The 136,978-nt window shown below is 44.5% G+C and overlaps 3 protein-coding genes across 6 annotated transcripts; 2 read left to right on the plus strand and 1 right to left on the minus strand.

Moving 5' to 3' along the window:
* The first annotated feature begins 15,139 nt into the window (after positions 1-15,139).
* SLC9A8 (solute carrier family 9 member A8) lies at positions 15,140-81,087 on the plus strand. Of its 3 annotated transcripts, XM_036418221.2 has the most exons (16): positions 15,140-15,261; positions 17,125-17,303; positions 25,566-25,646; positions 32,961-33,019; positions 38,889-38,972; positions 43,611-43,712; positions 44,765-44,799; positions 50,121-50,264; positions 59,727-59,865; positions 61,511-61,616; positions 68,204-68,320; positions 71,778-71,860; positions 74,631-74,742; positions 75,374-75,594; positions 78,138-78,284; positions 79,254-81,087. In XM_036418221.2, the coding sequence occupies exons 1-16, from the start codon at positions 15,236-15,238 to the stop codon at positions 79,359-79,361; spliced, it is 1,743 nt and encodes a 580-aa protein (XP_036274114.1). In that variant the 5' UTR covers positions 15,140-15,235; the 3' UTR covers positions 79,362-81,087. The 3 variants fall into 3 exon arrangements, with proteins under 3 accessions (XP_036274114.1, XP_045430140.1, XP_036274115.1); XM_045574184.1 differs by lacking the exon at positions 68,204-68,320; XM_036418222.2 differs by lacking the exon at positions 50,121-50,264.
* An 11,817-nt stretch (positions 81,088-92,904) lies between these two features.
* On the minus strand, positions 92,905-103,159 carry SPATA2 (spermatogenesis associated 2). Its single transcript, XM_036418359.2, has 3 exons — positions 102,885-103,159; positions 97,156-97,599; positions 92,905-96,163 (listed from the first exon to the last, which is right to left on the minus strand). Exons 2-3 carry the CDS (start codon positions 97,489-97,491, stop codon positions 94,946-94,948), a joined length of 1,554 nt encoding a protein of 517 aa, XP_036274252.1. The 5' UTR covers positions 97,492-97,599; positions 102,885-103,159; the 3' UTR covers positions 92,905-94,945.
* A 10,811-nt stretch (positions 103,160-113,970) lies between these two features.
* On the plus strand, positions 113,971-132,117 carry RNF114 (ring finger protein 114). 2 transcript variants are annotated; one of them, XM_036418547.2, is made up of 6 exons: positions 113,974-114,155; positions 118,385-118,535; positions 122,347-122,453; positions 122,820-122,934; positions 127,146-127,253; positions 130,342-132,117. In XM_036418547.2, the coding sequence occupies exons 1-6, from the start codon at positions 114,016-114,018 to the stop codon at positions 130,405-130,407; spliced, it is 687 nt and encodes a 228-aa protein (XP_036274440.1). In that variant the 5' UTR covers positions 113,974-114,015; the 3' UTR covers positions 130,408-132,117. The 2 variants fall into 2 exon arrangements, with proteins under 2 accessions (XP_045430271.1, XP_036274440.1); XM_045574315.1 differs by lacking the exon at positions 127,146-127,253 and having other exon boundaries at positions 113,971-114,155.
* The last annotated feature ends 4,861 nt before the right edge of the window (positions 132,118-136,978 follow it).

Consider the following 136,978-nt stretch of genomic DNA (forward strand, 5'->3'; position numbering starts at 1 on the left):
TCGCCTGACTCACAGGGAGAGGACATGAGCAAACACAGACGACTTCATGCTCTGGCAAGAATTCCCCAGGCAAAAACAGTCCTCAGACCACACAGGCGAGGACAGGAAACAATTCATTGAGGATGGAGTTGCTTATTAAGCTCCTACCCACAAATGGAATTAACTTAATTTTTCTTTCTAATTACAAAAGTAGTATCAGCTTACTATTATAAAAAAATTTTCAGACAATACAGAAAATCACAAAGAGCAAAAAGCAGTCATAGTTTTAGAGCATTTTATAAACTTTCTCATAGGATTTTTTTTTTCATTGCATAGACATATTTAAGCCCTAAAGCATATTTGTGCTATTTTTTAATATATATTTTATTGATTTTTTACAGAGAGGAAGGGAGAGGGATAGAGAGTTAGAAACATCTATGGGAGAGAAACATTGACCAGCTGCCTCTTGCACACCCCCACTGGGGATGTGCCCGCAACCAATGTACATGCCCTTGACTGGAATCGAACCTGGGACCCTTCAGTCCACAGACCGACGCTCTATCCACTGAGCCAAACCGGTTTCGGCAATATTTGTGCTGCTTTTTAATTCAACAGTAATAGCTAAGGCTTATTAAGTACTTAAATGATATGCTAGGTGCTCTCCAGTTATTGATTTTATCCTAACAATAGTTCTGTGTGATAAGTTATATTATTAACCCCGTTTTACAGGTGGGGAAACTGAGACACAGCGAGGTTAAGTGATTTAGCCCAGGTCACACAACGGTAGGTAGCTAAGCTGGGAATCAGTCACAGGGAGTCTGGCTTCAAAGCCCATGACCTTAACCACGTCCCATTGCCAAGGCAGAGCATAGGCCCTTTCCCAAGACGATATCCAGAGATAAGCTATCATTGGTAGGGCCTGTGTTTATTCTTCTACTAATGAATAATTGGGGATGTTGTAATTTTCCCCTATTTGGAAACAGAAGTGAATTTCCCTTTTGGTCTTTAAATGAGGTAAGAAAACTGGTTAGAGGCCACCGCACCCAGTATTTTTAACCCAGGAGAATCTTTAAAGGGGCTCAGCACCACTCGGAACCAGTCGCCCCATTATGCGCACATATGATACATTGTCCGGGGGAGTTACTTTTAATTTGAGAAACATCCAGAAAGTATTTTTGTGCCTGCCATGCTTCTAAGACTTTGTCAAGATTTTGCTATGTTCACTCAATACAAAAATAATATTCTGAAATACTTACTGGGGAATGAGGCACGGGGAGGATAACTTGCTCAAGTGATGGAGGTAGTAAGTGGGAGTGCTGGAATTCAAACCTTGGCTAATTTGGCTGCAGTGCCTGATTTCTTAACTCTTATTCCATTTGCTCCTTGGCCCAATTAATCCAGACAGCACTTCAGGCCTCAGAGCAAGCCTGCTTTCAGCTGAGAACCGAAAGCAGCAAACTGAATATATTCTCCTCCTTCTCCTCCTTCTCCTCCTTCTCCTCCTTCTCCTCCTTCTTTTCCTTCTCCTCCTTCTCCTTCTTGTCCTCCTCCCCCTCCCCCTCCCACTCCCCTTCCTTCTCCTCCTCCTCCCCCTTCCCCTCTCCCTCCCCCTTCTTTTTCCCCCTCCCCCTCCCTTTCTTTCTCTCCCTCCCCTTCCCTTCCCCCTCCCCCTCCCCCTCCCCATTCCCCTCCTCCTCCTCCTCCTCTTCTTCTAAACTACTTCCAGCTCAGAGTTGTAGGTCCTAAGTCCATGGAGGCTCCACTGAGGCCTATGCTCAGGGTCTCCCAGGCTGAGGACGCAGCCTGTCCGCGTCCTCCTCTGGAGGCAGAGGGAAGGGTCCACTTCCAGGCTCATTCAGGCTGTAGGCAAAATTCATTTCCTTGCGGTTATAGAACTGAGACCCCAATCTCCTTGCTTGGTGGTGGTCAAGGCCATTCTGTCACTAGAGGCCTCCCGTATTCCTTGACCCGTGGCCCCTTCCCCTTTTTATTTAAGCAATTATTTGAATTGTCCCACAAATTTGTCTCGAATAAGAACCAAAGGAACTGGGAAGCTCCTTAAAAACAGGTGCTCATCAGGACTTTTCTTTTGTTTCCGTTTGTTTGGGGGCCCTGTGCTGGTGTGAGGTGTCCCTTTGTAGAAAGAGCTAAATCATGTCTGCTGGACCAGGAAAGGGGAGACTCCCCCAAAAAGACCACTAGCCAACTCTTAGCCCATCACCACCTTAGGAGTGTACAAGGGGAGCCTAGGAGATCACTGAGGAGAAATGGAGGTTAGAGTTTCTTTGGAGGGGAGGGTTTTTGTGTTACTGGGTACAAAGTACACAGCAAGTGCTTAATCCATATTTCATGACTTATGGTGGGTGCTATTCTAGGTATTAGAGCCGCTTAGAATATAAAAGGGATAACAGATAATAAGAAGGTAAATTTTAAAAAGAAGCAGAATATTTTGCTACATAAAAGAAGCCAGACACAAAATGCCACATATATGATTCCGTTTATATGAAACGTCCAGAAAAGGTAAATCCATTGAGACAGAAAGTAGATTAGTGATTGACAGGAGATGGGTGAGGAGAGATTGACCTACTGCTAACAGGTACAGAGGCTTGTTGGGGTGATGGAAATGTGTGGAACTCAGATAGTAGTGATGGTTAGACAACATAATAAAAGACATTGAATTGGACACTTTTAAATGGTAAAGTTTGTGTTACATGAATTACATCTCCATAATAATTTTTATGTATTTATTTATTTTGTTAGAACAACTCAGCAAAATGAAATTTCCATAATATTGTGGACAACATTGTTTCACACATACATCAAACAGGCAAAAATAAAATAAAATAAACAGCAATTTCCTAGACAAAAAAAGGGAAAAAAGAAACCTATTTTATTGCCAAAACTGGATGGGTTCAGTGGTAGAGCATCGGTCTGTGGACTGAAAGGTCCCGGGTTCGATTCCAGTCAAGGGCATGTACCTTGGCTGCGGGCACATCCCCAGTAGGGGGTGTGCAAGAGGCAGCTGGTCGATGTTTCTCTCTCATCGACGTTTCTGACTCTCTATCTCTCTCCCTTCCTCTCTGTAAAAATCAATAAAATATATATATTTTTTAAAAAACTCATTTTATCTTTGGCCTTTTTAACCATCTCATATAAACCAACTACTTCTAGTACAGCTAAGTACATACACAAAAAGTTACTGAGATGCTCAGAATAAGATTGTTTTGTTGTTGTTGTTTTTGCTTTTTTAAATATATATATATATATTTAAAAAAAAAATATATATATATATATATAACTTTATTGATTTCAGAGAAGAAGGGGGAGGGATAGAAAGATAGGAACATCAATGGTGACAGAGAATCATTGATCGGCTGCCTCCTGCACATCCCCTATTGGGGATCGAGCCCACAAGCCAGGCATGTGCCCTTGGCCGGAATCGAACCTGTGACCCTTCAGTCTGCAGGCTGACGCTCTGTCCACTGAGCCAAACCGTCTAAGGCTGTTTTTGCTTATTTTACAAGGTTTTATTTTCTCCTTTGAGATTATAAGGAGCATGGTTACACTACAAGTAAAGTCAGAAGTAGGACAGAGAATGCTTCAAAGGCTGCTTTGGTCATCCCAAGATCATGAAAAATGGCTGACCCCTAACAATATGTACAAAAACATAAAATGTAAATAAAAAATACAAACAAATTTCCCTTTCTAAAGTCTTTCAAGAAAAAAAAGCAGGGCTTAAAGGTTTTGGTTCTTTTTTTTCTCCCCTGTGGCAAATTCAGGTTGTGGTTTTGGTTGGGTGGGGGGCGGGCAGGCGGGCGGGAGTCTCTACTGGAAGGTGACTACGTTTAGACTCTGAGACGGGAAGTGGAGGGTGAATAGGCCACAGAGGCCTTTGACTTTTCCTTATTTTGCTGTCTAGTCATCCTCATGCTCATCAGTCTTCTGCTCTGGGGGGGTCAACATTGTCATCCTTGGTGGTGATCTCAGAGCTGGTTTCCACGGCCATGTCTGACATGGTGGGGCATGCCGGTGATCCTATGCAGTGGATTTTTAAAAAATATATTTTATTGAATTTAGAGAGGAAAGAAGAGGGAGAAAGAGAGATAGAAACATCAAGAATGAGAATCATTGATTGCTGCCTCCTGCACACTCCCTACTGGGATCGAGCCCACAACTCGGGCATGTGCGCTTGGCCGGAATCGAACCTGGGACCCTCAGTCCGCAGGCTGACACTCTATCCATTGAGCTAGGGCGCAGTAGTTTTTTTTTGTTTTTGTTTTAATGAGAGTTGGAGGACTCTGGGGAAGAAGCTGCAGGAGTCTGCAGCGGCGGAGGTGGTTGCAGCGAGAGGAGAGGGAGCCACAGGAACAATGCAAAGATGGCTTTTCAGAGCAGCCAATCTCCATAACAATTTTTAAGACATTTTTAAAAAGAGAAAGAAATGGGATAATTTCACTTGATGGTGTGTGTAGCAAGGACAAGAAAGGAGAGTGTTGGAAGAGGTAGTAGCACTTGGGACAAGTGAACCGGGTGGTTCTCACTGAGGAAGTGACTTTTGTAATGAGGCAGCTGTGCAAATATCCAGAAGGCAGAGGAAAGAGCAGTATGTGCAAAGGTCCTGAGGTGGGGCCTTTTTTGGAGAGCTTCCCCATTGGGGAACCAGAACGCTTCTGTGTGCCCGCCATGCTGCACCCCAAGCTCCATGAGGACAGAGCTCCTTTGCTTGGGACCTCGCCCTTACCTATCTCTTCATTGGGCTATTGATTCGAAAGAGTGATAATGCTAGTAATTCAGATATACCAGAGATAAGCCAGAAAGTTCTTCCTTTAAATGAAAAGAGAATTTTAAATTACAGCTGTGGCTTACTTTGTATTTTTTCCCAGAACGTTACCACTTTATTCCCCATTTTACTCAGTTCCCAGATACATCACCTTCAGCACATGCAATAGTTACGCTGCCACACACCTCACCCTTAGTGCTTACTTTGTATTTTTTTTATATATATATGTTTTATTGATTGTGTACAGAGAGGAAGGGAGAGAGATAGAGAGCTAGAAACATTGATGAGAGTCATCAATCAGCTGCCTCTTGCACACCCCCTACTGGGAATATGCCCGCAACCAAGGTACATGCCTTTGACTGGAATCGAACCCGGGGCCCTTCAGTCCCCAAGCCGATGCTCTATCAATTGAGCCAAACTGGTTTCGGCTTTACTTTGTATTTTTATAGGACAGCCCTGCTAGGCCCTCTGAAGGCTTGTGTCCAGGAAGAACTTATTTATGGAAAACAAAAGACACACGCAAACACCGAGGTCAGTGTGCTTTAGCCGGTTCCTCGTGCAGCCTGGTGCCTGGCGCTTCCCTGGACACCTGACATGCGATGTGATGTCTCTTTACTGTCCAAGGGACAGTGCTGGGAGGTCGAGGGCGCCATGCACATACATGCCTATGACCTTTAAGCATACACAGATCCAGGTAAGGATCTGTTCAGTGAAATTATTGACTAAATTGTAAAAACAATAACAACCAAAACACAAAGGTACTGTGGTAAAGACAAGCTTGGCATGTCCAAAGAGCAGGTAAGGGACAGAGCCTGGAGCCCAGTGAGTTGGGGTGCAGTGAAAAAGGTGCAGGAGAAGGTCAGAGGCCCCTGCGGGGCAGAAAGCAGACCAAAGAGGGCCTTCAGGGTACTCAGAGGAGTTTGGGGTTTTTTTGTTCCCCAAAAGATGAGAGTGCCCTAGTCGGCTTGGCTCAGTGGATAGAGCGTCAACCTGCGGACTGAAGGGTAGCAGGTTCAATTCCAGTCAAGGGCATATGCTTGGAATGTGGGCTCGATTTCCAGTAGGGGGCATGCAGGAGGTAGCCGATCAATGATTCTCTGTTATCATTGATGTTTCTATCTCTCTCTCTCCCTCTCCCTTCCTCTCTGAAATCAATAAAAATATGTATTTTTTAAAAGATGGAGAGCCATGGGATGCTTCTGAGCAAGAGAATAACATGATGAATGCTTAAAAAACAAGGAAGGATAGAAGAAGCAGACAATGTAAATAAGGCCCTTTGATACTCTGTCATGAGGAACCGTCCTTATCGCCAGTCATCTGTCATAAATTAGAAATATGCCAGCTTATCATACAGGGCGTCAAGGCCATGGCTATTTGTTACTTTCATCTTTGACACGGCCTCACCTTCCTATTCCATGAGTCACCAAGCTCTGTCAGTTCTTCCTCCCCGACCCACACCCCTTCACCTTTGCACCGCTCCACTGTCCCTGTCTTGAGGCCTGGTGACAGATGGAAACACTAGTTTCCAGGTTGCCCCTAGGCTTATCTTTCTCCTTTCTCCCCTTAAAAATGTCATATTTTTTTTCTCATTTCTTGCTGTATATCACTTACAGGGGAAAAAGTGTAAATAACACTAAAAAGAACGCCCATGACCCACAATTCAGAGACAACCATTATCAAAATAACATTTTCACATGTTATTCATGTCCTTTTTTATTTTCTTAGATTGTATTTCCCAATTTCCTAAAACCAGAAATCTCTATTCTATTCCCTCCTCCCATAGAAAAGCACTTTGCCCTCTCGTCACAGATTTTTGTCATTGAATTCCATGTCTCTAAATAACACACTTCAATTTCTGTCTCTAAATTTTTCAGTTTTCAGTATAATCTTCTTTCCCACCATAGGATATGAGGGTTCTGCTCTCTTTCCTTCCCTATATTTGACCCCAGCACATATACATACCTTCCCCCATTTCTCTCAAGATAGTTATACTTTCATGAATCAATATTTAATATTTACATAATTGTGACTATGTAAATGCCATTCACAGCTAAGCTCCATGGTAAACTATGGTGTCCTTTGCTTTCCTGCACAGCTTTATAGTTGTCTGTAAGTTAATAATTGTCTTGCTCCCTCACCCCACCCCAGAGACCTAATTTTCTCAGTACATGTTTTTCAGTTCAACTTCAAACTTTTGCCAGTGATCCTAGTAACCTCTCAGCATCTTCGAATGCATCAGAAATGGTATTTGCCAAAACCGGTTTGGCTCAGTGGAAAGAGTGTCAGCCTGCAGACTGAAAGGTCCCAGGTTCGATTCCGGTCAAGGGCACGTACCTTGGTTGCGGGCACATCCCCAATGGGGGACATGCAGCAGGCAGCTGACTGATGTTTCTAACTCTCCCTTCCTCTCTATAAAAAATCAATAAAATGTATTAAAAAAAAGAAAAGAAAGAAAGAAATGGTATTCATTCACCTTTTTGAAGGGATCTCCCTGGAGCCTTCAGACCCGCTGAAATCTTAACTGGTTACCCCCTCTGGTCCACAGCTGTCGAAAATCCCCCTGGGACCTTCCTTCACCATCATCTGGGAATTCCATTTGCTTCTATCTTGTGTTGGGTTTCTGTTTCCTGTATGTGCTGTCAAGGGGGTCACCACTGGAACTCTGGGAAACTGTTTGGAACATGCGCCTCAGAGCTGTCCCACCCAAGTAGGAGGTAGTTATCCTTCTCCTCCTGTCAGTCATTGGTTGAGGGCTGTTCTGGGAGCATCAGCTCCCTAGCACAGCTGGCTTGTCCTGTGCTGAGAGGAAGCACTTAGGCAGCAGTAGGACCCTCCAAGGGGTTATGAGCAGTCACCGACAGAGTTTGCCATGGGAGTGGAGAGCCCAAAAGAAATTCAGATTCCCAGGTTCCATGCTGGAGATGCTGGAGATCTGTGATAGTGTGGTAGACAGTTACACAGACATGAGCAGAGCACGGAGGATCGGCCAGGTACCAGGTCACCAGGGCTGAAAACTGTAGGTGTCTAATAATGAACAATCAAATGTAGGGTGGGACCTCACCCTCAAGGTGATCTTTCCTCCCCTAGCATATTGGCTGGTCATGCAGTTTGGACCCCCAGACCTTTCCTCCCTAGAGATAACATCTAGGCCTGTTGTATTTCAGGACCAGGTCTAGAAAAAACAGCAAAACCACAGGAACGACTCCCACGGCTGCATATGACCCCTGTCCTCGTGCAGGCCATTCAATCGGTGGAGATCACAATCCTGAAAGACACACCTGGAAAACTGCTGAATAGTCTATTGAGATTTCCCCCTGGGACCTCACCTAAAATCTCCACCCTTAAAACCCTTAGGATGGAAGACCCAGTAGCTCTCCTTCTTGGAGTCCCCCCCTGGTCTTCCCCTTTTCCCTCTTCCTCCCCCTCCCTGCCCCAGGCATTTTACCATTAGCTTCCTCCTCCCAAGCTCCAAGGGCCCTTCCTTTACCTCTATAACTTGTTTCCTAAACCCATTTTCTTCTAGGAATTACTTCTTCTACCTCTGTGATTTACCAAATAAGTGTTCTCCTTCAGTTTGGGTCTTGGCTCTGAATTCTTTCCTAGCCAGAACCCAAGTACCGAGGTTGCTGAACCCAGGTTTGGAATGATCCCACCGGTCAGACACCTGGCACCATTCCAGCAGCCTACAACAATAGGATTGGAGTCTGTGTTTTTTTCACAAACTCTCAGATGTATCTTTGCACCTGACTCCACTGAATTTAAAAAATACATATTTTATTGATTTTTTTACAGAGAGTAAGAGAGAGGGATAGAGAATTAGAAACATCGATGAGAGAGAATCATCGATCAGCTGCCTCTTGCATGGCCCCTACCGGGGATGTGCCCGCAACCAAGGTACATGCCCTTGACTGGAATCGAACCCAGGACCTTTCAGTCCGTAGACTGACACTCTATCCACTGAGTCAAACTGGTTTCAGCTCTCCACTGAATTTTATGAGTCCAGATTTTTCATTTCTGCCTAGTAATTTTAATGCCTGTTACCTGCCAAATGGCCAGTACTACATTAAAACATTAAAGTTCACAGGCACTTAAAAAATATACCAAACTCTCCCCAATATGTAAACCCATATGAAACAGTACTAAGTGGTAAAAATAAATGAAGGGAAAGCAAACACAGAACTTATTTTTCCCATGGTATGGTAGGCAGAGAAATGGCCCCTCGAAGGTGTTTCTATCTCTCTCTCCCTCTTCCTTGCTCTCTGGCCAGTGTTGCTAAATAGAGCACCAGCCCATGCACCAAAGGGTCTCGGGTTCAATTCCTAATTCCCAGTCAAGGGCATGTTATAGTTCGCTTCCCATCCCTGGTCAGGGCTCATGCATCTCACATAAATGTTTCTCTCTTTTTCTCCCCTTTCCTTCCCCCCTCACTCCCTCCCTTCCACTCTCTCTGAATAGAAATAGAGAAAATATACTCTGGTGAGGATTATTAAAAATAGAGTGATCACATGCTAATCCCTAAACCCTGGTACATGACAAGGGGAAATTAAGGTTGCTAATCAGTTGACCTTGAGATGGGGAGAGCCTTCAAAAACATGAGATGGGCTCAGTGTAATCACAAGGGTTCTTATAAAGGAAAAGGAAGGCAGGAAAGTCAGAGTCAGAGGAGATGTGATGACCAAAGCAGAGGTTGAAGTAATGCCATTGCTGGCTTTGAAGAGAGGAGATAGGGCCAACAAGCCATGAAATGTGGGCGCCTCTAGAAGCTGGAAAAGACAAGAAAACATATTCTTCCCTGGAGCTTCCAGGATTAACACAGGCAGCCCAACTGACACCTTGATGTTAACTCCATGACACTTCTACCCTCTGAAACTGTACGGTAATAATTTGCATTGTTTTAGGCCAGTTCCTTGCAATAAGTCTCTTAATATGTTTCTCCTACTGGTTTTGCTTCTCTGATTGAACTCTGACTGGTACACATAATAACTACTCAAAACATATTAGAAATATCAAATTTATTTAAAAAGTTTTTGTTGGTGCCCCTATTATGCTGACAGCTTCAGCATTTTCTTTTATAAAAATTAAATAAATTACTGAGCATCATGTGCTTGGAGTAATGTCTGGTGCAGAGTAAGTGTTCAAGAAGTGTTAAAAAAAAAAAAAAAGTAAAGAACAGAATAAAGACAGGAGTGTGATAAGCTCTCTGCTTTCAGGGATTTATATCCTAGCAGGGAAGATGGATGATAAACGTAGGGAATAAGGAACGGAGAGAACAAGAGGAATGGGGGAGTCTGATAAAGATAAATACCTCAGAAACACTTACTTTTATATGTTCTTACTGATTTTTAGAGAGAAGGGAAGGGAGAAGCATAGAGATAGAAACGTCATTGAGAAACAGCACTATTGAGAAGCTGCCTCTGCACGCCCCCTTCTGGGGATCAGGTCTGCAACCTGGCCATGGGCCCTGAACAGGAATCGAACCAGTGAGCTCTTGGTTCAGTGTTCAACCACTGAACCACACTGACCAGGCAGAAACACTTCTTTTAGGACTAGACTAAGGATTGAGAGGACAGGGCAGGGCGAGGATAAAACTCCTGACTCCACTGTGGGGCAGGGCGGAGTTATCCTCCATTAACTGGACCCTAGCCCAATCAGGGTCAGCCAAAGCAGTGACATCACCACCGGAGTAAAACCCCAGGTCTTGGCGAAATTCGCTCTCTTCCGCCATGCTGCCAGTGTGAGTGGGAGGAGCTCATGCTAGCATGGAAAAGGCTCTTTTGTTTATTGCATCGGACTCAGCTCCCTGGTGATCCTTGGGGATCATGAAGTCTGGGCATAACAGGATCAGCTGCCCATGGTGGGCCAATCCAGCCGGCCATCTGCTTTCATATGGACCCTGGATAAGAATGGTTTCCATCTTTTTAAATAGTTGGGAAAAAATCAAAACAGTATTTCATTCTTGGCTGGTGTGGTTTTGTGGTTGAGTGTCAACCTATGAACCAGGAGGTCATTGTTGATTCCCAGTCTGGGCACATGCCCAAGTTACCAGCTTGATCCTCAGTGGGGGCATGCAGGAGGCAGCTGATCAATGATTCTCTCTCATCATTGATGTTTCTATCTCTCTCTCCCTCTTCCTTCCTCTCTGAAATAAATAAAAATATATTTTAAAAAAAGAATATTTCATAACATGTCAAAATGATAAGAAATTCAAATTTTAATACCCATAAAGTTTTATTGGAATACAGTCATGCTTATTTAAATCATCTATGAAGTCATTCCCGCTATAACAGCAGAGTGGACTTGTTGTAATGGAGATCACACTAAAATCTTCCTGCCTGGCTTTTTATAGAAAAAAATCTGCCGATCCCTGCTTTAGACTGAGTGGTCAGGGAGGGTCTCCTGAGGAGGTGACAGTTAAGCTGAGATCTGAATGACAAGATTGGAGGTGGAGGGCAGAGAGGACAGAAAACAAAGGCAGAGCTTCCTCTCTAATCCTGTAACGGCCTCCTAAAGGCTTCTGGCACAGTAACGGAGCCTTGAGGTTCTGCAGGTGCTGAGGGGGTCCCAGGATCACAGAGCCCACGGGTACCGAGTTGGGGTAGACAGGCAGAACTGTCTGGCACCAAAGCCTGCCATGTCCTGTGCCACCCCCTTTTTGGCCTGACAGGGCACAGGAGCCCAGGAACTGCATGTCAAATGGCTTTATTTGCCTTCCTGGGGACTTTAGATTCCTTCCCAGGAATAGGTCACAAGATCTGGGATTTGCCCATAGGCTTGCTCGCAGGTGTTCTTCCGCCTCCTGCTTGGCAGCAGGTGCATGATTGCCACAAAGCCCGGAACTAGACCTGATAACAGGATCCGTGGCAAGGGCAGTGAGTAACATAGCAGATAAAATGGGGCATCCATCAATGAAGTCAGGGCCCTGCTTTCATCCTGACTGACCCACAGCCTTCAGTCTGATGCAAGGGTTCTACCCCCGCCCGTGGGGGGGAGGGGACCTCAACTTCAGCTGGGTTTTTCTGGGGCTGGAAGGAAAGTAACTACTCCAAGCTCTCAATCAGTAAATGTGGCTCAGAGAGAATCTAGCTCTCAGTCCCTAAGGGCCAGTGCATTTTCGCCAGCTCTGTCTGTGATAAGGAGAAGAGCCCTATGTTAGGACCAGAGAAATTAAAGTACTGGAGAGCAACAAGGAGTACCAGTTATAAACACAGACTCTGCCAGAATCACAGCCTCAGCATTTGCCAGCTAGCTTCGTGACTTCAGGCAAATGGTTGCCTTCTTTAGTTTTCGGATTATGATAGTATCTGCCTCAAAGGAGTGTAAGGAATTAAGGAAACAATAGCTCGGCACCACACCCACAAGGAAGGACTGAATAAACCTTGGCTAATCCTAAACACATTCTCAGCTCTAATAACAGTCCTAAAAAGTCTTGGAGTGGCAGCAGGCTCTGGGTTTGGCCCTCTGCCCAAGGCCAAAAGTTCTGTCTTTCTTTTACATGCCACAGTTCATCAGCAAATCTTTTTTTTTTTTTTTTACAGAGAGGAAGGGAGAGGGATAGAGAGTTAGAAACATCAATGAGAGAGAAACAGCGATCAGCTGCCTCCTGCACACCCCCCACTGGGATGTGCCTGCAACCTTGACTGGAATCAAACTTGGGACCCTTCAGTCTGCAGGATGACGCTCTATCCACTGAGCCAAACTGGTCAGGGCTCATCAGCAAATCTTGCCTTCAGTATGCACCCAGAATCCAATCATTCCTACTATCTCTACGGTATCACCTCAATCCAAACTACGACCAGCTCTTGCCCAGATTATTGCAAAGGCCTCCCAGCAGATCTGAGGGCTTCCATCCTTACCAACCCCCCTCCCCCCATACACTCCCCACCCTACACAATTCTCTATAGTCACAGGGGTCCTAATAAAAGTCAGGTTGCAGCCCTCCTCTTTTTGAAACCCTTCTGTTTCCTAACACTTGCAGAGTTAAGTAATGTTTTTATTTATTCAGTGATCATTTATTATTGAGTACCTACTATGTGCCAGGTACTGTTCTAGGTACTGGAAATAAAGCAGAGAACAAAACAGATAAAAATCTGAATTCTGGAAGTCTACATGCTCATAGAAGGACAATCCTATATAATAAAGAGGTAATATGCAAATTGATCCTCATGCCCTTGCACAAGATGGCTACCCCTATGTAGTCAAAGATGGCCACTACAAGTTGGCCAGCAGGGGAGGGCAGTTGGGGTGAGCAGGCCTGCATGGGAAGGCTGTTAGGGGTGACCAGGCCAGCAGGGGAGGGCAGCTGGGGGCAATTGAGCTGGCAGAAGAGCAGTTAGATGTTGATCAAGCTGGCAGGGGAGTGGTTAGGGGATGATCAGGCTGACAGGCAGATGTGGTTAGGGGCAATCAGGCAAGCAGACAGGCAAATGGTTAGGAGCCAGCAGTCCCAGATAGTGAGAGGGATGTCCGACTGCCGGTTTAGGCCTGATCCCACTCATAGGGATCAGGCCAAAACCAGCAGTCAGACATCCCTTAAGGGGTCCCAGATTGGAGAGTGTGCAAGCTGGGCTCAGTTCCCTCCCCCCCCCCCCACCTCCTTCAGTGCACAAATTTCCTGCGCCAGACCTCTAGTAAACAAATAAAACAATATGTTTAGTGTTCTGGAGAAAAATAACTCAGGGAAAGGGAGGAGCATTGGATTTTAAACAGGATGGTCAGGTATGAGAGAAAGGACAAGGTACAGATTAAACAAAAAGCCCAAAAGTGGAAAAGGTGGAAACCAAGGGGCAAAGGAGTACAGCCATGTGCCCCTTAATGACCAAGATGCATTCTAAGAAATGCATCTTTAGGCGATTTCATCATTGTACAAACATCATAGAGTACACTAACTCAAACCCAGATGCTATATAGAGCCTACTGCACGCCTAGCCGACCACCCTCAAGGGTGAAGTCTGTCTGTTGTTGGCCAAAATGTCATTATGCAGCCCATGATTGCATTCTAGACAAAAAGATCAGCCAGTGCAGAGGAGGCAGTGTTCCCTGTATATTTCAGGCACACTGAGAGAGCCACTGGGACACAGTGGAAAGTGTGCTTAAGGGGAAGAGGGGACCCCCCTCAGAGGAGGGAAAGGGGCAAGGTTGAGTGAGTCCTGTAAGTACGCCAAGTTTTTTTTTTTTTTTTCTGATCAAAATCGGAAGCCGGTGGAGGTTTTGAGCAGAGGAGTGACCAGTTTTAAAAGGTCACTGGGAAACCGGTTTGGCTCAGTGGTAGAACGTCGGTCTGCGGACTGAAGGGTCCCGTGTTCGATTACGGACAAGGGCATGTACCTTGGTTGCAGGCACATCCCCGGTAGCGGGTGTGCAAGAGGCAGCTGGCCAATGTTTCTCTCTCATCGACGTTTCTCCAATAGCTCTCTATCTCTCTCCCTTCCTCTCTGTAAAAAATCAATAAAATATATTTTAAAAAAAATAAAATAAAAATGAAAGGTCACTGGGGCCACTGTGTGGAAGATCCTGGGAATAAGGGCAAAGTCAGAGAGAAGATTTAGGCAGCTTTGCAGATGTTGAGATAAGATGGCTTGGACCAGGAAGGAGGTAGCAGCAGAGGTGGTGTCAAATCCAAAAGCCTTACAAGCCCTAGGTGGTTTGTCTCCGTGGATAGAGCTTCAGTCTGTGGACTTACGGGTCTGGGTTTGATTTCAGTCAAGGGCACATGCCTAGGTTGCAGGCTCGATCTCTTGGGGCATATAGGAGGAAGCCAATCAATGATTCTCTCTCATCATTGTTTTTCTCTCTCCCTTCCTCTCTGAAATTAATAATAATAAAATATATTAAAGCCTTACAACATAGTCTAGCCCTCCTGATAGGGTGCCTCTTATTCCTCCAAGCTCACCTTGTTCCTTCCTATATCTCCAACCTCACAGACTACTGCTGGGCACATACAGGTGTCAGTGATCAAATTAATCAATGATTCATCCTTAGATCATCATCACCTATTTTAATGATAGGCATATAGTCAGAACTCAAATGTTTACAGATAGAATGCTGCACAGTTCCGCAAAGTCAGGTGGCTGGTCCTCTTGGCAGCTGAGGAAAGCTGAGGCACAGGCTGGGGAAGTGTGCCCCTGGGGTCCCTCCGTGCAGCCGAGGCTAGAAGCTTCCTTCCCAGCATTCAGCTAGAGTAACTGACATTGACCTCACAGGAGCTTCCCTCAAAACGTCCCCGCCCAGTGGTGGGGAAAAGCCAAAATCTTCGGGCCAGAAGGTCACGAAGTCCTGGAAGCCCCGGGGAATGTCCTGCCATAGGCCACCTTCCACCTCCAGGACTATAGAGACAGAGGGACAGAGGGGCCGCCCTGGCGCAGCCGAGGCCCCGCCCCCGGCTCTCGGCCGGCCCGCGCCCTCAGCGGAAGCCGGAAGCAAGGGCGGGCCCTGCTAGCCCCGCGGCTCCGAACTCGGTGGTCTTGGAGGCTCCGCAGGATGGGGCCGAAGATGGCGGAGGAGGAGTGAGTGGGCTTTTCCGGGGCGGCGGAGGCGACAGGGCTGGGCTCCGGCGGGTGACAGCTAGCGCCTCGGGCCGCCTCCCGTCCCCGGAAGGAGGAGCTCCTTGTGCTGGTTGGCCAGGACGGATCTTGCTGGCCCCTGCGAGGAGGGCGGGAGGGACGGGCCTGGGCCCAACTCGGCCTCCTGGAGATCCGAACCTTAGGCTGCGGATCGGGCCGCCCTGTGCTGGCCTCGAAAGCCGTCTAGCGGCACCCGCAACCCAAACTTCCCTTTCCCGGTGTTCCGGTCGACTGACGATTACGGAGCGCTCCGTCCTCTCCAGGAAGTCCCCCTTTTGCCCCCTAGTTAGCCAGTCGCCTCTTCCACCGTGGAGATCATTTTCTGCACCTGTCTCCATTGAGTTTCATTCATTCATTCACTGGCGGCCATCTCTATGTTTGAGGCCCCGCGCACATGGTAGTGAAGGAGGCAAACCAGGAGCCTCCCTCTGGGAACTTCCTTTCTTGTAGTGAAAGACCATACATAGACAAGCCTATGTCAGGGCTCTGAAGGAAGTGGAATAGTGTTAGGGTGGGGGAGTCTACTCAGGAAGGAGTGCCAGTGCCAGGAGGAGGGATAGGAGAGGGGACGGCGAGTCCAAGAGACCAGAGGCGAGACAGGCTTTAGTGCCTTTGGGAGACAGAAAGGCAGGCTGGGTGCCTGGAGTGCGGAGAGCAAGGGGGCTGGCCATACAAGATGAAACGGGGGCCGCCGGGGTTCCTGTCCTCCAGGTGTTTTCTGGGGAGGGTCCACTCTTCGTCCATCGCCATGCCTGCTGGGCACAGTGTATTGCATGTTAGAGATGCCCTGTCTATGTGTGTGGAATGAGTATATAAAAACCCACAGGGACCCCCGTGAATTTGAAATTTGACTTCCTCACTGTCTCTTGGTCGATGGTCATTTCATTTAGTCACCTTATTTGTTAAGATTCCGCCCTGTCCCAGACACTAAACTGTGCCTCAGCTGCACAAAGCAAAAGAGGTGGCATGAATCAATGATATCATGTTTGTCTCAAAGCTCAGTTCTGCCACTGACTGACTGAGGCATTGTCCAAATTATGCAGCCTCTCTGAGTCTCTGTTCAGGGGTATAAAAGGGAAAGTAAGAGTATCCACCTCAAAAAAAATGAGAAGAAAACAAAAAAAGAGTATCCACCTCAGACATGTTATGCCTATTAAATGAGAGGTTGTATGTCACCTAACCCCTGGAATGAAGCAAGCCTCAGTACACGTTAGCTGTTATCACAATTGCAATCACAATTGCAATGACTATTGTATCAATAGTGCACGAGTGTGCAGTCCCCGCATGTGAGGAGAGAGCTGTGGGGGACATACGGGGTGGCCTGGAGCGGGGAGTGACAGAGGGGATTACACTGAGCCTTTTGAAATCTGAGAAGGATCTTACGAAGCAGGGTAGGGCATTGCAACCAGATCACCTATTGCGCAAATTCAGGTGGCTTCTTCAACTCGTGGATATAATCCAAAGAAAAGAATGTAAACGAGAAATAAAGGCACCAAGTAAATAATGTTTAAAAGTGATGAGATTCCAGTTTGCCTCTGATTAAATCCCCTCTGATGGCCAAAGAGCAGGTGGCACATCGCCACGAATGTCCTCTAAATGGCAGCGTTCAGAAGCACCTGAGGGCATGGTGCCATCCTGTGGCAGCAGGCTGGGCATTTGTCATCAGTTTCTCTCTTAAGGCCTGCCTGGTGGTTGCAAGACTTATGACTCCTGTAGAGCTCTGTGCCAAGGTTCCTCTGCTCTGTGTGTGGATACTTCGGAGCCCTTTTTCCTTGATCTAATTCTGCTTTTTGTGTCCTCCAACAGGTTCCCCAACACAACTCACGAAGCTTTCAATGTCACCCTCCACACTAGCCTGGTTGTCACTACAAAACTGGTGCTCCCGACCCCTGCCAAGCCCATCCTCCCCGTGCAGACGGGGGAGCAGGCTCAGCAGGAGGAACAGTCGAGTGGCATGACTATTTTCTTCAGCCTCCTTGTCCTAGGTGAATGCAGGCGCCGTCATCTGCCATCTTGCGTGTCTGTGTGTGTGGTGTGGTTAACCCCCTTCAAACCACTGCTTGCTTAGGCAAATCCTCCATTTGGTTTTCACTTCAGACTGAGGACTGTGATAGTGCCTAACATTGTAGCAGATTACTTCTTTTTTATAAAAGCATAGAGCTTAACAATTCTGAAGAGCCCTTTTTGAAATATCTTAGATGTCCTTTGGAAGAGGGAACTAAAGGTTTTTGACATAGAAAGAACCTTGAACATCTAGGTTAGTGGATTTCAAACTCTGCTCATGGAAGTCTGTGTGTGTATGGTAGCAGAAAGTAAAGGCAGTCAAATGGGAAGGCATCTGACTTTGACCAGAGCAGCATTTTGTCTCATCTCCATTAAGCTTCTATGTAAAAAAAAAAAAAAAATTTAAAGATATATTTTATTGATTATTTTACAGAGAGGAAGAGAGAGGGATAGAGAGTTAGAAACATCGATGAGAGAGAATCATCGATCAGCTGCCTCTGGCACACCCCCTACCGGGGAAGTGCCCGCAACCAAGGTACATGCCCTTGACCGGAATTGAACCTGGGACCTTTCAGTCTGCAGGCTGATGCTCGATCCACTGAGCCAAACCGGTTTCGGCTATGTAAAATTTTGTGTAAAGGTTTTTCTGAGGAAAAGATCAGATGCCCTTGCCCTAGCACACTGTTATCCTTAATCTCTGTCATTTAATTAACCAAGGTCATGGTTTTCACCATATCTGTATAGCACCTCTGCTGTTATTCACTTATGTAATATTTTTCTTTCAACAGATTCACTGTGTCAAACTTAAAATCTCATTTTGTTCAACCTCCTCCTTTTTAATTTTTTTTTATTAAATTATTATCTGTGTACATATTTTAACATTGCCCCCCCCCCCCATACATACCCTCCTTCCCCAGAGTTTTATGTCCATTGGTTGTACTTATATGCATGTATACAAGTCCTTCGGTTGATCTATTATCTCCCCCAGATCTCCCTACCCTATCTGTTGTGATTTGACAGTCTGCTTGTTGGTTTACTGTCTCTATATCTATCTTTTGGTTCATCAGTTTATAATGTTCTTTATTATCCATAAATGAGTGAGGTCATGTGGTGTTTCTCTTTCATTGATTGGCTTATTTCACTCAGCATGATGTTCTCCAATTCCATCCAGGTTGCTGCAAATGATGAGAATCCCTTCTTTTTTATGACAGCATAGTATTCCATGTGTACCATAGTTTTTTGATCCAATCATCTGCTGACGGGCACCTAGGCTGTTTCCAAATTCTGGCTATTGTAGATTGTGCTGCTATGAACATAGGGGTGCATATATCCTTTCTGATTGGTGTTTCTAGTTTTTTGGGATATATTCCTAGGAGTGGGATTACTGGGTCAAATGGGAGTTCCATTTTCAGTTTTTTGAGGAAACTCCATAATGTTCTCCACAGTGGTTGCACCAGTCTGCATTCCCACCAGCAGTGCACGAGGGTTCCTTTTTCTCTGCAACCTCGCCAACACTTGTCGTTTGTAGATTTGTTGATGTTGGCCGTTTTGACAAGTGAGAGATGATACCGAATTATTGTTTTGATTTGCATCTCTCGGATAATTAGTGACTTTGAGAAACCTCCTCCTTTAATGGGTGAGGAAATTTAGGCCCAGAGAGGTTAAGCGATCGACATACCTAAGATCTGGGAACTAGAGGCTAGTAGCCAGATTACCAGACATCAGTCAAGAAGTTTAGATGAAAGGCATTAACTTCGGTGCCTTCCAGACACTATGGAGAGTAGACAGCTGTGTTAAACACACCTAAAAATATCCAATTGAAACTGCACAACCACTTTGGATTAGCTGACGACAGAAGAAATAGCTTAGAACTTGACCCAAGTCCAAACTCTCATTTGAAAAGTGAAGCTGGCATGTTTACAGTTTCCACTCTTCTTTAATGATAGTTAGTCATATTTTCAATTAGATCTTTTTAGAAAAGTGAAAGGTGCAACAGGATTTAAAGGTGCAGAGTATTTCTCTGATGTCCGTTAAGTGTTTTTCAAGGGAAAGTGTTACTTCTTTCACACTTTAGTCAGGTTCTTTAAAAGCCAATTTTAATAATACAGTAATTTTTTCTTGTTGTTAATCCTCACCCGAGGATATTTTTTCCATTGATTTTTTTTTTTTTTAGAGAGAGAATGGAAGGAATGGGGAGAGATTGAGAGAAACATCGATGTGAGAGAGACATCAATTGGCTGCCTCCGTGGGGCCAAGGATCAAGCCTACAACCAAGGTATGTACTCTTGACTGGACTTGAACCTGAGACCCTTCAGTCCGTTTAAAAAAAAAAATAAAAAATGTTTTTATGCCTTGGCTGGTGTTCTCAATGGTTAGAGCATCAGCTGCCCACAGGAGGGTCTTGGGTTGATTCCTTGTCAAGGACATGTACCTCAGTTGCAGGTTCGCCCCTCTCCCCAGTCAGGGCACATGTGAAAGGCAACCAGTTAGTGTGTCTCTCTTACATTGGTTTTTCTCTCTCTCTCTCTCCTCTCTTCCTCCCTCCTTCCATCCCTTCCTGCTACTCTCTCTGAAAAGCAATGGAAAAAACATCCTCAAGTGAGGATTTAAACTTATTAGACTAGAGGTCTGGTGCATGAAATTTGGGCATGGTAGGGTCCCTAGGCCTGGCCGGTGATCAGGGCTGACCTGTGGGGAGCTGGGGGTGGGGGTGGGGGAGTGCTGGCACCCACCTTGGCTGACCTGGGGCCTGTGGGCTAGGGGCAACTCTTGCATTGAGTATCTGCCCCCTGGTGGTCAGTGATCATCATAGCGACTGATCCTTCCACTGTTCAGTCAGTTTGCATATTAAGTTTTATGATGTAGGAGATATATACGTATATATATGTTTTATTGATTTTAAAGAGAGAGAGAGAGAAGCATGTATGATAGAAAAACATCAAGAATTGAACCAGCAACCTTTTGGTGCAATAATACAGTAATTTTATTTAAAGTCCTAGGGCTCTTCCTTATCTCTCATCAATAAAAACAAAACAAAGCACAGAAAGAACTATTTTTAAAAAATATATTTATTGATTTTTTACAGAGAGGAAGGGAGAGAGATAGAGAGTTAGAAACATCGATGAGAGAGTCATCGATCAGCTGCCTCTTGCACCCCCCCACTGGGGATGTGCCTGCAACCAGTTACATGCCCTTGACCGGAATCGAACCTGGGACCTTTCAGTCCGCAGGCTGATGCTCTATCCATTGAGCCAAACCAGTATGGCTGAATAATATTTCATTGTAAGGACATCACATTATGTTTACCCATTCATCAATTGATGGGCATTTGGGTTGTTTCCACCTGTTGATTATTGTAAATAGTTCTACTATGAACATTTGTGTACACATTTTTTTGTTTTTGTTTTATTAAATAGATTTTTATTGACTTCAGAGAGGAAGGGAGAGGGAAAGAGAGAGAGAAACATCAATGATGAGAGAGACTCATTGATTGGCTGCCTCCTGCATACTCCCCACTGGCGATTGAGCCGGCAACTCCTGGCGTGTGCCCTTGACCAAAATCAAACCCGGGACTCTTCAGTCTATAGGCCGATGCTCTTTCCACTGAGCCAAACCGGCTAGGGCTGTGTACACATTTTTGTGTGTACATATATTTTTCTTTCTCTTGGATAAACAGTATGAACCTAGGAGTGGGATTGCTGGGTGAATGGTTACTCTGTGTAACTTTCTCAGGAACTGCCAAACTTTTCCACAGAGGCTGCACCATTTTACATTCCCACCAACAATGCTCAAGTGTACAATGTCTTTTATAGATTTACTGTCCTAGGCAACCTTTTATCTTGTAAATGTAATTAAATTCTGTTTCCAGGGGATTACTTCAACAATCAAGGATTCTTGTTTTGTTTTTGCTTTTAATATAGTAGCTGAATACAAAAAAGAAAAGCAGTTCTTTTCTTGATCAAGAAATCTTTAGTTCTTTAAATCCTGAAGTATTATTAATCTACTTACATTGTTGTTAGCTTGATATATTAGAGAATATAAAAGGATTGGTTGGGGGGGGGGGAAAGCTTTTGTAATCACTTTTTTCACAGGAGGACGAAAAGCATAGTAAGATATTCTAAGTAATTTTCAGGATGTGTAGCATTTAAGATTGCTTTGTGCCAAAGACCACAAAACAGGTTTTTTAATGTGCTTTTTCATCCAGGCAAAATTCTGCCCAGTGTTAATGCATGTTTGGGGCCAGAAAGGACTGAACTGTATTTAAAGTGCTGTATATTTATCTTGGATTGTCTTCTCTTCAAACAGTTCATAAACACAGACTCTAGAGTCCCACTAATGTCACGCAGGTTCCATTTTCACCTAATCAGATTCTTGGCAGTTTATGAGTTGGAATCTCTGCTTTTAAAGTGCAGGTCAACATTTCTTCAGCAGAAAGGAATGCTTTTTAAGTAATTTTGAAGACATTTTTCCTCTGCTCTTGTATATTATCAAGATAACACAATTATTATATATTTCTGATTAGATATGTCTGATAGAGTACAAAAAAGATACTGTTAATAGGTAATTTGCTAACTCACTACGTGAACTCTGGTGAGTTGAGGGAAATCATCAGTCCATAGTTCATTCTTCAGGAACTACTAACCTGGAACACATTTGCCACTTTGTTTACTATGTTAGTCATTCAAATGAAACTGTAACATTTGTGTCCCAAAAGGGTGGGAAAGGATTAGTACATTGTTTTCCTCTTTCTTGAGAAGGGATGCCAAAACTCTTGATTTTTAGAAGCTTGGAATCTGTTGACTTATATACACTTAACTCTTGCTGAACTTTGACTCTGCAGGAACAATGGTGAGTCACTGTTCTTGACTTGCACTAGAGTTAGCAATTAGCATCATTTGACGCATCCATTTTATGAGCCATTAAATTTATTAGCGTTATTAAAATTGGCACAACTGTGTTTTAATATAGCTTCCATAATTACTGCTTCAAGCATGAAAAGTTGGAAGCACTTTAACTTGTGGTATGCACACTCTCCATGCCACATGGAAGTTTTTGTTCCTGTTGCTTTTTCAGGCCCCCAGGTGAACTTGGAAAGATGTACTTGTATTGTGTATATACTTTTGTGTATTTGTAAACACATATACACATACAGGCACATAGTTTGGGTTTTGTTTATTTTAATATAAATGGGGTCTATAGCTTGCTTTTTCATATCACAGGATGTCTTGGAGGTCTTTCCAAGTTAGTGCTTTTTATATACCTCATCCTCTTTTTTCTTTTTAAAGGAGATATATATATATATATGCTAAAAATAAACATAACATAAAATTTACCACTTTGTATATTTTATTGATTTTTTACAGAGAGGAAGAGAGAGGGATAGAGAGTTAAAAACATTGATGAGAGAGAAACATCGATCAGCTGCCTCCTACACACACCCCAGGGGGATGTGCCTGCAACCAAGGTACATGCCCTTGACCGGAATTGAACCTGACCTTTCAATCCGCAGGCCGACGCTCTATCCTTTGAGCCAAACCAATTTCCGCAAAATATTTGGCTCAGTGGTAGAGCGTCAGTCTGTGGACTGAAAGGTCCCGGGTTCAATTCCGGTCAAGGGCATGTACATTGGTTGTGGGCACATTCCCAGTGTGGGGGATGCAGGAGGCAGCTGGTTGATGTTTCTCTCTCATCGACGTTTCTGGCTCTCTCTATATAAAAAATTAATAAAAGATATATTTTTTAAAAAATTTACCACTTTAAATTGTACAATTCAGTGGCATTTACTATATCACCACCATTTAGTTCATTTTTACCACCCCAAAAGGAAACCTGATAACCATTAAAAGCATTCACTCCCCATTTACCCCTCCCCCCAATCTCTGGTAAACATAAAATTCTGCTTTCAATCTCTAAGAATTTACATACTTAAAATATTTTATACAAATAGAATCATATATGATCTTTTATGTTTGTCTTCTTTCATTTAGCGTCATGTCTTCAAGGTCCACCCATGTTATAGCAAGTGTTAGAATTATATTCCTTTGTATGGCTGAATTAAGGATACATTATGTTTATCCATTCCTCAGTTGATGGGCATTTGTGTTGTTTCCTTCTGTTGACTATTGTAAATAGTTCTGCTATGAACATTTGTGTACATGTTTTTGTATGGACATAGGTTTTTGTTTCTCTTGGATATATACAATACTTAGGAGTGGAAGTGCTAGGTTAAATGGTTATTCTCTATAACTTTCTCAGGAATTGCCAGACTTTTCCACAAAGGCTAGCTGGCTGCACTGTTTTACATTCCTACTAGCAAGACCCAAGGGTTCCAATTTCCTTACATCCTAACCCTTATTTTCCAGTTTTTTGTTTGTTTGTTTATTATAGCCATTATAGTGAAGTTGTATCTCATTGTGGCTTTGATTCGTATTTTGCTAATGACTAATGATGTTAAGCATCTTTTCATGTGTTTATTGGTCATTTATATATTTTTGCAGAAATGTCTATTTTGGTCCTTTGTTCATTTTTCAATTGTATTTTCATTTTGTTGTAAGAGCTCTATATATTCTGGATACTAGACCCTTATCAGATATATGATTTATAAATATTTTCTCCCATCCTGTGGCTTGTTTTCAGACCTCATTCTCTTTAATGGCTGATGACCTTCCTTGAGCTCTATATTTAGCTCTTTCGTTAATAGTTTCCCCTTCTGCTCGAAAGATGCAGATGGTTTGATTTATGAGAATACATGTTTTAAATTAATTTTTTTCATCCAGCTTGGTGCAAAAAAGGATCAGAAACTGATTCAGCTCCCTAATTTATTATCTATCTACTTACGTGCTCACGCGCTTGTCTTTTTAGACCATAGGCATGCTTTGGTCACATGATTATACACTGGAACTTTTTTCTTGCTCTTAGAATTTAATGTGGGATTTTTCTAAATAGGTTAAATATTTATAATATCACCACAGATTGTTAGTATAGAGCGGCGATGCCAACCTTTCAGAGCTCATAGACCACCAGTGGTCTGCGGACCACCAGTTGGTGACTATTGGTTTAGAGCACAGAATGAAAGGACAAAATTTCTATATTTACAACTATTTCCTTTCTCTGGCCACCTGGTGCATTTTGGTAGAGCTAAAGATATCTTATTTGTCAATGTGGCTCTGAGGGTGGCCATTTAACAGCCATGCAGATTGTTTAAAGACTTCTTTAAAAAAATTATTTTTAGTATTACTAAGATGATACTTTGAGAAGGTAGTATACCACCTAGATGCCTAACAAAAAGAGACATGCACATTAACACTTGGACTATGAAATTACATTTAGGAATTATTTATGTAAAAGTATACTTTGTGCGGGGGGAGGGGGGAGGGGGGGGGGAATCCAGAAATATTTATTCCTTTTAAATAGTTTTATATTCTTTTCTTTCATGACAACACCTCTGTGAGGAAAGTCAGACATTATTTGCATTTTTGGTGACTAAGGCATGAAGGCAGCCAGGAGGAAGGTGGGAGTGCCCGAAGTTAAGGGCACAAGTTTGGAATCTGGCTCCACCCTGCAGCCCTTCCCATTGAAGTGATCTCTGAGCCCCAGTTTTCTCATCTAGAGTCAGGAGAGAATGGTAATAATAGTTAAGAGAGGTGTTGGGGGTCAAATGAGAGCGTTTGGAAGTGCTCAGAACGGTGCCTGGCAATTGGGGAGCCCTCAACCAGTGGGAGCCCCAGTACCCAGCTGGAGAGCAAGTATCCATCTTTAGGTTTCTGGCATTCTTATCACCAAACCAAAGCATTTACTTTGTTCTGTTTATGAAACACCCTCACTTTCCTCTGTGTTAGAGACCCAATCACCAGGTGGTAAAATATTTCATGTCAGCATATTATAGTCACATAAAAGTGATTGATCTCACTGACTGGGTCTTCACTATTTGGAGTTTCCAGTTGATGGCTATTTCAATAAAGTTGAGGACCATTTCTTAGAATCTGGGAAGTTTGAATAATTTTAATTGCTTAGAAAAATATTTGAGGTTGGATGCCCTTAGATGTAAGGAAGTATAGAGAAAATGTTACAAATACCATGAGTTTCCAGTTAAAGAAATAAGAGATTGCAAATGCCACTGAGGTTTACAGTCTCACTGACAGTTATCCATTTCCCTGGCAGCCCTCCAAAAGTAATTATTGCCTTGGACTTGGTATTTATCATTTCAAAATGTCTGTTTTAACAATGTCTTGTTTTTCCTACAGCTATCTGCATCATATTGGTGCATTTACTGATTCGATACAGATTACATTTCTTACCAGAGAGTGTTGCTGTTGTTTCCTTAGGTAAGTGCTTATTGGTGAGTTTAATAAAAAAGCAGTTGCAATAACTATGATTTTTTTAGTGCCTCCTACTGCCAGGAACCACAAAAGATTGGGTACATTCCTGATCTCACGTAATCCTCACTGCAACCTGCCATGAGGGTGTTACGATCCCGTTTTTCAGGTGAGGACACTGTGGCTCAGAGAGGGGTGATGATCTCATGAAGGTCACATAGAAACCCCTCAAAGGCCTTTTCTACTTCTAGAACACATTGGGGCACATTGACCTCTGCTACGCGGTTATGCTGACGTTCTACTGAACTAAGACAAGTAAATGGCACTTTAATTCATAGTGCCACTGAATTTGACAGCCAATGGGGCTCCCACTTTATAGTTTAGGAAAGAGAAATGGCTCACTTTAATGTCAGAGTCAGATCTCAGGTCTTCAGAGAGCATTCCATTCTACCTGGAATTTCTCTCTTTTGTAGACTGTAGACTGTACAGGCAGGTCTTGGGAGGGATAAGGGAAAATAATTATTTTAAATAATTATTTGCTAACTCAGGTGATTGGAACACTAAGAGAACTACCAGAGAGAGTGCTGGGATCAGAAAGTAGTTTTTATTCTATTAAGGGACATTTGGTTACAATTTAGAAAAGCTGGCAAAACTATCAAAATAGTTCTGCATTTCATAAAGCTGTGTGAATTGAAGGAGAACTTTTGTAGTACTGGAGCAAAATGTAACAAAATAGTGAGATTTTCACCATGTCAAGAATTTCCAACTTTTGTGCCAAAAAAAAAACCCACCAAGATGAAGCTGCCAGAGAAAATGGGGTCTTCATTCTTTCAGGATAAACTTCCCACCCTACCTCTTCTAGCAGAAGTATAGAAGTCCGAGTCACTTAGAGATATTATTGGCCTTTGTGTGATGGCTGAGTCTTCAAAGTTCCTAAGGAAGTGTTGTTATAGAAAAAAAGACCTAACTACTGTAAAGACACATTTCTCCCTTATATTTTATTGTATTTTTAAATGAAACTTGAGACTTTTTTATTTTTTATAAAAAATATCAACATGATGTTCTAAAGATATTTCCTTGGCCCTTGTTCAAAGCTTTCAGATACTTTAATACTTAATGAAATTCCGTAATTTGGGCATCTTTTTAAAAAATAAAATTTTGGCTGAAACCGGTTTGGCTCAGTGGATAGAGCGTCAGCCTGTGGACTGAAGGGTCCCAGGTTCGATTCCTGTCAAGGGCATTTTTTCACAAAGAGGAAAAGAGATGGATAGAGAGCTAGAAACATCAATGAGAGAGAAACATCGATCATCTGCCTCCTGCACACCCCCATTGATGTTTCTAGCTCTCTATTCCTCTCTTTTCCTCTCTGTGAAAAAAATCAATAAAATTTTAAAAAATAAAAATAAAAAAATTTTTGGCTCGGTTAAACAGTTATACAAAAATCCTTTTCATTGACAATTTCACCTGTTTTTATCATGCTTCATTCTCTTCCAAACCATTTATAGACATATATATCAATCTATTTGGTTTAAGTTTATATCATTTTTGCATGTTCTTTCCTTTTTACTATTCTTTCCATGTATTACTTAAGCTCATGTATTTATTTTCATTGAACGTATAGGGCTGATTCACTGTTTACAGATTTAGGGCTGGAATTTATAAGGAAAGAAAAAGAATAATGGTATTGCCCACTGTCCTCTGTCATATGTAGCAAAAACAGGTGTAGACTTTTTTCACAATCATACTTTATTTTAGCATGGGAAGACCACAATGGGGGTAAGTAAGGCCTGGAAATTTGACTTTCCAATGCCACGGTGTAGCCTGAATATCACTAATAAATAGAAAACCTGGTTTTAACTTACAACTGGATTTGATTGGATCATTGAGTGAACAGAATACACAAAAGTGCTCCCTGTCATAACCTTCTTAAATATATCTGTGTTTTTAATTATAGTAATTTCTTCTTATTTTTAAATATATATATTCTTATTGATTTTAGAGATAGAACAGGAGGGGAAGATAGAAACATCAATGGGAGAATCATTGATTGGCTGCCTCCTGCACTCCCCACACTGGGGGTCAACCCGGGCATGTGACCCCACTGGGAATCGAACCTTTATCTCCTGGTTCATAGGTCGATACTTAATCACTGAGCCACACCGACTGGACAATTCCTTCTTGTTTTGGCTAAAGGATTTTATTTTTTTGATTTTTTTTTTTAAGATTAGTGCTCTTTCTGTCGATAAGGGTTTTGAGTGGAAGATAAGGAAAAATCATTCAGTTCCTGAATTATTGACTACCAGTAATTCTGGAAAAAAAGCAAATACAGTAATTATATTCCAATTGTACTTAAGTTATTAAAAATGTTTTTAAAGGAAACTTAAAAGGAGGCTCCTAACTATAATAGCTTTCATTACTTTTTAGACTCAGAGTCTAATATTGATGCAACTTAAGATGTTCCACAGCTAACTCTCCCTGAGTCTGAGGTGTTTGATTTATTAGAGAAGAAACAGATATTCATGTGTTGGTATTAGAATAGCTATCTTTGAGGCCAAAACTGGTTGTCAGATTGATAAAATGACTGCATTAGACAGAGGATTCTCCAGGCTGTCACATTCTAAGGAAAAGTGCTAACAGACTTTTCGCCTCCTTGTTTCTGGAAACACAGATCGGAGGTGATAATTTATTCTTAGAAGTCCGTGTTGCTGTTTTGCTGCCATTAGCTAAATGTGTAATAGCTTCCTGCTTTTGCCTGGAGCCTTGCTTTGACTTCCCTAGTTTTATGGTCATCTTCTCTTGTCTCAGCATTTTATCATCTTTAAGCTGTATTTTATATTTAAATCTTCCAGATATGCCAGAATAGTGAGGTAGTCTAAATTATTTTTGTTATTTCTGAGAGGAAAGGAGAGGGAAAGATAGAAACATCAATGATAAGAGAGAATCATCGATTGGCTACCTCCTGCACGCCCCACACTGGGGATCGATCCTGAAGCTTGAGCATGTGCCCTGACCAGGAATCAAAACATGACCTCCTGGTTCATAGGTCGACATGCAACTACTGAGCCATGCCAGCCAGGTGAGATAGTCTAAATTTTAAAAGTAAAAAGTTGTTAAAGAATTGCATTCTGAAACTGGCTATATCGGTGCTGATTTCTATAAATTTCCTCTTTCACCATATCACTGTTCTCTTCATATTAGTAAGGAATACCATTCCTTTGAAGAAGTAAGCTATTTTAAAAACAAAACGTTTAAACAGCCTTTCCCCCAGAACATAGACAAACAACCCCAAGGTACTGATTCCCATCCTACTGGCAGGTCTTCTGTCTTTTAGAGTATCTTTGTAGTAGTATCTACTTTAGTATAAGTAGTAGAATCAACTGGCTTTTCAAAATTATCTGTACTGTGTGTCTGGGTGTTTATTTTTAACACAGTGCAAATATGTGTGTGCATATACTAGTATATTCTTTAAGGGAACTAGGCTCATGTTCAACGTACTGTTTTGTAACCTGTTATTACAATTAATGCATTCTAAGCATTTTCCCTGTAATGTTAATTATCAAGAACACTGATATTTTACTGTGGTCATGGTAGACCAGTATCATGAGGTAGTAGAATGTACGCATGAGCCAGTAGTGAGTCCAATGTCACTTGCTGGCCCTGAGTTGTCAGACAAACTTCTTAAACTCTTTGAGCCTTCCTACCTGCAACCTTCTCTTGAGGATTAGAAATAAGTTGCAATGACAAACCCTAGGAGAAGAGTCTCAACAAATCATTATTGTTCCCAATTTTTTATTTAATTCAGTAATGTCCATAATGAGTGTGTGCATGAAGATCCATTGAGGCTAAAAGAAAATAGTAGGATTTATGTTTCTATTTCATTTTAACCTCACTTTTTTACAATTTCTAATTTTTGTGTATATTATATAATATAGTAGCAATGTTTTATAATAATACACATTTATAACTTGAAAGTGCATGATCAAATTCTCTTTACTGATAGGAATATTCAAAATTGTATCTAGGGTATTATTTCTACCTGGTGGCCCGTTGTGTGCTAAAAATTCATTTCTCCTCACATTGGACCTGAATCTCAAAAGGTAGAGAAATCGTTTTCCAATTTAATGCTGTGCCATAGTTTAGTCCTAGGACTTCTCAAAAGGATTACTCAAGCAATTATAATAATAGTACTGGAAATAATCGCAGGCCTAGGGGCTGTACCCATGTACGAATTTTGTGCACTGGGCCTCTAGTAAGAATATAAGCACAAGTTTAGGCAATAGAATAATTTTTTTATTTTTAAATGTTACTGTTTCATGTGTAATTACAAGTGTTAGTCATGGTATTAAAGTTTGGTGTACATTTACAAAGGAAAACAAAAGTTGAGGTTTTAGTAGAGCAGAAAAACACTAGCTTTAAAAGTGAAATCTGAAACCATGAAAAGAGGTTCAGCTTTCCTGGTATTCAGGAATGATTACTGAAGGCAGGTTGACTGCAAATGCAAACTGAAACTGTAAAGAAGTGTCTTGCCCCCATATTGGCAGAAATGTTTAGTCTGATGATTTTCCAGGGTTGGTGAGGATGAAGGGACTGCTCTGGTGAAAAGCCATACTGCCACTTTGGAGGACAATTTGACAACATTTTCAGATATTAAAAAAAGCTCATGCCATTCATTGACTCTGAATCCGCCTTAGGACAACACTGCTACACAGAGGCATGCACCAGGGTGTTCACTGCAGCACCACTGTCAATAGCAAACAGTTGGAGACAGTCATCACTGGGGGATTAGTTTTTAAAATGTGACTTAAAAAAATTTAAAATGTAACTTGCATACCATAAACTTCACAGTTTCCAAGTGTACAATTCACAGGGTTGTTGCAAACACCACCACCATCTAAGTCCAGAACAGTTTTGTCGTTTCAAAAAAAAAAACCCTTTATCTATTTGCAGTTACTCTCCATTTCCCTTATTTCCCCTATAACAATTTTATTGCAATTTAATTCACATACCATACAAGTTACCCTTTTTAACTGTACAATTCAGTGTTTTTAGTAGAGGCACAGGATTGTGCAACTATTCTAAAAATTGACGTTAGAACATGTTTATCATCCTATAAAGAAACCTCACACCCTTTAGCTATTACCCTCAAAGCCCTACTCCTCAATCCTAGGCAATCATTTCTGACTCTATAGATTTGCCTATTCTGGATATTTCATTTAAATGCATCATAAAATACGCCTTTTATGTCTGGCTTCTTGCACTAGGCATGTTTTCAAGATTCATCCACATTGCACCATGAATTACTGCTTCATTCCTTTTTATTGCCAGATAATATTACATTGTTCGGATATACCACTTTTTTTTTTTAATCACTTGATAGACATTTAGGTTGTATCCACCTTTGGGCTATTTTGAATAATGCTATCAATGAACATCCATATACAAGTTTCTGTAGGAAAGTATGCTTTTACTTGTCTTGATCGAATTCCTGAATCCTGTGGTAACTCGGTTTAACTTTTGGAGGAACTGCCAAACTGGTTTCCCATAGCAATTGCACCATTTTACATTCCCACCATCAATGTATAAGGGTTCCGGTTTATCTGTGTTTCTGAAAATTATAACCATTCTAGTGGGTATGAAGAAGTATTTTTTATTTGTATTTGTGGTTTGGATTTGCATTTCCCTAATGACGAATGTTGTTAAGCATCTTTTCATGTACTTGTTGGCCATTTGTGTATCTCCTTTACAGAAATATCTATTCAACCTGTGGTATTTTTATGCTATGCTGTAGAACTGTTAAAAAGAATGAGGTAGTTTTGCATGATCCCTGGTCTATTTTTACATATAGATCAAGACTTAACACTGAGCAAAATAGCAAATAGTAGAAAGATATATTACAGCATCATAAATTTTATATAAATATACATAGGTGTGCCTTGTGAACACACACACACACACACACACACACACACACACACACACACCAAGACTATATGTTTAAATATAAATAAAGGGATAGAGAAGGGTCTGATAGAATATTCATCAAATCTGTCACTATGGTTGGTTACCTTGGGGCAGGAAGAGAGGGAGTGGGATTTCATCAAAAGGGACTTTTGTGTTTTTTTGGTTTTTTTTTTAATACATTTTAAGAGTATTAATGAACTAGTTACTTGATAAAAATTTGTATAAAACTCCTTAAAATGTATGACAATTTGAAGAGAGAAGGAAAAAGAAGCAACTGGAGGACTCTAGCTGGAGAGGGCTCCTGTTCTGCAAATATGGTCATCGGTTCCCTTTATTGGTCAGATCTCTTTTGTCGTGGTCTCTCTTTCAAAGTAACTTTATTACTCTTTTAATAATATATAGCAATTCAAATAGTATAGAGGTTTATGAAGTTAAAATTGCTCATCTCTCTTCACCTCCAGTCCCTCCTTCTCCATGACAATTTGTGTCAGTACAGCTTCTTTTCTCAATAAACTTCTTTATCCTCGTATTGTCTCCTCACCCTCCCAAGGTCTTTTTCTTCAGTTTTCTGTATTTGATGGGGGAAGGGGAGTCTGTCATTAAGTGTCTATGACAGTGGTCTTCAGGCTTGCTTTGTGTCACCCCCTACCAGAGATTGTGATTCAGGGGGTCTGGAGTTCTGCTCTGGTGTCTCGATTTTATAAAAAGCTCCATGGTGATTCTGATGAGCCAACAGGATTGAGAATCATTTACCTTGTGAATAACACAGCAGTCATAAATTGTACCCGTGATGTTTGTTTGAGAATTATTTTATGAGAGAGTAATGAAACTGTCAGCCTTATGGAAACATGCCTGAACTTAAATGGTCTGTTTTGTTCCAGGAATTTCAGATAATTTTTACTTATTTTCAGCATTTGGTTTTATCTCTGTGACTAAAGACTCTACATTAGGCTGCCATCTGAGTCTGAGAAAGATCTTGGGTTCAGTTTTGAAAATGGTAGGACTAAGAGGCAAAGTTGGCTTGTAAGATTTCTCCCATTTCTCATTGAAAATGGGTGGATATAGAAAAATGAATGGTGCTAAATCTTCTGTGTCAGGCAAACTGTTCCCAGGTCCTATTTTGTAAAGCTGAGATGGCTGTAGACTTCATGATAGTATGTTTGCCTGAGATGCAAGTGAGAAGCTCATGTAACTCATAAAACTTCACACTAATTTCCATTCTTGTGTTTTCAGACAGAGAACTTGCAGAAATTCGTAAAAGCCACTTAGAGACATAATAATACTCATTTTCTCTAGAATAATAAACCTGACTAATCTTTCTCATACCTTAAATTTATATTAAACTTACATTTTCTCTTCTAGGTATTCTCATGGGAGCAGTTATAAAAATTATAGAGTTTAAAAAACTGGCAAATTGGAAGGTAGGTTCATTTTTAACATAATTATGGGTGGGTTTTTTTGGTTGTTTTTAATTTTAGCAACACTGATAGTTATGGTGGCTTTCTTATCAATGGAGTTTATATTACCACATTATTTAATATTCTATTAGATTAGGGTTGATACCTTTACAACTTAGCTTTTTTAGAAAATATTTTTTAATATATTTTATTGATTTTTTACAGAGAGGAAGGGAGATAGATAGCTAGAAACTTTGATGAGAGAGAAACATCAACCAGTTGCCTCTTGCACACCCCTACAGGGGATGTGCCCGCAACCAACGTACATGCCCTTGACCGGAATTGAACCTGGGACCTTTCAGTCCGCAGACCGCCGCTGTACCACTGAGCCAAACCGGTTTCAGCTACAACTTAGCTTTTTTAAAGTATATGTCTGTTTCAAGCTAACATGGAGCCCTCAATGTTATGTTATTTACGCACATTTTTATAATCTTAAGGGAAGGCTCTAATTAGCATTATTTTATTTATTTATTTAACCTTAGAGAGAGAAACACCGATGAGTTGCCTCCCTCACATGTCCCAACCAGGGATCGAACCCAAAACCTGGGTATATGCTCTGACTGGGAATTGAACCTGCCACCTTTTGGTGTATACTCCAACCAATTGAACCACACTAGACAGGGCTCAAACTAGTGTTAAATATTAAACAATGTTGGTAGTTCCCAATTTATTCTATTCTCACAGCTGAGAATAATAAAACTATAGAGCTTACAGATTGCTTTACAAATTATAGCTCATGCTGTCCCCTGATATCCATGGGAGGTAGATTGAATGTTATCATCACCCCATTTTTTACAGTTGATGAAAATAATGCCCAGAAAAGTCGGGATATATCCAATGTCACAGAACTAGAAAGTGGCTGAGTTGAGTCATGTGTCCACACCCTCTGGCCTATATATTCTATGTTTTCTCCATGGCACTATGCTGGCCTCAGTCTGTGGATGTCCATGCCTTAGTGTTTGCACAGTGGTCATTAGAGAGTGAGCATCGTCTTGTGGCGTAAGGACTAATTGAAAATTGAATTTAAACTTAAACTTGAGCATTCATATTGAGAAATTAACAAGTGTGTTACAAAATTGAATTTGTGAATGGAAATAAGGTCCATTTTAAAATATTAAAGAATTGGATGGTTAAAATTTATCACATTTGAGCTCCCCTGGGGGTTAATCTGCCTGCTAAGCTATAGAGCAGTGGTCACCAACCTTTCGGACCTCATGGACCACCAGTGGTCTTCAGTGAGTGGACAGGGCTCTAACAAGTGTTAAATATTAAACAGTGTTGATAGCTCTACCAACCTTTCGGACCTCACGGACCACCAGTGGCGATTGCTGCTGTAGTGTATAAACTTTCTAAAACAAGCCATGTGACCATTGTATGAAGCACAATTTGAAATTGTTATACATAATATTCAGGAAATATTATATGTTTAAATGAATTCTCAAGTGTATATTCAGCTTCTAATAGTATAGAACCCCCTCAGCTGAGCTGAGGCTGGGCAGGCCCCACCAGAGCACATTGTGAATAGTATCTCTGCCTCCTGCAACTTGTTAAATCTAACCATCCCTGCTGGGGCTCGTCCTAGGCCGTGGGGCACAGCCTGGTACCCTTTCTCTTCTCCTAGGCTTGTCAGAGCCCGAACTGTACCTAACACATTTTGTTTCACTTGATTTAAAAGCAGTTGATCGAAATTTAAATTGATTTAAAAATAATTTAAAATTGTTCTATATTTAAATATTATTAATTCCTATAAAATCCTGGAGTTTTTATATAAAAATCTGAACTCCTAGCTTCTCTTGAAAAAGCAGCTCTCTTAACAGCCCCCTGCATTCTGCTCAGCGGATACAAGGCACTGAGGGGCAGCTGCTCCCCTGGTAACACCATGTGGCCCCTGGAAACCTTTGAGTTGTGACCCCTGCTCTGAGCAGTGAGAGGAGAGGAGGGCAGGTTATCTCGCACTTTTAGTTTTATAGGCTTCAGTATTAGTGGATTTATTTTTACAGATGTGTCAAGCTAAAATATTAGTAATACATTTAATAGTACAGACAGTGAGCCAAAATTGGGTGATGAATTAAGTGCCTGCAGAGCCATCCAGGCAACCAATGCTTGACCTCAGAAAAGGGCAAGGTTTGTAGCGGGGCTGCTAAAGGCAGGCTTCCTGCAAGACCAGTGTTGGTGTAACGCCAAAGCAGGAAGCAGGACACCTGTTTGGAATCTGGGTGTTGCAGGGAGCAATTGGAGATAAGAAAAACAAGGAGCTTGGTGTTTTTTTCTCCATGAAGTTCTATTTTCAGGCTGTCTCTCTGGGCCTGCATTCTACCTGTATTGTCATATGTTCAATATATTTCTCTAAATTAGGGGTGTCGAACTCAATCAGAGAAGGGGCCAAAATCTAAAATCCAGCCTAAATCGCCGGCCGAATGGTTTACTGAACAGTCATAAACTGTCATTGTGATGGAAATGCAGCGGAGTGCAGTGATGACAGCGTGGTGCGGGCCACATTGCAAGGCCTGGCGGGACGGATTTGGCCCGCGGGCCTTGTGTTTGACACATGTGCTCTAAATCAATTGATTTTTTTATTTATATGCATTTTTGTAGCAGTTTTTAAAGCTTTATTGTGGTAAAATATACATAACATAAAATGTACTAAATAAATACATTTTTCTACCCTATTTTCAGCCCTATTTTCTTTTATATAAATATATGGGTGTGTATAAATAAATAATTCTTAAAAATTGATTTCCAGGGGAAGGGAGAGGGAGAGAGAGATAGAAACATCAATGATGAGAGAGAATCATTGATCAGCTGCCTCCTGCATGCCCCCTACTGTGGATTGAGCCCACAACGTGACATGTGTCCTGACCTGAAGTTGAACTGTGACCACCTGATTCATGGATTGATGCTCAACCACTGAACCATAACGGCTGGGCCCTTTCTACTTTCTTTTTTTTTTTTTTTTTTTTTTTTTTTAGTAACCCTATTATACTTTCTGTCTTTATGAACTTACCTATTCTAGTTGCCAAATGTAAGTGAAATCATATAATATCTAGCCCTTTGTGTCTGACTAATTTTACTTAGCATGTTATTTTTAAGGTTCATCCATGTTGTAGCATACATCAGAATTGCCTTCTTTTTATGGCTGAATGATGTTCCATGTAGGTTTATACCATACTTTATCTATTCATCTGTTGATGAACCCTTGGTTTGTTTCCACCTTTTGGCTGTTGTACATAATGCTGCAACGAACTTTATTTTAAAGGAATCATCATAGAACTGTTTTAAGTGGAAAACCAATTTCATTTTTCTAAATAAACAAGATTTTTAAAAAAAAATTTTTAAAAAGGAGCTGAAGCCGGTTTGGCTCAGCGGTAGAGCGTCGGTCTGTGGACTGAAAGGTCCCAGGTTCAATTCCGGTCAAGGGCATATATATTGGTTGCGGGCACATCCCTGGTAGGGGATGTGCAAGAGGCAGCTGGTCGATGTTTCTCTCTCATCGACATTTCTAGCTCTCTCTCTCTCTCTTCCTCTCTGTAAGAAAATCAATAAAATATATTTAAAAAAAAAAAAAAAAGGAATACTAAAATCTCTAAGGTCATGCCTGTCAGAGAGAGGTCAGCACACTGGAGAGAGGCCGTACTCACTGTTGCACCAGCCTGAGATGGCTTTGACTTAACTGGGATTGAAAAGAATCCAAAAGAGCTGACTTTTCTCAGTCTGCAGGGTCAGCGGTATTTGACACACATACTTCCCAAGTGCCACCGAAAACCATCTGACTATTTTGGGGAGAGGTGTTGCCAAAAGGAACCAGGAACCTTTCTGAAGCACCATTCACCGTAAAGTGGTGAATGCATTTCCTGTGGCTGCTGTAACAAAGTGCCACAAACTGGCTGACTTAAAACAACTGAGATTATTCTCTCATCGTTCTAGAGGCTAGAAATCTGAAATGAAGGTGTTGGAAGAGCCTTCAGGGAGCAAATTCAGGCTCCCAGGGAGAATCCTTCATTGTCTCTTTCAGCTTCTGGTGGCCCAGACATTCCTTGGCTGTGTCTCTGCCTTAGTCCTTCTTCACACGGCCTTCTGTGTCTGAGTGCCCTTTTCTGTCCCTAATGAGAACACTGTCATTGGGTTTGGAACTCATCCTAATCCTGAATGACCTCATCAGGATCCTTCCCTTAATTCCATCTGCAAAGACCTGATTTCCAAATGAGGTCAGATTCTGAGGTTCCAGGTGAACATGAATTGGGGCTGGAGGCCACTACGAAATCCGTTGTAGATGGGGTCTCCCTTTCCCCAGGGAAGGGTTAGTTTCTGAAACTCCAAAAAAATCTGTACGGTGGCTCCACTGCCCGGATCCCGAGAATTGGTTGCCTCACGGACCCAGAGATCAGCCCGTTTCTTTTCACGTGGTCCCAGCCTGAGTCATGAGCTTGTACAGGGAGTTATTTTAAGACTTAATCAGAAGTCATTTGCTTCTATTTTGAGCCTTTCTTAAATGCTATTTTAGTCTTTATTGTAACAGCTGTATATTTGTAAGAATACATTTAGTTATTCTTTTGAATAGAGAATTTTGACAAGAAACCAGACTGTCAAGATTGTGGCATAGAAATTTTCATATGAAAAATGGCCTAATTTTGCAGTATTTTATAGACTGTGTATTACATGTAGTCATTTTGGGATTGAAGACCAATATGTGTTTTCCCCTAATTCACCAACAATTAGAGAAATACTTTAATATAGAAAATCCACCTATTATTTCATTCTACCAAAGATGGCAATATCTAGAAATAGCTTTCATAATTGCACTTAATATTTGAATCTGGAAGCATAGTGAGGGACATGGCTATCAAGTTGTGAGGGCATCAGGAGGGGACTCTTATCTCAGTCAGATTTAGGAAAATAGCGGAGCTGTCTGTGACAGACAGAGAAAAGGCGGAGCTGTCATAGACACGTGCAGGGCTTACTCTTCCTCGCAGCGGATTGTTTTAGGGCTTACCACTGCCTTTATCCCGGAGGGTTCCAGTTTGTGGACTTGTTTTTGAAAGTGTTCTGCTTGAATTGAAAAGTTTTCCACATTAAAATTCATTTTCTTTCCTTAGTAAAGGATAAAAAGCATACAATGGTGTGTTTGGAAGCGATTCATTCTACCTTTTCTTTTGCTTGTCACCTTTTAAACTCACTTATCCTACTTTGAAAAAAATTTTTTTAGCCGAAACCGGTTTGGCTCAGTGGTAGAGCGTCGGTCTGCGGACTGAGAGGTCCCAGGTTCAATTCTGGTCGAGGGCATGTACCTTGGTTGCGGGCACGTCCTGGTAAGGGTTGTGCAAGAGGCAGCTGGTTGATGTTTCTCTCTCATCGACGATTCTAGCTCTCAATCTCTCTCCCTTCCTCTCTGTAAAAAATCAATAAAATATATTAATATATATATATATATTAGTATTGATTTCAGAGAGGAAGGGGCAGCAAGAGAGAGAGAGAGAGAAACATCAATGATGAGAAGGAACCATTGATCAGCTGCTTCTGGAATTGAACCCCCACCCCAGGCATTTTCTTTGACTAGAATCGAACTCTGGACCCTTCAGTCCGCAGGCTGATGCTCTATCCACTGAGCCAAACAGCTAGGGCTGTCCTACATTGTTAAATACACTTTTTCTTTCCGGTGTGTGTGGGGGGCTGTTATTTTTAGTTTTCTTGTCTGTTCTCCTGCTTGGTTGTTTTCATCAGGTATGTTTTCACTGGGCCAGACCTGAGAGAAGAATTACTTTGCTCTTCATTGGTGGATTTAGTTCTTAATTACACAAATTCTATGCCTCTAAAAATACCCGTTTTATGTTTACAGGAAGAAGAAATGTTTCGTCCAAATATGTTTTTCCTTCTATTGCTTCCACCTATTATATTTGAGTCAGGATATTCACTACACAAGGTAAGACTCAGGCACATATTAGTGTTTTTGGTCTGGATGGCTTCCTGTGTTGGTAAGAAGCGTGGGTGTTGATTTAGCAGCGGTGTCTCCGTTACTCATCATGGGTGTGCAGGGTAGAAGCTGGACTGGACTGCCTGACTTGTGGACAGGAGAGACATGGTCAGCGGGCTGCTTTCATGGTTTCAGGCAGTGTGGCTTATTAAACCAGGGTATTCCATAGAAGGGAGATTTTCCTAGGAAGATGGCCAGAGTGATATTAAGTGGTACATGGGTGACACAATGACTCTTCTTGTTGGACACAGACTAGCACATGTTGAAAGGATGGAGTGTGTCCTGGGTGAACAGGGACATGTACCCTGGGCCTTTTGATTCTCTTAGCTCATCATGAGTCCTTCTTCCTCCTTAGGCTCCTTATCCTTCAGTATCTCCCCTCTCAGTACCCTACCCTGGGCCTCAACTCCCAGCTCGCATTCCCCATTTCCCCGTGCTCCCCAGTCCAGCTATTCTTCATAGCTGGAGCCCCATCATTCTGCCTCATCTTCTTACTCCTTCAGGCACACTCCTCCATTCCCACAGTTGTTCTGCTCATCCTTGGCTTCCGGGTTCCACCCTTAAGAGGGGCCCCGCTGGCACCTGCACAGTTCCCTGCTTTGCCTTGTAATTTCTGGTCTGTCCTCCAACTTCCAGTGGGACTCTTTCTGCCTGGGCGGGAGTTTCTCACTTTTAAGCTAGTTTTGTGTGTGTGCATGGTTTTTTTTTCTTTGCCTATAAGTTTTCTTTAAAGATAAATATATTTAAGTTTTAAAATACATGGTTCAACTTAAAATGTTAGTAATAAAAAGGTTATTTTATGAGTATGGTAAAAAAAAAAAAATATATGAAGGTTGAAAGGACTAAGATTTGGCTAACCATTGGAAAGAGGGACGAGCCTGGGCTTTGGAGCCAGACACCTGGATCTAATCATCTGCTGCCCCCTATGGATTGCTTTTGGGTACAGCAGAAATTCAGAACAAAAAACAAAACCAAAACCCTACCTCTCAAGTTGCTTTGAAATTTACACTAGCCCTAGCTGGTTTGGCTCCGTGGATAGAGCATCAGTCTGCAGACTGAAGGGTCCTGGGTTCGATTTTAGTCAAGGGTACACGCCCAGATTGCAGTCTCAATCCCCAGTAGGGGGTGTGCAGGAGGCAGCCAGTTAATGATTCTCTTTCATCATTGATGTTTCTATCTCTCCCTCTCCTGTCCTCTCTGAAATCAGTAAAAATATTTTTTCTTAAAAAAGAAGAAATTTACACTAGATGAAAGAATATGTGCAAAGCACCACCCATTACATTAAATAAATTGTAGTGTTTCTTATTATTAATACTTATTATTACTAATATTAATATTACTAGTAGTATGAACAGTAACATAATAAAGAGTTAAATTTGTCAAGAAACTTTTGGTTAAAACATACAAATTAATCTCTAATTTTTCACCTGGGTACCAAAGCAAAAATATTCTAAGATGTTTAGTTCAGAATTTTTAAATTGTTGTTATTATTATTTAATCCTTACCAGATATTTTTTTTAAATATTAATTTTCAGAGAGAGTGGAAGGGAAGGAGGTAAGGAGGAGAGAAAGAGAAAGAGAGAGAGAGAGAGAAACATCAACGTCAGAGACACATTGATTGGTTACCTCCTGCACACACACCCAGATCAGGAATTGAACCCAAGACCCTTTGATTCATGGATTGATGCTCTAACCACTGGGAAAAACCAGTCAAGACTATTTTATTGTACATCTATCCACCTAAAATGTGAAAAGGAAGTTTAATGTAAAAAAAAAAAATTCCTAAGTCTTATAAACTATTACTGACATGAGGTAATTGTTAAAAAGAAAACAAGCAAGGAGAAATTGAAGGTCAATATTTTTATTCTTAATTTTTTTCATTTCATAAATCTTAAAAGAACTATCAGCAGAGTATGAAAATGTTTCAAAACAAATTTAAGGGAATAGATTTGATTTTTGACTTAAAAACATAACACTGATTACTACTATGTTAGAGCTTGAAAAGTTTTATTTTCTAATTTTTTGAGGGAAGGAAAATAAACTTGTTAAAAATTTGAGGAAAATATTGAATAATAGTTTTTTAAATAAATTATTTCTTGACTTGGAATAGTGAACACATAATACAATATACAGATAATGTATTAGAGAATTGTATACCTGAAAGCTATATAATTTTATCAACCAGTGTCACCCCCCCCAATAAATTCAATTGAGAAAAAAATAATAATGATTTCTTTGAAGATGGCTTTCCAGCAGAGAATGTGATAATTTATGTGAAAGGGACTAATGTGATATGGAAATGTGAATTCAGAAACTGTCTACTTCTTACCTTTCCCCAAAGAAGATAGGAAGTTAACTCTGAATGTTTTAATTTAATATTGCTATATTTGCTAATGTAAATTTGGACTTGGAATTAAAAATTCAGTAAGACTACTCTAAGTTGATATGCATTATGTAGTCAGGTATTAGCTCTTTAAATTATGAATATTATACAAAGGATAGAACAATAAGTATGTCAGAAACAGATAAATTTACTTTGTAGAACAAAGGGAAGTTCTTCTAGTGTGATAACTTGTATTTGGGCAAATTTTCAATATCCAGGTTAATATTAACCAACTACATATATTTATCAGAATTAGCTCCCTATAAACAGACCAAGATTTAATTTAATCTCTCCTATCTAATAAAAGCCTAATATGCAAATCAACCAATTGGTTGCTATGACAAGCACTGACCACCCTGGGGAAGACGCTTAATGCAGGAGCTGCCCCCAGCCCGCAGGCTCCAGGTCAACCAAGGCAGGTGCCAACGGATTCCTCCCCCTTCTTCCCCACCTCATTGCCCTGCCAGTCACCCCACAGATCAGCCCTGATCACCAGCCAGGCCTAGGCATGCTACCTGTACACATATTTCATGCACTGGGCCTCTAGTTTTAAAATAAGGTAAAGCAGCTTTTTGCAAAGAAAAACTCATAGATGAAAGCCTTTTGTTTAGAAAAAAACAAATCATTGTGTTTGAGTTATTTGAAAGTTCCTGTGTACTAAGGATTGATATGCCAAGCAAAGTAATTGAATGCCAGATTATGGGCAACTGAATCAAAATCACAATGAATAAAGTAAAGAAATTTCCTGAAGGAGACAGGATTAGTGAGTTGTCAGGGTTAAGCTGAGCACACTTTTGAAGTGAGCTTTAAAATGTTAGTCCCTGCTGTCTATGGCTTGACAGTACCTGAGCGAAAAGATGGGATCCCTTGTCCACACTCACAGTCAAGGGGTCATTAATGTTCCCTGTTATTGCTCCTGAGTGGGTCCACAGGATTCTAATAAACAGCTAATTTTCTTAATTTTATGGAAATGTAAAAGATGCTACTATGCTCTTGGACTCAAATATTTTCTCTTAAATGCCATAGAGCAGTGTTTCCCAAAGTGTGGTACGCGTACCCCCAGGGGTACGGGAAGAGTTTGGTGGGGGTACGCGTTGCACCGGAGTTTGGTGGGGATATGCACTGCACCGTGCTTAGCTGCGCCTAATTCTACGTTCTCATGAGTACGAGGGGTACTTGGTGTTACGAAAATTATAGAAGGGGTACACATATGTCAAAAGTTTGGGAAACACTGCCATAGAGTATAGATGGAAATATATTTTATCTGTCACATTTGCATTTGATGTTGATAGAGTGAAATAGAATTGTTTAAAAGACCTAGAAAGCAAAAAGTGGTTTTGATAGTATAATCTACTGTTTTAACATTCTTTATAGTACTGTACCTTTTCTTAATTAAACAAAAAGTTATGATTGTATAAACTTTAAAATTTGATCACACATGAAACACAATTGATTCCTCTGGTACCTACTCAACTGGGCATCTTGCATCTGACAACCATTATTTCAGTGACATTATACAAAAGCAGATGTGGTCATTGCCCCTGTTGAGTCTGCAGCCTAGCGGGAAAGACACACATCTGAGAAGGCTTCCGTCAGGAAGAGTGTTCTGAGAACTTAGGGTAATTAGAGTTCACCAAGCAAAGAGGAAGGAAGAGTGGTTCAAACCCAGGAAGCACAGTACATTTGAAGAACAAAAAACCACCAGGGTGACTGGCATCCAGAAAACAAAGGGGAGAGAGTTAGAGGTCTTCACAGGGGGTCAAACCATCCAGGCTTGGGTTGGGTTTTAGCTGCATTTCGAGTGGAAGTGAGGGTCAGAGTGAAGGTAGCACAATCAGATTGGCCTTTTGCAATGATCATTCTGGAAGCCCGTGGAAGGCAAGGAGCCAGGGGTGGTTGAGAGTTGCTAGAAGCTATTACAGTGGTCCTGGGGAGAGATGATGGCAGCTTGGGCAAGGGCGGTGGAGATGAGGATGGAGAGAAGCAGGGAGATGGGATGTCGTGGGGGAGATAAAAGCCACAGGCTCCGTATGAGATGTAGGCATGAGAGAAGACTCCCAGGTTCCCAGCTTGCCAAATGGGGTGGGGGATGGTGCCCTTCACAGAGAATCAAGCATATCAGGAGGGCCAGGTGTGGGGGCCAGGCCTTCATTGGCTGGACCACTTTTTCTAACCATTTCTCTCATTTCTGCTCTTTCAAACAGGGTAACTTCTTTCAAAATATTGGTTCCATCATCTTGTTTTCTGTTTTTGGTACAGCAATTTCTGCTTTTGTAGTAGGTGGAGGAATTTATTTTCTGGGTCAGGTAAGAAAAACCATCTGGACATTTTTGAAAATCTTACATTCTTAGAGCTAGTGCAGGGAGCTGGGGTAGACACCTCATGGGTCCTGGGTTTCACATTCGAGGTAAATGCTCCACTGGAGGGAAATCCAGACTTATATGAGGCACAGTAAAGTCATGTTAAACTGTGTTTCAACTCAGTGTCCTCAGTGTCTGAAGTTGAGTAATTTTTCCCATAATCCTCAAAAGTATTTGTTTGCTCTTACTAGCAAACCAATATTGTCTTACTTTGGAATTCCTAAAAATAAAGCAGACTAGATATCACCAAGATCTTCAGATTATAACAATATCAGTTGTGTTGTTAGGTATATTTGCGTTTCAAAAATTACAGATGATTCTGAATATGTTCATTCAATTCTAACTCATCCATCTGTAGAGTTATACACTCTGGATTTTCCACCATTGCTAAACCAGTTCCCAGTATCATCAGTTGGGTGGTTGGGGTTCAAATTATTTGAATTCATTCAAATCAGACCCACTGAGGAAGGTAGTATCTGTGGTTTTGCATTATGCACATTTGTGCAGGTCAATTCTTCTCTTTTATGGTCAGTGGCAGGAAGTTTACCTGCCCCGGTTCTGTAAAGTTCAAGGTTGTCAGCTGGGCAACAGCTGTATTTGTATCAGATGTGCTTGTTTCCTCTGATGGCTATAGACTAAAGCCCATTCCATCCGATTTCACCTTCATTGCTGCCTCAGTGGCACCAGAATAAATGTCTGTCCTGCAACCTTCTTCATTGCCCAGCTTCTAGTACCAAATGGTAACAAACTTAGAGAAGAAAACTGTACTGAATTTGGCTTGAAAAACGTAGCATTCTTTGCCATACTTATGTTGTATGATAATCGGATGCATGTCTAAACTAAAACTTAGGACTTTTTAAAAATGTTCAAGTGGTTTGAGGACTGAAGATGAATGTCCTTATCCACTTGTGATAAAGCACTAATGGACATTTTAATCTTCTTGGCTGTTCTCCAGGGGATTTTTTTGTGTCTGTGTGTTTGTGTGCTTTATTTTACAGGCTGATGTAATCTCTAAACTCAACATGACAGACAGGTAAATCTTTCATACTCTAACACTGTGTGACTACTTTTGAAAAGTGCTCTCCATATTACTTCCTGGGTGTGGTACCTCTCTGTTCTTTTTCTCTCTTTGTTTTGCTGATGATTTCTCTGTAGAATCTATTCTGAATTAATTCGGGTCCCAAGAATTAATCAAAAATAATTGAGGAAATTTTGAAGATCCCTAGTCAGAACATTGCTGATTGAAACGATTAATTTAGTTTGAGCTCTGGAAGGAATAGCTCATGAGTTAACTGCCCCCCAAACACACACACACCACATGCTGCACCGCTGTTTTATTGTTAAGAATGCTCTTCACCTGGATTTATATCTTTTCAATGGCCACAATAGAAGTTGTCTTCTCTTTGATTTATTAGGGATGAAGTGGGGAGTGAGGTGTTAATCTTTTTGCTCTGAATTTCCATTAAATTGGGTGGGTGTCCACTGGGGGAGCAGATGAGGCTAAGGGCTCTATTGCGCATGTCCTCCTCCTCCTGAAATTACTCCAGTGAGCTCTCAGAGCTGCTGCCTCGGAGCCCAGTCCAGGAATTTCCATTATTAGCTTAGCAAGAGGCCACCTAGGCAGCTGTCTCTCAGATGGTGCCTGATCGAGTGCTGAAAAAGTGCACAAGCAGAGTTCAGCTTGGTTTCCCCACTCTGAAAGTCCAGTGAGGATGCAGCCCTGCGCTGTTTCTGCATCCACAGCACTTGGTCTGTCCTGTGGCACAGCATCCGGTCAGCCAGAGCTCTCAGCCTTTAGCAGCACCTTGGGGACTAGAATCTCGGAGCCCTTTTCATGGGCAGTGTGCCTCTGATTACATTAAGTCCAATCTCTTTTCTCCCAAGGACATACATTTTAGAGCTTTGGTTGTAGGATAGTTTTGATACACAAACAAGTAGCAAAAGTCACATTCCTGTTTCATAAAGAACTGGAAATAAAACAGAACTGGTGCCCTGCATTTTATAGGTATGTTGCCAGCGAAATGAAATGCCCCAAGTCCAATCCAAATAAAGGAAGAGGTCCAGTATTCTGTCCTTCAACCTGTTTGGGGGCAACTGGTTAGAGACACAGAAAATTATTGGTAAATTCGCATAAAATTGAATTGGGCAGATGATTGGGATGGTCAGGGGAGAGGAGTAAGAGAATTGTTCCTTAGACAAGCAGAATAACAGCCAGATAGAATTTCTTCCTCTGGGTGCAGACACTTTGTTTCCTGTGGAAAGTGACTGTCCCACCTCTGGGGAGTGTTCTGGAAAAGTTAGCCACAGTTGCAAACCCACATGGCTGCAGGGCCTGGCAGAGCATGCCACAGGGGAAGCTGGCCAGGTGGCGACGGGGAACCAGAGAGCATGCCCTTGTCTGAAAGGAACAGCCACTTCTCAGCTCCTCTTAATAATCACCATTATGGGCCCAGAGTTACTAGATATTACAAAATTGTTTTCACCCTGCTGGTGTAGCTCTCTTTGGGCATCGTCCTATGAAGTAGGAGGTCACAGTTCAATTCTCAGTTAGGGCGTATGCTGGGGTTGCAGGCTCAGTCCCCAGTGTTGGGCATGCAGGAGGCAGCCAATCAATAATTCTCTCTCATCATTGATCTTTCTACCTCTCTCTCCCTCTCCCTTCCTCTCTGAAATTAATAAAAAAAATATATATATATATATATTTTTTTTTTGAGTTTTCTAGAAGATTCTTTTTCTTTTTTTTTAAATATATTTTTATTGATTTTTTACAGAGAGGAAAGGAAAGAGATAGAGAGCCAGAAACCTCGATGAGAGAGAAACATCGATCAGCTGCCTCTTGCACACCCCCTACTGGGGATGTGCCCGCAACCAAGGTACATGCCCTTGACCGGAATCGAACATGGGACCTTTCAGTCCGCAGACCGACGCTCTACCACTGAGCCAAACCGGTTTCGGCCAATAAAAATATATTTTTAAAGTTTTTTTTTCAAAAGAGGCCAGACTTTTAGATATTAATAGGAAATTTTCTGCTTTTCAAATGTTGACAATTTATTCGTTTCTTTAAAATACCATGAGAGTCAAACATGGGACTCACAGACCTCTGCACTAGAGAAAACATTAAACCTAAAACTTTTGTTAAACTCTATTTTAGTGATATTTCTGCTGGAGAGATACTTTACTCTTCAATGCACCCTGAATTATTTCACCATCCTACACTATTTCCTTTTTGGTTTTTTGATGTTGCTATCCTTTGAAATGATGGAATCAAGAAAACACACTTTTAGTTGAACTTCTAGCTTCTGATCTTTTTAAAAAACTGGGTCATGAAGATGTGAAATGGAGTAACTGATGGCAAGGTCACATGACCCCTTAGATTCAGGCCTCTTGATGACTCAGGCAGTTCATAGATCAGACTTTTCATAGTCACTGTCAGAAAGCCCTGCCCCAATTTCGATTCCCAACCAAAGCTAAATGTGTTACATAATTTATTCAAAGCATTTCCCCCAATCCTTTATTATGAACATACAGCAAAGGTGGACATTATACAGTGGACACCCACAAGACCATCACAATGTCAGGAATCTCTTCTTTGCTGTCTCAGCTCAGCTAGTCCCTGATCCACTTTATCCTTGGGCACATTTACTCCATGTGGCTACACTGATGGCTCTGGGCTTACGTCACCCTTCAGCCATCCCTGCCAAAGGGCCAACCTAATTCCCCATGACGTGGTAAAATGCCTGGGATGATGGCCCTTGTTCACCAAGCCTGGATCCCCTATCCACTCCTAGATGCCCAATGCAACTACATGAATGAAGGGAGAGTAGGGGAGTTGGCTCCCCAAAGGAAAATTGGGGTGCTATTACCAAAACCAGGGGGCATGGACGTTCAGGAGGAAGAGCCATGCCCATCTGCTCTGCTGCATGACACTAAAGGGTGGAGAGAGGGGCCAGCTGAGCCTAGCATAGTCAGCGCACAGCACACAACCCACCAGAGGCTCCCAAAACTCCCCCCTACCCACCACTTCAGAATACACTTTTTAGACATTCTTCCTTCAAGGCCCCTGCGATGTCAGCAAGGGTGATGAGAGAGGGGATAGAAGAAGAGAGATGAGAAGGTCTGAGCCTGGTTTGCAGCAAAAGGGCTTCAAGGCCAGCTGCCAACCAGACAGGGCAGTTGTTTGGTGGCATTACCTATCCCTCCCACCCACCCACTCTCCACAAACCTCTCTGGGCCATGCTCAGTACCACTCCTGGGAATATACCCATGGCTAAACACAGTACTCACCCTGGCACTCACTGAAGGCGAGAGACAGGTAAGATCCCAGCTCATAAGACATGTGACAGCTTCTGTGAGGACAGAAAGTCTGGGAACTGGCTCAGAGCTGAGCCCATCTTTTGGGTCTGGCCCTCAGCTTGGCATCCAGAGGCTCTCCTTGAGGTGAGCAGGCTCTCCTGATAGAATTCACCCGAGTCAAACTCACAGGGAGCACCCAGGAAATCAGAACTGTAACTGGGAAGGCAGCCGAGCATCTTCCCCGCCAGCACCCCTCTCCCTGAGCCTGAGTCCAGTGACCAGTCAGGGTTGCTGCTGATGGTGCAGTGGTCAGAGCCGTGTGGCTACCTTGTCCCTCACAGACTGCAGGCTGGTGAGGGGGAAGGAGAGGTGCACAGTCTCTGGCTCACATCCTTCATGCAGGGCTGTCACATTGGGGCTGCGTGTTTTGCCTGTGTTACAGAAGGAGCAGGCTGACCATTCTGCTGGAGTAGAAGGAAGGCAGTGCCGGGCATAGCAGTGTGAGCGAATAGGAGGCGTCAGGAACACTGAGGTAGAAAACAGACAAACTGCTGAGAGAACGAGTCACCCAGACTCCTCAAGTAGCCCACGAGGCCCCAAGGGGTGATCTCCCTGGCCACCCTCCACCATCTCCTGCCACTCGCCCTCACCCTCACCCTCACTGTACAGCTGCCACGCTTGCCTTTATGTTTCTCAGGCAACCAAGTGAGCCCCACTTCAGAGGTAGCTTGCTGTTGCCACTGCCCCAGATCTTGGCCTTGCCATCTCCTTGCTCAGGTCCTTGTTCAGATAAGTCATTTCTTCAGAGGCCTTTCCTGACCACCCAGTCTAACTGTCCCCCTGCCCCTGGCCCCTGCCAGGTTACTCTTCTCTCATTACTCTGGTTTCCTGTGTAAAACATGCCGTTTCTGAATTGGTCTGTCTCTGGATATTTCTATATCTAGTGGCGAGGGGCAGCCACTCTGAGCCAGATACCCTGTGTTTGAATCCTTGTTCACTGACCCACCTTGGACCAGTTCCTTAACATCATGGTCCCTCAGTTTTCTCCTATGTGATTGGGGCAGTAATAGAGCCATCTCATATGGCGAATTACTGAGTTACTATATGTAAAGTGAGTTACTATATGTAAAGTTACTATATGTAAAGTGCCTGGGACATGGTAAGTGCCACAGAAAGGTTTGCTGCTATTATTACCTTCAGTGCCTGAATGACATTTGACCATTCATACGTATTTGTTGGAGGAAGCGAGACCTTCATGGGTCCTGTCGATGAGAGCCGCTGGCCTGGTGGGAGGCAGCTCTGGGGCCAGTGCCTGCCAGCCAAGCCGCCCATCCTCTGGAGCTCCTAGAGTTGCTGCTGGCTCTTAGCATTTTTAAGTTTTATTTTATTATTATTTTTTAATATATTTTATTGATTTTGTACAGAGAGGAAGGGAGAGAGATAGAGAGTTAGGAACATCGATGAGAAAGAGTCATCGATCAGCTGCCTCTTGCATACCCCCTACTGGGGATATGCCTGCCACCAAGGTACATGCCCTTGACCGGAATCGAACCCGGGACCTTGCAGTCCCCAAGCCGACGCTCTATCCATTGAGCCAAACCGGTTTCGGCTCTTAGCATTTTTTTAGATGTTACAAATGTGAGTGGAGGCTGGGGTTGGTCATCGATGGTGGCAAGAGGCAAAACAGAGGTCAGACCCAGGGGCCCGGGGGTCATTTGGGTGAGGCCCCTGAGCTATCATGGTTCCAGCTGCTCTGACCAGAAAGTCTGGGAACTTTAATGCGTTTAAGCAAAAGTCTTCCATCCATCACTGGTCAAAGTGTTAATACATATAGTGGGAAACCAGGCCACTCCTAACAACTCTTAGAGTGGGCACTTCACTGCTCCACCCACAATGCCAGTTCACAGATAGCACAGGGAGAAGGAGCGCATCCTCTGTCATTACTTCAGCGATAGCGTGTGCATTTGTTATATCAGATACACTCCCCGGTTTTAATGCTTCAACAGGTGGACCAAGTGATGAGTGTTTCAGAGTTTGCCCTTTCTGTCCTCTTCTTTACAGTTTCGCATTTGGCTCCCTAATTTCTGCCGTCGATCCAGTGGCTACTATTGCCATTTTCAATGCACTCCACATAGACCCAGTGCTCAACATGCTGGTTTTTGGAGAGAGTATTCTCAACGATGCAGTCTCCATCGTCTTGACCAAGTAAGTGTGCTCTCTCCAAGGAACAGAACTGAAGGTCCCAGGAACAACGGGACAGATGTTTCCATGCAGCTGTGTGTGCAGTTGCTTGTCCTCTGGGTGATCAGTTCACCTGCTTCTCCATCTTTCTGTCCTGACAAGCCCTGATGTGCCCCAGGGATGCTGTCAAGGTCTAGAGTAGGGGTGTCGAACTCAATCAGAGAAGGGGCCAAAATCTAAAATCCAGCCTAAATCGCGGGCCGAATGGTTTACTGAACAGTCATAAACTGTCATTGTGATGGAAACGCAGCGGAGTGCAGTGATGACAGCGCGGTGCGGGCCACATTGCAAGGCCTGGCGGGACGGATTTGGCCCGCGGGCCTTGTGTTTGACACATGTGGTCCAGAGTGATCCCCCTTTTATGACCTACTTCTTAGCAGCAGTTTTGAGTGCAGCTTCTCATCTGCACCACTGGGGATGTTATTAAATGTAGCATTCCCAAGTCCCACCTTCAGAGCTTCTCAGTTGGTGACTGGTCTGGGATGAGCCCTAAGAACATAGGTTTAATGATGATAGAGCAGCCGGTTGAGGGATGAGAGTTGGGACTGCATTGTTGCAGACAACATAGACAGTCCTTCCTCTTCCGCTTTGGAGTTGTTGCAGGTCACCTTCCTCTTCACAGCCATCACAGAAGGTAGTGATACTAACAGACATCCCTTCGGAAGATGCTGTGGGTGAAAGCCACTTTAGAAAGATCTTTTTCAAATGTTCATTGGTATTACTGCCCTTGTTGATAGTATCTGAGACATTAAAGGGGAGTCATCACATCATTGGGAAAAGGAAATGAATTCAAGATCGTTTCAAATGTGTTTATTTGATGTAGGGCTGTTTCCTTGACGTCTGCATTTTGTGGCATTCACTAGCATGCGTGAGCTGGAGACCCAAGCAGTTTTGCCAGAAAACAGAAAAGGCACCAACAGTCCAAGCAGCTGGAGAAAAGAACCCTGCGCAGTGTGTCAGAGTGAACCATGAGAATTTTAGGAGCCAGCCAGTGTTCTGTTAGAGAATAGAATTTCACGACCTGTCTTATTTCCTTTGTCACAAGGTTCCTTACTAAGCCTAACACTCTGTGGTAGTTAGCTTTTTTTTTTTTTTTTTTTTTTTACCTGTTAACCAGGGAGTTCCCTTTTTAATTACGCAACCTGTAACGGGTGTGTACTCTTTCACTAGGACGTGACAGTACGTCACTCTCGGAGGACGTAATTTCATATTATTATTTTTTATTTATACTTAATTAAAATAAATGATATATATATATATTTTTTTCATTTATTTATATATTGAATATAAAACACAAAGGAAAATACAAAATTATAAAAAAATAGAAAAGAATACCAACAAAAAAATGGAAACATCGAATTAAAAAATTATAAATTTCACAATTACAAAAAATATATACCGTCCCTCTCAGGGCTCAACATATATTTCCAGGACGTATTCATACATCCTACCCGTTCCCGATATTGTTTATATTTGACGTATTTATACATCCCGCTCGGTTAACAGGTTAATGGTTCTTTATTTTTTTATATTTTATTGATTTTTTACAGAGAGGAAGGGAGAGAGCGAGCTAGAAACGTCGATGAGAGAGAAACATCGACCAGCTGCCTCTTGCACACCCCCTACCAGGGACGTGCCCGCAACCAATGTACATGCCCTTGACCGGAATCAAACCTGGGACCCTTCAGTCCACAGACCGAAGCTCTACCACTGAGCCAAACCGGCTTCGGCAGCATTTTCTTAAAAGCTTTCTTATAGACTACATTAGAAATTCTGACGTTGCACTAAAGGGTGGTTTATAATGGGAAGAGTACCAACTTTGGAGTCAGGTTGACCTGGGCTTCAGTCCTACGGGTGCCACTGATAGCTGTGTGGTCCTGGGTTGGCTCTTCCACCTCTCTGAGCCACAGGTTTCTCCATACTCAAGTGAGGGTGATAAAGCCTCCACCTAGGATTGGATTTGAGGATTGAATAGTTAAGTTCGATGCCATGTGAAAAGCATCTGTGTCAATTAATGTGCGGCCCTTTCCTCTTCTACTCCTGCCCCTATTATTGTTTCGTTGTTTGCCCTGTTTTTAGCCTACTTTGTAGGAAGAACTTACCAAAAGTTATCTACATTTTATTTTTTATATATATTTTTATTTATTTCAGAGAGGAAGGAAGAGGGAGAGAGATACATATATATAAATATCAATGATAAGAGAGAATCATTGATCAATTGTCTCCTGCACACCCCACACTGGGGATCGAGCCCACAACCTGGGCATGTGCCCTGACCAGGAATCATGGTTCACAGGTCGACGCTCAATCACTGAGTCACGCCAGCCAGGCTACATATGTTTTATTTTTATGAGCTTATATCTTATATACTATACTACAGCTTTTCCATTGAACAGGGTTGATAAAATAATCTTCTACAACATCATTTTACTGGTTACAGAATATTCCTTTCTATGGATTTACTATGACCTATTTGACCAATTCCCTATTACTGCCTTTTTTACATTTCTCTTGGTAAAAATTTCTATAGCTTCATTAGGAAATTCTCACACATCATGCTATAAGACCTTTAAGAAATCTGATGATAATATATTTTTCTTATTTAAGATCTACCCTGAAAGCTTCTTAGCTCTGAGTTTTCACTTTTATCTCATACTACCCTGTTCCCCGAAAATTAGACAGTGTCTTATATTAATTTTTTCTCCCAAAGTTGCACTAGGTCTTATTTTCAGGGGATGTCTTATCTTTCCATGCTCTAGGTCTTATTTTCGGAGGATGTCTTATTTTCGGGGAAACACGGTAGTAACCTAGCACCTGAAATCGAGTGGCCCCGCCCATCCACATGCGCCCTGCCCACCACCCCACCTTGACACCCCACCTCTCAAGTGCACTTGGCCCTGCCCCCAATCCCTCCAGCCTTCTCCAGTTACTTCAAGCCCCACCCCTTGGTCCCACAAGTCACCTCGGGCTGGTCCTACCTCCTCCAGGCATGTCCCACTCCCGCCCCTTCTCCAGAGCAACATGATGGCTCCGCCCTGTCATGGCACCAGAGGAGAGGTGGAAGCCTCCTGCCTGCTGCGGAGTTTCCAGCGCCGCTCTCCTTCCCCTGGCAGATGAGCAGCAGGCGCGCTGAGTGTGAGTTGTGGGTGGTGAGGGGGGCGCTATGGGCTCTTACCCCGGCCCTCCCCACCACGGGATGTTCCCGCCTCCTCCCGGTGCCTCCCCTTTCCACCCCATCTCTGGAGCAACAGGGCAGCTCCGCCCTGCTGTGCACACAGCCTCCTGCTGAATGGCCGTCATGGCATGAGGGCGTCACACCATTAACATATTAGCTCTATTATATAGGATTCTGGCTGCACATATTGAATATTTGTGATAAAGAATTTTGCCCAAATTGGAGATGACATCATGAGTTATTTTTATACAGTATGAGCTAAACTCAATGGCTTTGTTTCTAATTTTTTTTAAGAATCTGTCTAAAGTAGGACCTTTTCTGAGCTTTCCCATGTTTCTTTGCCACAAAAAGGCCAAAGATTAGGAGATAACTTTCTTTTTAAAATGAGAAATGCTGCAGCCGAGACCAGTTTGGCTCAATGGATAGAGCGTCGGCTTGGGGACTGAAGGGTCCCGGGTTCGATTCCGGTCAAGGGCATGTACCTTGGATGCAGGCATATCCCCAGTAGGGGGTGTGCAAGAGGCAGCTGATCGATGATTCTCTCTCATCGATGTTTCTAACTCTCTGTCTCTCTCCCTTCCTCTCTGTACAAAATCAATAAAATATATTTAATTTAAAAAAAAGAGAAATGCTGCAGATATTCATTATAAGTAGCCAAAGGTTCTTCCGGGAAAAGGTGCTTTTGAAGGTCAAGATGACCTATGGTGACAGTTCCCCAAACTGCCTCTGTGGGCCACATGCATATGTAGTCTCCAGCCTCCACCTCACCACTACTGGGACACAGGCTCGGGTAGGAGTCACTGACTGAGCCATGTCCTGCCCCGCTGGTTCTCCAGACCCGCTCCAGGCTGGTCATCCACCCTCAGCATTTGGTGATGGTCCTCTGTGTTCCAAACATTGTCCAGATACCACTTGGACTTGACAGTTTCAATCCAAGGTGAGAGAAAGATGCTCACAAGGAAGTGAACACAATGGTGCAAGGGGGAAATAGTCACTCTGAAGGATTTGAGTGAGGTTTCTCAGGTGAGCTGTCTTGTGGGCCATTTCAGTTATAAAAGGGAAACGGGAGAGAGGAGCATGGTGGGTGTGCCCTTTTTGCATTACAAGAGGGAGCTATTGTCAGCATTCCTTTGTTTATAAGCTGGAATCATGTCTTATTTTTAAGGGTATACTTAATAAATGATCGTTTTCAAAGTGATCTGACACATTCAGATTATCTTTGTAACTGAATATAGGAATGAATTACCCCCTTTTTAAAATATATTTTCATTGAGGAGAATCCAAGATGGCTGCACAGGTAAACACCTAGCCGCAGCCGCACACAACAATTTCAATAAAATACAACTAAAATATAAAATGGACATTACCCAGAACTACAGGAAAGTTGACTGACTGGAAATTCTACAAAGAGAAGCAAGGAGAAAACCAGAAGGAAGAGTGGAGGAGCTGTAAAAGCCTAAGGTACAGAGACATGTGGCGCGCGTGGAGAGGACGGAGCCAGAGAGGAGGGAGGAGAGGAGGGAGGCTGAGTGCCTGGCTGGCGTTCCCTAGCAGGAAGGAGATAAAAGCTCCGACTGTGCTGGGCCCCAGTTTCGACTGCTCTGAACCCCAGTTCTAGGCCAGACCCTGGGGACCCAGGCTCAGCCATAGGGAGCTGGGCTGTAAGGCGGAACCCCAGGGGAGCGGCGAAAGGAGGTCCCGGAGGCGCGCACATTGCGCGCAGAGAAGGGACAGTTGGCTGTGCCGCGGGATTGCCCTGGCGGGAAGGAGACAGGGGCTCCAGACTGCTCGGAATGCCACCTCCAACTCCACTTCCAACTGAACTGAACCCCAATACCGGCTCATTGGGGGAGAGCCTAGACTGTTCGGTAGCAGGCGAAAATCAAGGGCACCTTTCTCTCAGAGGTGCTTGCAATGAGTACTGAAGGACCCTGAGACTCAGGAGCTGCATAGGGCAGGGCTGATGGAAGCCAAAACTGTAGCCCCACCCTGAAACCCCGCCCCATCAGGGAAGCTGCGAAAATGCCAAGACGAAATAGATCACAAACGAAAGAAACGGAGGACAAAAAGCGACTGGATATAGAGTTCAAAACCACACTTATAAGGTTGTTCAAGAATGTCCTAGAAAAGGCCGATAAAATAAACGAGACCTATGAGGATATGAAAAGGGATCAACTAGAAATAATAAGGAATCAACAAGAAATGATAAAGGATCAACAAGAAATAAAGAATACATTGTCTGAAAAAATATTATACAGCGTCCTAAAAACAGAATGGAAGACCGCAAGAATCAAGTCAAAGATTTGAAACATAAAGAGCCAGAAGACACTCCTCCGCAGAAGCTAGAAGGCAAGAGAATCCAGAAAATTGAAGATAATGTAAGAAACCTCTGGGACAACTTCAAGCAAACCAACATCAGAATTATGGGGGTCCCAGAAGATGAGAGAGAGCAAGATATCGAAAACATACTGAAAGAAATAGTGACAGAAAACTTCCCCCACCTGGTGAAAGAATTAGACTTACAAGTCCAGGAAGCGCACAGAACTCCAAACAAAAGGAATCCAAAGAGGACCACACCAAGACACATCATAATTAAAATTCCAAGAGTAAAAGACAAAGAGAATATTAAAAGCAGCAAGAGCAAAGAAGGTAGTTACCTATAAAGGAGCACCTATACGATTGTCAGCTGATTTCTCAACAGAAACCATGCAGGCCAGACGGGAATGGCAAGAAATATTCAAGGTGATGAATAGTAAGAACCTACAGCCAAAGATAATCTACCCCCAAAGCTATCACTCAGAATCGAAGGTCAGATAAAGAGCTTCACTAATAAAAAAAAAGCTAAAGGAGTTTATTACCACCAAACCAGAATTATATGAATTGCTGAAGGGGGTTCTTTCGGAAGAGAAAGTAAATAAAGATAAAAATTATGAACAACAAATACGTAACTATCAACAAGTGAATCTAAAAACCAAGGAAATTAAAAAAAAAAAAAAAACTCTGATGAACAATATTAACTGTTGAATATAATAGAATCAGAGGTATGGAAAGGGAGTGAACTGACGATTCTTGGGGAAAAGGGGAGAGGAGGATGTGGGAAGAGACTGAACATAAACTGTGCACCTATGGATGAGGACAATGGGGAGTGGGGAAAGGGCAGAGGGTGGGGTGGGAACCTGGCGGAGGAGAGCAATGGAGGGAGGTGGGGGGAAAGGAACATTTGTAATAATATGAACATTAAAAATTTATTTAAAAAAATAAAATATATTGTATATTCATTGATTTCAGAGGAAGAAAGAGGGAGGGAGACATAAACATCAATGATGAGAGAGAATCATCGATAGGCTGCCTCCTGCATACCCCCTACTGGGGATTGAGCCCACAACCGAGGAATCAAACCAGGACCTCCTGGTTCATGGGCTGACGCTCAACCACTGAGACACACTGGCCCAGCATACCCCCCTCTTTAATGCTTTCACTTTCGTAAGTGCCAGAAAGTTAAGAAGTATCTTCTGTTTCTTCATTAACTTTAAATTAGTTTTAGCTTTGATTTGTTACTATGACAATTTATTCTTAAAATAATTGCTGTAGGGGAAACCTTTTGTTCTCTCCAGCTACAGCTTAAGCTCATGAAATGGAACCCGAAGCAGCATTGTCTATATTCTTAAGGTGAGAGAAACATGACCTGAAAAATAAAATGTAGACAATTACCAGGCCAGAAAGAGTCCAATTCTACTTTCATTTATCTTGAGTTCAGGAACCATTGGCACAAGCCTTCTCTCCATAAAAAGAAAGCAGTGACACTGGCTGGTGTACCATCTGAGGGAGTCATCTGGGGTGGCGGCTAGATACTTACTGTCTGCATGTGCCCACAGATCATTTGGGAACTGTGGGTGATCTTACCCTTCATGGCACTTTCCCAGTAAGAACCCTTATTGGATCCCAGCATTCCCCAAGGTGGGATGTTAACCTGCGATCTACTACTAGGAAAAAAGGGAATTGGCAGCGGCAGGGGGTGGGGGTGGGGGGAGGGTAATTGTACATTTAGTGAGTTTGGAAAAACATTTGTGTGAAAAAAAGGTTTAAAAAAAATTTTGCAGGATTTCTTAGAACCTTTATTATGTTAAATTGTACAGTGAATTGCCATGAAAGGCTTCCTGAGGGTTATTTGATCAAGCTATCAGATTATCAGATTATCTTGCTTTAAAATTATACCAATTTATGAAATGTTGAATAATGAAGCTGAATATTACTATTGATAATTCTTTGCTTTGTGTACTGATTCAGCAAAAATTCATTGAGGGTCTTTTGTGTACTAGGCTCTGCCGTAGGCCCTGGACATATGACAGTTAAGCAGGATTGGTCCTCATGGAACCAGTTTTCACATGCTGTGGAGAAGACAAGCCACAGGAGCCTGTAAACGGCTGGCCTGTCGAAGGGTCCCTGAGGAAGTAACACTGACCCTGGGTTCTGAGAAACAAACGGGGACGTTAGGGAGGCTGAGATGAAAGGTGACTATAAGGAGGTGACAGTCATAGTGGGGCCTCCCTGGAAGGAGGAGAAAGTGGGATCAAGAGGTATGGCAGAGAGCAGAATCAGGTGGAAACAACATAGGGATTGGGCCAGGAAACCAAGTTAAGAAGGAACGAAAAACTGTCATCACTCCTCCACTCTCTACCCTAAAACACAGAGGTAGCTGATTGTATCTCCCTTCTAACTGCCTGCTTAAACTACTGACCCCCACGCACAATTGATCAAGGTTTACTGCTATATGACCTTCCCAGGGTGATGGTAACAGGCAGTCCCCCATCTTGCCCCAATAGCGCAGGTGTGGATGTAGTTACCAAGCAACGCAGCAGGAAAAGGAAGTCACCCACCCCACCCTAAAATGGGAAATTCTGCAAGCCTGACTTTTTAGAAAAGCCTGCCTTAGTGCGCAAGCCTGCTTTGTCCCCAGCTTATAAAAGCAGCCAGGCAGAGCCAGCCCAGAGCCAGTTTAGAGGTCTATCCTTTCCTCGGTGTTGCCTTCCTTGAGCTCGAGCATAAACTTAATAAAATCTGTCTGGAAATTTCTCAGGGGGGCGTGCAGGGTATGGGGGGGTTCCTGTTGATTTCTATCCTGGCTAACTCAAGAACCCCAACTCTGTTAACAAGGTTATGCTAAGAAGACTAGGCGTCCCCCTACAAAGCAGCAGGAAACTGTTGATGGGTTTTGAATAGGCCAATAACCTGATCAGATGTGAATTTTATGGGGATCATTCAGGCCATTGGCTGGAGAATGGGTTGGTCCCTATGGAGACAAGGAAGTATAGAGAGAGCAATGGGACAGCAGATAGTAGGGCAGAAAGGGAGAGAAGTGGATGGATTTAAGAGACAATCTGAAGGTAGGGTCAGACTGCAAGTGTAGGATATTTAATGAGAATAACTCCATTTTAGTGGCATAACTGGTTTCCCTTTGGGAGGAAAACCAACAATTGAATTTAATGGCTTCTGGCAGTTTTACTTTGTTCTTTTACAATGAAAGAAAAATTCTTTCAATTCTTCCTCCTAAATCCATCCTCTCTGTACCCAACACTTGTACCCAGTGACGGTTCTTCTTTAGGCGGCTCCATTCTGATCTGACTTCATGCCACAGCCTTAATTTCCAGTTTTACCACAGGATCCCCCCACACTAGAATACTTCAGGATGAAATACCAACTCCTTCGCCTGGTTCATCAAAGCCTTTCACAGCTCCTGTGCTGCCTGCTGCTCTGGCCTTACCTCTTGCCACTGTCCGGCTCATGGCACAAACACCCCGCCCTTTTTCTGTGTTTTATCCATACTAACCTCTGTCATTGAATGCCCCAGAATGGGCTGGTATTCTCAGCTCTCTGCCTCTGTACATGTGTTCCCTCTGCCTGGGGTGCTTTCCCTCATTGTTCCACATCCCAAATCTAAACCCAGCCCATATGTTATGAAGCACTGCTTTGTGTTTCTACAGCTCTCTGCCCTTACCCCAGATGGTCATTATTTCCCGCCTCATTAGACTGGGGGCACTCCTTAAGGCCAGGGCCTTTGTACTCACCTTTGAACCCCCAGAAACTGGCCCAGTACCTGGAGCAAAGCAGGTAAACAAATAAATGCGAGTCACTAAATGATGGACCGAATGAATGACAGATTAACCAAGGAATAAATTTTTAGTTCTAAGTTAATTTCTAATAACTTTGTCTATAACATTTTAACTTCTTTCTGTTTTTCTTCTATTTCCTAGCACAGCTGAAGGTTTAACAAGAAAAAATATGTCAGATGTCAGTGGGTGGCAAACATTTGTACAAGCCCTTGGCTACTTCCTCAAAATGTTCTTTGGCTCAGCAGCGCTCGGCACTCTCACTGGCTTAATCTCTGCATTAATATCCTTTTACTATGATGAACATGTGTGGCTGGGAAGATTATTTCTAATTATATGCATGGTTAGCCATCTTCTCCTATTCTTTAAGGGGACCAATTTTAGTCTAAGGTTGTGTTTGATGGAGGATTTTTATGCTTAGTTGTTGTTTGAACAGCCCTTTCATTTAAACTCAAGGATTTTTAAATTTAATATGTGAAATTTAGGGTGTCACTTTTTAAAACTTAAAAAATATGAACACTGTTGGATATCAGATCTGATTTGGGAGACTTCTTAGTTCATTTTCTGCTGTCTCTCTTTTCACATTCCAAAAATTGGAAATTATTGTAATTTCCTTTGAAAATGTCAAATTGAGAAAATCTGGAAGTGTTTTCTGAAAGGACCAGAAAAGAGACTTTCAAAATAAGCTCATCTAAGTTATTTGCACTGATTTTCTTGCTTAACCACCCACAAGTTTTTCCAGCCAGAGAAGGAAAGAGGCTTGAGAAGCCCAGTGACACCTTTATTGCTGTAGAAAATCCATCCTGTTCTAGCAGGAATAGGCACCAGACCACTTCTGTGCTAGCCGACGCCTGCGTCTCAGGGCCGTGCCCTGGCCCTCCTCCACCATCAGTGCGTCTCATAGATGGCCGGAAAGGCCTCTTCTGCCTGTGGCAGGCATGCTTGTCTGCCATCCTGTTGAATTTTCCCTTCGACACCTGTGTCCAGAAGTCCAAGGCTCTAGTGAGTTGGTAGACAGCTTCTCATATTGTACCAACAAACAGAATAGGAAATAAACTTTATCCAGCTCAGTACTTTCCTCCATATTTATCTTTTTCTTAAAAAGAGTCGGGGGAGCCTTTGGTGTAATGAAGCCAGGTGAATGGTGCTGTGAGTTCCAGTAAGGGCATATGAACAATATTTGGAATATGAAAAAGGCTCTCCTGTGACGGATGAGTTTGAAAATCTCCAGGAATAGGAAAAAGGGCCCTTTGATGGGCTATTGAACCCCAAAGTTCTGGAAAACCCTATTAGTTCATCTCATCTGATGCAGGAAGAGGAGATGAAAATAACAAGCCGGAAGGGACCTGGCAGTGTGGGCTATCCTCAGTCCCTCTGCAGCCCCAGCTTTGCCCCCCCAGGCTGGCACATTCCCAGTCTTCCAGATCAGCATTTCTTAAAAGATATTTTAAATTGATTTTTAGAAAGAGAGGGGGATAGAAAGAAACATCAGTGTGAGAGTGAGACATTGATCAGCTGCTTCCTGCACATCTACTGGGATCAAGCCCGCAACCCAGGTACCGTGCTCTGACTGAGAATCAAACTGATGACCTTTCAGTGCATAGGATGATGCCCAACCTACAGAGCCACACTGGCCAGGGCCCAAGTCAGTATTTTTAACTGAGTTAACTTAGGTTGTTTTAATCCCACCCCCTCTTACCATTTCTCTCAGGAATTTACATTTCTTACTTTATCAGATTCCCTTTCTTAAAAACAACTATCCCTGCAAAGAAAAATATCCATGATGACAGGTTTTCAGTTATTACCTTAGAATGTTGCAAAATGTTGTATCTATTATTCAATTTATATTTGGAAGGCAGCAGTTTTGTGACTTCACTAGATCTCCCACCAACTGTCCCTCAATTCTCTTTCCTTGACCACTCATTTATGTGCTAAAGCATATTGACTTGAGGAAAACGCCTTCCTTGGAGTTCGGCATGATGATCATTTTTGCATATCTTCCTTATGGGCTTGCGGAAGGAATCTCACTCTCGGGTAAGTGAACGAGAGCATTGAAATGCTAGGTGATGGCGTGTTGTCCTGCCTGGTGAGAGAGGTTATGTCAGTCGGGTCACTTTCAATCACAGGAGATAGTCACAACTCAGAAGAACTTGCAGCAAAGGGAATCTACTGGTCCCGTAGGGACACGTCTGGATTTAGACCTGACTATGTTGTCACAGTCACATTTCTCTTTACCGACCATCCCTTAGCAAAGATCAAAATATCACCTCCAATTCTGCCTCTTTCCCAGAGCAAGGGCCCTGGAGGGCTTCCCTCCAAGGATGGGGTCCGACTGCCAAGAACAGTCATTCCCGGCCCATCCCTAGCTCCTGGTACCTGTTGAACTGCAATCTGTCACTATAGTTTCCATTTCCAAAATATCATAGAAGTGAAGTCATACAGTATGCAGGCTTTTGTGTCTTATTTTTTCAGTTAGTATAATGTTCTTAAGCAACATGTTTTTGCATGTATGCCATTCATTATTTCTCTACATTCTTGAACTCATGGAACATATTTATAGCAGCTATTTTAATGTGCTTATTTGTTAATTCCACCATTCCTGTTAATTCTAGGTTGGTTTCTGTTGATTAATTTTCCTCTGTAAGTTATATATTGCTGCTCTTTGCTTGCATATTAATTTTTTATTGGACACCAGTCATTGTGAAGTTGATTATGTTGTTAATTAGATTTTTGTATATTCTTCATAGAGTTTTGGATTTTCACCTGCCATATATCTAAGTTTCCTGCAATCAGCAGAATCCTTTTGAGGTTTACTTTTAAATTGTCAGGGCAGGTGCAGAGTAGCACTAGAAATTAATGCATTTCTGAGGACTCTAGATCATGTCCCATGTATTATGAGGTCATTCCACTCCAGCCTGTGGGAACACACTCTATTCCCAGCCTTGTGTGTGCTTGGGGAACTGCTCAGCCTATTCCTTTTTAGTTGATTCTCTCCCAGACTTCTGGAATCTCACTGCTTGCATGTACAGATCAGTTCAGTCCAAGATTCAAGGGGACTCCATTATAGCTCTCAGAAGCTCTCTCCTGTGTGGCTTCTCCTTTCTGGTATTCTAGCTGCTTTGACCTCCCCCAATTCTCATCTGTCCTCTCTTCTCAGCAAGACTGAGACTGCTGAGCTCAGTTTGGGGTTCCCCTTCCTGAGCCTCAGCCTAAAAACTAAGGCTGGCAGTAGGCTGGGCCGGGCCTAGAGTAGGAAGAGCCACCGTGTTTGTTTCCCTTCTATCAGGAATCACAGTCCTACCCTGCCCAGAATTCATGTCAGAAGACAGTTTTATTTCATGTATTTCATCAGGTTTTCTAGTTGTTTATGGTAGGACAGCAATTTGCGTAGCAATTATTTCTTCCTGGGCACCGTGGAAGCCCCGGTGGTTTTTAATGACTCCGTGGAACAGAATTCTTCCCACAGTCACTTTCTGGACTCACAGTGAGCTCTGTGAGCAGATCTTGCCAAGGAGGAAGCAGAGAAGACTCTGGTAATTTTTTTTTGGAGAACTTGTAAACATCAGGGGTTTGGTGTTTTTTGTTTTGTTTTGTTTTTATCCCAAGCCAGTTCTCCTGGATAATTTCATCCTGGCATCTGCCATCAAGTGTCCTCTCTTACCTTTCTTGAATTTGGCACTTAATAAACATTACCTGTGAAACATTTGGCTCTAGCCTAGCTATTTAACCTGTTTTTCTAAATGTTCCCCACAATATGAACACTAAGTACCTGATGGCAGATATATTTCATACATCCATTTGGAATTTGTTATTAAAACAAGGGAGTATTTTTCTTTTCTTCAGAGAGGCAGTGTTTTCTGTTTGTAGGTTCTCGTTTCCTTGGGGATTTTTGTTGTTCACACGAGTGGGGCCAAAGACAGCACATGCCAGCCAAGAACACATGGTCTACCTCTGGGCCTTGGGGCTCTCTATCACAGGGTTTCAGAGAGAGGGAGGACAGATGTCCTGGTGTGTTGTGAGCACCCTCCACATCCCACTGTAAGAGCATAAATGGGAAAGGTGATATTTTTGCTCTCTCCTCCTTCCCTTTTGTACTCTGCTTTCCCTGACCATCACACAGGACTGATAGTGAGCGGTTCCCGTGACCACCAAGCAGGACATTCTCTTCCTACAAATCATTTACTCATACCGTGTGTTTGGAACACAGTGGTTAAGGATACCGGACTAACCTGGGTTTGAATCCCAGCTCTGCCTCTCATCATTAGCTATGTAACCTCAGTCAGCAGACTTAACTTCTCTGAGCATTCACTTTCTCATGCAGTAAAAGTGCCACCCTCAAGCTTGAGGTGAGAATTAAAGGGAACGATGCCAGTTAGAGTCCTGACAGAGGCATCAGTGTGTGTTATTACTAGGAAGTATCCTGGTTTCAACAGTAAATTAAACAGTCTCCCTAATTATTACTCGGAAACATTGGCTATTCTCAGAATCTTTGGTCTATTCTATCTATACCTAACTATTTCTGTTTCTCACTCAAGCCAGTTTTGAGGGTTGCTTTGCCCTCTGGCCCTAAAGAGCCAAAGATGAATAGCCCCCATCCTTGGCCCTGAGCCAACTTTGGGTTTGGGGGGGGGGGATTGGGGCAGAGCCACATTTTGTTGAGGTAAGTCACAAGGTTGGAACTTTCAGGGTTGAAGGATGAGTTTACAAAATTGATAAGGACTTAGCACTTCCCGTTAAATGCTGGACACACGTTGGCCAAAGAGGGAATGTACTGTACAGCACTCACATGCACAGGCGTATAGCCAAGGAATTCCTTTGCAGCACTGCCTGTGAGAGGAAAACTGGAAGTAGCTAAATGTTCATCAGTAACGGGAACAATTAAGTGAGTCTGGGTCCATTGTCACTATGGCGTACCATTCAGACACTTAAAAAATGAATTTATCTATTTGTACTGCCACTCCAAGAAATATTGTTAACTTTTAAGAAAGTTAAAAAACTGCTCATTCATCCATTCAGTGAATATTAAATACGCACCCTGTGCCGAGAACTGCCCTTTTATCGGGGCTATAGAACAAGACAAGATCAAAGTCCTACCTGTAGAAGAAAGACAATAGGCAAATGAATAAGCACATAGCATAATCTCAGGCAGTGAGAAATGATATGAAGAAATCAGAATAATGTGATAGACAGTGGCAGGGGGGCAGAAGCATTATGGCATAACACACACACACACACACACACCCCAGAGCTAACACCTGTGTGTGAGATGGAGCCAGCCCTGAGAGGGTTCAGGGAAGGGTGTGCGGCACTGGGAACAGTAGGTGCTAAGGGTCCCAGGTAGGGGAGAAGGAGCAAGGCATGCTCCAGAAGAGCAGGAAGACTACACAGCTGAGATGGAGGGGCCAGGAGCCCATCCCGCAGGTTCTATAGGCCTGGGACTCTGCTGATCGTGCAAAGGCAAATGTTGGAGGCTTTTGAAGAAAATCCATTGTGCTAGCAATACATGACATATATCTAACAGCATCCTGTTTATTACTTTTTATTAAAATATATTTTATTGATTTTTTTACAGAGAGGAAGAGAGAGGGATAAAGAGTTAGAAACATCGATGAGAGAGAAACATCGATCAGCTGCCTCCTGCACACCCCCTATTGGGGATGTACCCGCAACCAAGGTACCTGCCCTTGACCGGAATCGAACCTAGGACCTTTCAGTCTGCAGGCTGAAGCTCTATCCACTGAGCCAAACCGGTTTCAGCTGTTTATTACTTTTTAAAGATAAGCTTCCTAATGGCTTAGTGGGAGAACTGGAAATCTGCATATCAAATGGTTAATGGTAGTTAACCTCTGGAAAGGTGCTGTGGAGACTCTTTTTGCTCTATACCTCTGAGCCTGCATGTCTTATAGTGAAATATGTTTATTATTGGGTAATTAACAAAACTGATTATGGTTTGGCTCAGCTTCAGGAAGTACGTTGTAGCCCGGCCTGCGTGGCTCAGTTGTTGAGCCTCGAACTATGAATCAAGAGGTCATGGGACAATTTTTTATCAGAGCTCATGCCCCAATGGTGGGCTTGATCCCTAGTGTGGGGTCTACAGGAGGCAGCCAGTCAATGAGTCTCTCTCATCATTGATATTTCTCTCTCTCTCTCCCTCTCCCTCCCTCTCTGAAATCAATAAAAACATCCTTAAATAAGCTGGTGAAACAAGGTCCTTTGAAAGCCCAGAAGCCAGCACCTTTCTGTGTTGGCCTGCAGTGCTAAAGCCCGTTCCATAAAAACAGAACTGTGTCATACCCTGTTCTCCTCCTTGATCTCTACCAAGTTCCAAACACAGGTTCTGGGCTCTCTTCTGCCCTCTCCCTTTGCTTTGCCTTCTGATAGCTCTATTGCAAGGGCAGGCAGGGTCAGCTCTCCAGGTGATCATCTGCAGGAATATACTGAGAGAACCTCCAAGTTTTCTGTGTTGTTTTTTGTTTTGTTTTAAATATTTTTATTGATTTCAGAGAGGAAGGGAGAAGAGGAGAGAGAGAGAGAAATATCAATGATGAGAGAGAATCATTTATTGGCTGCCTCCTGCATACCCCACACTGGGATCAAGCCCACAACCCTGGGCATGTGCCCTGTCTGGGAATCAAACCATGACCTCCTGGTTCATAGGGTAATGCTCAACCACTGAGCCACTCCACCTAGGCTGTTGTCCTCTGTTCTTTTTATCTCCACATTAATCATTCAGAATGACTCTTGAGCTGCAGTCTTCTCAGTGGTCTGCAATAGCAAGCACAGAAGTCTATGGTCCACTCCTTCCCTTCTCCCAAATCTTGTCTGGTGCAGCTTATAGGCAGCATTGCTGGAAAGTCCCCATTTAGCCCCATAGGCAGCATTGCTGGAAAGTTCCCCATCATTTGTACAGGAAGATGAAAGAGCAAAGAATTTGCTATTTGCTAAGAGGAAAGGAGCAGGCTAGGTCGAGGGACCCCACCAGTGCACAATCCAGGAGGGACTGGCGCATCTCACTCAGTCCCAATGGGCCAGATCCCAGCAGCAAGCTAACCTATCAGTTGGAGCTTCTGCCCCCTGATGGTCAGTGCACGTCATAGCAGCTGGTCAACTGTTCAACCATCTGCCCCCTGGTCAGTGCATGTCATAGTGAACGGTTGAGAGACCTTAATATATTATTAGCATATTATACCTTGATTGGTTGAACTGACAACTGGACACTTAGCATATTAGGCTTTTGTTATATAGGATGTTCACCAGTAATCCCTGTTTCTACAAAGTGGCAGAAGGAGTTAATATTTTGCTTATAAAGTCTGACTTGCAGTTTATATATTTTGGCTTATTTAATAACTGTATTTCATGAACTAGAGAACCTAGACCCGGACACTCTGAGAGGAAACCCTCGTAAAGTGGTGCAGGAGTGATTATGGGCAGTGACCAAATGGTGAGACTCTAATCCTCAGTAAACAACAAAAGTTGTAGACTCTCGTGAAGTGTTGTAAAGAAAAGACATTATGTGTAATATCTCTCTTTCTATATAAAAAGAGTATTTCATGGTGATTTTAGGGAAAGTATAAAAAAGTAAATAAAAATCTACCCCGATTCTTTTTTGTTGTTGTTTGTTAATCCTCATCCAAGGATATTTTTCCATTGATTTTTAGAGAGAGTAGAAGGGAGGGAGAGAAACAGAGAGAAAAACATCAGTGTGAGGGATACACATCGATTGGTTGCCTTCTATACATGCCTCAACCAGGTTCAGGATTGAGCCTGCAACCAAAGTACATGCCCTTGACCAGAATGGAACCCAAGACTCTAGTCCTCAGGCTGATGCTCTGCCTCTGAGCCAAATTGACTAGGGCTACCCAGATTCTTATGCTCTCTGAGAGGCTCGTCTTCCTCCTATCTGTGGATACAGTGACAGCACACACCTATCCTGTGATGGGCACTTTGCATGGCTATTCTTCATTACCCTCCTAACAGGGTAATGAAGATTAGAAACAGAAACAGTTAATAAGCATCGACAAAAGATTCGTTAAATTAGCCATGACATACCAATACAGGGTTGGGCAAAAGTAGATTTACAGTTGTTCATATGGAAAATAATACATTTCAAGAGTGGGTACTCTTAGTTACATTATACAGATGAGAAAACTAAGGCTTGGATGAGGGTGTGGGAATTTGGCTTAAGATCAGCCAGCCGAAAGAAGCTATCAGAGAGAAGGGCCCCTTAGCATTTCTTTGCAGTCTCTGGTAGGCCTCAGGTATTATTTCCTTTTTTTTTTTTTTTCTTTTTCTTTTTTTTAAGAGTATGTTTTTATTGGTTTTAGAGAGGAAAGGAAAGGGAGAGAGAGAAAGAAACATCAATGATGAGAGAGAATCACTGATCAGCTGCCTCCTGCACGCCCCACACTGGGGATCAAGCCCACAACCTGGGCATGTGCCCTGACCTCCTGGTTCATAGGTCGATGCTCAACCACTGAGCCTCGCTGGCCAGGCTCCTTTTTCTTAAAACAGCTGACACGATAGGCTCCAGGGGCTTGTGGGAAGTGTGACATGTTTGTGGATCATATGGTAGGTGCTTTTCTGCTCTGCTCATGTCTGGGTGCCCCACTGTCCCTCTCCAGGCATCATGGCCATCCTGTTCTCAGGCATCGTGATGTCCCACTACACGCACCATAACCTGTCCCCGGTCACCCAGATCCTCATGCAGCAGACCCTCCGGACCGTGGCCTTCCTGTGCGGTGAGTTCTCGGGGGTCTGGCGTGGGCCTTCCCTGAGCTGCTGGTTCTTCTTACCCCGTTTGAGGAGTCCAGTTGTTCCCTGGCAGAAGAGGCAGCAGGATCCTCAGAGCCAGACTTGAACTCCCTTGTCTTTTGTTTGTTACTCTGGCTTTCAAATTCCATAAAGTAAACCTAATACTTAATAAATGGAATATTTGCTGCCTACAATTTTAAAACCAAAAATAATGAAAGCTACTAATTATGAACATTTGAGTCTCATGCATATTAATATATTAAAGTCACATTTCCAAAAATGTTTTCCTTGGAACAGATATTGGTGAGGGTTAAGTGAATAAAGAGTGTGGGAAATCCTGGGATAAAGTTTAAGTTTCTGAACTGCAGGACTTTTAAGCAGCGTGCATTGTGAACTTCTGAGAGAAGAATGTAGTAACAGCATTTCCCAAACTTGTCCATAGGAGCATCTTGAAAGACCTAATTAAGGGAGGTATCATTGTTGGGCTGGGGTACACCAGGATGACTGGTTCCCCCATGTACCCCCTTCTTAGTTTATGCCTGGCCCATGAAGGAACCACTCTCACACTGTCGCTTTGCACTGGTGCCCAAGTGGCTGTGTCCTAGCTGTCACCATCAGCATCTCCCCTGGCATTTCAATGGGATTTGTCTCATGTTGAAGTGTGAGTTCCACACTGTCACATGCTAGATAGGAGGCAGGGACAGGCTGTTTAGACTTCAGTCCATGGATAAGGAGGCTCAGGTGTCAAATGACTTGTCCACAGTTGCATGGTTCAGAAGTGACTCTGAAGCCAGGTCTGTCTCTTCTGGCTCAGCAGGTATTTTTTCCATAGCACCGCTCTCAGAAAGTCATGGCTAAAGACTTGGACCCTGACTCACCATTAAAGGAGTGGAAAACAAATCCATCAAATTCTGTTTTGAACCCATCAGATAAGTTAATGTTAAATTTGATAATACCCACTCTGGCACAGGTATATATAAGACAGGCTGTTGATGTGCATGTGTACTGATGCCATTTCTTTGGAGTCATTTGCAGTATGTCTGAGTTTAAAAGGCATTAGCTCTTGGACCCACAATCCTACCAGGATTTTGCCTGTGCACAGGGATGCTTATTGTAGTTTGTAATATAAGAAATAGAAATAGTCAATAAGCATTGACAATGGATTCATTAAATTAGCCATGACATACCGATACAGGATTAGACAAAAGTAGGTTTACAGTTGTTCTTATGGAAAATAATACAATCCTATATAATAAAAGCCTAATATGCAAATTGACTGAATGGCAGAACAACCAGTGGAACAACTGGTTGCTATGATGTGCACTGACCACAAGAGGGCAGATGCTCAACACAGAAGCTGCCCCAGCTCACAAGGCCCCAGGCCAGCCAAGGTGAGTGTCAGCAGGGTTCGCCCAATTGTCCCACCAGTCTCCCCACAGATCAGCCCTGATTACTGGCCAGGCCTAGAGACCCTACCCATGCACAAATTTCGTGCTCTGGGCCTCTAGTAATCCTATCTAATAAAAGAGTAATATGCAAATTGACCATCACTCCAAGACACAATATGGCTGCCCCATATGGTCAAAGATGGCTGCCCCTATGTGGACACAAGATGGCCACCACAAGATTGCTGGCAGGGGAGGGCAGTTGTGGACAGTTGGAGGTGACCACATTAGCAGAGGAGGGCAGTTGGGGGAGACCAGGCCAGCAAGGGAGGGCAGTTGGGGGGGGAGGACCCAGGTCTGTAGGGGAGGGCAGTTGGGGGTGACCAGGTCATCAGGAAAGGGCAGTTGGGAGGGAACAGGACTGCAGGAGAGGACAGTTGGGGGAGGCAGACCTGCAAAGGAGAACAGTTGGGTGATGGGGGGCAGGCCTGCAGGGGAGGACAGTTGGGGGGAAAGCAGGCCTGCAGGGGAGGGAAGTTAGGGGCAGCCAGACTGACAGGGGAGGGCATTTAGGAGCAATCGGGCCGGCTGGGGAACAGCTAGGCATTGATCTGGTTGGCAGTGGATTGGTAAGGGGATGATCAGGCTGGCAGGCAGAAGCGATTAGGGGTAATCAGGCAGAGGCAGGTGAGTGGTTGGGAGCCAGCAGTCCTGGATTGTGAGAGGGATATCCAACTGCCCATTTAGTTCCAGTCCCACCAGGCAGTTGGACATCCCTCAAGGGGTCCCAGATTGGAGAGGGTGTAGGCTGGGCTGAGGGATACCCCCTCCCCCTCCCTCATGCACGAATTTTATGCACTGGGCCTCTAGTTAATATAATACAAAAATAAATTCTGTGTCTCATGTTACTCACAACTGTAAATGTACTTTTGCCCAATCCTGTACAGTAGAATTTATGCTGCCAGAGAAAAGCATAATGTAGACATCAAAAGTACCTAAATGAGAATTTGGAAAGATCACAAAAAATATTAATGGCTCAAGGAAAAATTCAAGGAGGAGAGGAATGAATCTACTGTCCAGCTTGTGACTTATTTTAAAAGGATACACATTTGAAGGAAAACAGTGTGGGCAAAGTGTTTTAAAACAGCCTTGCTATATTATAATACTCAACTGTTTTGCAATACAGTCTTTTCTCCCTGGTTATGAGGCTGTTCTGGGGCATCTCAATAAAAGCAGGGAGCCTAGCCCTAGCTGGTTTGGTTCAATGGATAGAGCATTAGCCTGTGGATGGAAGGGTTCCTGGTTTGATTTGGGTTTGATTCCAGTCTAGGGCACATGCCCGGGTTGCAGGCTCGATCCTCAGTGGGGGGCATGCAAGAGGCCATGCAATCATTGGCTAATCAATGATTCTATCTCATCATTGACATTTCTCTCTCTCACTTCCTCTCTGAAATCAATAAAAATATATATATTAAAAAATAAAGCAAGGAGCCTGGTGGTGGAAATGTATCTTTGGGATACATAGCAACGGCTTGTACAATGAGCATGAATGTCGGACTCTTGTGGGGTGGAGCCCAGAGCTGGAAATGTACTCCTTCCTGCAAATGCTGCAGGCTGTGAGCTGTCTCCTAAACCTGGGGTGGTATTAAATATCAATACATGAGGTCAGTCACTTGGCTTTGTCCGCTCTGGCAAGGACGATAACAAAGGGCCCTTTCACACTGGTCAGGTGGTGTCTGCGATGAATTGTGTCACTTTGCCAGCCGTCGGGATCCTTGCTAATCACAGTGCTCAGCAAAGAGACTGAGTACTTATTTACACGAGTATGTGACAGTTGCCTCATTAAATTAGGAGATTCAGAATAGCAAGCACATGTTGCTTGTATGATAGAGAAAAATGAGATAATCACAGTACTAGTTTCACCAGGGATTGGTTGCAGATGTTTCAGAAAATATGCAGTGTTTCTGACTGACTTGTGAATGTTTGCTTGCTTAACAATTTAGTACTGTATTGGAAAAAATAGTCTGGGCTAAATAATCCATTCTTTGGTTTGTTTCAGAAACATGTGTGTTTGCATTTCTTGGCCTGTCCATTTTTAGTTTCCCTCACAAGTTTGAAATTTCCTTTGTCGTCTGGTGCATAGTAAGTATTTTCCTTGTTTTTTATTTAATTACTTATTCATAGCTCAGTGACCACATGTTCTGGATTCATTTATGTAACTGTTAACTGTTCAAAGTCAACAGCTACATAGACATTCTTATGTTGAAGTTTTTTTGTTGTTACAAAATCACAAACATACAATAAAGGTGTGGAATTAAGTGAATGCATATCCCGGAAAAGGATTTTTACTTCTTTTTAAATTTTAAATGGCCTTAAATGACATGGTCTTCTTTTAAAGGCACATCGTATGTGTTTTTATGTTCCGAGGTAAAAGCAAATTTTAACATTGAATATGTAATTGAGCATAACTATGTAAAAACATTATGCATAGAAAAAGAAAATTTCACCAAATGTTCCCAGTGTGTGTAGAACTGAGGATGATTTTTTTTCTTTTCTATGCTTTCTGGATAATTTATAATGCATGTATTTCTTACTGTAGTTCTCTTCAGATGTCCTTTCATAAGCTTGACCTTTTGCATTGTGTAAAGATTACTAGGCCCCTAGTTCCCCTGGCGTTTCCTCCAGGGTACTCATCCCAGGTGATTCTTCCTAACAAGAAGGTTTGGAAAACTGTTATAGTTGGACTGGGCATGGCAGCAGGAGACACATTAAAATACATCTCTAAAAAAGGAAAGTAGAAGATTAATCATTTGTAGAAGAACCAAGTCCTTGTGGGAAAAAATAAAAGTTTAGCATTTAAAAGAAAGGTCCAGCTCTGGCCAGTATGGCCTAGTTGGTTGAGCATCATCCCATACACCAAGAAGTCATTGGTTTGACTCCTGGTCAGGGCACATGCCCCTATCGGAGGCTCGATCCCCAGTAGGGAGAATGTAGGAAGCAGCCGATTGATGTTCTCTCTCATCTCCCTCTCCCTTTCTTTCTCTTTCTAAAATCAGTAAAAACATTTAGAAAATAAAAGAAAGGCCCAGCTCTCTCAGGCATCTGATCAAAGTGACATGACTGCTAACAGTTTGGGCATTTGGCCTGGGCTCCCCAGGTTGCTTGCCTGTCTTCCTCTCTGTGTCTCTTCCCTCAGAGTGAGCTCATCTCCCGGAGGCCCTCCAGCCGATTCAGACTCCAATCCCTAATTTGATCTTTGTTGTCCCTTTAGATCCTATGTTACTTTAAGGTACTTAAGAAGTATGCCTTGTTACATTTGAATTATTATACAGTAATTCATCTTCAGTTAACTATTATTACCAGCTCCACTTAATAAAGCATAGCTATTGAGAGTCTAAGTTTTTATTTTGCACAGTCATCTACCATGTGCAAACCAGAGAGGTCTACCTGTTTGGCCTGTGGGGAAAGTGAGACTCGGAAAAGATAAGGAGCCCTAAGAAAAAGATGTTTCTCCTTAAAACCTGGATGCTTCCACCTCCATCGGCAAGAGCGTGTGGCTTTTGTATTGTTATCTGTCCTCCAAACTCCAGTTTCAGGACAAGAGGACAGAAGCAAGTCTTTTCAGAAAATATAATAGTCTTTAGTGTGGTCTCTGGTAAACGGAGCCACCTTTGGTGAAACCTGAAATGCAAGTATCAGATGGGGAGGTTGGATTGCAGCGGGTGAAACAGGGAGTGACTGTGTCAGCCATGGGCTGGGAGGAAAAGGAGAAGGAGAAGATGCCCTGGGGTGGTGACTTGGTTTTCTCTGAGCACCTAGGCTGGCCCTGCCCCTCCTCGGGGCAGCCTATGCTTTTCGAATGGGTTACTTTACACTGGCTCAGTGGCCAAAGGCATGGGTTTGGGGGACAGAACCAGATTTGAGACTTGGCTCCACCACTTCCTGCCGGGATCAGCTTGGGCCAGTTACTTAACCTCTCTTTGTCTCTGTCCCTTTGTCTCCAAAATGGAGACAGAAATACCTACTTTATAAGACCATTGCAGGGATCTAAATTTAACAAGATACAATGCATATAAAATGCTTAGCACATTGTCTGACATATAAATGTTAGATGATTGGGAGCCATTATTAACTTGACCATTTAAGGCATGCACACTCTAAAGCACACTCAATCCATGCTGGTTAAAAGGATAAACTTAGAGCCTACAGGATGTACGTGTGTATATTATCCTTTTCAAGATTAAAAAATTGAGTTAATTAATAAGTAGCTCTAAGTATCCACTTAGATAAGATTTGAACCACATAAAGCTGTATTTTGTTAAGACCAACATGCCTTTGGAAATGATTAGGAACCCAAAGCCATGGCCGTAGCTGGGTTGTGTGATCTTTTAAAACCTGCCTGTGTGCTCCTTTTGCTCAGGGAATAATGTTTGCGTATAGGTTGGCCCTTCTCAGTCTTCTCTCCTTCCCCCGAGGAGCAGGGTCCCCATGGGAGAGGCAGGAACACCTGTTCGCGCCTCCAGAGCTAGCCCACTGGGAGTGATTAGCACAGCCCTGTCCCATGGTGCAGCACCTTTGGAGGAGTTAGATTGCCCTTAAATTAAATAATTTCTGGGTACTTCCGCATGGCCTCTTGGCATTCGGTCCTGTTCTGCTGTCATTACTAAAGCCATCGCTGTTGTCCTCTCTTTCTGATGACTGAGATGTGATGTAAAAAGCATTATCCTTTCCCAGACACACAAACCAGGCAACCCCAGCCGGGTTTCTGACTAGCACTGTTACTCGCGCCCTTCATAAGGGAGGGGATGCCTGTTTAGAGTGGGTGTGCTGCGAGGCCTGTGTCAGCCTCAGCAAGCTTCAGCTTAAAGAACCAGAGCTTTCCATCTAAGACTTGGTTTGTTGCTGTTAACAGGTGCTTGTACTGTTTGGCAGAGCAGTGAACATTTTCCCTCTTTCCTACCTTCTGAATTTCTTCCGTGATCATAAAATCACCCCGAAGATGATGTTCATCATGTGGTTTAGTGGTAAGTCTAATCTGGAATGAACAGTGGAGGGAAGATACCTCTTACAAAGGCACACACCAGGCAGAGGGCTCACGGGCTAGAGCCCTTTGAAAACAAGTGTGTTTCACGAGCTAAAAGGAATATAGGTTCCCGGCTGTCAGTGCTGCCGGGAGCCACTTGGGAGGCGCCGGACAAATTGCACGTGCTGTTGCCTGCCAAGCTGTGTGGCCCTGGGAGGACACTGCTCTCTGTCTCGGTTCCTCATCTGTAGAATAATAGGACCTGCTTTACAGGGTTTCCTGGGAACAGCAAATGAGATCATGCAGGCAGAGCACTTAGCACATGCCTGGCTCATACTCAGGGAGGTGTTGGGCTTGACACACACACAAACACACACACACGTTGCTTCACAGCCTGGACAGGGCACCTCATTTGATCTGCTCAGGCCCCTGGTGCAGTGGGCCCCTTCTCTGTGGCCTGCTTTCTCACACCCCAGCGCCTCACAGGATGAGTTGTTGCTCTCCAGGGCTTCTGTTAGGATGTTTGACGGCCCATGACCCTGGGCCGTCCTAGGTCCTCTGAGAACGGGCTCAGGGTGCCGCTGCCTCTCCTCCTTCCATCCGTCCTCTTACTCCTTTCACTGTCGCCCTAGGCTTGCGGGGTGCCATCCCCTACGCCCTGAGCCTGCACCTGGACCTGGAGCCCATGGAGAAGCGGCAGCTCATCGGCACCACCACCATCATCATCGTGCTCTTCACCATCCTGCTGCTGGGCGGCAGCACCATGCCCCTCATCCGCCTCATGGACATCGAGGACGCCAAGGCGCGCCGCCGGAGCAAGAAGGATGTCAACCTCAGCAAGACAGAGAAGATGGTTAGTGCGTGGTGGGCCCAGAGCAGGCAGAGGGTTGTCCCCAATGACTGCTGGGAAATGGGGAAATGGGAACAATTTGAGGATGCTCAGCCCCTACACACACCCCCCCCATGCACATGCAGTTGCCCAACCTGACAAGGGGGTGAACTGAGGTTCTGAAGCGTGGCTCTTTGTGGTAGTTTATCTGCCAGCCTCGTGGCCTGGTGCAGCCGTGAAGGTCAGGGGGGTGGACCTGTATCAGCCTCTCCCAGCAACACGCCTCCCCTGCCAGCAGCCGCCCAGGCCTGAAAGGTTTCAAAATCCTATCATTCCCCAATGTCTACTGAATGCCTCCTGTTGGGCCTGAGTGAGGAAGGTGCTTACAGCGGCTTTGAGGGCCATGAGAGAGGTGTCCTCCACTGAGGCCAGACAAGGGCCTGATTGGGGCTGAGGTGCCCAGGGCCCAGCTGCAGTGAACCTGAGGTCCCCATACCACTGTCCACCTCTGTTCCTCCAAGCCACCCTCCTGCCTGGCAGCTGCTCCTGCCTGTGGGCCACCCCTCCCAAGTCAGCTGTGGCCATGTCTTCCCACCCTGTGTCCCCCCTCTGGCCCCTGTGCTGAGCCAGACTCTGACAGGAGCAAAGGCCGCCCTAGTCTCTCCTCCCACCTCTGTGCACCCACCATTCCTCCAAATGAATTTCCAGAAATGCATCTTTTTCCAGTTGCCTTATTGGAGGCCATCAGTCACTTGAGTTAGTCTTGGATGGCACAGCGATCCTCAACCAGGAGATAGAGAAAGGGGATATGCCCACTTCTCCCTCTGAAAGTCCAGATCTGGGCAGATCTTGGTCTCTAGTCTCTGCTGCTGGAAAGGAACTTTCAGGTGACCTCATGTTGGGCTGCTCAACCTTCCTCCTCTCAGCGGTCTTTCTCCCCCACCCCCACTCGCCAACTTTGTTGTTTGTTTTGTTGTTGTTGTTTTGTTTTGTTTTAAATATATTTTCTTGATTTTCCATAGAGAGGAAGGAAGAGGGATAGAGAGCTAGAAACATCGATGAGAGAGAAACATCGACCAGCTGCCTCCTGCACACCCCCTGCCGGGGATGTGCCCGCAACCAATGTATAATACATGCCCTCGACCGGAATCGAACCTGGGACCCCTCAGTCTGCAGACCGCGACGTTCCATCCACTGAGCCAAACCGGTTCTGGCTGTTGTTGTTTTTTAATCCTCACCCAAGGATATGTTTATTGATTTTAGGGAGGAAGGAAGAGAGGGAGGTGGGAGGAAGTGGTGGGGGGAGGAGAGGAGAGGAGAGGACAGAGAGAGAGTCATCGATGTGAAAGAGAAGCATCAATCAGTTGCCTCCCATACTTAACCTGGGATCAAACCCGCAACCTTTTTTTGGTATATTGGACGATGCTCCAACCAACTGAGCCATCCGGCCAGGGCCAAACTTTGTTTTTAATAAAAGTTTTAGTGTAGGTTCTGAGACCTTTCAGTGGGGTCAGAATTGGTGAAGGGCTCCAGGGTCCAACAGGTCTGGGTGGGCTAGAAAGAATTTGCATTTCTAACGGGTTGCCGGGTGCTGATCCTGCAGCCACACTTGGTGAATCTACCACCCTGGGTATAGTGGAAGCAGGATGTTTGCTCAGAGGAAGCACATACTGTTCAAGGGATGTCCTGTGGCACTGGCACTGTGCATGAGGCTCCTTAACTGTCTCAGGTCACCCATGCCAGCAGGAAGTAGAGGATCTCATCATGCCCATTTTGCAGATGAGAGCACTGAGGCACACAGAGGCCAAATCACACAGACTCCAGAGCCTGCACTCTTAACTGCCAGTCTCCACCAATGGTCCCCAAGGTGGGGCTCCTGGACCAGCAGCATCACTGGAGACTTGTTAGGAATACAGATTCTTGGGCCCCATCCCAGACCTCCTAAATCAGCCCTGCAAGTGGGCCCAGCATTCTGTGGATTCTCAAGCCCTTTACACCTGCCCCAGACGCCAGGGCTCCCCAGTGGAAGCCCAGTTAGCTGTCTGTGGCTGGAAAGTAGCAAACACTGTTCACAACCCGTATGGTGGGCTCTGCAGAGGCCGGAGCAGGGCTGAGTAGATCAGTGAACCTGAGACCTACTTGCCTTTCAGACCTGCTCTGCGCCATGTGTAGTCATTCTCTTCATTCCTCTCTGGTTCCCGCTGGGATTGTGTCTGTATGTCTCCTGTCCTCCCACTACTCTCCCCTTCCCTCTCTGGCACTGATCTGCACATTAAAATCCAGAAGCTTACAAACCAAGCCCAGCCCCAGCCCAGAACTTCTGATTTATTCACAATTCTGATTTGTTCCTGGGTATCCATCATGTTTTTACAAACCTCCCTACCTCCCTACAGGCTCCCAGGAAGCCCTTTGCTACCCACAGACACACTGATTGACTAGGAAGTGCAGTGAGGGTTGGGGATCCTGGTGGCAGGGGTGAAGGGGTGCTAGGTAGGCTGGGTGCTGTGGGGGCTTCCAGGAAGATGTCAGCCCATTACTGACCCTCAGCTGCCTTCCTTCCCCCTCAGGGCAACACAGTGGAGTCGGAGCACTTGTCGGAGCTCACCGAGGAGGAGTATGAAGCCCACTACATCAGGCGGCAGGACCTCAAAGGCTTCCTGTGGTTGGATGTCAAGTACCTGAACCCATTCTTCACACGGCGGCTGACCCAGGAGGTGGGAAACCTGCCTCCCTCAGAGGCCGGGAGTGGGGGCAGGGAAGGCCCACATGCTGTGTTGGGGAGAGGCAGCCAGGCCGCCTCCTCCCACTTGGCTCTCCTTCCCAGGATCCCATCTGCTGTTTTTCCTTTGCTACCGGATTTAGTGCTGGTTTAATAATAGACTTGCTAACACAGTTTGCTTTTCCTGGATGATAGGACTCAGGACATTGATCAGCTACTGAATCTGAGCTGAGGAATTTCAGACATGCCAGGGCCGCAGGCTCTTGTTCCATCCTTTCAGCACTGCCAGTCTCTGGGTGACAGGCAGTCTAATGGGGACCAGCTTGAACCTACTTTGCTGAACCAGTCATCCAGCCCCTTTGGGGTGTGGTTCTCCTGGCTGTAGCCCCCCTTTGTCTCTGAGCCCCATTTCCCTCCTGACAGTCACGGTGCTATACGTAAGCTCTTACAGCCAGCCAGGCGCCACACCAAATGGTGTTCACGATTGCTTCGGTTCATTCTTCCAACAACCCGTGCAGCAGAGGCAGCTGGTGTCCTACCTTACCTCTCCGGGGAGCTGAGGCCCAGAGAGGTAAGGTAGCCCCCTGAGGTCGCGCAGCCAGTGCAAGGCAAAGCTGGAGCAGAGCCCGAGTGTGTCTGATTCCAGAGCCACTGTTTTTAACATCATGCCATCTGCCTCCTACTCCTCCTGGTTCTGAGTGACACCTCCTGTTATCTCCACCCCCACAAAGAAGCTCAGTTCACTTACTTAACACTCTGAAATTGCTTATGGCTCTGCACCCTGCCTCCTATCCCCTCCTCCCTCGCTCCCTCACTCTCTCTCTCTCTCTCTCTCTCTCTCTCTCTCTCTCTCACACACACACACACACACACACACACACACACACACACACACACGAGGTACAAAGCTGCTCCTCTCCTCTCCTTGGCCCTGACCCACCAGGTTGCTTGTATTCCACCTCAGGACCTCCACCACGGGCGCATCCAGATGAAAACCCTCACCAACAAGTGGTACGAGGAGGTGCGCCAGGGCCCCTCTGGCTCTGAGGACGAGGAGCAGGAGCTGCTGTGACCGAGCAGGGCCTCCCCACGTCTCCGGATGGACACCCAGCAAGGGCCCCTGAGGTGCGCGCATTTGGCGGGCTCGTCAGGAAGATGAAAGAGGGTGGAGCCAAGGTGCTGCCTTCTTTCCCGGACCAGCCAGGCCAGCTGGCTTCTGAAACAAGTCCTCTCCCACTCCCCACCCAGCCAGCCCTCTGCTCACAGCCTCACTCCCAGCCTGCAGATTAGACGGAAACCTGTGCAGGTAAATGTTTCCTTTGCTTCTGCAGCCAAGGCACACAGTCATCTGGCCGGCCCAGGTGCCTGGGAGGAGGAATCCTGCTGTGGAAGCTGCTGTGACTGGGTGTCCTCGGGGGAACGCTGGCTAGCCATTCCCAGCTAACGCCATCATCATGACCCTAGGGGCGGGCAGGGCGAGGAGCCAGCTGCCAGTTTCCTTATCATCATCAAGGTGCCTTGGGCCTCAGCATCAGCAGTTCTGACCTACGTAGCAGGCCCAGAAACCTTGAAAACCTCACACTCCCCTTTGTGATGTTGCTTGCACACCCTGAGAAAGAAAAACTGACCTTTTTCTTCTTTACCTCTGATTGGCACCTCGAAGGCTGTCTCCCTGGGTGACAGGCAGCCACTGCCTTCTCTGGAAATACTGTGAATGTTTACACTGGTAACCAGCACGTAGGCACAGGCTTCTGTGGAGCCCCTTTGGAAGCTGCATCCCTGGTTTTGGGATGAGTGAGCCTATTTTCTGGTGTCAGAGCGCCCTCTACAGGACAAATCTAGCAGTACAGTGCTTAGGCAGGCCAGCAACTTCTGAATTTAAATTCATGCACTTGAACAAATGATGAGAACCTAGCAGTCACCTCCCTCACCTTGATTCCCTACTCAGTGTCCTTGTGTGTCCAGAGGCCCCTTTTCTTGGGCTCCATGGGTTCTGCCCACCGATTACTTGCTGCCACCTTCACAGCTAATCAGCATTTCCTCTTCCCAAGTCTCTACTTTTTGGGGTCCCACTTGTCCTCCAGTTCGCCCAAGCATGGAGACGGGCCAGGGCCTGCCACCCCCTCCCCAGTGGCCTGCATTCACATGCATCCGGTCCCCAGCAGCCACTGGACCCCAGGCAGGCCCTGTTCCTCCCATTCTGTTACAGAGTGCTGACACTCATACACACCCCGCCCTGACTGCATGGGCCTGGCCCCGGGCCTCTGGAGGCAAGGAGCTGCCAATCATGTCCAGATGATATGGAATTAATAACTCTCACATCCATGCCTCACCTGCCCTAATTCAACAAGCCTCGTACCTGCTTGCGTTTGCCCATATAGGGGCTGTTTTGGCATTCCCACGTGTGGCTCAGGGCCCCAGCTGGAGCTGGGACTTAGCCCCCTCCGGGTGATTTAATGCATCATGTGCATGTGCTTGGTTCTCTGTGGGGACCCAGTGGGCCAGCATGGGCCCTGGCTGGCAGCAAATATGTGTTCATCTCTTCTGCCTCTGGCAGCATGACTCTGTCTGTCAGGAAGGACTGACCTTGGGACCCCTCAGGACTCAGGTCCAGCCCACAAGGCCAGGCCCTTTCCCCTAATGCCTTTCCTTTCCCCAGGAGTGTAAATTGTAAGGCCAGTCAGGCAGGAAGCACGCAGCCTCTTTTTATGCATGAAAAGTAAATTTGTACTTTATAGAGCTAAAATATTTTTCTTTTTGTAATTTCCCCCTTTAACCCAATAATTTGAGCCAAACAGGATTCTTTTTTTTTAAAATATATTTTATTGATTTTTTAGAGAGAAGGGAGAAGGATAGAAAGTTAGAAACGTCGATGAGAATCATCGACCAGCTGCCTCCTGCACCCTCCCTCCCCCAACTGGGGATGTGCCCACAACCAATGTACATGCCCTTGACCGGAATCGAACCTGGGACCTTTCAGTCCGCAGACCGATGCTCTATCCACTGAGCCAAATGGGTTTCGGCCAAACAGGATTCTTTTACTCCACCTGATACCCCCACTGGAGGAGTAATAGGCAGAGATCATATTGTTCTCTCATTTCCCAACTCACAAGTAATTTACTTCCTGCCCTAAAACTCAGGGTCTTTTCTCAGAGGTGGAAGTTGCATTGCAAACTCAATATCTTGCCAGGAACATAAAAATTTTTTTATAGAGTAAGCAATGAAAACAGGTTCTTTTCGATTCAGACTGCTTCTTGCCACCGGTCCTGCCTGGCAACCCACTTTTAGCTGAGACCTGAAGATGGCACTGGTAGAGATGTACTTGGGGGAAGGTCCCCAAGGCTTGGCTGTGGGTATGGGGCCCCTTTCCTGGCAGGACCCAGCACTGGTCTGGATCTCCTGTGGCCTCTGTTCCTCAGCAGTCTGGCTGGCTGGCTGGTCATCTTTGGAACAGGCAAACGCCCATAGAGAGGCATTTTTCTGGTGGGTTTTCTAATGTCTTTGCCTGAGAATAAAAAAGTTGCTTCTGTCTACCTTTAGCATATTTAATAATTACATTATTTGGTGTAATAAATGCCTCGATTTAAAAAATCCAGCATAACTTTGACTTCTTGCATATTTATTTTCTTTTAGGTCTAGGCCATGGGCAGGAGAGCTATATATAGGACGTAGAGAAGGTAAACTTTAGAGTGAGCTGAAGGCTGTGAAGTCAGTGAGTGCCTTTGGGGAAGCTGGCCGTTTAGCCAGAAAATTCAGAAGATGTGCCTGCCTTGTGGAGCTGGGGAAAGGAGCTGGCTTTTCCTAGGTCTCCAGAGATCAAGCTTGGGCTGGCCTGGGCCAGAGCCAGGCAGAAGGTGGCTCAGTTCCATAGTCTGATGCTCAGACCCTCAGCCTAGAGGCAAAACTGAGACCTCCAACCCCCAGGCCAGCCACCTCTTTTCACAGTGGGAATGTTGACCAACCCCCGGTTGTTGTAGGCCAAGGGGTAAGGCTGGCCCAGAATGTTGGCAGCCCGACTCCCCCAAGTCAGCCCAGACAGGCCGTGATTTGCCTGCAGATTCCTTTGTGTGAGTGGAATGCAGAAAGATTGGTGAGTGGGAATCCTCCTCTCCTTAAAACCACATCAGGTATGCCACCAGCAAGACTCGGCCTATAAGGTCTCAGTTCCATATTCCAGAGGTGCCCACACATTTGGCAAAGTCCTCAGTGGGTGGGTCTGGTCTTAGAACTGGTCCCTGATTCAAGAAGGAATCTCTCAGCAGCAATGTTCTGCCATTGACTAGAACTTTAACTGAAAAAATAAAAAAGAGATCCTTCCCCCATTCCCTCTAGAATGCAGGCATCTGTTCCTCCTGCTGGTTAAGTAGAAAATCAAATCTGAAATGTCCCTTATATAGCAGCCAGAATCATTAAGAAGTTGTTCAACCAGGAGCCCAGTTCCCGAGGCCCCAGGCCATATGTTTTCAATGAAAACACCACAGTCAGAGTTAAGCCTAAAGGGGAAAAGTAGCCACTCCCCCTTCCATTTAGGCTCCTGCCATTTCTCACACAAATGGAGTTAAGTTGTTGTTTTTTTTAATCCTCACCCAAATATATGTTTTTCCTTAATCCTAGAGAAAGAGGAAGTGAGAGGGAGAGGGAGAATTAAACCCAAGACCTTTGGTGCAGGGGACAACACTCCAACCAACGGAGCATCACTGGCTAGGGCTGGAGTTGGATATTCAGGGACTTCACTGACCATATGTCAAAAGAAGGAAGACTTTCTAATTTCCTCTGATCCGGTTATCTCACTGGCCCATCCTGTTTTTCATCCTTTCCCACCCGAGCCAGCATTATCCCAGATGGAAAGAAAACAAACAAAAAACCTTAGCGTTTCTTAACGGGAATTGGTGTCCTCCCAGGCTGCTCTGCGTGACCTGCCTGAAGTCGGGGTGAGAGAGAGCTGAGTGCTCGGGGGCGGGGGCGGGGATGATGGGGATCTGCAGGTCACCTGCGGGCCTTCAGCCACATGGAAGAGCCTGTTAGCATATTCCTGGTGCTCACTTCCCACAGTCCCAGCCCTGCTCTAAGGAACGGGGCACACCAGCCAGGGAAGTCTCCTTACTTGCTAGTCAGCTGAGGTTTCTGGTTTATCAAAGGCTTTAACGTTTTCTCCAAATACAGCTCCTGCAAAGCTCGATTTGTCCTCAAGGTGAATCAGAAGCATGTGGGGTTTTGGTTTTATTTTGAGAGAAAGATTGATCTGTTGTTCCACCCGTTCATGTATTCATTGGTTGACTCCTGACCAGGGATCAACCTGGTATGTGCCCTGACCAGGGATCAAATCCGAAACTCTTGGGTATTGGGACAATGCTCCGACCAACTGAGCCACTCAGCCAGGGCAGAATCTTGTAATGTTTTTAAAGCAATTTTCTCTGTCAAAATGAAGGATGTTATTTATTTTATGGACCACTTGGAAGGTCAGGCTTATTCTTTTGCTGTCCCCCACGTAAGCTGTGAGGGGCATTTGTTAGGTCCTGGTTCCTGAGAAATGATTTGCTGCTCTTCTTGATGGGCTTCAGGTTGTGGAGAGGAAGATGGGTCGGTGATGGGGGACCTGGGGACGTTAGCATCAGCCTGGTCCTGCGGACAGAAAGGACCAGAGGCCCTCTGCACCAGGCAGTTTTCAGATGATGCCCTGATGCAAATGGCGGGGGGTGGGGAGGGAAGGGGTTTGCTTACAAAAAAAAGGGGGGGGGCACAAAATGTGGTTGGTTTACATTGTGGCAAAGCGAACTCCTCGCTGGTGGGAGGGCCAGCCGGTTCAGTCACCTTGGAGGGCGACATGGAGACACCTGTCAAAAGCCTGGATGTGTCCCGTGCTTTGACGCAGCAGTTTCAAATGGTTTGAAAATTTTTTTCAAAAAAAGATAACATTTCATGACATGAAATTCATATGAAATTCAAATTTCAATGTCCATAAATAAAGTTTTGAATTTTTTAAAACTTATTTTCTCTGATTATATAAGTGCATACTCTTTTTTTACCTCTTAGCTCACAAAGCTGAAAATATTCACTATCTGATTATTTACAAAACAAGTTTACCTACCCTAGAGAAATTCTTTTTCTCTTTATTTTTCATTGTTGCTAATTCTCACCCTAGGATATTTTTCCTTTGATTCTTAGAGAGTGGAAGGAAGGGGGAGACAAAGCGAGAGAAGCATGGATGTGAGAGAGACACATTGATTGGTCACCTCCAATAAGCGCCCTGACCAGGGTAGGGATCGAGCCTGCAACCAAGGTACATGCCCTTGACTGGAATCGAATCCAGGACACTTAAGTCTGTGGGACAACACTCTATCCACTGAACCAAATCAGCCAGCACTTTTATTTATTTATTATTATTACTACAGACCTGGTGCATGAATTTGTGCAGCCGGTGGAGTACCTCAGCCTGGCTTGCGCTCTCTCACAATCTGGGACCCCTCGGGGAATGTCAGCCACTTTTGGCCTTATCCCCACAGGCTTGATCCAGACAGGAGGGAGCCCAATCCTGTCCCCTAGTTGTCAGTGACATAATAGCAACCGGTTGACCAGTCAATCGGTCACTCGGGCTTTTATATATATAGGTTTTAGAGGAAGAGGAAGGGAGAGGGAGATAGAAACATTGATGTGAGAGAGAAGCATCGATTGGTTCTCCCATATGCACCCATATCAGGGAATGAACCCAAAACCTGGGTATGTGCCCTGACTGGGGATTAAACCTGCAGCCTTTTGATGTACAGTAGGGGTGTTGAACTCAATCAGAGAAGGGGCCAAAATCTAAAATCCAGCCTAAATTGCGGGCCGAATGGTTTACTGAACAGTCATAAACTGTCATTGTGATGGAAACGCAGCGGAGTGCAGTGATGACATCGCAGTGCGGGCCACATTGCAAGGCCTGGAGGGACGAATTTGGCCCGCGGGCCTTGTGTTTGACACATGTGATGTACAGGATGATGCTCCGATCAGCTGAGCCACCCTGGCCAGGCCTCTTAACTACTCATGCCTTAGGAGACACCTACAAAAATGTCTGTAATAGCAAGTTGTACACAAGCTAAATGATTGTCACTAGGAGAATGGGTAAACTGTGACACAGTAATGTAGTAGAATACTATTCAGCAGTTAAGAATGGATGGACAAATATACAAACCCAGAATGAACATATTAACAGATAAATCTCAGATTCAATCTGTAGCTCAAAGCAAGCTTCAGAAGAATGCAGGATAGGAAGTACATACAAAACCATGCAGAGCCAAAACCGGTTTGGCTTAGTGGATAGAGCGTCAGCCTTTGGACTGAAAGGTCCCAGGTTCAATTCCAATCAAGGGCACATACCTTGGTTACGGGCACATCCCGGGGGGAGGGCGGGTGGGAATCAGTAGGAGGCAGCTGATCGATGTTTCTATCTCCCTTCCTCTCCGTAAGAAATCAATAAAAAATATATTTAAAAAAACACACAGCTGAAGCCGGTTTGGCTCAGTGGTAGAGCGTCGGTCTGCGGACTGAAAGGTCCCAGGTTCGATTCCGGTCAAGGGCATGTACATTGGTTGTGGGCACATCCCCGGTGGGGGGTGTGCAGGAGGCAGCTGGTCGATGCTTCTCTCTCATCGACATTTCTAGTTCTCTATCTCTCTTCCTTCCTCCTCTCTGTGAAATATCAATAAAATATATTTAAACACACACACACACACACATACATACACACACATGCAGAACAACGCTGTGGAACGGTGCTCAGGGATCCAGACAACTTAGCAGAAGTGTGAAGAAAGATTGGAAAGGTCAACACCAGGACCCTGGTCCCTCTGAGGGGCGGGGGGAGAGAAGGAGCCAGTAAGGAATTGCATTTAAACCACATTTCACCCACCCTGGCTTCACCTGTGTCACTGATTTTTCATTTCCTAATAGAGCAGTGAGCAACCAGTTCAGCCTATGTGCAAACTTGCAAATGCTCCTCACGCTCTCTGGCTTCAGTCCTTTGCCCAGCTCTGGGAATAACAGACACTCCAAGGGCCATCCCAGGCCCATGACCCCTCACATAAAACAGGACTAGCTTTAATCCTTGTTGACAAAATAAAAAATAAGTAGTGGCTTCCCTGGAGTCTTTGAGAACCAAGATTCTTATCGTGGGGAGAAAAAGACATGAGGTTAAGTGAAAACTCTGTGGTCCTGAGTTCTAATTTGTATGTTGTTTTTAAATTGTCAACCTATTCCTACCTCTTCCCATTGAAAACACCCCATTCAGCCCCGAGTGCTCAATATGGTCTCCACATGTCACTGCACAGTGAAAGGACGCAGGGCTCTTTGAAGAAGCATCTGATTCCAGGGCTTGGGCAGGACATGTACAAGATGAACCCGAAGCCCCTCTCATACCAGAGAGGAAGCAATCAGAGATTTCAGGGTCATGTCAGGATGCAGGAGCCAGCTTGAGGAGATTCCTACTGGCTAAAGATGGGAATTTGAGCCCTAGCCAGTTGGGCTCAGTGGACTAAAGAGTCATGGGTTTGATTCCGGTCAAGGGCACATACCAATCAATGTGTCTCACATTGATGTTCCTCTCTCTGTCTCTCCCCCTCCCTTCCATTCTTTCTAAAAATAAATAGAAAAATATCCTAGGGTAAGAAGTATCAAAGAAAAGAGGGGGGTGGGAATTTGAGTATGGGAAATTACAATAATAATGCTGAAACACAAAATATACTGAAATCAATGAGTTCATAATAATTAAAAATTAGTTACTCTTGGTGGATTCAAAAGGCATCAACTCATTATTCTAAGTAAAGCTAAAAGGAAAGAATTAAGCATTTGTCCTGCCTTTCCTATACCACTAGTAGTCAAACAGTAAATGACTTAAAAAATAAATTTTAAAAAGTAGTACAGAAAGGTCCCATGACCCCTGCACTCAGTTTCCCCCAGTACAATATCACCATCAGGAACTTGCCATTGGTACAATCCATAGACCTTGTTCAAACTAAGCCAGTTTTACATGTATTCATGTGTATATGTGTGTTTAGTTCTATGCAATTTTGTCACATGTGTAGATTCACATCAACACAGAAAAGTTTTTTTTTACATTTTTTTATTAAATTATTATCTGTGTACATATTTTAACATTGTCCCCCCTCCCATACATACCCTCCCTCCCCAAAGTTTTGTGTCCATTGGTTGTATTTATATGCATGCATACAAGTCCTTCGGTTGATCTCTTATCTCCCCCAGATCTCCCTACCCTCCCCGCTGTAATTCGACAGTATGCTTGTTGTTTTACTGTCTCTATATCTATCTTTTGGTTTATCAGTCTATAATGTTATTTATTATCCATAAATGAGTGAGGTTTATAATATTCTAATTGCCAAAGAAGGAACACCAGAATTGGAATATCCCCATTTTGCAACATCCAATAAAATCATGGATGTAAGCCCATGGGAGAGAATGGGCAGCATGTGCCTCCTGATGAAATAGACAGCATCTCTGAAGTATTCTTACCAAACGGTTCAAACCCAAATCTGAGCATGCTCAAAGTCAACTACCATGTGATATACCACATTAACAGAATAAAGGACAAAGTGATGCAGAAAAACATCTGACAAAATTTAATACACCTTCATGATAAAAATACTCAACAAGCTAGAAATAGAAGGAAATCACCTCAACATAATAAAGCTATATGTGAAAATGTATGCGCCACAGCTAACATCATACTCAATGATGAAAGACTGAAAGATTTTAAGATCAGGAACAAGGTGAGATGCCCACTCTCACCACTCCTAGCCAGAGCAATTAGGCAAGAAAAATAAAAGACATCCAAATTGGAAAGAAGTAAAATTTTATCTATTCTCAAATGACGTGATTTTATATATAGAAAATCCTAAAGATTCTACAAAAAGAAAGTTAGAAAAAATGAATTCAGCCAAGTTGCAGGATTAAAAATCAACACACAAATATCAGTAGCTTTCTACACATGAACAATTGGGTAATCTGAGAGAAAAAAAATTACAAAAACAATTCTCTGCTGCGCAGGCAGCCTCATTCATACACCCAGTTCCTGCCGCACTATGAGAGTCCTCCAGTTTCCTATCCCTCCACCTGCCTCAGCCTCAATGAGGGGCTTTCTAAAGTCAGCTAGCTGAAGGCCACAGAGTCCTAAACTGGAGATTCTCTAGAAACGGGCTTCTCAGAAACCAGGCTATCCCCTGTGATTAAATTTTAGTTTCCCTTCCATTCTTGGCACAGGTCCAGGCTCACCTGGCCACTCGCATTCATGACTTCTCAGTTAAACTAGAGATGCCAATTTCTACTTGCTTTTTCTTTAAAAAAAAAAATAAATAAATAAAATTCTTTTTTTTTAGAGAGGGAGGGTGAAGGAAAGAAAGAAACACTAATGAGAATCATGGATTGGCTGCCTTCTGCATGCCCCCTACTGGGGATCAAGCCCACAACCCAGGCATGTGCCCTGACAGGGATCAAACCTCAACCATTGGCCCACACTGGCGGGCCATTTACTTTTTCACTTACATCAGTTGGGACTGCCCAATGAGCCTGGCTAAAAGCAGAGCCATTTGGCTGGGGAAGCACCTGAGATTTAGCTATGGCAACCAGCTTGGGCCCTGGTGCTGGGGTTGGCCAGAGCAGGCCCTGTCCCTACTTCCTAGCTCACCATAACCAGGAGGGGTTCCAATCTGTGTTACCGTGGGAACTGGAAGCCTTCAAGGAGGCCGATGAAAGCTTGGAAGATTTGCTCTCGCTGAATGACTGGAGCTGCATCTCTCGCCTCTTCCCCAGAACCAAGGATCTGAGGCGGCTGCAGATGTGGGCGCACCCTCAGGCCCTGGGGGCTAACTTACTGCGAAAGGTCCTGGGGCTGACTTGTCCCTTAGGAGTGTCCTGGATCGACCTCTTCGCAGGCTATGCCACAGCCACTCTTGAGCTCCAGGTTTGTTTCTCGCTCAGCCTACAGCAGGGCCCACCCCGGGGTCGACCTCTGCCACTGACTTTGTTGCCAGGAGGCCCCAAAGGAGGAATCCCAAGGCTGCCTTGAGGCCTCTGTCACCTTCAACCTCTTCTGCCTCCTCACACGGCACCTGAAATGCGTTGCCAGTGAAGACCTGCCCATCTGAGAACTGGGCCCACCCCAGCCTGTCCGGGGCCCAGACCTTATTTACACAGAAGTCCCACCCAGGCCTTACGTTGTTTCCTCTCACCCCGTATTTATGAAGCATCTGCCCTGACTCATAAGAAATTTTTATTTTTCTACAGTTGAATCAGTAAGGGATTGGAAAGAAAGAAGAGCTAACTACCAATTTTTAGAAAATTGAGAGAACATAGGAATAGCAGGGGTTACAATAAGCAAAATATAGACTCTGGCAAACTCTAAAGGACATTCTGGTTTCTTCAACAAATACATTTCAAGGCAAAGAGAAAGATGGGGCCCCTATACTCTATAGGGACATTTTTTAGAGTAAATGTGATTTAAAGAGCTATCCACCAGCCCTAGCTGGTTTGGCTCAGTGGATAGAACTGCAGACTGAAGAGTCCTGGGTTTGATTCTGGTCAAGGGCACATGCCTGGCTTGTGGGCTCGATCCAGTGGGGGGCATGCAGGAGGCAGCCAATCAGTGATTCTCATCATTGATGTTTCTCTCTCCCTCTCCCTTCCAATCTGAAATTAACAACAACAAATTTAAAGAGCTATCCACCAATTGCAATGTAGAGACCTTATTTGGACCTGATACAAACTTTTTTTTTTAACGAGTCCAGGTGCACGAAATTCATGCCCTCAGAGGAGGGTCCCTCAGCTTGGTCTGCGCCCTCTTGCAATCTGGGAGCCCTTGGGGATATCTGCCTGCTGGCTTAGGCCTGATCCCCACAGGGAGCAGGCCTAAGCCGACAGGCGGACATCCTCTCACAGTCCAGAACCCCTCGCTCCTATCGCCCACCTGCTCATTGGTCCTTACCACCCAGCTCACGGCTCCTTAGGCTGCCTTGGAGGCAGGAGAGGCCCCCTCCACTGCCACTGCGCTCGCCAGCCGTGAGCCTGGCCTCTGGCTGAGCAGCACGCCCATCGTGGGAGCACACTGGCCACCAAGGGCCGGCTCCTGCATGAGCATCTGCTCTCTGGTGGCCAATGTGCATCACAGTGACTGGTCATTCCTATCATCCCGCCGTAATGGCTGCTTAGGCTTTCATTATATAGATACATTTTTATTAATTTCAGAAGGAAGGGGGAGGGAGAGACAGGTAGAAAACATCAATGATGAGATGCCTCCTGGATGTCCCATACTGGGGACTGAGCCCACAACCTGGTCAAATGCCCTGACAACTATGAATCAAATGGTAAGCTCCTGGTTCACAGTGGATGTTCAACCACTAAGCCACACCGGCCAGGCCAAATTGTTTTTAAAGTATCTATACTAATAAGAGGGTAATATGCAAATTGGTCAGGATGCCCTCACAGTAATGACTGAAAAGCAAGCTGCATGGGGCGACCAAGCCAGCAGGGAGTTTAGTGAGGAGTGACCAAATGACCAAACAGCAGGCTGCATGGGGCAACCTGGCCAGCAAGTGGGGCAGTGAGGGGCAACCAGGCCAGCAGGGGGCGACCAGGCCAGTGGGGGGGTGGGGGGCAGTTACGGGCAACCAGGCTGGTGGGGTGGGGGAAGAGGGCGATCAGTCCAGCAGGCAGAGGCAGTTGGGGTGATCAGACTGGAGGTGGGTGGGGGGAGGGGGCAATTAGGGGCAATCAGGAGGGCAGGCAGGTGAGAATTAGGAGCCAGCAGTCCTGGATTGTGAGAGCGATCCCAGATTGGAAAGGATACAGGCTGGGCTAAGGGGACCATGCACGAATTTCATGCACCAGACCTCTCGTGGATTTATAAGACAACTAGACATGGGGGACAGTGACTGGATAGTCGTCACTATAAAGGAATTGCTATAAAATTTTAGACATAATGGTACTGCATTTTAAAAGTCCTTATCTTTTAGATTCACATACTGGAATAGTCACAAGTGAAATAGATGTCTGGAATTTGCTTCAAAGGAATTCAGGGGGGGGGTGTGGATGAACAGGTAGAGAGGAAACCAGGTTGGCCACAACTTGGAAACTGTTGAACCGCTAAAGCTGAGTTCAATGCACATGGAGATTCATTGTATTTCTTTGGTAAATTAAAAGGTTTTTTAAAAGAGCAAGTGGGAAAAATGTGGTTTAAGAAAGATAATAGCATCTGGGACCCAACCCTTCCAGCTACTGTCCCACCCTCTTCTTCATTTGGCTTCCACCTGAGTTTCATGTGGCTGCTCCATTCCAGCCAGCACGGCCTCTCCAGCCAAGGAGGAGCAGGGTAGAAAGGACAACTTAGAAGCCACACGAAGCACTTTTGTATCCCAGGGACCAGACAGTTATATGGCCATGCCTGGCTGCAGGAGAGGCTGGAAAAGGCCGTTTTTAATTCCGGATGGCCATGTCTGAAAATCAGGGCTTCCATTTTCAAGGGAGAAGGGGTGAATGGAGATCAGGGTTCAATTTGCTGCAGCTCTCATCCCTCTGACACTAGTACAGGCATGTGGGTGCCACAGATGGGTGCTCGGAGCTGGCAGCAGAGCAAATGTACATCTGGTGGGCCTGATGATGTTTAAATATGCTTGTCATTTACATATACAAATTAAGCAATCTGCTGGAAGTCTCTGCTCTACTTTGGATGCAGAAGCAAGTGTCTGGCTTCCTTTGCTCTCCCAGGCTGGGTGTTCACCCCTAGGAAGCCGCTGCTCCTGGCAGCCAGGATGGTGGGCGCCATTTCCTATGATATAGCTAAAACCAAGCCCAGCACCTGGGCCTTGATATGGCCCAAGGCCTGGATATTTGTTCAGCCAGTGCCTGAAACGGAGAAACTTATTCAGTCTCTTCCCCTGCAACTAAGCCACCGTGTGGGGCCAACCCAGCAGTGGATTCAGCATCGTGGGCACAGGTCACCCCAAACAACTGCTGCTCATATACCATCCTTAAGATTTTTGCCATATTTTGCTTTGGAGTCAACCATCATTTTTTTAAAAAACCACAAATTTATTTTTAAAGGGATTTCTTGACATTGCTGTAGATGGAAAACCAGTATGCCTATACTAAAAAGGTAACTGAAAACCTAGCTAAGATTCTGCCAAAGGCTCTGAGCCCGACGCCTGTTTTCTCTTTGTTAAAGACAAGCTAGCATTAAACTGACTTCCTCCTTGAGGCATTTAAATGGATCGAAAGAATTAAAAACAGAATTAATTTTTTCATTACAGCCTTCAAATATTATTTAATGACTGTCAGTCACCGCCAACAGTAATTTCTCCTGGGCAACATGGCTGCACTCTGTACACCTGTTTCCCCATCTGTAATCTTATAGGAGTGTTGAGACTATTATATACGCTCTAGCATGTAAAGTCTCAGCATATAAAGTGCCTAGCTCACAGTATAAGCACGCAAATGCTGGCTCTTATTATTTGTCAGTTTCATGGAGAAGAAAATGTTATTAAAGAACTAAATATAGCTTGAGGGGGGGAGAGAATTGAGTATTCAAACTTCAAAGCAGCAGGGAAGGGCGACATAAAACCACAAAGACTTTATTTAATAATGGAAGACACTTTATTTTTTTTTATATCATCTCTCAACATTTCAACTCTTGGTAGAAATCAAATGCAAAACATCTGCACTTTTAAATTAGCATATAATTAACTTTCTCACTCACAGCAACTTCATACAGTAAGACACACACAAAGGAGGAGCTCAGTCAGAGCAGTTCCTGTTCCAGTCCACGGACACGGTATTTCCGGGATGATACAGATACTGGACTTTCTCTCTGAGAATAAGGTAGCCATGCCTGCTTTTGTCCACTGCATAAGTTACGTGGCATCATGGCTGGTTAAGAGTTACTGTAGTGCTGGAGTGATGTGGAAATGGAAAACTAGAAAACTAGAGCTCTCAGGAGTGGGACAGGCATTAACACTTCTGAAATGTGGAAAGGAAGAACATCAAAGATGAATGCCCCAGAAAGGGGTGATCTTAGTAATAAAGTTAGTTGAAATTCAGCTTTACATACACATTGAATATCTACATCTGATCTACTAGATATATAAAAAAGCCATAGAAGATTTGAAAATCCTTAAAATCACTCAACTGAGTTGGAAGAATACCAGCAAATTCACAGTGGCCTCAGGATTCAGCCAGATCTAAATTTGTTCAAGAGCTGAATACCTCCTTCCACCAGAAAACCCACTGAATGTAAATTCCTATAACATTCTGTACATCACATTTATGGCTAGAATATATTATTATTTCACAAGGAATCAGTTTTATTTTCAAACTCTTGCCCCACTCCTGCTCTGCACCCCGAAAGGAAAATCCAGGGCTCAGTCATTCACATGAGGAGTTTAAAGGGCCTTCGGGTTTGGAAATGCTTAGGCTCAGCTGAGAATCTCCAGACACACCTATTCATGGGTGCATGCCAGCTCCTGCCCACTTTTAGTGCAAAAAGATCGCAAACGTTGCAGAGTCCTGGAAACAGGTGAAGAGAGGAGGACCGAGATGGAGGGGTGATGGAAATCCCAAATGAGTTTCCTTCTGAAGCAAGACTGAAGAAGTTTGGAGTGCAAGGTTCACACTCGGCAAGTGGCAAAGACCAGGCTGTAGATCCGCAGGTGAGGTTCCTGACTCGTCACTAGGTTTTCACAGTCTGCAGGTGCACCGACCTCCTGGCCCACACTGACCCCCGGAGTGCACACTGGAGGTAGGTGTATAAAGATTTATTGTAGGGAAGACAGTGGTTCTCCACCGACTCAGGAATACTGTCTCTGTGCCTCCTCTGCCCCCACACTGCTCCACCTTCACTGCAGTGAGTGGAGGACACCTCACAGAAGGGCATGAGATGCTCCCTTGGAAGACTGAAGAACCCGGGCATCTTTATAAATAGCTACATGTTTTAACCACTTTGAAACGCACAGCAAGATGAATATTTATTTAAAAATAAACTTCAAAAATTACCTATTTACAGTACAGTAAGAGGGGCATGTGCAAACAACAGAAAGGGGAGTCCTGCTGTTGAAGGTCCACACTTCAATGTGTTGGAGCAAAGTTCACAGGCGCCACGGGCTGAACTGAGCTGTGGTGGCCACAGGATGGCATTCCGCTAACACTGTGTCTGGGGAGGGGGTGGCAAGGGGGATGAGCCATTGGAAGAGGCCCAGTGTGGCAGGAGGGCTCATTTCACAAGCCAACAGGCCTCTAGCTCACCAATCCAGGAAGTGACCTGGAGGGCCCTTCCCAGTCCAAGTTGGCTTTGTGGTGGGAACGGCAGATGTGGCAAGAATCCCAGAGATAGAAATCCTCTCTTAAAAAAAAAAAAGGGGGGGGGGGGGTTTGGAGAGATTAGCAAAAATGAATCTGAATGGAAGCGCCACCCTCTCCCTTGTCAGGAGACAAAGCAGCCATCAGCTGAAATAAGTTAGTTACTAAGTGAACTCCCACATGGTGCAGCTGACCCAGATGCCCGGCACCTACATGGTCAAGTGCAGTTCTCAGCTTCCCAGATCAATGCATTAACACTTCTTCCCCATGAAACCAGAAAGATCAGTGATGTAGCCCTTGTAGCAGGGAGGTGCAAGGCCCAGTTTATCTATACACGAGATGGGAGAACTGGGTGGACTTGTAGTTCAGCTGGTTGTTGGGCATGAACTTGTGCAGCTCGCTTTTTTTGCAGCAGGGGTCATAATGGTAGGCGTTGAGGCAGGCATCACAGGAAACTTTCGAACATTGGGTGCAGGTGTTGGTGGCACCTGGGCGATTACAGAAGCCACAGCGGGAGGTGGCTGTGGTGGAGGACTTGGATTTTGAATGGAGATGCACCTGAGTCTGGCCCGCATACTTCTCCCTCAGAGATGACCCATGGGCCAGGCTGTCATGGGTGGAGGACTTGCTGGGGAAGGTGCTGGGCTTGGAGGCTGGGGGACAGGGGAGCAGGCTGCCACAGCGCTGGCAGAGGGAGGAGCTACAGGACAGGCCGCAGTTTTGGCACTTGGATAGGGTGGTCTCTTTGGTGGGGGGGGAGTGCTTGTGGTAGAGAGGGTGGGCATCATTTCTGACCAGCCACACATCCGGTCGCAGGGCATCCTGCCTCCGGTATGCGGCCCTCGGTTCTGAGTCGGTGTAGAGATCCACGTCATCCTGAGCAGAGAAGTACGTGCCACGCAGCAGGCCAAGGCCATTGCTGGGGGAGGAGGATGGAAGGTCATCAGGGCTGCCATGGGGGGAGCTGGACATGGTCAGGAGCGAGGGGGACGGGCGGATGATCTCATCCTTGAGGTCATCCCCTACCTCTGCCGCCACAGGCTCCTTCCGCAGGCTCAGAGAGGTCTTCAGGGGTGGCTTCCGGCTCTGACTCTCCCAGTAGCTGTCGTAGGCATCCACTGACCTCGAGAGTTTGGTCACACGCGGCTTGTAGTAGTCCTTGGCCCCCCGCTCGCTGGCCGACTTCTGGAGTGCCACTCGAGCCATGGAGGCGGGGAGGTGCTCCCGGGCCTCCGCCCGCCGCCGCAGGGCGTTGGAGCAGCCCCGCACGTCCTCCGCACTGCTCTTGCGCTCGTTTACCACGTCCAGCTCGGAGTAGCCTTTGTCCTTGACTTGGGAGTGGATTTCCAGCATCTGCTCACACTCCACCTTGGCCAGAAAGAGTTCAAAGGAGACCATCTTCACCTGCAGGCTCTCCACCAATTCTGTGAGCTTGTACACAGTCCCCAGCTCAGGCACGTAGCCCATGTAATTCAGGATCGTTCGGATATCATCTTCCAGTAACGTGGACTTGACATAATAAACGAAGGGGCCCGTGTAGGTCTAGAAGGAAGGGGGACAAAGAAGCAGGACTTTCTCTCTGACACACAAGGGAGACTGCCTCAAAGTGCGGCACATCCAAGTCTGCACTGAAAGCAGGAAACCACAGGAAGGGAAGGGAGTGATCCCAATAGCTCCTCACTACAGGAGGCAGAGGTTAATGCTTACCAACAACTCAGCGGCCTGGTGTGAGGAAAATGGTGCACCACTCCTATCTTAAGCATAGGGACAAAGCCTTCAATTAGCTTTCTACTCAGGGCACACAGCACTGCTCCCCAGAAGCAGGGCCAGATGAGCAATGAGAATAGTCCTTGCTGGCATTTCTAAAAGGTCTGAAGAATATAGGTGGGGCAAATAATAATAATTGTTCATGTGGAAAATAATAATAAATACCAATACCAGAATAAACTTGTTTCACGTCCTCACAAACCTACTCTTGCCCCACCCTCTATGTCAGACTTAAGACCCTGTCTTAGTGAAAACCCTTCTGAGCCGTCACACCTTCAGATGATTCAGAATTCTCTCCCAGATTCCTCCTCCTCACTCCTCTGTTACTACTAGACCTCCTAACTGGTCTCCCTGCCCCACTCTTGTCCGTACAGTCTACTGCCCATACACCAGCCAGAGGATTCTCTTCAAATGTAAACTGATCCTGGCACCACCTTGCTTTTCAATCCTCTTAGGATAAATCCAGGCCCTCTGCCCTGGGCCTCAAGGTTCCACACAACCTGGGTGCTGCCTGCCTTTCTAGCCTCCCAGCAGCAGATGTGAGCTGCCAGGGGTGGGGACCCCGTTAAGAGATTACATTAAACAGACAGGCAAGGTGAGAAGCCATGGGGTAATTCTGGTTGTTATCTCAAAGGCGGTGGGAAACAGGAGAGTCTGCAAGCAGAGGAGGGATGTGATCCGACTGGCACAAGCCCTCGAAAGGCGGACTGGAAGGGACAAGAAAGCAGAAGGGAGACCAGTGTGGAGGGCCCTACCTTAGACCTTACCTTAATGCTTCTGAATTCCTTCTTCCATGGGTAGAGAAAGAGGTTGACACCCACCGTTTCCAGCACACTGAAGGCGCAATGCAGAGCCCGCAGGCTGGAGGAGCTCAGCGCGCGCAAGGAGCTCTCCACCACCTCATAGAATTGGATCAGCCGGAATCGATAAAAGGGATCCACCTTGTGCAGGCTGAGCAAGGTCGAGGCTGCCACCCGCAGGTACTCATCATTGCCAGGCCGCTGCTTGCTGGGGGTGGCGTCCACTTTGCCCTCATGGAACTGCACGTACTTCCGAAATAAGTCATCCTTATATTTTGTATCCATTGAACTGGGCTTCCCCATCAGATCCAGGGATGAGGGGCTACCTTATCTTCTCCATGGCCTCTGGCTTAGAGGCAGGGACATGGCTAGAAGCACTAACATGTTGCCCGCCTGGACCAGTGGAGTGTTCTGGAAGGGGAAGAATGAGAAGCAGGTCATCCCTTGCAATGGTCCACACATCAGCTGCGGCTGCTGTGGCAAAACAAAACACAGAGCTGGCCCAAGGCACAGTGGGCACCACCAGCCCTGGGCCCCATTTTGCTCCTTCATTCAGCACATTTACTGAACACGTACCACATGCTCACAGCGAGCTCACAAGTGAAAAATATTAGGGGCACATAAGCTGGTTTTGTAGGGAGGAGTCATGTTAAAAAATCCTCCTGAGGCAGGGACAGACCCAAAATATGAGGAATGTGCCAGGCAAAGAGGTGGACAAAGGGTGTCACAGCAGAGGTGCGGGAAGGGAGAAAGGCCCTGAGCTAACACTATCAGTGCTTACTGCGTGCCAGGTACTTACCCATACTAACACATTCTGTCTTCTCAAACAACCCTTGGAGAGAGATACTACTGTTATCCCCATCTTACAGATATAAAAACCGACACTTAGAGACACTAAGGAACTTGTTGAAAGTTAAAAAACTATTCAGAAACAGATCTGAGATGAGAGACCTGGCAATCTGGTTCCAAAGTCCATGCCTGTAACCACCACACCCTGCTTTCCTGAGGCAGGAAGGAAAGAGCTTGGCTATGAGCAGAAGGACGCCTACAGTGCGGCTGCAGCGGTAGCAGTGAAGGAGGGGAGATGAAGCTGCAGGCAAATGCAACATCCCATTCCCCAAGGCCTCGAAAAGCACGTTAAGAATTTTATATTTATTCCAAGAGCCGTCTGAAGCACCTGCCTGAAGAGTTCAAAGCAAGGGGAAGTGGGACATGATCCTGTTTGGAATTTTAAAAAGAGACCCTGCTGGCTGCTGGCCGCTGAGAGTGCTTATATCTATTGTGATGGCCTGCATTCCCCTTTACCGTAAGAGCAGTTACAGTTCCGCTGGGAGAGGATAGAATGTTCTGAGCTGGGACACACTCAATCTATACGCTCTTGCTGTCTGCTTGGCCACCCGTTAGTAGCATATTTACAGATCCAGCAATATTCTTGATGCCACAATGCTGGGAGCAAAATGGATTTATTGAGGAGTATTGCCAGGGCCAAGGGTGGGCAATATGGCATGGGGAGACAAACAGATTCCAAAGCAAGGCTTCCTCGAGTGAGTCCTGGGCCTGCTTTTCTAGGTTATTTTGGCAAATTACTCAACCTCTCTGGGCTTCAGTTTTCTCATCTGGAAAAAAAATAGTATCCAGGGTTCAGAGCTGGTGGGAGGATGGTATGCAATCAGTATGCTGGCTACAAAGAAGACCTTGATAGACAAGCAGCCATTCCTGTGTCTTAAGGTACTAGAACCCCCCCTAAGACGCCAAGCTTTCTCAGGAAGTTAAGATCAGAGTGGGACAAATCTGACAGAATAGATGTGCATTTTCACACTCACCTGCCCTGCCTGTCCTGTCACAGCTCCATGGGTGCAGGGAGCAGGGCATGTGCTTTACAAATAGCTGCTGTCTGAGTGAAGGAGGCTCCTAGCAGTGGAAATGACATTCGACCCCCTGACCAAGGTCAAAGGCTCTGCTCACCTCTCATAGCAGTCTCTCCCTTCCCTCAAGTTCCACCCACATGACCTGTCTGCTCCTCAAATACAGCAAGCTCCTTTCTGTCTCAGGACCTTGGCACATGTTCCTTTTGCATCTTCTTCCTCTGACTCTTCCCATAGCCGGCTCTCATTCAGGCTTCAGCTCAAATAGCAGCCGTCCCTGACAACCCCAGCTCAGTAACTCCCACCTTCCTAGTCTTTCTTTACCCACTCATCCTGGGATAATCACCATCTGAAATTACCAACCTTATTTATTCATTTACTAACTTCCTCTCTTTGTCTCCCTCCATTGTAAACTCCACAAAGGCAATACATGTGTTTTGTTCACCATGTTGCCTAACACAGCCTGGCACTTAGCAAATGTCTGATAAGACAGGTGAAATGAACGATGCAAAGGCTGTAAACAATCATGATGCTTTAGTTTCTTTGGCTGTCCCAAGAATCCTGGCGATCAACCGGAGAGAGAAGGAGCAGAGGCTCCGTGACAGGATGTGCTGTAAGTAGCTCAGGGTTAGAAAAAGTGGACCCAGAATCCCAGCCTGACCTTCTGACTTGGAGCCTGTGGTGCTCCCATCGCCCTTGATTCTTGAGTTCATCAAGAATTTACGAAGCATCTACCTCGAGCCAGGCCCTGGCTGGAGGCAGTGTGGGTAGAAACCAGGTGGTAGGAACAATAGGGGACAGCAGTTGAGAAGATATAGTCCTGCCCTCAATTCTAGTTGAAAGACTTTACAAACTATGTATGTTCTCTTGGAAAACAAAATTGTACTGCAACCCAAGAGAAGACATCACTATCCTTGCTAATAGACACCCACATGCATTTGTCACTTTTTATCTAAAGAAAGCTTCCATCCTGCCTCTGGCCCCAAAGACTGCGTGTTGGTACCTGAGAACAATTTAAATAGAGGGACATCTATCCTCCTAAACACTGCTGTGAGTTTTCATCCAAGAAAGTCAGCCTTGAGCCCCAGAAGATGATTTCTTGTTTTTATTTATTTTTTAAAATATTTTGATTGATTTCAGAGAGGGAGAGGAGAGATAGAAACATCCATGATGAGAATCATTGAACAGCTGCCTCCTGCACGCCCCCCATTGGGGATCTAGCCCGCAACCCAGGCATATGCCCTTGACCAGAATTGAACCCAGGACCCTTCAGTCCGAAAGCCGATGCTCTATGCACTGAGCCAAACCAGCCAGGGTTCTAATTTTTTTTTTTTTTTTTTTACAAAGTCAGCCATCCTCAAGCTCTGCATCTGCTGCTCTGTAATCACACCACACTCACACCCTTGTTTGTTGCTAGCAAACAATAAACAAGGAGAAGTGATCCAAATAGCCTAGTTTGTGTTCAAAATCCTAAAATCAAGGATGAGAACCCATCTAAGAATCTTGAACCAACCTAGGTAGTGAGAAAAAAAGTGAAAGACAATTAATGCTAAATGATAATTAAGGAAAGGAGAGAAGAAAACAATGATTGAGGTCCTACGTGCTAAGCATTGGGCTTTCCGCTTCAACTGCATCATCACATCTAAACCATGTAATAATGCTATGAGGAAACCAAGTCATTAAACAATCTGCCCAACAGAGCTTCAGATCAAAGCTGCATTTTATTTGAATTTGAGTTGGCCAATCCTGACGCCTGTGCTTTTCCCCATCTGCCTCATTTACTGTTAAAATTACTACCATTCACCAAGCAATTAGTATACACGGGCCCTGAAGCTCAATGTAATTCAATGAAATCCACAGGACAGCCCCAAAGTTAAAGGGAAAACTGAGGCTCAGAGAAGCCAAGTCACTTGTCCTAAGTCACAAGGCCAGCTAAGAAGTGGATCTGAGGTCTGAATCTTCGTCCGATGCCAAAATCCTGGCTCGAGCTCTCAGCCGCACTGCTTTTAAGCAAAGCTGTCAGCTGTGTCTGCTGGACAGCTCTACTTGAAAGGGCTCAACCAAGCTAGAGGGCCCTATGGCAGGGAGAGCAGAGTTGAGTTCCAAAATTCCTGTAGTAGCAAAATTCACATCTTCCCACACAGAACGGGGCTGGAAGCTCTATGATGTAAGCTCAAGGGCCAAGGGAAGAGGCTGGCCAGAGCCTGGCCAGTGGTAAAGCAGCTGACATCATCCGTCCTGATTACATTTTCTGAAAATACAGGCTGCATTATAGCTGGTCATAGCAGGTGTCTTTTCCGAGCATAGAACCAGCAATTTATTTCCAACCCTCTGCAAGAACCGAAAACACGCTCACTGCAAAAACAGTGTGGTTACAGACCAGACAGCACAGTGACAGAAGCTGTTAATTTCTCCAGGCAACCCAAGGACTGGAAAGCCAAGGCGTGCCAGTCTGGCGGAAAAAAAGAAAGAAAGAAAGAAAAAAAAGGCACTGAACATCCCTAACAAAGTCAGGCAGGTGCTCAGAGCCAAAAGGCTTGGTCAGCACTTCGCTGATTTGCTTTTTAAAAGGGACACAACCTGGGCCTCTTATGAAAAGCAAATCGGTGAAGAGAAGATATCTCAGTCAGGGAGGCGGCGGCTTTTTCGTTATTATTTTTTTAAACATCACAAAGGAAAAGTTCATCTGTTTAAAACCCCACCGAAGGGAACTGAAATGATTCTGGGAAGCAGAGCAATAGCTTGGCTTTACCTCAGCTGGCCCATTCAAGCAGAAACATTCCCCAAGCTGCATCGGAAGGCGCCCCCTCCCTGCACAGCAGGAGCTATTTTGGTCCCAGCATTGCCCAGTCCACAGGTTTACGGTCTCTGGTCTAGCTTCAGCGGGCTTAGACTTACTTCCCTCAGCCCCCCAGCAGCAGCGAGGCCAGAGCAGTTCAACCCTTGTACCTCCTCACCCCGCTCCTTTGCACTCGTTTCCAAGCCCGAGGCTCTGGGGACATATCCTAGACAGCTCCCACTGGCTGTTCAAGACCAGAGGGACCCCACACCCCAACCAGATTCCAGAGAAAATCAGAGAGAGAGGCCTTCCCAACCTCTGAAAATAACCCCGGCGGTGCTGAAACCGGGTTTCCCTAGCGGCAGCTGCCTCTCCGAGGGGCCCTGGAGGAAGCAGTTTCCCTCCCTGCAGGGGACAGAAGCTGGCGGCGGTTATTCCCAGCCTGGTAACCTTGGAAGGCCACGTCGGAGGTGTATTAAAAAAAAAAAAAAAATCCTAGACCCAAATTCGGGCCTCCCCACGGGCCTGTGAATAAGTGGACAGCAGCTATCATTTATGCGACGCCTGCTGTATGCCAGAGATGGTGCTTCACAAGCATTAGCTCATCTCATCCCTAGTACAGTCCTCACAGGTAAGCTCACTCCCGGTTAACTAATTCATTGGGCAACTGGGGCTCAGAAGATTCAGTGACTTGTCCAAGGTCACACAGTGAGCACAAACCCAAGTCAGCCGCCAAAACATTGGGCTGAGGACCACTGCGCCGTCACTGCCTCGCGGTGGAATTGGGATGTCCTCCTCCTTGGTGAGATGCCAACGAGGGGGTGTTCCTCCGGACTGCCCTGAGCCACCCTGTCTGGTCCTAGGTGCCTGCCGAGCAGTCCTTGGGGGAGCGGGGATCCTGAAGACAAGCTGGGCCCCGGGGTGCCGAGAGGCGGGCCCGCCGGGCATTCCCGCCGCACGGGAGGGGACCCCGCTCCCTGGACGCCGAGACGAACGCTCCCTCCGCCTGGGAAAACCCCCGAGGCGGCTTCCGCCGCGGTCCCCGCACTTACCCCGCCGCCGCCCCGGAGACGCCCGGCTGAGGGGAGCGAGAAAGAGCCACGGGCGCCGCCGGACCGGGCCGGGTGGGCTCTAGCCGCTGACGGCGGCTGCAGGGGCTCGAGACCAGTACCCGGGGCCAGCGGCGACCCGGAAACAATCGGCCCGGAAATGACGTTCCTCGGAGGCGGGCCCGAAGGGAGGCCGGGCCGCGGCTGCGCGCTGGGCCGGGAAAGGCCGGTGCCAACGGGCAACGGTCGAAGCAGCGGAAGGCCGAAGAGCGAGCACGGAAACGGCGGAATATCCCTCGAGAGGTTGAAAGGCAATACCCCAGCTGGGGCCAGGACCCGGAAGTAAACGGGTCGGGAAGTGACGCACGCCGGCCGCCCCTGGGTGGCAGCTAGCCGAGTTGTCATGGGAACCGGTGAGGAGCGGGACGGTGGAGTCCGCGCTGCCGGCGCAGACTGAGCGGCCCTCGGCCTCCGCCTCCCGGACTTGCCCACCGTGGGGATGACCCCGGAGCAGAGGCTGACAGTTGGGTCCCTCCTCCTTACAGGCGGAGATGCCCAGGCTTGCAGAAGCCAGAGAAGCCGGGATCGCGCGAGGCTGAGTCCCGCCTGGAGAGGGATGTTGATGTTCAGGCTGTCTGTCCTTGAGAGGAAGGTGTCCCAGCTTTGCCTTTGCCCCTTACTAGCTGCCTGACCCTGGGAAAGTTACTTAACCTCCCCGCGCCTCCGTTTTTTCACCTGTAAAACGGAGTTGTAATAGTACCGTCTCCTGGAATTCATGTGAGAATTGAATTTCATATATGGAAACCGCTTATTGCCATAGTTGGCATAAAGATCTAAATATATTTTCTTTTTTAAACCTGGTTAAGTTAAAAGAAATGACCTCTCTCTTGCCCTCAATTTCCTTAAAGGGAAGTCAGCATTGGGGAAAACCAAGATATTGCCTCATTTCTTTGACTTTTCACCAGGCACCTGTGGTAGCTAGCGGCGTGACCTATCTTGGCATCGATATTGGTGGCTTGTTACTTCACTTCGTGGGTTTGTCTTTGGTCCCACCCACCACCTTGCCCATAAGCTCCCCGAGGACTCGGTTTTTGTGGTTCACCACTCACTGAATCTGTAATGCTTGCAAAGTGCCTAGTACATACTCAAGGCTGTTGAACATATTTGCAACTGAACCATTCATTCTATCTCTCTAGCTTATCCCAGACATTTATTCAAGACTAGAGCCCACTCCATGCCAAGTTCTCTTCCTCCAACATGCTCTGGCTCCCTGCGCTTCTCATGCTTTTCTACTCTCCTGGCCTCTGCCTCTATTTGCTGTTCCCACCGTGTAAATGTCCTTCCTAGTTTTTCTGGCTTCCAGCCCCAGCTCAGTCCTCACAGCCTTTTGGAAGCTTTCCATGATATTTCCAGGCAAAAACCAGCCTCCTCTGGTTCCCCACAACACTGTCATCATTTTTAAAAAATATTTTTTATTGATATCAGAGAGGAAGGAGAGGGAGTAAGAGATAAAACATGGATGATGAGAGAAAATCATTGATCAGCTGCCTCTTGCACACCCCCAACTGGGAATGGAGCCTAAAACCCTGGCATGTGACCTTACTGGGAATCAAACTGTGACTTCCGGTTCATAGGTTCCCCTCTCATAGGGTGTGGTGTTTTTTAATCACTCGGGCTGGGCTGTCTTTCATCATTTTATCTCAGCTCTTAACCACAGTGGACCTGACTCCCCACAAGACCTGGAGCTCCTTATACATCTGTTTTCCCTGAGCTCTGAACAAGCCTAATCATGAGGTGCCCAATAGTTATTCCTTAATTGTAGGATTCTCTCTCTCTCTCAGCCTCGGTGTCCCGAGCAAAAGCCAGTGGGCTTGTCTCAGGAGTCAATGACATAATACATGGGGAGGCATTTGGAGAACCAACAACCTGCTTGCTATCCAAACAGCAGGGATCGCCGAAACCGGTTTGGCTCAGTGGATAGAGCATCGGCCTGCGGACCGAAAGGTCCCAGGTTCAATTCCAGTCAAGTGCATGTACCTTGGTTGCGGGCACATCCCCAGTAAGGGGTGTGCAAGAGGCAGCTGATTGATGTTTCTCTCTCATTGATGTTTCTAGCTCTCTATCCCTCTCTCTTCCTCTCTGTAAAAAATCAATAAAATATATATGTAAAAAAAAAAGAAATACAAACAGCAGGGATTACTATATCTGTTGCTGTTTGAGCATCACTCAAGGACTTTATGTACTGTACTTCATTCAGTCTTTATCAGCTAGTGTGTAAGCTCCTTTCTTAATCACCTGCAAAGTGGTAGTATTTGCAGGAATTCCAGCCTCATCCAAACTCTCTGACTTTGCAACAACTCTAAACTGTCCTTTGGAAGCTGTTGCAAGACTGCATGAGCCTGCTAATAAGTCCCTTCCAGCTCTGTGGTTCTGTGAGAGTCAAAAGGGGAACAGATTTTTAAGAAGGTTTTGCCAGTAGGAAACCTTGGTCATTGAGACTTGGTGACATTTAAAATCAGAAAAAACCCAAAGTCACTGAAGAGAACCACGTTTCTCATATTTTAGACGGGGTTGAAGGCCCGAGATTTCTTCGCTTGGTGATGTGGAATCACAGAAGTATCTTTTATAGATTTTATTACATAATGATTAGCAGATTATATAACAGTCATCTGACAGTGATTAAGCACCTCTGCTTCATAAGAGCCAAAAACAGGAATAATCTACCTACTTCTATTTTATAGGGGTGTGGTGTTTTTTAATCACAAAAGTAACACATGAATTCCAGCAATATAGGCATGTATAGGACAAAAAAGGAAAGCAATCCAATAATCAAGCAATTGATTTACTGGAATTACAAGTGTAAATACACAAGAGACCTGTCTCTTCATTGTCTGTAATGCAAAAACATTCTAGCCCGACCAGTGTGGCTCAGTGGTAGAGTATTGACCTATGAACCAGGAGGTCAGAGTTCGATTCCTTATCAGAACATGTGCCTAGGTTTGGGGCTTAATCCCCAGTAGGGGATGTGCAGGAGGCAGCCAATCAATTATCCTCTGTCATCATTGATGTTTCTGTCTCTCTCTTTCTCCCCCCTTCCTCTCTGAAATCAATAAAAATATTTTTAAACATTCCAAGAATAAAAATGAGAAAACATTCTAAATGTCCATCAGTAGGGGAATGGTGTATCTGTACTAATGATTACTATGGATAACTTTTAAAGGATTACATAACTTTGCAATACATGCAGTGGAATTAAAAAGATATACCCTGGAATGGAAAACAAAACATCAACCAATACTAGATATTTTCTAAGGATGCATACATACTGGGACAGTAATAAAATGTAGATCATTATTTTGAGTCATTCCACAAATTCATATTAAGTGATTTTAATTTCTCCTGCAAAATCATCTCCATGAGGACATGGCTACACCTGTTTTGCTCACAATTTTATTACTACTATCTGCCCCACAAGCAGTAAGAGGTTCAACAGTATCTATTTCTGATGGAATTTTTCATTGATGTTAGATTTAAAGAGCATATAACTGAGCAAAACAGACACTGCCCCTGCCCTCAAGGGAGCCAACAATAGGAACAGTCTTCTTATCAGAAAGACAATATTAATAAACTAGGAGTAGGATGAACTAAAAACCTATCATTCAAAATCGAAGGTGGTAAATGTTATGAGAGGGGGGTATAGAGCTTATAGGATGGAGAGGGGACATTGGACAGGGCAAATTGGGACAGCCACAAGGAGGAGGTAACATTTGAGCTGGGCTTGGAGTGTGTTGGACTTGTGAAGCTCTCCAGCCTTCCTCCCAGCTGGAGGGAAGAAAGCAATCGAAAGAAAGTACTGGAAATTGAAAATTGTCTCCAAGCATATAAGGTGGGCATTACTAGGTACTAGAGAAGGATATTTTCATACTATATAGGGTATCAGACATTAGTATTAACATAATATCTGGCTTACAGGGAGTCTCCAATAAATATTTTAGTGAGAAAATATGTATTACTGAACCCCTACCGTGCTCCAGCTGATTGTTGCCAATTTCCCTACTAATTGTGATCAGATATTTAGGTTTCTGAAGAGAAGCAGTACAGATTTTTAAATGAAGCTTCTCAATTACAAACCCCATGTGTAAATACACTTCCTAGTTCCACCTGCTGAGAGAGCCCACAAGAAGCGACACCCCTATAGCAACAGTCACCCAAATCTTGCTTTCTAAATACCATTCTCCACTGAAAGGAGCCAAGGCTCCTTGGAGAAATTACATTCTCAGGGCTCGGGCAATGTGTATCTGGAACATCTTTTTGAGACAGAAAGTAGGGATATGTTAAAAGAGTAATGGGACATGTTAAAAGGACAAAAAAGCTAGGTTGGAGGCGTTCCTTTTGGACAAATCTGGGACAATTGGAACATCAAAATAAATAATGACAGTAACAGACTGTAAGGCTTTAGTGAAAGGGGAAAAAAAACCATACTGATACCAAACATAAAATACTGTGTTTGCCCCAGGGCTATGTGGCCCTGGGTGCCAGGTCTCACCCCTGCACTCTAATAAGGATGGATAAGGAACAAGTCGTTCATCTGGTTAGAAAAATGAGTGCACAGGGTGAGCTGTGAAATTGGGATGATGGGATATCAGCCTAGTCTCTGAGGATCTCAAATGTCAGGTAGAGCTGCTTTGTCCCTGTGGGCACCTGGGAGCCACTGAAGGTCTATGCACAAGAAAGATGGTGATCACAGCCCTTGCTCTCTAGACCAGGTGTATGGTGCTGGGAGGCAACAGAGTATAGTGAATAAGAAATCAGCATTTAAGGTCCCCAGCAACATGGCACAGAAATTACCCTACAACCAGTAGACCTAGGTTCAAGTATGGCATTTAGTAGTCCTATTGAGATAGGCTCATAAGCCAGGACAAGTGGAATAAGAAAATGGAGACAGATAGTTAAACAAGCAGTTTGCAGATAGTAAATGCTATCTTCCCTAAAACAAGGATACTGGTTTAGTCCAGCCAGTGTAGCTCAGTGGTTGAGCGTTGACCTATGAACCAGGAGGTCATGGTTTGATTCCTGGTCAATGCACATGCCCAGGGCATAGGCTCAATCCCCAGTAGAAGGTGTGCAGGAGGCAGCCAATCAATGATTCTCTTTAATCACTGATGTTTCTATCTTTCTCTTCCGTCCCCTTCTTCTCTCTGAAATAAATTTTAAAAATATATATTTAAGAATTACCATATGACCTAGCAATTCTTACTCCTAGGTATCTACCAAAATAATTAAAATTGGGGGCTTGAACAGAACATTGTGCACCAACATTCATAGCAGCATTATCCATAATAGCCAAAAGGTGGAAACAATGTAAGTATCCATAAACAGATGAATGAATACAAAATGTGATATATGCATACACTGGAAGACTATTCATCCATTAAAAGGAATGAAGTTCTGATATATGTTACCACATGGGTGGACATTGAAAAACATGCTGTGAAAGAAGACAGTCATGAAAGTACAAATATTGTATCATTCTACTTACATGAAATGTCTATAATTGGAAAATTTAAAGAAACACAAAGTAAATTGGAAGTTACCAGGGACTAGGGAGAGGGGAGAATGAAGTGATGAAAAATTTTTGGAAACAGATAGTGATGATGATTGCCTGATATTGTCAATGTAATCAATACTACTGACTTATGCACTTTTAAATGGTCAAAATGGAAAATCATATATATTCATATAGGTATATCTATATGAATATGTATATATCCACAATAAAAAACTTTTTGATCTTTGTACTATAGTTTTGTATGAGAATGTCTCTCCTTTTAGGAAATACACACTGAAATATTTATAAGTAAAGGTCCTTCGTGTTTACAAATGTTTTATGAAAAAGAGTATATTTATATATATATAAAAGGCTGTGACCATCCAACTGGGAGCCATGACATGCAATGGCCACCAGGGGGCAGATGGTCAAAACAGGAGCTGCTGATCTACGGTGACTTGGCAGCAGCAGTTCTGCCTGGTTCTGGAGTGTGTCACCTGAGGACCACCCTCTCACAATCTGGGACCCCTCAGGGGATGTCGGAGAGCTGGTTTCAGCCCAATCCCCACAGGTCAGGCTGAGGGATCCCACCTACTGGAGGGACCCCGCTCACTCTGCAGATGCCCTTGGAGCCACGGCACTGGCCTGTCTCATCCAATCCTGCCCCTTGGCCACCTTCTAATTAATTTCCTTTCAATGTGCATGAATCCATGTGCCAGGGCAATATATATATGTAAATTAGAGGCCTGGTGCCTGAAATTTCTGCACTCAGGGTGGTCCTTCAGCCTGGCCTGTGCCCTCTGGCAATCTGGGAGCCTTCAGGGGATCTCTGACCAACAGTTTGGGCCCACTCCCCACAGGAACATCCTTAGCATTGCCGTGGAGACAGGAGAGGCCCCTGCCACCACCACTGTGCTTGCCAGCCTGAGTCCTGCTCAGGGCTTCTGGCTGAGCAGTGCTTCCCCTGTGGGAGCACACTCACCACCAGGGGGCAGCTCCTGCATTGAGTGTTTGACTTTCAGTGGTCAGTGCATGTCATAACAAGTGGTTAAGCAACTTTAGCATATCATTAGCATATTATGCTTTGATTGGTTGAATGGCCAACTGGACAACTAGACTCTTAGTATACTAGGCTTTTATTATATAGGCTAGAGAGAGACACAGAGAGAGAGAGAAAAAAAAATTGGGGAATTTGATTGAAGGGGTTTCTGGGATTCTTTAAAACATTTTTTCTACTTTTCTGTAAGTCTAAAAAGATTTCAAAATAAAAACTTATCAAAATAATGGCCTAAATACAAAATAATATTTTATCTCCTACAACTAAAGAATAAAAAAAGACAATCCAATAAAAAATTAGCAAAAGACTTGAACAGACATTTTCCATAGGAAGTCATACAAATGGCCAGTAAGCAAATGAACAAGTGCTCAACATCACCCATCATTATAAAAACTAAAACCGCATGGGGTGTGCAGGAGGCAGCTGATCAATTATTCTCCCTCATCATTGATGTTTCCATCTTTCTCTCCCTCTCCCTTCCTCTCTGAAATCAATAAAAATATATTTTAAAAAATTAAAACTGCAAGGTCCTACTAGAATGGCTAAAAGCAAAATGTAGACAGCCAAATGTTGGTGAGGATGTGAAACAGCTCACACATCATTAGAGGTTTTGGGAAATGGTTTGGTTTGGCAGTTTCTAATAAATTTAAATGACCCAGCAACTCCACTTCTATGTAAATACTTCATTTTTCAATGTCTTACTAATTCTGATGACTTCATTCTATCATTAGCCAATGTCTCAAATCACAATATATGCAGTTTCTGCTGACGGTGGTGGATTTAAATCCCTATTTCAGTCTTGATAATATTCATTGTTCAGTTCTAGTTCTTGTCACATCTTACTGAATCATAATTTTTGCATAATGATTGTTATAATATAAACCGAAAATGCTGTGTGACCTGCTGGAGTAATTGATAAACTGCTATTTTTACGTGGTCATCTTCCTACATCTTTCCTGTTTGTCCAACTCATTCACAGCCATATCCCAAACATTCATCAGGATACCTGGCACATAAAAGGTATTGGTTGAATGAATATTTGCATGAGTGTTACTCATGTTAAAACTCTTTGCAATCCAAGATTATGTCCCCCTTGTTAAAAAATATTTTTTTTTACAGATTTCAGAGAGAGGAAAGGCGAGGGAGAGAGAAATAGAAACAGCAATGATGAGAGAGAATCATCAATCTGCTGCCTCCTGCACAATCCCTACTGGGGATTTAGCTAAAAACCAGGCATGTCCCTCACTGGAATGGAACCAAGACCTTCTGGTTCATGGGTCACACTCAACCACGGAGCCACACTGGTGGGCCCCTTTCTGATTTTTACTGAAAGGCTAAGTACAGTAAGCATAATGGGCAGGGACAGTAAGCCCTGAAGGAACTGGAGAGAAAAGGAGCCGGTGTTCACCTAGTTGAGCCAGGTGAGTCACATAATGGTGTGAAATACTTGTGTGGGTGGAAATTCCTCTGGGCTCATACCAGTTTGGCAATCTTGAATCTGTTACTAATTTGAAATTAATGATGAAATTATCTGCCCATAGATTAATAAATGTAATAATACATAATGGTGTGAATTCTGCCTACTTCAGATAAGTATAACAATAAGTTTTACATGTGATTTGAGGCTAAGAGGTAGGGATTGAGGGCTGGGTTATGTCTAATCACCTATTCTTCCACAGGGCCTAATACAATATTCTTTAATTTTTACTTAAAAAGTAATGCAGAAATACAAGAGGGGAAATTTAAACACTACAAGAGGGAAGAGAATGAAAGTAAGTCTTCCTCCAGGCCCAGAACCTAGACCCCAGCCCCCTAGTTTTCCTTTCTGATGATAGACACCGGTACCAGATTCTCAGAACCCAGTTCAGTAGGGTGATCAACTTATGTGCCTGGGACTTCCAAGCTTTAGCACTGGGAAAACCTTCAACCCTGGCTAGGCAAACCGGGAGGATTGGTCACCTTACCTTTCAGAGACATCCATTCACCATACACAAATACATACTTGTTACATTACTCAGCACCTTGGTGTTATTTTAATTAAATATATATTTTGAAGATCATTTCATATCAGCTATATATTCATTTAACACATATATATGGAGTTACTTACCATGCCCTAGGCACTGTTTTTAAAAGCTAAAGATACAGGTGGGCCTGTATGTTCAGTGGTTAAGCATAGACCCATGAACCAGGTGATTACATTTTGATTCCTCATCTGGGCATATGCCCGGGTTTCGAGCTCAACCCCCAGCAGGGGGGTGACAGCTGATCAATGAGTCTCTCTCATCATTGGTGTTTCTCTCTCCTCCCTTCCTCTCTGAAATCAATAAAAATAAAAAATATATTTTTAAAGCTAAAGGTACAGTAAACAAATAGACAAAAAGTCCTGTCTTCATGGAGTTGACAGACCAGTATGGTAATTATATCTATATATATCTATATCTACTGTATTTGTTTAGTAATTTTTCTACCATGAACAATGCTGAGCTGGACACCTGTGTGTGAGTAGCTCTACAATAGCACTGTCCACAGAACTTCCTGTGGTAATGAAAATGGTCTGTGTCTGCTGTGTCCTGATGCATAGCCTCTATGGGGCTATTGAGCACTAGATATATGGCTAGTGAGACAGAGGAATTGAAAATTTTTTAATTTATTGATTTATTTTTAGAGAACAAGATTTTTGTTCCACTTATGCATTCATTGGTTGCTTCTTGTATGTGCCCTGACTGGGGATCAAGTCAGAAATTTTGGCATATTGGGAATGGCACAAATTTGCATTCAATTAACCTGGTTTAACTAACATGATTTATTGATCCCATGTAGACTCCTTCCTGTGAGGATTTTGTTTCCTTTCAGGTAGAGGCTTAATTGATCATTAACTGTCCAGGTTAAGAAAACCATGTAGAATTGTTAGCACAGCCTTCCTTTTAAAAAAGCTGTCTCTTGTTAAATAGATATATGCAAGAGTCAATTGGGTGCAGTAAAGAGGGAGAAAATTAGAATTCAAACATCTGGGATGGAGGTCTGCTCCTTTCTTGTGCGGGTAAGGTTTAGTGCACATGTGTCAAACACAAGGCCTGCGGGCCAAATCCGTCCCGCCAGGCCTTGCAATGTGGCCCGCACCGTGCTGTCATCACTGCACTCCGCTGCGTTTCCATCACAATGACAGTTTATGACTGTTCAGTAAACCATTCGGCCCACGATTTAGGCTGGATTTTAGATTTTGGCCTCTTCTCTGATTGAGTTCGACACCCCTAGTTTAGTCTATCCAAGCTGCAGCTTCCCCACCTGTACGGATCAGAAGCTGAGCCTTAGCACCAGGAGGCAGGTGAACATAATATCAAATAATGCTGACCTAGGGAGGGAGACATGCTTCCATTATTTCTGCTTTCACTATCAAGTCTCAGTGTGGTGATATCCTGTCTTCAACACCTACTTAGTAATGGCCAATATCTCTATTCAGCATCAGCAGTATTCAGCATGAACGAATGATACAGTTTTGGGGTGCTTCTCTCACCAGAACATGTCCAAGTCTTTTTTCCCTCGCTGGTGTGCATCTCCTGATCTCTAAGAGTCTCCAGGAGACTTGCAACCAAGGAAGCAACTGGCCACCGCAGCTCCACCAGGCTAATGCCCTGAACCTGTTTCCAAGACCCCCTGTTCTCTGACTTTTCAATGAGTCAAAGCAGCCCCACCTAGGTTCCTCCTGTTGCTTCTTCTATCCAAAGCTCTTCTGTGTTTCACTATATATATAGTTTTATTGATTTCAAAGGGGAAGGGAGAGGGAGAGATAGAAGCATCAATGATGAGAGAGAATCGTTGATTGCCTCTTGCACAACCCTACTGGAGATTGAACCCGCAACCCAGGCATGTGCCCTGACCAGGAATGGAACTGTGATGTGGTTCATAGGTTGACACAATCACTGAGTCACATGGGCTGTCCCTAGTTTTAATAAGCGCACACTCAAAATCACCGGGGAAGAGGGGGATAATGTTTTTTTTAATTTCCATTGTAGTTTTACAGTTCCCTTGTAGAAATAAGTGATACTTGTTTTTTATTTGTAGCTCAGGAATGATACCAGATCTCCCTTTAAATTTTGTTTGCTTAAATTTATTTATTCTTTTTGTTCTAATTTTTTCTTTTTTATTGTTTGCTTAAAGAAATCAACTCGGCTTGATTTTAAGCAATAGTGCATAAGTAAATACGAAGCAACAGTAATAATTTTTATGTAGGAAACAGGTGGAAGCCCAAAACCGGTTCGAATTTTGCTAATCTCAAAAAAACCATTCTCCAGATTTCCCTTAACTTTTCCTCTCTCCCTCCCTCCAATCAGAGGGGCCAGGAGGCGTGGCGCACCCTAGCCCCGCCCTCAGGCCGGGCCTTATCCCGGAAGCCGCGCTCCCGGAGTCCCCTGCTTCCGCCAGCCCCGCCCTCGCCCCGCCCCCCGAGCGCCGGTGGGCCGCCTCGGCCCCGCCCCGTCGGGCTCCTCCTTCTCGGCCACCGTTAGGCTGCTCTCCGCGGCGGCAAGATGGCGGCGCAGCAGCAGGATCGCGCGGGTGGTGCGCAGCCGGCGGGGCCCGCGGCGGAGGCCGACCCGCTGGCCCGCTTCACGTGTCCCGTGTGCTTAGAGGTGTACGAGAAGCCGGTGCGCGTGCTCTGCGGACACGTGTAAGCGGTGGTCCCGGGCCTGGTCTGGGGGTGCCTGACAGGGCGGAGGGGATGGAGCCGAGGGGCGAGGCCTCGGCGGGGAGGGTCTCGGGCTGCCGGAGGCAGGTTTAGGGGGGGGGGGGGCCTCGGCCCAAAATGGCCTCTCCGCGGGGCCTTCCGAAGGGGCCTTGCTTCCTTCCAAGAATCCCACTTTCCTCCAGAGCTTCCGCCGTGTTCCAAGCGGCCTGTCAGCTCCTCCCGCGCGGGAGAGTGCAGCTAAACCCCGCTGGGCTTCTGCCCTCCAGAGCCGCATTCCCCTTGGGTAGGAGCGCACGTCGCCCCAACAGGGGAGCACACCTGGCGTCATTGCCCAGCTCTGCCCAGCGATTCTGATGTGCACTGAAGGTGGAGGAACCCTGAGCCAGGCCACAAGAACAAAGGGGAAGGCAAATCTGGCCCATCTGCCTCCGCTGTGAAAGGGCCGGAGAGTCTGCAGAATGGGACCGTTAGCATTCCTGTTTACTTGGGTTCTGGTGTGTTTCGTGTTGTTGGGAATGAAGCCTCCATGGCCTGCATATCGCTAGGAGGCGTTAGGACGACTAAAGGAGGTGTGTGGACTGCGGTAGGTGTTTTGAGTTTGGCCGGATTTGAATCTCAGCCTTGCTGCATCCGACACGCAAACAGGTCCCACACGGAAAGAATTGGCCACCTACTTCTTGCCTCTGAGGGGTGGTCTTTTCTCCATGGCCTCCCTCAGTGTGTGTCATAGGCCGCCACCTTGGCATTGGTCGTAGGGCCCCTTTCCTGGTCAGTAGGCACCTGCTGGGCATCATGGGCATTATTTTTGCAGCAATCCCGCAGAGGAAGAGCTCCCCGGTCATTCTGACTGCTCTTTGCTTCTTCAGGTACACAAAGCTCTTTCTAGCTTTGGGCTCTTCTGTTTGCAGTTCATTTTGCCTGGAACTCTTGCTGTCCCACCTGCACCTCCCTCACCACTACCCAAAATCCTTTTCAGACTTCAAGTCCCAATTTGTTACCTCCTTTGTCACTATCCCCATTTAAGTTACTCCGGGTTTCTTGCACAGAGCAAAGCTTAGGGGCATGAGGGCAATGTCCATTTTTATTTTGCCCTGTTTTTATCCCCAGTGCCCAGCACAGGGAGCATCCATCTTCCAGTTTTATGTTCAACAGACCCCACAATATTTGTATGCCCACTGTGTGCCAGATTCTTGGGGCATAGTAAGAAATAAGGTGATTCTACCCTCAGAGTTCACAATCAGGTGAATAAGTACCAGCAAATGTTCAGGCTATTGTGAAATTTCATTGTGCAATGGAAGGGTATTATAGGAATCAAACTGAGGGGGTGGGAGTAATGGATGAATAAAGAAGCTTGACTTAGCAGAATTTACCAACTGAGGAGCAACAAACCTTGAGGTTTCCTTGAGCCAGATGAACCTTTCCTGGGTCAGAGGTCAGGGGTCAGGACTGGGATTCAAACCTTGACTCTTTGCTATACTCACCATACTACATCTACATGTGCATCAGTTCAAAGTTGATTGAAAACGGATGCACCTCTCTGAGTCTCTCCAACGGCCAGCCAAGTGCTTTTTTTGCTCTGCCTAATTGGTTTTTGACAACTTTTGTGCTTGGAAACTTCAGCATCATTGTAGCTCTGGCTGGGCGTAGCATTAGATTTTTATAAAACTTTTATTTCAACCTCTAAATGACTCTCCTGCTCCAGTCCAATACCATACAGGTGGCTGGGTGCCCAGGAGAAAGGACTTTGTACATACATAGCACTGTTAACAGAAAGCGTGGAGCATCTAAAAGGCTGAACTATTGATAGAAGGCCGTATGAAGGAAATGGAAAATGAAAGCAGCCTGTTTTCTTAGCAGGTGTTTATCATGGCTCCAAAGGTTGTCCTTTCTATTTTCGGACACCCCTCTGTATTTGGTTTCATCTTTTTTTTTTTTTTTTTTTAATATATTTTATTGATTTTGTACAGAGAGGAAGGGAGAGAGAGAGTTAGAAACATCGATGAGAGAGAATCATCGATCAGCTGCCTCTTGCACACCCCCTACTGGGGATATGCCCGCAACCAAGGTACATGCCCTTGACTGGAATCGAACCCGGGACCCTTCAGTCCCCAAGCCGACGCTCTAGCCATTGAGCCAAACCGGTTTCGGTTTGGTTTCATCTTTGTATGGAACACTGCAGCCAGGTCTGTGTGCCTCCTTTTAAATTTAGGCCTCAGTTCAAATGATACCTTTTTAATGAAGCTTTCTGTGATCCACCCCAGCTGATCTCATTGCTTTGTTTCCTTCATGTATTTAATCACTTTCTAATATTTGTGTTTTGCTCCACTCTGGAACACAACAATTATGAGGATCGAGACTTAGTTTTGTTCAACATTAGCCTTCAATGGTGAATCACTAGACCCCCTCACCTCCCAGTCTGGTCTAGAATGTGGCCTAGCAGAATAACAACATCTAGCTTAGTGACAAAGAGAAAGGAAATTCTTAGAAACAGTAAAAAATTGTCAGATGTGCAGATTACCTTTGATTATGCATTCTGCCTTAAACCTATCAGCTGGGGTATTTTCATGCCTTATTACCCATTCTTTCTGTGTACTTGACCTCAGCATCACCACCTGTTTAGGTTTCAAGATAGAAACTTGGGCTCAGCGGTTGAGTGTCAATCTCTGACCAGGAGGTTACAATTTGATTCCTGGTCAGGGCACTTGTCTTGGTTGTGGGCTCGATCCCGATCTCCAGTAGGGGGTGTGCAGGAGGCAGCTGATCTGTGATTCTCTTTCATCATTGATGTTTCTCTCTTTCCCTCTCCCTGAAATCAATAAAAACATACATATTTTTAAAAGAAACTTGGCCTTTTTTCTCCTCCAAATTCATAAGTTACCAGTCCTACTGATCACACCTCTGAGTCATTTCCTGAATTCATTCTCTGTTGCCTCTGTCAGGCCTTCACAGTCCTTTGCTGTTAGCCATCTTTTTGGTTTCTACTCCCAAGTGTCCTCTTGACTTTCCTCACCTTAAAAAAAAAAAAAGTAAGCCTGGCTCAGTGCGTGAGTGTCGACGTATAAATCAGGAGGTCACGGTTTGATTCCCGGTTAGGGCACATGCCTCCGTTGCAGGCTGGATCCCCAGTGTAGGATGTGCAGGAGGCAGCTGATGAATAATTCTCTCTCATCCTTGATGTTTTATCTCTCTCTCCCACTCTCCCTTCCTCTCTGAAATCAATAAAGATATATGTTTAAAAAGAAAAAGTTTAAAAGAAAAAAAAATTGAAACCAATAATTCTATTTTCTGTGCTAGTCTCAGAGTTGTTTTTCTAAAATGTGAATTTATCTTGTTGATACTTTGCTTTAGAATCTGCTTATGAGGCAAAGTGTTAGGCTTTTATTATATTTCCTTAGATGCATCATGAGTTTTTAGGTGTAAGAATCTGGGATAGCCTCGTGCTCTGCCAGCTAAACTTTTTTTTAAGGCTCTTTTTGTAGATGCTGCCTCTGAAGTCTTCCCAGCCCTGTCCTTAGGTCACAACTAGTTGCTCTTGTATTTGTGTTCCCATAGTACTTTGCATTTACCTCTAATGATAGCAGCTCCTGTGTGTGGTGCATTTCAAATGTGCTAGATACTGTACTAAGGTCTCCCAACATTCCTAGAGGTGAGTACTATCTCCATTTCACAGAGGGAAAACCGAGATTCAGGAAACTCCTCAGTGTACTGACACCGTTTGCTCTGTGTCACAGTAGTTTGCATTTGTTTCTGTTGGTAGACCTGTGTATTCTTTGCAGGACCCATCCCCCCACCCTCATTTTTCTGGCACAGAGACACAGGTTTTCTTGTTTGTTTTTTGTTACTCCTCGCCTCGGTATTTTTTTTCCATTACTTTTTAGAGAGAGAGAAGCGAGGGAGACAGAGAGAAACATGGATGTGAAAGAAAAACATCAACTTGTTGCCTCCTGCACAAGCTCCAGACAACACAATGGCGAAACTGCAACATAGGTACATGTCCTTGATCAGTAATCGAACCCGAGGCCCCTTGATGCTCAGGCCAACGCTCTAAGTACTGAGCGCACTGGCCATGGCAGGGGGCCTTGGTATTTGAATCAGGAGTAGGAGCAAGTTGTCTTGAACCCATTATTCATTGATGTCTTTTAAAAGTTTATCCATTTTGTTGTCTTGTCTTCACAATGCATGACTCAGGTTCTCTGTATGTCTTGTTCTAGCTTTTGCTCTGCATGCCTGCAGGAATGTCTGAAGCCGAAGAAGCCTGTCTGTGGGGTATGTCGCAGCCCTCTGGCGCCTGGCGAGCGAGCCGTGGAGCTCGAGCGGCAGATTGAGAGCACAGAGACTTCTTGCCATGGCTGCCGTAAAAATGTATGTGGAAGGAAAACGGGAGAGTTGGTCTTTCTGTGATGAGATGGGGTAAAACAGAGCTGTTGCCATGAAGAGCATGGTGGATGACTAATAGCATGTGTGCATGCTGGTTATCTGTGGCAATGGCTGTGCTATTTCATTTCAGTAACCTTATTGATTTTTTTTTTTTTTTAGAATGGGCTTAGTATATTACATATTTTAGCTTTGAAAATCATAGAAATCAATTACCCCAGTTTTCCCCTATGGCTCATTTTTCCAAAGCGTTATGCACAATATTAATTAAAATATAATGACAAGGATATTTCTTAATATCTTTTAATATAAAATAAAGTCAGTGACTCAAAAATGTTATCTGTTTTAGTTAGTTTTGAGAGGAAATTTAAAAATCTATATCAGTCCTGGTCAGTGTGGCTAGGTTGAAGAGTCATCCTGTATACCAAAAGGGGATGGGTTCTGTTCCCAGGCAGGGCACATACCCAGGTTGTGGATTTGATCCTTAGTCAAGGCATGTGTGGGAGGCAGACAGGGGATGTTCATCTCTTACATCAATGTTTCACTCACTATCCCTTCCTCTCTCTAAAAATTAAAATTGTGTATAATTACAGATATAAAATTTAATCAATTTTTAGCACCTGACAGGGAAAAAAAACATGATACAAAGGTCAATATGAAATGTTTGATTATCTAACACCTAAATGCACCCATGCTTTTTTGTATAACCATATTAGAGTCAAATATATTTATTTTAATATCTGTTGTAACAAGAAATACTATTGTCTTGTTTTCCAAGAGATATACACAGGCTTATTGGTTTTTAAATAATCCTAGACAGTACAACAATCTATGTACCGGTATATATATATAAAAGGCTAATATGCTCAGTATCCAACTGTCTGACTGGTTGCTATGATGTGCACTGACCACCAGGGGGCATAAACTCAATGCAGGAGCTGCTGTGATGGGCACTGTCCATTTACAGAGAAGTGGCACCATGGACCTGGCGTCCACAAAGCAACATTTGGCTTCCCCCAAGTGGGACACAGGCCCCACTGCCACCCCAGAGTGACTGCCCACCAAATTGCATCGCTGCCAAGACCCCATGGTGCAAAATGCTGCCCACAGCCTAGCCCAGCCCAAGAATGGTCACTGTGGAGGCACTGGGTAATGACGTCACATAGCAACGACCGGCTTCCTCTGCCTAGCGACAACTAGCCTCCTTGCAGTTTCTTCAGTCTAACAGGCGTCTTCAAACTATGGCCCGCGGGCCACATGCGGCCCACAGAGGAGTCTGATCCGGCCCGCCAGGTTTTTTGGGCAGTGAACGCAGCCGAGGTGTTACAGTAGGAATTAGTAGTTCATATAGTCCGGCCCTCCAGCTCTCTGAGGGACCGTGATCTGGCCCCCACTTTAAAAAGTTTGAGGACCCCTGGTCTAGGAACATGACTTGCTTTATAGCCAGGTGCAAACATTTCACACTTTAGCCACATGTCTGTGAAGGGTTTTTACCATGCCTCATCTCATTTGATCCTCACAGAAGTCCTGTAGTAGGAAGATAGGACACAGTAGAATCCTGTTTTCTTTTTATTAGCTGGAAAATGGAGATTTAGAAAGCTTAGAAACTTGACCTGACTGAAAACAAGTAAGAAATGGTGGAGCTTTAAAATGACTTCAGGTTTTCTCACTGCACAGAATATAGTCAAACAGTGCTGCAGTTAAATCTTGTACCCTTTGTTCTCCCTGCATGATCTACAATAATAATCTGCTTTGTGTTGATATTTACTGCTGTGTTGCTGACAGTTACCGGAAAGAAAAGTTAGGGTGCTTCACTGGGCTGGAAATAGTTTAGCTAAATCAGAAAGCAGGTCTAATAAAGCAAGTTTATTCTATATAAAAGGCTAAGTTGACTCGCGCATAAGTGATACATATAAAGCTCTCAGTTCCAATCGTATGCGTGTATTTTGATCTGTCATTGTTGATCATGAATTTGGTTGACACTTTTATTATAAAGGGTGAATAGCGATATTAAAATATTCTAGTTAATTTTCTTTCATTGTGTACGAATCCATGTACTGGGCCACTAGTATAAAATAATGTAGGCTTGTTCCCACCCCAGAGCTTACCTCTTTAAAGTGGTTCAGTTTAGCCGAAACCAGTTTGGCTCAGTGGTAGAGCGTCGGCCTGCAGACTGAAAGGTCCCAGGTTCGATTCCGGTCAAGGGCATGTGCCTTGGTTGCGGGCACATTCCCATTCGTGGGTGGGCAAGAGCCAGCTGGTCGATGTTTCTCTCTCATCGACGTTTCTAACTCTATCCCTCTCAATTCCTCTCTGTGTAAAATCAATAAAAAAATATATTTAAAAAAAATAAATAAAGTGGTTCAGTTTAGAAGACTGAAAAATATTTTCTACTCTTTGAAAAACACGGGTGTAGGATTTTTACAAAATAGCATCATACTATAATATATATTTCAACAACTTTTTTCACTTTCGAAACAATTTTTTCACCAAAGGACTGTTGGACATTCTTGCATGTTAATGTCATTACTCTAACACCTTAGTTAAATCGCTTTAGAGTGCATATGCCTTACAGTCATCCTTTCAGAGTGATTTAGCATGAGGGGTACACAGTGGGTACAGTTCTGAATGAGGCTATTTCCCTTTTTTTTTCTTTTTTTAAAAATATATTTTATTGTTTTTTTACAGAGAGGAAGGGAGAGGGATAGAGATCTAGAAACATCGATGAGAGAGAAACATTGACCAGCTGTCTCCTACACACCCCGCACCGGGGTTGTGCCCACAGCCAAGGTACATGCCCTTGACCGGAATCGAACCCTGGACCTCTCAGTCCGCAGACCGACACTCTGTCCACTGAAGCCATACCGGTTTTGGCTCCCATTTCTTTTAATTGGGAGCTCTGGTTGCTAGCTTGAAGTCAAGTATTTTAGCAGGAGATAGAAAGCATCATGGTAAACCAGAGCTCAAATATTGAAGCTTTTTTTTCTTGTAGTTTCCTTTTAATTTAAAAAATTAAATGGAACTCATGCAAGCATAATGGGGTTTAGGGGGATTTTTTTGTATGCTTTTCATTTTCCTCATTTTAAAGATTAATGATAGTATTGTGGTATACCTCTAAAAATGTTTTCCCTCATGTCTCCCCTCTTTCTTCATTCCTTACACATTTTCTTTCTTTTTAGAACACCTGTCATGAAGCACTCATTAGGTTTTCTTTTCTATAAAATCACTAGGTTTTATAGAAGAAATAGATTCAGATTTAGGGTTTTTTTGTAAAGATCACTTACCATAATCTGTCGATTTGTATTTTTAACTAGGATTACTAGCCTTTATTCCTTTTACTTACATGGTCAGTTTTTGTGTGTGTGTGTGTGTGTGTGTGTGTGTGTGTGTGTGTGGTTATTTTTTTGTTGTTGTTTTTTTGCTACAAAATGGAATGTAGTTCTTGGTTTGCTGTAAGGAGATGAATTTAAGTATTAGTATAGAAAACTTTAAAAACTGTCCTTGGTTTGGAGTGTCTGTAAGCAGAGAGCATATGGTGAATAAAGCAGACCTCCAGGAGAGTTAGTGTAGAGTGGAACAAATGTCCTGAATTGGTCAAGTAGAACACCAATCTTGGTCTTAACAGAAACTCGGCAACAAGCAGTCAGGGGTTCAGCCCCATCAGCACAGCCAGGAGACCGGGGAGATGTTGCCAGGGTGGGATAGGTTTAGTTTTCATCTTGCCCTTGCTTTGGGGTAATGTTGGGCCTGATACAAGGTTCTGACTAACTTGTGGCAACTCTGATTCTTCCTGTCCCAGTTCGTCCTATCTAAGATCCGGGCCCACGTGGCTACCTGTCCCAAATACCAGAATTACATCATGGAAGGTGTGAAGGCCACCACCAAGGACGTGTCCCGTCAGCCAAGGTAAATGACTCAAATCACTCCCTTAGGTCAAGGTCATCTTTTTTGTGTGTTTAATCATCACACTGGGATTAAGTTGTTTGGGATTGAGTTGTGTGAATTATAGAAAGTGAAAGTACAGTAGATATGCTGATGCAGGTTTTTGTATGGGGGTTGGTGTGGAGAAGCACTCTCTGATGTTCACTTCAAATATTAGCAGTGCTGATGTTATTTTTAGAACATTTGACCTGACTCTGAAGTAATTATCACAATCCCTGTCATAAAACGTTCAGTGAACTTTATTCTTTTTTGCAAGGTAAAGTGGCTGAAGTTGCATGGAAATGTACTCACAGAGGTGTTTCTCTTTTTCCCTGCCTTTTCATCTTCCAGGAATATCCCAAACCGTTACACCTTTCCTTGCCCGTATTGTCCTGAGAAGAACTTTGATCAAGAAGGACTTGTGGAACACTGCAAGTTATCCCATAGCACGGACACCAAATCTGTGGTAAGAGTGACTTTTTTTTTTTTTTTTTTTTAATACTTTTTATGGAAAAAAGTCAGATTTACGGAAAAAATTATAGGAATAATATGGTAAACTTTTCTGTATCCTTTACCTAGATTCTTGGATTAATAACATTTTACCATATTTGCTTAACCATACTTTTTATATACAAATTTTTTGTTTACTATTCGAGAGTAAGATATAGATATCATGTCCCTAAATAATTCAGCATATATCTCCTAAGAACATTTGCTTTTAAAAAAATCACTTTTTTGGTGTGTTTAATTGTCACAATCAGGAACTGTATCATTGAGACGATCTAATGTCTATTGAGGGATTCATGTTTACATATCATGATCAGTCTTCCATGTCAGTCTTCCATGTCCCCAAATCCCAGATCGGTGTGTTAGGTTTAGTTGTCATGTCTTGTCAGTCCTCAGCTATTCTTTGTCTTTCATGACCTAGGCATTTTGAAAGAGGACAGGCAAGTTTTGTAGAAGGTCTTTCTTTTTGGGCTTGTCTGCTTCTTCATGATTAAATGCAGGGATGCTCCATAAGTGAAGTGTCCTCCAGGTTCCACATCAGGGAGCAAGTGATGTCTCTTGGTCCGTTGTTGGTGTCTTTAACTTGGGTCCCTTGGTATCCACCACGTTTCTCCTCTTGTCAAGCTGCCATTTTCCTTTTGAGAGTAGCTTTTTCATAGTTGTGGAGAAAAAGAATTTAAACTAAAATTAATAGGAAAATGCTTATTAGTCCTTTGACATTTAATTTAAATAACACACATTGACCTTTCTTGTTTTGAAAAAAATGTTTGAATTTTGTCCATCTTCAACAGTGCTGCCCTTCCTTCTTACTGTGATTAACAGAATAATTCGTCCGTCCTTCCTTTCTTCTTCTTCCCCCCTCCCTCTCTCCCCTCTCTCCCCTGACTAGGTCTTTTTTTTTTTTTTTTAATACATTTTATTGATTTTTTTACAGAGAGGAATAGAGAATTAGAAACATTGATGAGAGAGAAACATTGATCACCTGCCTCCTGCACATTCCCTACTGGGGATGTGCCCAAAACCAAAGTACATGCCCTTGACCGGAATCGAACCTGAGACCCTTCAGTCTGCAGGCTGATGCTCTATCTACTGAGCCAAACCATTCAGGGCCTGACTAGGTCTTAATACAACTCCCTCTATAGTTTGTTTTAGTTTTCCCATTTATCTCAGACTGCTTCTGATGAAATATACACCTAGTTTTATGGGCAGTCTTCAGCTCTGTTGCTGTAAAAAGCGAGGCACGAACTACAATTTTGCTAATAGGATTAGGCCTTGAGGCATTCTTTATTTCTCTATTGGAAATCTTAAGATCCAGTTGGCCTTTTCAGGAATATCTTAAATCTTCTTTTGACTTTATTGAACTTCTTGACAAGTACAAATTCTGGTCAGTGCAGCCACTTTTTTACACTAGACTCCCTGGATTCTTTACGTTGTGCTGCAGCAGATTCTACCAGTGAACCCCTCTCCATCTGCTTATCCCAGCTCCCCAAACTAGGGGACTGGGCTGGCTTGGCCCATCGTACATCCCATTTGCAGGACCCTTTTACTGCTAGGCAGGCAGTCTCTAGTGGTTATGATCTGCAATAAGTTCCTGTCATGAGCTGCCCTGATCTTAACTAAGTTCAGAGTATCAGCTGTGCATTCTTTCTTCTATCTTAGGAGGTCTGTGATCTACCTCTGAAGTCACAGACTGGCAGCCTATGGGTTACATCTGGCCCATATACATTTTAATTCACCTAACTTTTAAAAATGCTTCCTGTCCTAACCTATTTGGCTCAGTGGATAGAGCATCGGCCCTTGGATTGAAAGGTCCCAGGTTTGATAACAGTCAAGGGGATGTGCCTTGGTTGCAGGCTTGATCCCTGGCCCTGCTGGGGAGGCAGCCAATTGATGTGTCTCTCTCACATTAATATCTCCCTCCCTCTCTCCTTCTCTCCCTTCCTTCCTCCCTCCCTCTTCCTTCCACTTCATAAAAATCAGTGGATAAGGATTAATAAAATAATAAAAATAAAAATGCTGCTGTAGCTGGTTTGGTTCAGTGGATAGAGTGTTGAGTGTTGGCCTGTGGACTGAAGGGTCCCAGGTTCAATTCCACTCAAAGGCTTATGCATCCCCACTAAGGGGAGTGCAGGCGGCAGCCAAAGAATGAGTCTCATTATGGATATTTCTATCTTCCCGCTCCCTTTCTCTCTGAAATAAAAAAAACAAATACAGCCGGGACCGGTTTGGCTCAGTGGATAGAGCGTCGGCCTGGGAACTGAAAGGTCCCGGGTTCGATTCCGGTCAAGGGCATGTACCTTGGTTGCGGGTGCATCCCCAGTAGGGGGTGTGCAAGAGGCAGCTGATCGATGATTCTCTCTCATCGATGTTTCTAACTCTCTATCCCTCTCTCTTCATCTCTGTGAAAAATCAATAAAATATATTAAAAATAAATAAATAAATAAATAAATAAATAAATAAATACCTCTAATTAAAAAAAAAATGAAAAAAATAATAAAAATAAAAATGCTTCCTTTTTTGTCTGCCTGGTGTGCCTCAGTGGTTAAGCATCGACCTAGGAACCAAGAGGTCATGATTTGATTCCCAGGCAGGGCACATGCCTGGGTTGCTGGCTCAGTCCTCAGTAGGAGGTGTCCAGGAGGCAGCCAATCAGTTATTCTCATTATTGATGTTTCTGTTTCTCTCTTCCTTTCCCTTCCTCTCTGAAATCAGTAAAAACATATTTTTTTAAAAATGCTTCCATTGCCGAAACCGGTTTGGCTCAGTGGTAGAGCATCGATCTGCGGACTAAAAGGTCCCAGGTTCGATTCCGGTCAAGGGCATGTACCTGAGTTGCGGGCACATCCCCTGTAGCGGGTGTGCAAGAGGCAGCTGGTCGATGTTTCTCTCTCATTGATGTTTCTAGCTCTCTATATCTCTCCCTTCCTCTCTGTAAAAAATCAATAAAATAAAACATTTTTTTTTTTTTTTTTAAATGCTTCCATTTGCTGAAATAAGTATACCAAACTTTAGTATAGGTGTTGGGGCAAGTGCTGGTTCATCAAGCTGTCATCCACTTTTCTGTAGGTGTGAAGTTTTCCATAGTAAATTTTAAAAGGCTGACATAAAATTTTATATCTTTGCCTATGTTTATGTCTGTCTGTAAAATAAAATCTTAGCTGTGGATTGATTTGGTTGGAGGTTAAGTGTATTCATAATTTTGATCAGTATTGCTGAACTACTCTGTTTCTGGTACTACAACCTAATTTCTCTCTTGTCTCCCCTCCTTTGGCTTCCTGAAATTCATGTGATCATTTTGAAGCCTCTCTGTCTTCATCCCGTGGCCCCTTGTCCCCTCTCTCTCCCTCCACAGAACTCCTTAACTGTCAGTATTCCAGCACTTTCCTTTGGGAGCTCCTTCTGGCCCTCGTTCCGATTCGTGCCCCAGCTCCAGCCGCCTGCCTTGCTCTGCCACTCAAGGAGTCTTCCTCCATTTCAGATTCATCTCTTGCCTACCCCCTTGTCACCATATCTTCCTGGTAAATGATGGGATTCCATCCCTAAGCCGGATGCATATGCTTGCTTCTGCCCGTCCCCAGCTTCCCTCTGCCTATCTCCATGAATTTTTCATTCTAGCCGCACTGATTGTCTGGCTGTTTGCCTGTAATGCTGCCTCTTGGCCTTTTCTCCTTGCTACCACTGCTCCTCTTCTAGACACACTTTCCTCTGTTCTTTGGCTTCCCCAATGCCTCCCAGTCTTCAAAACCCAAATCAATTGCTTGTTTGAGAGCTTTTCAGCCTGAGCCCCCTCATCTGACCATTTACTCTGTAAAAACAGATCCTAAGGCTGTGTTTTAACTTCCTTGGGACATTGGTCATCTGTCATTTCTTTGGTTTTCTTTGTGTCTTGAATCATTTTGTGTGTGGGATGGAAGGCCATAGTCTAGACCCCTACTGGGCATTGTTCTAACCACAGTGGGGGATAAGAAAAGGGCAGCATCATGGCTTAAGCCTTTACCCACCCCTGAGTGTTACTTGGCTTGATGTCAATGTGCACACAAGGGAGTGCCCTGACCCGGGACTGGTATGTCAGGAAAGCTGTCCTGGGAGAGCAGGGTTCAGACTTGAGCCACAGAGAGTGGACATCAGCTGAGACATCAGGTGCCTGAGACCATGCTTCTTTGTTGAAAGGTTTGTCCAATATGTGCTTCAATGCCCTGGGGGGACCCCAACTACCGCAGCACCAACTTCATCGAGCACATCCAGCGGCGGCACCAGTTTTCTTATGACACCTTTGTGGTAAGTGGAGTTTGGGCTCTGATCCCTTCCTCCCTCTTTTTACCTGGAAAACCTTGGGCCCTGTGTTGAGCTGTGTCACTGATGCTACAAGTATAGGTTCCCTCCTGAGATGTAGCTGTGCAGTCTGTGAGCCAGATGAGTGCCACAGCCTTTCTTGAGTGGCAATGAAGATGAACTGGCCAGCTCAGCTGATGTGGCTGGTGGTAGAGCGTCAATCTATGAACCAGAAAGTCAGGGTTCAATCCCAGTCAGGGCACATGCCTGGGCTGCAGGCTCGATCCCTCATGGGCCACGTGCAGGAGGCAGGCGATCGATGATTCTCATCATTGATGTTTCTATTTCCTTATCCCTTCCTCTCTGAAATCAATAGAAATAGAACTATGAACTGGCCAGCTATCTTAGACTGAGACATGGTGACAAATTGCTCCTATGATTGTTGTTTTTTTGCCGCCATTCTCTCCATCCCTTTGGTGTGTGTGGTTTCTACCTGTTAAAGAACCTGGTTTGAGATTTTTGGGGGGGTTATTTTTGTTCTTTATTGTTTTTTATTTCAGACAGGGCGAGAGAGAGAGAACATCAGTGATGATTGATCAGCTGCCTCCTGCATGCCCCACACTGGAGATTGAGCCCACAACCTGGGCATGTGCTCCCAGCCAGAATCGAATCCAGGACTCTTCAGTCCACAAACTGATACTCTATCCACTGGGCCAAACAAGCTATGGATTTTTTTTTGTTCTTTTTTTTTTTTTTTTAAACATATATATATATATATATATATATATATATATAGAGAGAGAGAGAGAGAGAGAGAGAATATATATATATATATATATATATATATAGAGAGAGAGAGAGAGAGAGAGAGAGGGAGGGAGGGAGGGAGGGAGGGAGGGAGGAACGGAGGGAGGGAGGGGGGGAGGGAGGGAGGGAGAGAGGGAGGGAGAGAGGGGGGGAGGGGGGGAATGGAGAGGAAGAAAGAGAGAGCATCATTGATGAGAGGGAATCATTGATCGGCTGCTTCTTGCACGGCCCGCACTGTGCCCTGACTGGGAATCAAATGTGACCTCCTGGTTCATAGTTCGACACTCCACCATTGAACCATGCTGGCTGGGCTGGTTTGGGATTCTTAGCTTAGATGCCCATGGGGCCAGGCAAGTAGTGAAAAAGTCCCTGTCAGGTTTTCAGGCTACACTGTGTGTGGCTCGTTATGCTGCAGTCAGCTTCAGCTGATCCTTGTCATGTGTAACTACAGGCACAGTATTACTGGAAATGCAGAATTTCATATATCATCTTACATATTTATTTTTAACATTCTTCAGGTCAAACAAAGCATATCCACTGGCCAGATGTGGTCATTAGGTTTGTGTCCTTTTCCTAGAGCTGAGTGATTTTGAAGGCACACTGTTGTCTTTGCAGCATAGTGATAGATAAGTGTGGCCAACTGCTTGAAATAAACCTTTTATTTATACATGTAAGTGTCAAGTTAGAATTTTGTAGTAGTCAGTCTTTTTAAAAAATATTTTTTTATTGATTTAAGAGAGGAAGGGAGAGATAGAACATCCTGTATAATAAAGAGGGAATATGCAAATTGACCATCACTCTGCCACAAAGATGGCGGTGCCCACAGCGGAGACCAAGTTCCTGTAAAGAGCCTTAACAAGCAATCAGCAGGGACCTGAAGCTGCCCCCACTCCATGGGGCTTGATAGGAGACCTCAGGCCGCACCCCCACCCTGCCCCAGCCTGGGCTGGGGGACCTCAGGCTGTGCCCCCCCCCCCCCCCCCGACACCAGGCCAGGGGACCTGAGGCTGTGCCCCCCGCCCAGCAGGGCTTGACAAGGGTGGTGCCGGCTGGGTCTAGATCTAGTCCAATGGGCAGCAGCTGGCTGGGTCTGGGTCTCGCACAATTTTGAGGTGCACATGGGTGAACGGGGACTTGACTCTGGGTCCTGTGGTGAGCCCCAGACTCTGACAGGAGGAAGATTTTCATATACATTTTACTAATTTTCTTTCATCTCTGACACTTCTATTATAAAGGGCAAATAGCAATATTAAATATTTCCTCTAATCTCCTTTTAATGTGCATGAATCTTGTGTTCCGGGCCACTAGTCAATGATAAGAGAGAATCATTGATTGGCTGCCTACTGGGGATTGAGCCTGCAACCCGGGCATGTGCCCTGATCTGGAATCGAACTGACCTCCAGATTCATATGTCAATGCTCAACCACTGAACCGCACCAGCCAGGCTGTAGTCAGTCTTAATGGCTGTATTTCAAGACCTGAGAAGTAAAGCATGACTCTTTACTGAGTTGTTGTAAAGAGTATTTATGGTCTGATACATATCTGAAACTCAGACTTGAAAATAACTGTCCTTTTGTCAATGCCATAAAGATGAATATAATGCCCAAGTAGAAAACTGCCTCATTAAGTTAGAAAGGCTAGTTTCACCCTGGCCTGTTCAGTGGTTAGAGCATTGGTCTATGCATCTAAGGATCACAGGTTTGATTCCAAGGGCATGTACCTGGGATGCAAGTTTGATCCCTGGTTCCAATCTGGGCATGTGCGAGAGGCAACCAATTACTGTGAGGTGTCTCTCTCACATGATTTTTCCCTCCCTCCCTCCCTGCCTTCTACTTTCTAAAAAAAACGAGAAAAAAATATTGTCAGGTGAGAATTAACCGAAAGAAAGGAAGAAAGAAAAAAAGAAGGAAGGAAAGAAAAAAGGAAGGAAAGAAAAAAGGAAAGAAAGAAGGAAAGGGAAGGGGAAAGGGAAGGAAGGCTATTTTCACTACAGTACACTCCACATTAGAGTACTTAGTCTGTGTCAGGTTCTTCTGTGTGCTCTCTGGTCCTCAGTCTCCCCATTTGAAGGAGCCATCATTGTTTTCATTATCAGGATGAAGCAGCAGAGGCAGAGAGATCAAACCGTCTGTCTAGACTTCCATGGCGAGCATTGCCAGCCAGGAGCTGGGATCGGTCCCTGGCAGCCTTCTCCAGGGCCCTGTGCTCAGCTCTCCTGCTTCTCCTACTGAAAGTGAGTCCTTGCAGCTACAGACAAGTGCTGAGGTTGTGTCTGTTTTGCCCCTAGGATTACGATGTTGATGAAGAGGACATGATGAATCAGGTGTTGCAACGCTCCATCATCGATCAGTGAGCAAGGCTTCTACTGTCCGTCTTGAGTTCCAGAGCTTCCATTACATGTTATGTGTGAAATCTGAAATATACAACAGACCTGGCAGTGGTGTTAGGACAGGGTCACTTCTAACAGGGAAGCCGGTTCCCAGGTCAGAGCCCTCCTTTCCTTGGGGCTCTTCCCCTACAGTTAACCCAGTTCGTCACATCTTGCCCTTGATTGCTCCTCGGCTACTTCCTGGGGTTTCTGCTGCTGCTTTCCGAAGAAAACCCAGCCTCTCCACCTGTCCTTGTTTCACTCTTGTTCCTCTCACCCAGCATTCCTCTCTCAGGTCCTCCAAGCCAGCCAGGACCTTTTGTGGGTCACAAAGAGCACAAATGAGATAAGTGTCTCCTCGCCCTGAGGTGTGTGAGCTCTGGCAGTAGTGCATCTGATCACCGGGGGACTCCTGTGCTGGGGAAGGTCCTGTCCGGTGGTCCTGGCACCAGCTGCCAGAGCTAGAGTTACCTCCCAGGAAACTTTAAAAGTCCCGCTGGGGTGAATGTTCTGGGTCTAGCATGGTCTGATGCTGGAAGTTTTGATTAGTGATATTTTGCTGCCACTCCTGCACACCCTTAGAATGTACTGATTCAGTCTTAAATGCCTGCATGGTGCCTTTTTAGGATAAGGTGGAACCACATGTTTTTAGTGGAAATAAGTGTTTCTAGGTTAGAAACTTAGGTAAACTCTATTTCTCCATAAGTGGGGAGGAGGGTCAGCTGAGAGAGACAGGAGGACCATAGCTCTTGGCTTATGATTTTCAAACTAATAAGGTATTTTCAAATGAATTGGTCATGTTTACTTTTCTATTTGGGACCCTGCTTACATTCTTGTCCTTGAGATACAAGGAGGAGTCCTCAAGTGAGTAAGGAAGAAGAGGTTTGGAGCCCCAGTGGAGACCAGTTCCTTTATCTTTGGTTAAAACTTAGATTAAACTGAGCATTGCTTTCCTATCAGCGGGAGGTGATAGGATCCTAAACCATAGCCTGCCGTCTCTTCTGACAAGACACTGTTCAAAGGCACAACATCTGTGAGCAGTTGTTAATGGAAACTGTCTCCTGGAAACTTGTTTTGGTAGCAGCTCAAGAAGCTTGAAGTTTAACATGTTTCACGATATTAATAAACACAAGGCTAAGAGCTGGCAGTCAAATCCACGGGAGCAGAACCTCTGGTCGACCAAAGGGCATCTGGATCTAGTTTGCGTTTTCATGTCACACCTCTCTAGTCTGATGCGAAAATTTCTTCTGGTCGGTGACGGAGGCTGCAAGTGACAGGGCTTTGGGCCTGTGCCCTGCTGCGAGGGGCCTCTCCTTACCGGCCAGGAAGAACTTTGGATGCCTAGTAACCAGCAAAGACAGGGCCCTTTGGGGCAAAGTAGTCTTTTCTCTTGTGCTGTTGCTTGGGAGGCCCAGGTGTTAAACTCAGCTTCTTCACTGTAGTTTTTGGAAAGAGATCGCTCAGACCTCCTTCAATTGAGATCATCTCGGTCTAAGTTCGAAGGGAAATTTGAGTAAAACCTTCATTTGAGGGAACAAGAGAACGTGTCCGTCTCACTGGTGGTACTAAGCAACTGCTTTCCTTGTATTAAGTGCACTTCATGTATTTCTAATAAGATGATTTTCCAGAAAGTGAAATTTGTTACGTTTTGGCTTTTAAAAGGCGAAATATAAATAAATTTCATAATTTATCCAACTGGTCAGCCGCAGTGCCTGTTTTCATTGCTTCCACCTGCTGAAGTCTGGGCCTGGCAGTCTCTAGAAGGTTGTTGCTCTTCCCAAGAGGAAGTTCCTGTCTGTCATGAGGGAGTCCCCCCCGCTCTGATCTCAGCTCTGACACTTCACCGGCTGAGCCCACTGGCCGGTCCTCTGCACAGTGAGCGCACCCCCACTTCTCACATTTGGGAGGTGAGTGAGGAGGGAGTGCTCCGTGAAACAAGGCTTCACACACACGCTTCAACTCCGTTCAGTGACTGAGCAGCAGCCCCAAGACGTGGCAGTAAAGGTTTCACAAGTTAGGGTCTGAGGTCTTGAGTGTTTTAAGTTCTACACTTTTCTACTGGCCGTGGGACATCTGGCAAACACTTTCCCTCTCTGAATGTCTGAATGTTTCCCTACAATAATAAGTTTTTTGGACAAGTTGAGCTTTTATTATTACAGATGAAATACTCAAATTTTACCTAATTACATATATATTTAAAACACATAGAGCCAAAACCGGTTTGGCTCAGTGGATAGAGCGTCGGCCTGTGGACTGGAAGGTCCCAGGTTTGATTCCGGTCAAGGGCATGTACTTTGGTTGCAGGCACATCCCCAGTAGGGGGTGTGCAGAAGGCAGTTGATTGATGATTCTCTCTCATTGATGTTTCTAACTCTCTGTCACTCTCTCTTCCTCTCTGTGAAAAATCAATTTAAAAAAAAATTTAATATATTAAACAAAAAAACATAGAATGGGCTGGGTTAGCTATCACTAAACCCAGCAGAACATTAGTCCTCCAGTTCTATCTACAACATATTCAGTGCTCCTGACCTCTCCAGACACCTCTCTGAAGCTCCAGGCCCATAGAGCCTGCTTCCTCCTAGACTTGTTCACCCATCTGACTTAAAGGCATAAGTCAAGTACTGCTTGGCTCTTACTGAACTCATCATCTCTCTCTCTCTCTCCCTCCCTCTCTCTCTCTCCCTCCCCCTCTCCCTCTCTCTCTCTCTCTCTCTCTCTCTCTCTCTCTCTCTCTCTCTCTCTCTCTCTCTCTCTCTCTCTCTCTCTCTCTCTCTCTCTCCTCACACCTCCTGCCAGGTGGTACCACCATCCTTCCAGGTACCCAAGAATTAACCTGAACATCATCTTAAACTCCTTTGTCCACCTCAACATTGCATGTCAACAAACTATTGATTTAAGCTCCCAAGGATATTTTTCTATTTTTATAGGGAATGGAAGGGAAAGGGAGAGACAGAAACATTGATATGAGAGAGACACTTTGGTTGTCTCCTGCATGTGCCCTGACCAGGGCCAGGGATCAAGGCTGCACCTGAGGTACATACGTTTGATGGGAATCAAACCCAGAACCCTTCAGTCAGCAGGCTGACACTCCATCCACTGATCCAAACCAGCTAGGGTAATTTTTTTTTTTTTACCATCTCACTAACATCAGATCTCAAAATCCACCATCAGATAATTCAGCTCTCATCTGAATTATTGCCACAACTCCTTTGGTTCTCTCCAGTGCTCTCTAGCTGACATCTAGCCCATTCTCCACCATGCAGTCAGAGGGTCATATCCTTTAAAACCCTTCAGAGGCTCCAGTTGTCCTTGGGTAAAGTCCCAGCACCTCACCATGGCCCTCCAGGCCTCTTGTCCTCTGCCCCCTGTCTCCCTGTCCAATCTCAACTCCTGACACTTGCTTCCACACTCAACCATCCAGAACTTTCTGCACTTCAAGTGGGTCATGTCGCCTCCTTCCCTCTGGATATTTGGTGTTTCCCCAACCCGCATCTTCGCCTCCCAAATGCAGTTTGAATGTATAGGTCAGAATTTCATGTATGATGTTCCTGTACAAGATTCTACTTCTAGTACTAATTAGGGCATTTATCAAACTCAAGTATAAATACTCCTGCTTGACTATAAGCTCTCTGAGGAAGGGATTCCTGTTTATCTCTGTAACCTCATTGCTCAATATTCTGGTTACCAGAAATATGGGACTTCCAGTTGCATGTAAATTTCAAACAACAAATATCTTTTCATATGAATATGTACCAAATATTGCATGGGAGTATAATTTGCCCAAATCAGAAAGTGAATGCCAGGAATATGCATGCTAAATGGTTTGAAATTCACATTTAACTGGGCATGCTGTGTTTTTATTAAGTCTAGAAACCCTACTCAGTGCACATTAGCAGAACGAATGTTCTGAACATCTGTAAGTGTCAAGCAACTCACACCTGATACAATGCTTGTGCAGCCCAGCCTGCGTGGCTCAGTAGTTGAACGTCGACCTATAAACCAAAAGGTCCCAGTTCAATTCCAAGTCAGGGCACATGCCTGGGTTGTGGGCTTGACTTGGAGTGTGCAGGAGGCAGACAATCAATGATTCTCTTTTATCATTGATGTTTCTCTCTCTCCCTCTTACCTTCCTTTCTGAAGTCAACAAAAAATATTTTAAAAAATACTTGTGCAATTGGTTTTTTAGTCTTTTAATTATTATTATTATTATTATTATTATTATTATTATTATTATTATTATTTTAGAGAGAGGAAGGAAGGGAGAGAGAGAGAAAGAGAGAAATTGGTTGCTTCTTTGCACACATCCAAATGGGGGAATGAACCCAAAACGTGGGCATGTCTCTTGAGCAGGAACCAAATCTGTCACCTTTTGGTGTATGGGAAGACTCTCCAACCTACCAATCCACACCAAAAAGGGCTGCAATTACTGTTTTGATGGCTGCCTCCCGCACTAATTAACCTTTAGGGCAAGGACTATGTCTGTTTGTGGACCACTGCCCTCCATACTTGGCCCCAAGTAGACTCAATAAATGTTCCTACAATTGAAATGGATCTAAAACGACCTTTTTACAGTGGTACTTCTTTCCATGGCCACTCTTCCAGCCCACAATTAGAGGCCAGTGCAGTGGTAAAGAGAGCCTGAAGGGGGCAGTGTCTCCTCAGTTCCCATCCCTTCAGTGTCCTCAAACCTGAAGCCCAGGAGTCTGGACTGGCTCACAGAGGAGGCAAGACTCAGGTGGGCCAACAAGGTGGTGGAGACTTGACCTGCCCAGGCCCTCCACACAATCCCTGGGTGCCCTCTGGCCTTTGTTCCTCTCCTTATGTGCTGGCCTTCCACAGTGTCTGCTGAATGTCCCTTATGGGGGCCAGTTGGGCATTATGAGCACAGGGTTAACAGCAAGGATGCTAATCTCTCATCCCTAGTTCCTCATGGGTGTCATTAGTCTGATGGTCTCGGGCACACAGCATCCACACTGCTAGCTAGCTGTGTGACCTTGGACAAGTTATTCAAATCTCTTTGTGTCTCCGTTTCCTCATCCAAAAAATGGGATTAATAAACGTTTGTCTTACTCATAGAGTTGGAGGAACCTAGTGAAATAATCCATGTAAACATCAGAACAGGACCCAGCACAAAGTAAGCGCTTTAAAAAAAAAGTGAGCTATGGACAGCAGTACTGTTTTCTCACCGGTTTCTGAGACAACCTAGTGACCTTACCCAAGCAGCCAGCGGCTAGCTGTTTGGTGACTAAACACCGGTATTAGATGAAATGTTCCCCAAACTCAGCCTGAAGACATGAAGTACCCCGGAGGCACTTGTTACAAAATACGTTCTCAAACCCTCCCTCGGAGAGTCTGGTTCGTAGGCGTAAGTGGGGTCTGGAAATCCGTATCTTTTAAAAGGGCCTCAGGTGAAATGCATCCTCAGGCTAGTTCTGGAAGTAACCTAAGGTGTGTTGCAACCTAGGTATTGTAGCTGGGGTGAGGCAGCAACTTGGCTGTTGCTTAGAATCAGGTGGACAAGCTCAGGCCTTGCAGGTTGCAAGACTTTAGTCCACACTTTAGTGATGCCTTTTCTGATTATAAATACCTGGAACATTGACTTGATCTCAAATGATCTCCCATAAATTATGTACAAAGGGAAAATTAGTAACCTTGTAGTGGAGAAACCTTGCAGGCATTCTCTTCAAGTGGCCAGGTGGGATCATTGATGATGGGACAGACCACGGTGACGATGGGGTGCACTGAGGCGGTACCACCACTTCTGAGGTTCCAACAGAAAAATGTCTAACGTGAGTCCAATTGTAAGGAAACATCAGGTCAGTCGGCCAAACCAAGGGACAAAAACTCCACAAAACAGCTGGAGTCTTGAAAAAATGTCAAGGTCAGACTAACAGAGACTAGAGAGGTGTGAGAACTCACTGCACTTCTGCAGGGTCCCAGAGTGAACCCTTGATGGGTAGGGTTGTCGTAAAGGATGTTATTGCGCCAACTGCTGACATTTTAATGTGGACTGTGGAATAAGCAATGTTTCACCGATGGTAGATCTCCTGGTTTTGACAACTATGCCACAGTTACATAAGAGAATGTCCTTGCTCTTAAGGGAGAGAGATGCGTGGCCAGTGTTTCTCAGTGATCAGAGCATTGGTCCCAGCACCGAAGTGTTGTGTGGTCAAGGGCACATACCTGGGTTGCAGGTTCACTCTCCCGCCATAGTCGGGGCAGGTTCAGAAGGCAGCCAAATGATGTGTGTCTCCCTCTCTCCCTATCCCACCCTTCCTTCCATTCTCTCAAAATCAATGGGAAAAATATCCTCAGGTGAGGATTAACAAAAAATTTAAAGACAGCTCTGTGTGTGTGTGTGTGTGTGTGTGTGTGTGTGTGTGTGTGAGAGAGAGAGAGAGAGAGAGAGAGAGAGAGAGAGAGAGAGAGAGGAGAGAGAGAGGAGAGAGAGAGAGAGAGAGAGAGAGGGGAGAGAGAGAGAGAGAAGAGAGACAGAGAGAGAGAGAGAAGAGAGAAAGAGAATAGAGATAGAGATAGATAGAGGAGAGTATAGCGA

Source organism: Pipistrellus kuhlii, unplaced genomic scaffold (assembly GCF_014108245.1).
Source record: "Pipistrellus kuhlii isolate mPipKuh1 unplaced genomic scaffold, mPipKuh1.p scaffold_m20_p_6, whole genome shotgun sequence".
NCBI classification, from domain to species: Eukaryota; Metazoa; Chordata; class Mammalia; order Chiroptera; family Vespertilionidae; genus Pipistrellus; species Pipistrellus kuhlii.

Excerpts from the sequence above, each read along its gene's own strand:
- SLC9A8 (XM_036418221.2), top strand. The coding sequence starts at position 15,236 with ATGGGGCCGAAGATGGCGGAGGAGGA. Across the intron at positions 50,265-59,726 it reads GTCTCCATCGTCTTGACCAA|CACAGCTGAAGGTTTAACAA; the intron begins GTAAGTGTGCTC and ends TCTATTTCCTAG. Across the intron at positions 74,743-75,373 it reads GTTCATCATGTGGTTTAGTG|GCTTGCGGGGTGCCATCCCC; the intron begins GTAAGTCTAATC and ends CTGTCGCCCTAG.
- SPATA2 (XM_036418359.2), bottom strand. The coding sequence starts at position 97,491 with ATGGGGAAGCCCAGTTCAATGGATACAAAATATAAGGATGACTTATTT. Across the intron at positions 96,164-97,155 it reads AGGAATTCAGAAGCATTAAG|ACCTACACGGGCCCCTTCGT; the intron begins GTAAGGTCTAAG and ends CCTTCCTTCTAG.
- RNF114 (XM_036418547.2), top strand. The coding sequence starts at position 114,016 with ATGGCGGCGCAGCAGCAGGATCGCGCGGGTGGTGCGCAGCCGGCGGGG. Across the intron at positions 114,156-118,384 it reads CGCGTGCTCTGCGGACACGT|CTTTTGCTCTGCATGCCTGC; the intron begins GTAAGCGGTGGT and ends GTCTTGTTCTAG. Across the intron at positions 122,935-127,145 it reads GCACGGACACCAAATCTGTG|GTTTGTCCAATATGTGCTTC; the intron begins GTAAGAGTGACT and ends CTTTGTTGAAAG.